This window comes from Delphinapterus leucas, chromosome 18 (genome assembly GCF_059928025.1).
Source record: "Delphinapterus leucas isolate spDelLeu-1000000601 "Yukka" chromosome 18, BTC_Dleu_Yukka2, whole genome shotgun sequence".
Lineage (NCBI taxonomy): Eukaryota > Metazoa > Chordata > Mammalia > Artiodactyla > Monodontidae > Delphinapterus > Delphinapterus leucas.
The window spans coordinates 531,113-675,291 of NC_143146.1; the positions used below are offsets into that span (position 1 = coordinate 531,113).

At 42.9% G+C, this 144,179-nt stretch overlaps 4 protein-coding genes, 1 non-coding gene and 1 pseudogene across 15 annotated transcripts in view; 3 read left to right on the plus strand and 3 right to left on the minus strand.

The window, feature by feature from the left end:
• The first annotated feature begins 4,112 nt into the window (after positions 1-4,112).
• CHAMP1 (chromosome alignment maintaining phosphoprotein 1) lies at positions 4,113-13,249 on the plus strand. Of its 2 annotated transcripts, XM_022576671.3 has the most exons (3): positions 4,113-4,319; positions 7,089-7,208; positions 9,713-13,249. In XM_022576671.3, exon 3 carries the CDS (start codon positions 9,751-9,753, stop codon positions 12,229-12,231), a length of 2,481 nt encoding a protein of 826 aa, XP_022432379.1. In that variant the 5' UTR covers positions 4,113-4,319; positions 7,089-7,208; positions 9,713-9,750; the 3' UTR covers positions 12,232-13,249. The 2 variants fall into 2 exon arrangements, with proteins under 2 accessions (XP_022432379.1, XP_089755429.1); XM_089899303.1 differs by lacking the exon at positions 7,089-7,208 and having other exon boundaries at positions 4,236-4,319.
• A 6,249-nt stretch (positions 13,250-19,498) lies between these two features.
• Positions 19,499-34,215, plus strand: LOC149746807 (F-box only protein 36-like; annotated as a pseudogene).
• Positions 34,216-45,889: 11,674 nt separating this feature from the next.
• Positions 45,890-72,388, minus strand: UPF3A (UPF3A regulator of nonsense mediated mRNA decay). Of its 6 annotated transcripts, none has more exons than XR_002644974.3 (12): positions 72,047-72,388; positions 71,242-71,348; positions 69,512-69,618; positions 68,233-68,331; positions 67,988-68,098; positions 64,657-64,712; positions 64,409-64,567; positions 59,294-59,454; positions 57,028-57,322; positions 49,381-49,535; positions 48,671-49,206; positions 46,810-46,919 (listed from the first exon to the last, which is right to left on the minus strand). XR_002644974.3 is itself a non-coding variant. In XM_022576673.3 (10 exons), exons 1-10 carry the CDS (start codon positions 72,383-72,385, stop codon positions 46,767-46,769), a joined length of 1,575 nt encoding a protein of 524 aa, XP_022432381.2. In that variant the 5' UTR covers positions 72,386-72,387; the 3' UTR covers positions 45,890-46,766. The 6 variants fall into 6 exon arrangements, 2 of the variants coding, with proteins under 2 accessions (XP_022432381.2, XP_022432380.2); XR_016388621.1 differs by having other exon boundaries at positions 48,671-48,987; positions 49,083-49,535; XR_016388620.1 differs by having other exon boundaries at positions 48,671-48,758; positions 48,865-49,535.
• Positions 72,389-87,456: 15,068 nt separating this feature from the next.
• Positions 87,457-116,952, minus strand: CDC16 (cell division cycle 16). Of its 5 annotated transcripts, none has more exons than XM_022576678.3 (18): positions 116,804-116,947; positions 115,512-115,563; positions 115,314-115,411; positions 114,170-114,208; positions 113,766-113,906; positions 111,457-111,616; positions 110,392-110,483; positions 109,757-109,890; positions 108,841-108,920; positions 107,712-107,761; positions 106,747-106,820; positions 105,051-105,176; positions 99,159-99,311; positions 97,802-97,865; positions 95,269-95,330; positions 94,233-94,368; positions 92,528-92,618; positions 87,458-89,174 (listed from the first exon to the last, which is right to left on the minus strand). In XM_022576678.3, the coding sequence occupies exons 1-18, from the start codon at positions 116,849-116,851 to the stop codon at positions 88,915-88,917; spliced, it is 1,860 nt and encodes a 619-aa protein (XP_022432386.1). In that variant the 5' UTR covers positions 116,852-116,947; the 3' UTR covers positions 87,458-88,914. The 5 variants fall into 5 exon arrangements, with proteins under 5 accessions (XP_022432387.1, XP_022432386.1, XP_022432385.1 ...); XM_022576677.2 differs by having other exon boundaries at positions 87,459-89,174; positions 115,512-115,566; XM_022576679.2 differs by lacking the exons at positions 115,512-115,563; positions 116,804-116,947 and adding an exon at positions 114,501-114,717 and having other exon boundaries at positions 87,457-89,174.
• Positions 115,059-115,131, plus strand: TRNAR-UCU (transfer RNA arginine (anticodon UCU)). Its single transcript has one exon. It is a non-coding gene; the product is annotated as a tRNA-Arg (tRNA).
• A 14,217-nt stretch (positions 116,953-131,169) lies between the features above and the next one.
• LOC111176310 (uncharacterized) overlaps positions 131,170-144,179 on the minus strand; it is a 16,761-nt gene continuing 3,751 nt past the window's right edge. Inside the window, 8 exon segments of the mRNA XM_089899802.1 lie at positions 131,170-131,802; positions 139,341-139,442; positions 139,444-139,534; positions 140,059-140,243; positions 140,806-140,894; positions 141,341-141,547; positions 141,680-142,169; positions 143,046-143,126. Coding sequence (XP_089755928.1) covers positions 131,170-131,802; positions 139,341-139,442; positions 139,444-139,534; positions 140,059-140,243; positions 140,806-140,894; positions 141,341-141,547; positions 141,680-142,169; positions 143,046-143,126 — 1,878 coding nt within the window.

Consider the following 144,179-nt stretch of genomic DNA (forward strand, 5'->3'; position numbering starts at 1 on the left):
CAGCATCAGTCCCTGGAGGCCAAAGTTGTCTCAGACCAACCTATGGGGTGCAACTCAGATTTGGCCACCACCTCGGGGATGCAAGTCAATGTCCTTCCATTTGCTTCGAGCCACTGCTGGCTTCCACCTGTGGCATTAGCCACGCAGGCCCCAGCCTTCCAAGGCCAAGCTCACTCACACTGGGAGCAAGCGACCTCAGAGTTCCAGGCGCACCCATCAACCAAGAGCACATCAGCAGAGAGTAGATTTTTCACGTGTAAATAGGCTTTCTCCATTTTGTCTGCTGAGTCTAGGAAAGTGGTAAATAGGCAAGAGGTTCCTTTGTCCTCAAAACTAACTTGGAGGATGCTAATCATATTTTGTTGTGTTAAGCTTCTAATGGGAGCAGTCAAATAACTATACCGAGGAAAAAAGCATGTAAATTTAACCTGTGAATTCTATGAGTACAGGTCACTAGGTGGAATTAGGAAACGAAGATCTTGGGCTCTGCTCGTGACTCCAGCAATAAGTATTTGTGTTTCCTTGAACATTTTTCTCACCTTCAACCCTGAGGTAATATCTGAGGGATATTTTCATGAAGAGTGTTAATAGCACTGGTTAAAGTCTTGTTACAAACGGGCACACAGGGCACATGAAAGCCTTCCAAAAACAGGCATCATACATCCTTATTTCCAATCTTTATATTGGGAAAAGCCCAGTAACCATATCAAAACTAGGAATGCACTTGATTCTCATGTTTATATTGATTCTTATTTAATCTGTGCTGTTTAAAAAATTGTCCAAAACTTGGAACTAAGGCAAAAGAGTGATTTCACAGCTTTCTCTGTCATGTCTGACTGGGTAAGCATTATTGAGTGTTTGATCTATTATCTCTTTTTGATTTGGACCCACACACATGAAGTTGTATGCTAACATGTAGATTTTTGTATAGTAGAGATGTGAATGATTTCTGTCCGACAGGAAAGACAAATTTAAAGGTTATAGGTTTACTGCCCTGTATTTAACCACTTTTGTATCTAACTAGCATTCTTTCTTCTATGGCTATATATTCTCAGTCTTATGAATTCTCTTTGAATGAGCTTTATTCTTCTCTTATTCCCTTGAGTTAATAAATCTCTGATATGTGTTCACTTTATATTTGTGTGAGAGTCATGTTTTTAACCTTTGAAAGTATACTGACATTCACCAAAATTGTACTCCTCATTAAAATACTAACATCATTTTAGTTAACATTATTTTGCATTATTATAAATTAAGTAGGGAGAGTTATCTGTCTTGTTTTTGTTACTCTTAAAGTGGATAAGTTCATTGTATTCGATCTATATTATAATCTGGGCTGCTTTTATTATTTCTCTTACAGGAAGCATTCCTTAATTTATGTCTCAGTCATTTTTATAATTCGTCACATGTGTATTAATGCACTAGTTTGAATTGAAAAACTGTCTTTTTTTCTGACAGAAAAGTCAGTCCGATTTTGACCACTTCATTTGACAACGTGCACAGGGTTTGGGTTTGCAATCGTGATTCTGTGTAGGTTCTGAGTATGTGCAGAGGCTCAATGTCATTATCCTTTATGCACATATGACAAATGACAAAGCCCAATGCCATTTTGGTTGTGTGTTGGGTCCTCATCCCCAGAACTGTTAAGGTTGTCACTTCTTGCTGCAATTTTAGTTCACCTGCCTCCACCAATTCATTCCCTTCTTCAAGTTTGGCACCTGGAATCTAGTGTAAGTTGAGAAAACACCCAGATTAGTTATTAAAAAGTATGTGTTAAGTAGGAGCCTTAAACTAGATTGTGTTTGAAAGCCTGTAAGTCCTCATTTTAGTGGGTTGTGTAAGAGTTATTTCTGCTTTCTTTGCATACTTTCAAGTTTAGGGCACTATTCTGAGAAGCTTTAAAATACCAAAATTTCAATAATTGGGAGCTCCGTTTGTGTTGTTCATCTTGAAGTATTTATATATTCTAGAGCTAAAATAGCTTTGTTTACATTTCAATTCAAAAAATGGCAGGTTTTTTGGTGTTTTGTTATTTTTTGTTGTTGTCTATTCATAAAGAAAACATCAATGAAAAAGACGCAGTTACTGCCCCAGTACAATCTAGATATTGGCTTCCAGAAGTTGCCCTATGCTAGAGGCTTGTGCAGAGTTCAGCTGGAATAATCAACTCATTCTAACACAGGAGAAGAAAACAAAGTAAAGAACTTGTTCAAACTACAGCCACAACGAGCCTTGTTTCTAAAGGTGAATTTCGTAACAGAAGGTAAAAAGGCCCCAGGGGCTTCTTAAAGGAAAGGAATCCAGAACTCCGGCACTCCAGCAGTGTCCTCACACGCCACAGCTGCCTCTAGATGGAAGGGACTCTTTTCTGCAGATGGACTAAAGGAACAGGTACACATCTACACATTGATATTTCACTGACACGTCACTCCAACTGATCTTCACCAATGGCAGAAATAATAAACTGATATCTTGCTAACAGTCTCTGGGCTCTAACCAGTTCTTTAACTGGAAATTGTATGATATGGATGACAAATTAAACTACCTTTCAGGAGGTGGCCTCACAAGTAACAATAAAAGACTGCAACAACAATACAGGGTTGCAAGTTATTTTGGTAACGCTGACGTAACAGCAACACTTACAATAAAATTAATAAAGACTTTTAAAATACAGACTTAAAATAAGATTATCAGCACTCCATCTATTCCCAAGCTGAATTTCACAACATAGCTTCATATTCAAGATAACAATCTCAAAAGTTCTTATAATATAAAACTTGATCTTCAAAGAAAAGATCTCATTTCTACCTTTAAAATTTACAGCTTTAAACGTGTTTTTATTTGCATTTCTATTATTAAAGCTTTAGATTTTTTTGTTTATTGGACATTTATGTTCTTCTTTTCTAAATAATCTGTGTCATTTGCCTGTATTTCTAGTGGCGTTTCAACTTTTATTTTTTGACACACAACTTTTTCATAAGTTAGGAGACAAGAGTTCGTTTCAGGGTTGGGCCTTGGGGGATGGGAAGCGTTTGCCTAGGTAAAGACGAATGGTGTTCATTTATTTGTGGTCCCGTCACCCATTCCCCCTCCCTCTCCCCTCCCAGAAGTGAGTTTACAGTGTACCTGGGCAGGTTCTCTTCAGCCCAGGCGGTGCCTCCATCCAGGAGTCCACGCAGCTCAGGTAAAAGATAACTGAAAATTGTAAAGCCTTTAATTATGTGGAAGGTCTTCTTTTAAAGCTATTAAATCTAGGGCTTCCCTGGTGGTGCTGTGGTTAAGAATCCGCCTGCCAATGCAGGGGACACGGGTTCGAGCCCTGGTCCTGCAAGATCCCACATGCCGCGGAGCAACTAAGCCCGTGCGCCACAACGACTGAGCCTGCACCTTAGAGCCCATGCTCCGCAACAAGAGAAGCCAACGCAATGAGAAGCCCGCTCGCCGCAACTAGAGAAAGCCCGCGCGCAGCAACAAAGACCCAACACAGCCAAAATTAAATAACTAAATTAAAACCGGTCAAAAGTATGGATCATTTTGCTGCAAATACCTGAAAATTTCCTAGAAAGCACCCGTTACTATTTAAAGTTAGACTATTTCCAGGAATTAAAAGAATGCAAGGTTTTAAATTTGGCGTGAAAGTGAGCATAAAACAAAAAACATAGGCATAGACCAGAGGTGCCTGCAAGTGAGATAGTGGATGCCGTTGGCTCCCACAGGGAACCTGGCGGCCAGCCGTTTTCCTCCCTACGCAGCACCGTCTCGGCGGGGCACTTAAGCGCTCCGGAGCTGTTAACTTTAAAGAACCCGGCCAAAGACAGAAACAAATCCCAAACTCAGAGCGGCCGGGTGGTCCCAGGCCGCGGCTCGGACCCGCGACCCGGCGGGAAGTACAGGTACGGCCACCCTGCCAGCCCTCACCGTCCACGGCAGCAGAGACAGTCCCTGAAGCCCGCCTGCTCGCTGTAACTTCTGGGGCGGAGCCGGGGCGGGCGCGTCCGGGGGGCGGAGTGGGAGCACGCGTCACTTCCGGGGGTGGGGCGGGCCGCTCAACAGACCAGCGCTCTCTCCACAAAGCGGCGCTCCGCAACCAGCGATCTGATTGGTCTTCGCGGGAGGGCGCGCGGCGCCAAACTCGCTTCCCGTCAGCCCCCTCCGGCCCATTCTGTGGCCGCGCACACGTTCGCGCGCCCGGAGCTCGCGCCTGCGCCTCGTCGCCATTCGGGAGGCCGCCGCGCCGCAGGGCCTCGCGGAGCCGCCTCGGACCGCGAGCCCGGCCTCCCGCAGTCCTTCCCTGCCTGGACGCCGCCCGCGGCCCACCGGTGAGAAGCGGGGCGGGCAGGGAGGGGCGTCGTCTGGGCCGCAGTCCCGAGGAAGCCTGGGGCGGCCGCCGAGGAGGGGCCCGGCCGCTGGCGCCGGCGGAAGGACCCCTCCCCCCAGAGCCGCGGGCGGGGTAGGGCTGCCGGCACTAGGGGTGGGAGGCCCTGCGTCATCCCGTGGAGGCACGAAATGTTTTGTTTAAAACCGCGCTGGGAAGGCGGGACCCGGCCCCGCGAGGGTCCGGTCCTGGAGGCAGTTTTCTCTGCCGCCCTTGGCTGCGTGGGCTTTGTCATCAGTGCTGTTCAGAAGTCGACGGGGTAACCCACGGAGGGGGAGAAATGTGGTGTGCATCTGATAACCCAGCAACAAAAAGCTGTGTAAAATTGGGCAGAGGGCTTGAGTGGGGGTCTCTCCCGGGAAGATGTGCAGATCGCCAGGCAGCACATCAAAGGATGCTCTTAGCCGGCAGAGTTACGGAAAGGGAATCCAGAACGAGATGCCGCTTCACACCCAGAGTGTTGGTTCGGACGTGGAGAAATTGGTACACTCCTGCACTGGTGGCTGGGAATTAAAATGGAGCGGCCATCAGCTGTGGAAAAATGGTTCAGTGGTTCCTCAAAAGTGTCAACATGGAGTTGCCCATGGTCCAGCACTTCCCCTCCTAGGTGTGAACTCCAAAGAATTGAAAGCAGGGACCCAGGTACTTGGACACCAGTGTTCAGAGCAGCCTTCTTCGCAGCAGCCAAAAGGCGGTGACTCTAAATGACCATCAGCAGGTGAACGGGAAAAAGTTGGAATGCTGCTTATCCTTAAAAAGGAATAAAATTATGATACATGATTCAGTTTAGACGTGCTAAGTGAAATAAGCCAGACACAAAAGAGCAAGTGTTGTATGATTTGACTCTAAGAGGGTATTGTTGAACGGTTACAGAGTTTCTGCTTTAGTTAACAGTAACATGTTACTTGTTTATCAGTTGTGACTCAAAGAGGGTATTGTTGAACGGGTACAGAGTTTCTGCTTTAGTTAACAGTAACATGTTATTTGCTTATCGGTTGTAACAAATCTACCGCACTAATATAGGGTGTTAGTAATAGGACAAAGGATGTGCAGGGGAGGAAAGGAGGTATATGAGAGCAGAGAACTTTCTGTTCAGTTTTTCTTTAAACCTAAAACGTCTCTAAAGTTTAATAATTTTTAAAAAATCAGCAAGGATGAAGAGCCGTGCTACTGTGTATATATTAATAGAGCAAATTAGCTATAGACATGCTCTGCATATTGAGTTTACATGGGAGAGCTGTGCATCAAAATGTTTTAAAAGACCAGTGGTGCTAGATGTTAAGAAAGAAACTGGATGGGAAATGGAAATAGGTGTGATACCATATGGTAAAACTTCTCTGAAAAATACAGGATGGTGGACTGGCAAAACACTCGTGATTAAAACTTACGTTTTTTAGACACAATATGTGGTCTGTAGAGGTGAAATGTAGGATGAGAGATTTTTATTAACCTGCACAATGTAGAGTTACTTTCATAATTAGGCTAAGGAACTCTGAAACTTAGGGGAAAAAAATGCTATAATCTGGAAGCTGGAAGTAATCTCAGTTTCTAGCCTCTACCCAGCAGCTGAATTCTGAACTCAATTCTGCAACATCCCCATGGGGAAGACATCATTATTGTTACAGCAGAGATCCAGAGTGAGGAAATCAGGGTCTTCTGTTGCTTTCTTTGACCTAACTGTTGTGATCTTTAACAAGTCACTTCTCTCCCTCAGCATCACTTTTCTCAATTATAAAATGATGCGGTTGGACTTAAGTCCTCTGAGGACCCTTCTGGTCCTGTACTAATCATTGGCTCCCAGTTATGGAGGGCTCCTGCCTGACAGCGCAGCTCACTCTACTCCATGATTGAGTGCTTGGTAAAACTTTATGTTGAGCTGAAATCTCTTTTCCTGCTGGCTTCCACTTGTTTTTGGACAGCTTGTGTATTATCCATAATTCTTCCTCTTTTGAAGTTAAGTGTCTGTGCTCACAAATGACATGTTTTTAAAGACTTCCTACCATTCTGTTTGCTTTCTTTTGCATATTCCCACTGTTTGGACTCAAGATCTTAAAGTGTCCTTCCTGCCCAGAGCTGGAGACAGTGATCCACTGGGATACTCTGCCCAGTGCAGTTCACTATAGTCCTATGTTTTGTAATTGATATTTGGATTCTAAATGTTTGATAAATTTCATCTGTCTGATTTGGGCCCATTTACTGGCTTTTCAGGATCTTACTAAATTCCACTGTATTAGGTTGGTCAAGATATTTGAGGAAGAACCTGGATAGATAGCAGAACATGGTCTGCTGTGGTCCTTCATCAGACGTGGACTGCCTAACCTTGAGCAAGTTATTAATGTCTGGGTTTGAGTTTCCTCAACTATAAGAAGTTTTAATTGACAGAATAGCCTGTAGTCACGGCAGGAGTCTTCTGAGTGCTTGTCATGTTAGCTGAAGTTAAATGATGGGTTTGAGAAGGGTTTGGTTGGGTGAGGGTCAGGCATTAATTCCATAGAGGATCATTAAAATAAAATTCAACAAGGATGGCGTCGTGGATAGTATCTACTATAGTCTTTGGTGTCGTTTCATTAAAGTTAGTGTCCAGGCCTTGGATTGGACCCCTCTTGCTATTGTAAGGGGCAGGGTAGTGAGGGAAATCGGCAGAATTCTGTTACAGAGGGCACAAATTTTCACAGAGAAGTAATCTGGATTCCCCTTCCCTTGTGTTTCTCAGGTCCAACTGCTCATCTTGTCCTTCGTGTACTACACACTGTCTTCTGTGGTTTAGTCGAAAAGCCATGTAGACTTGCCTGCCCCTTGAAGACCACTTTTAAGACTTCTAGTAAGACAGTTGGTAAGTCTACTAGGGGAAAAGCATGTTGGTCTGTATTTCTTCCCCATTCTAAAAGTACTTGTCCTGGATTTATATTGTAAATTAAATATACAATATTTAATAACGGTATTGTACCAGCATTGCTTTGCGTGTATTTTTGTGTGCTTTTAACATTTCTTTCTAACGTTTAAGAGAATATTTTATGATGAGTATGTTTTTGAAAAGTGCTTGGAGTTCTTGAGGGAAAACTATAAAAGCATACACACCCATATATATAATGATGCATGAACGTGTGCTAAATACGTTAGTTACAGAATCTGTTTTAGCAGTTGTTGGATACCCATGCTAAGAAGAGCATACCAGATGGAGCTGGTGGGGAATAGAATAGAGCCCAGAATAGCATCATACACAAAACTTAGTAATTGCTAAATAGAACATTACATGTCATTGGTTACATGTGTAATCAATGTTGAGATGACTGAACTATCCATTTGGGGTCAAATATAGGCTGGATCACAGAGGATTAAAGATACAAATGTAAGAAAAGAATGAAATTGTCATAGGGAAAATATTGAGTGATTAAAAAAATAATGGAATGGAAGGCATAACTTAAAACAGTCATAAGGGAAGCACTTTTAAGTTTTTAATTTTTATGTAAACCAATTGTATGTAGCAAAAAAAAAAAATCGTAAAGTCGAGACAAATAATAAAGTGAGAAGATAGTTTCCATAAAAGGACTGACTTCTTTCACATACAAAGACTATTTACAAATAATTAGGAAAAATGGGCAAAGCACATCCTAGAAAAAGAAATACACATGGCTGGGCTTCCCTGGTGGCACAGTGGTTGAGAGTCCGCCTGCCGACGCAGGGGACATGGGTTCGTGCCCTGGTCTGGGAAGATCCCACATGCCGCGGAGCGGCTGGGCCCATGAGCCATGGCCGCTGAGCCTGCGCATCCAGAGCCTGTGCTCTGCAATGGGAGAGGCCACAGCAGTGAGAGGCCCGCGTACCGGAAAAAAAAAAAGAAATACACATGGCTAATAAACAAGGGGAAATATTCAGTCTTTGTCATTAAACTACATTAAAACACTAGTGAGATATCAGTTTTCACCTAAGAATTAGAAAGGATTCGAAGTTTAATGATACTCTGATGCTGAGGGAGCTGGGGAATTAGTCTTCACATCAACCCTCTTGGTTGGTGTGTAATAGTACGACAACTTTTTGAGAGTTTGGTAAAATGTCAGTTTCAATTGCAAATAGCCTTTGAACCAGGTAATCCATTTCTAGGAATTTCCCTTTCAGAAATACTCTCACATTCAAAGGAAATTCAGTGCTTACTCTGTATGTAAAAATATCCTAGAAAATGCCTTCTAATTCAACAGAACTCCTGAAACCTGTATCTGCCCTTACTATAGAAACACAGAAACCTGGCCCAGTTGTTTCCAGAATCACCAAAACATGTACCTCTCACTTCCCTGGAGTCTGGCCCTGTTGTTTCTCCTGAGCCACAGACACCTTCTCTTCCTTAAATGAGAGCTCGTTGCAGAAAAATATGCTTAATATCTCATTTGTGTAGAATGTGTAAACATAGACATTCTCTTCGGTGACACATAAGTACAGTGGCTACCCCTGGGGAGTGATACTATGTGAGTACCTTGTACTGTGTGAATGAGTATGTTTTTAACTGTGAGCTTCTGTTCCTTTTACCACCTTAACAAGGCTAGCTTAAAAGTTTAAAAGCCTTGTTTTCTGGCAAGCAAGTTGCCTCAAGTGTGTCCTCCATCTGAATTGCCATTTGTGGCACACTTCATCGCATCATTCAGGATCTCTGCTTGAGTGCCTTCCTGTGCTGCCCTCCACATTCTTACCTCCCCAATTGATATAAGCACCATATTGCAAGACACGCCTTTAAACCCAAGCGCCTAGAAAAGCATGGGGCACAAAATAATTAATTTATTAAATGAATGGATAAAGTATATTAGGATGGATAAAACATTACAAGATATGTTGACTTTTTTTTAAAGCTGTCTTTTCATGTTAGATTTAGTTTAACAAGTGCTTTCTGAAATGGACCTAAAGTTTCTTGCTCTGCCTTAATAGCCTAGCTTTAGCTTTGATATTTACTCAGCTTTGCGTACTGACAGCTTATTGACTCGCGGTTTTAGAGTCAAAGTGTAAGGCACATGCAATAGATAATTCTGGAGTGAAGCTTGGGTCCCTGATAGTCCTGTAACCTGCGTAAGTCATTTCTTTGAACATTAATTTCTTCATCTGTAAAGGAAAGTAATATTTGAGTCATATTGTTAGGAGTGTTAAATGGGATGATGTATGTAAAAATAGCAGAGTTCCTGGGACTCAGTTTAAAATTAATTATTATTTTTCCCATCTCTTCAAAATCTTTATAGAGATATTATCTAATAAATACATGTGCCATTCTAGACTTATGCAAGTATAGAATGGACTAGAAACAGCATTTTATTCAAAAATGTTCTCTGAAAATCATTTATTTCTGCTTTATTGCAGCACTGTTTTTAAAGAATATAATCGTGTATGTTAGAAAAATGGAAGTATTCCAGGAACTTCGCAAGCCATCGGCACGTTTGGAGTGTGACCACTGCAATTTCAGAGGCACGGATTATGAAAGTGTACAAATCCACATGGGTACCATCCATCCAGAATTTTGTGATGAAATGGATGCTGGTGGGTTAGGTAAAATGATATTTTACCAGAAAAGTGCAAAGCTATTTCACTGCCATAAATGCTTTTTCACCAGCAAGATGTACTCTAATGTATACTATCACATCACATCCAAACATTCAGCCCCAGAGAAATGGAATGAGAAACCAAAAAATCAGTTAAACAAAGAAGCAGATCCTGTGAAAAGCCCTTCTGTTCCTGAACACCAGAAAATGGCCTCTAATTCAGCAGAACTCCTGAAACCTATACCTGCCCTTTCCATAGAAACGCAGAAATTTGGCCCAGTTATGTCTCCAGAATCACCAAAACCTACTCCTCTTACTTCCCTGGACTCTCAGAAACCTGGCCCTGTTGTTTCTCCTGAGCCACAGACACCTTCTCTTCCTTCTCCCGAGCCTCCGAAACCTGCCCCTGTTTCTTCTCCTGAACTTCCAAAACCAGTCCCTCTTGTTTCTGAATCTCAGAAACCAGTTCCTGTTCCTTCTCCAGAACCACAGAAACTTGCTCCCGTATCTCCTGAGCCAGTAAAGGCAACTCTTACTAATCCCAAACCCCAGAAACACTCTCATTTCCCAGAAACATTGGGGCCACCTTCAGCCTCATCTCCAGAGTCACCAGTTCTGGCTGCCTCCCCTGAACCTTGGGGACCATCCCCAACAGCGTCTCCAGAGTCTCGGAAGCCGGTCCAGACTGTCTCCCCTGAGCCAAGGAAGCTGTCCCCATCGGAGTCTCCTGAACCTTGGAAGCCATTCCCTGCTGTGTCCCCAGAGCCTCGGAGACCAGCCCCAGCTGTGTCACCAGGTTCTTGGAAGCCAGGGCCACCTGGGTCCCCCAGGTCTTGGAAGTCCAGTCCGTCAGCATCATCAGGACCTTGGAAGCCAGCTAAACCTGCTCCATCTGTGTCTCCTGGACCTTGGAAACCAATTCCTTCTATATCACCTGGACCTTGGAAACCAACTCCATCCATGTCCCCTGCGTCCTGGAAGTCTTCATCAGTCTCACCTGGTTCCTGGAAATCTCCCCCCGCATCTCCTGAGTCATGGAAGTCTGGCCCACCAGAACTCCGAAAGACAGCGCCCACCTTGTCACCTGAACATTGGAAGACAGTTCCTCCAGTGTCTCCTGAGCTCCGTAAATCAGGACCTCCCTTGTCTCCTGAGCTTCGCAAACCAGGCCCGTCACTGTCCCCAGAGATCCGTAGTCCAGCGGGATCTCCAGAGCTCAGAAAACCGTCAGGGTCTCCAGAGCTTTGGAAGCTTTCCCCTGATCAGCGGAAAACTTCTCCTGCTTCACTTGATTTTTCTGAGTCCCAGAAAAGTTCCCGTGGTGGTTCCCCTGATCTCTGGAAGTCTTCCTTTTTTATTGAACCTCAGAAACCTGTCTTCCCTGAGACCCGGAAACCAGGTCCTTCTGGGCCATCTGAGTCCCCTAAAGCTTCCTCTGATATCTGGAAGCCTGTTCTCTCTATTGATACTGAGCCTAGAAAACCTGCCCTGTTTTCTGAGCCTACCAAAACAGCCTCTCGTGCTTCTCCTGAACCACGAAAACGTGCTCTTTTTCCAGAGCCCCGGAAACATGCCCTTTTCCCCGAACTTCCCAAAGCTGCTGTCTTCTCAGAATCTCAGAAGGCAGTTGAGCTTGGTGATGAACTACAGGCAGATGCCATAGACGATCAAAAGTGTGATGTTTTGGTTCAGGAAGAACTACTAGCTACACCTAAGAAACTCTTAGAAGACACTTTATTTCCTTCCTCAAAGAAGCTCAAGAAAGACAACCAAGAGAACTCGGATGCTGAGCTTAGTAGCAGTGAGTATATAAAAGCAGATCTGGATGCGATAGATAGTAAGGGCCAAGAATCGAGCAGTGATCAAGAGCAGGTTGACGTGGAATCGATTGATTTTAGTAAAGAGAACAAAATAGACATGACTAGTCCAGAGCAGTCCAAGAATGTACTGCAGTTTACTGAAGAAAAAGAGGCTTTTATCTCTGAAGAAGAGATTGCAAAATACATGAAGCGTGGGAAAGGAAAGTATTACTGCAAAATCTGTTGCTGTCGTGCTATGAAAAAAGGTGCTGTTTTGCATCATTTGGTTAACAAGCATAATGTCCACAGTCCCTACAAATGTACAATTTGTGGAAAGGCTTTCCTTTTGGAATCTCTCCTTAAAAATCATGTAGCAGCTCATGGGCAAAGTTTACTTAAATGTCCACGTTGTAATTTTGAGTCAAATTTTCCAAGAGGCTTTAAGAAACATTTAACTCATTGTCAAAGCCGGCATAATGAAGAGGCAAATAAAAAGCTAATGGAAGCTCTGGAACCTCCACTGGAGGAGCAGCAAATTTGATTTTTAAATACAGTGTGGATATATGCTCTACAGAGTTGTTTATTGAACCCCTTGTTGAAAGTATAGTTAAATAGCCTAGTTGGATCAGTAGATGTTGACATGTATGGTGTACTGTGTCTCGGTAGTGTTACAAAGCATAAGCGTTTGGTTATTTTTTTCTTGATCTTTGTTTATGTTGTTGTCGTGTAAGTCAGTAAATTCATGTTGTATATTCCAGATGGGTAAAATTAATTTCAGTATATTTGAATAATATGAAGAGGTAGGCATTCCATTTAACAATCAAGAGCAAGTTGTACTCAATTTAAAACATCTAGTTAAAGTGTATCTTTTTGTGCAACTAATTTCAGACATTGGAAATTATTCGTTAGAATGTTTAAGAATTAGGCATGAAAATTTTGAGAAATTTTGTTCTCAAGTATTTTCGCATCATAAAAATTATTTTAAAGTTTCTATTTGGTCATATAAAGTTATTTATAAATCTTGAACCCCTTCTAGGTGTTTATTAACTTTTATATTATGGAAGATTGGAGTCTCAGGGTTGCTGATTTTCTGCTAAAAGAGGGGAAATTGAGTCCGTTTAAAAAATAGTTTGCAGCCTTCTCCTGTAGGAAACTGAGAAACATGAGTGCGATTTTAGGCCTTGTCTTTAGTTGTTTCTTTTGGAGTCTTCCATTCTGGACCTTACCCCAAGATCTGGCCCTTCACTTCCCCGTGAGCTCAAACCAACAGATGATCCTTATTTGCCAAATGTGTCAGGGTTGCACCTCCTACTCCTGGGCCTTCCGCACCATCTGTCGGGGCTTCAGACCAGGGTAAGGAGCAGAAATGAAAGTCTTCCGGATTCACAACAAAAAATTTTATAAATAGACATTACTGTTTAAGAGTACATCAGTTTTATGTTTTTCACAGTTGTTACTGTAAATACCTTGTGCCTGTTAGTGGATTATTTTATTCTAAAATATTTTGTCAAATGTGTATCAATCAAATTAAAAACAAAGGCTTTCATGTTAGCAACATATTCATGTGTGTTTTCTTTTGTGTAACTTTCATTGTATGATACCAAATTCCATTATTCTTTCCTATTTCCACTTGTTTTTAGCATACTAATTTTCATACCTGGAGCAGCATTTTCTAAGCTCGGTTTTCTCAGAGTTCTGTGGTCAGGTAGGTTAAGGGAAACACTGTACAGTCATCCCTTGGTGTCCATCCACAGGGAATCAGTTCCAGGACCCCCTGCAGATTGCATATAACCTATACATGTCCTCCCATATGCTTTAAATCATCTCCAGATTACTCATAGCGCCTGATACAATGTAAATGCTATATAAATAGTCGCCAGCAAGTGGCAAGTTCAAGTTTTGCTTTTTGGAACTTTCTGGAAATTGTTTTCTAATATTTCTGATCTGTGATTGGTTGAATCCACGAATGTGGAAACCAAGGATACAGAGGCCTGGCTACATTAGGCTCTCTATGAAAATTCTCATTAATCCACATTAGCCCATTAAAGGTCATTTAATCTCAGTGGTGGTCAGTCCTGAGTGCTTCATTTAAACAATGGGAAGCATTTAGTGCCATAAGGACTCTGATACATAGCCGGGGTTGAGATACTGGCTTTTATCAAGGTGTTCCCAGACACTTGAACAAGGAGCTCTTTATTCATGGCATCCAAATGCATATGCCAATTGGGAAGACAATGTTTAGATAATACTGGGAAGATCTTACAAGCTTCAGACCTGTCACTTGTTTGGAGAGCACAGTCTGGCAGGCAAGGTACTGGTTGATGGGATTGTTGGTTTATACTGGGCACCTTGACAACAAGCTTCCAGTTCTGGAGTTTGCTTCTAGGCATGATGCCAGCAAGTAGGAGAGGTAAGATATCCTGGCTATATCCGTCTCGTATACTGACTTGATTAAAATTATGGGTAGAAAAAAAAAAAAAAAAATTATGGGTAGAACAACGGGCTTCCAGTGCCCAGAACCCCTTTTGAAGCCTGCAGTCAAATCAACCATGCTTGAGCATACGTAACAACATGCAACAGATTCTTAGGACTTCACACTTTTTGGTGCAGACTTCTCACGGAGTCCTTCCTATATCTTTGCTCAAGGGGGAGCTAACTAGATCCTACGACTTGCCATCTCATGGTGGTTTTTTAATAATATTTTTATAAGATAGAGGGTATTAACGCTAGGGTAAGCAGCGGTGATGCATGTGTAGTCTGGGCATTAAGGCCTTAATTTTAGACCAAAGCACGATGTTCTCGGCTCACCTCAGTTGTGGCTTCCCACTTTTTTCTCCTTTTACCTCTAAGGTCAAGGGTTAGTTAGCTGTGCCCTTACTTTAGAACCTGTTTACGTTCTTTTTAATCGTTGGTAACTTTGCCTTCTATACAATAGCATCCCTCACTAATCAATATGACCCACTCTGTATCTTTTCATTTTCTTATTTACCTATGAAATTACAACTTTCTAATGACTCCCCAGTGATTTTACATAACATGAAAGGGAATAAAAATTACCGTACCATTTTTACACAGCATTCATGGCCTCGATGCCATTATGTTCTAGGGAGCCAATGTCGTTTTCATTCACTTGACTCTGAGTACGTGAATTGTAGTGTCTGTGTAGGAGATGCTGCTTTTGTTTTTAATATTGGTGTAGATTCCGTAGCTTTGTCTTGGATGAAGACAGACTGATGCTTAATCAAATCTGATCTGCAAGCATCACAAAATGAAGGGTGCCTCTTTAAGATGAATTACACCCTTAGATTAAAAAAAAAAAAAACAAATTGTCTCCTTTCTCAATCTAGCTCTTTCTGTTCACATGTAATTTTGATCATTCACTTCCTATTGCTGCTATACATTGCATGAAATTTTGTGGCTTGAAACAATGCAGATCTGTTAAAGTTACGAAGTTCACTGGGCTGAAGTCAAGGTGAGAGCAGGGCTGCATTCTTTCCTGGAGGCTCTAAAAGGAAGTTCATCCCCTTCACTTTTCCAGCTTCTAGAGGCCACCTGCACTCTCCGCATGATTCCCTTCCTGCATCTGTGAGCACTTAGCATCTCTGACCCTGCTTCTGTTATCACATGTTCCTCTGACTCTTTCCCTCATACACTTAAGGACCATGTTATCACATTGGGCCCCTAGATAATCTAGGATGATCTGTATTTTAAAGTCAGCTAATTAGCAACCTTAAATCTCTGACATAAAGACTACCACACTCACAGATTCTGGCAATCTTGTACTTTGGGGGTCATTCTGCCTTCCACACCTGGGCTTGAAAATTGGGGTTTTGATTCCTCTGCTTAGCCTATAGCAAGCCAGGTTGGGTTTCTTTGGCAACATGTCTGTTGCTACCGCCTCACTGGTCTAGGCCCTCATCATTGGTGCAGTAGACTGCTCCATAGTCTGGGGCCTCCAGTATCAACCCCAGCCCACCCTTTACACACCAAAATAAGGTCTCCACAATACTGACTGTGTGTTGCATTCTTTATACGAAATTACCCCTTAAGGTACAGTTACTTAAGGCCTTCCATTGGCAAACCACACCTTACTCAATAACCTTCTCACCCCACCTCATAATACTTGGTCAGTCCTTCCTGTTAAAGTCCTACCCTTACTAAGCCTGGCATGGTTCTCTCCACCTTCCAAGTCTACTATTGCAAGACTACTTTTTTCATTTTATGAATTGAGAAAAAAAAACCCTATAGGACTGATTTGGACCTAATTTAGCGTTAATGCAACACGGGAATGCTATTTGTTGTTACAAATACCCCACACTGGATGCTACATTCAACCCTAAAACTGAAAATGCTGTTGGAATAAAATATGACATTTCAACCCCTTTGATCCTGATCAACTACCAGCTTAGTTGGATTGAGCATACTTTGAATTAACTTTGCTTCTAACACCCACTGATCTCTTGTAAATGTTTGCCATGGGCCACACGGAGGATTAGATGAAGTGGATGGGAAGCCTACTAAATTCTTACTAGATTTGTATAAATGGAAGAGTTCTAGGTCAAGTGAACAAAATTCCAACTTGAATCATAAAGACAGTCATGGCCCCTCAGTCATTTCCCAGACTTGAGCCAGTTTACAGACCTTGAATGAAGGCGAGGCTGGGTCCCCTTGAGCAAGGATCCCAGTACACTGCCAAAAATGTATACCGTTAACCTTTTTCCCAGCCTTCCCCAAAGGTACAGATGGCCATTTACCAGGGTGGCTGCACTGGGCAAAAGGAACTAATCAGACCCTTCAGGAATGCCTGGACACTGGTTCTGAACTGACACTGATTCCAGGAGACACCAAGCATAACTGTGGCCCTCCAGTCAGAGTAGGGGCTTATGGAGGTCAGATAATCAATGGAGTTTCAGCTCAGGTTCATCTCACAGTGGGTCCAGTATCCTCAAACCATCCTGTGGTCATTTCTCCAGTCCTAGGATGCATAATTAACAGTAGACATAGGAACTGGCGGTATCCCCACGTTGGTTCCCTGACCTGTGAGGTGAGGGCTATTATTGTTGGAAAGGCCAGTAGGAAGCCTCTAAAATTGCCTCAACCTAGGAAGCATGTAAATCCAAAGCAATCGGGCAGAAAGGATTCTGGGAAGATGGTGGAGTAGGAAGCCCAAGGAATCTGTCTCCCCACCTAGACAGCAACTGTACTGGCAGAATTCATCTGATATAACTATTTTGGAACTCTGGAGTCTGTTGAAGGCTTGCAACTTCCAGGGGAAGAACTGGACAGTAAATTGTGGTTAATTTTGGTCAACTTTGGCTTTTCACAGAGTAGCAGCTACTTGTCCCCTACCCACAGCCATGCAAGCATCTTGCACACAACTTGCAGGAGCTAGTGTGGGTGAGAAGGTCCCTGTCTTGCAAATACCGAGCATCTGTGCTTTGATTTCTAGTTGCTGCTTTTGCTCACAGAGGCGCAGACAAAGAGGCAGGCAGCCATTCCTTCTGTAAATACTTCCACCTCTAGCTGAAGTGACTTTCAGGTGATTTAAAGGGCCAGCACCCTCCCCCACCCCCACCCCCACCCCCTGCCCCTGACACACTTCATTTTTTGCTTCTCTCCTTTTGAGAGCCAGACGTTAAATACTACTGCATATACAGGGAAAATTAGAAAGTGACTGCACCTGCCCAAGGGAAGGCTCATAAGAGACATAAAAAAAGACATTATTTGCACTTCAGGCTGATCCTTGGCACAGAGACAGCCTACAACAGTAAAACAAATAAGTACATAAATAATAAACATGGCAAACCCTGGGGAAGGGGAAGAATCTGATTTCCAGAGTTACACATTATTATATTCAAATGTCCAGTGTTCAAGAACAACAACAAAATCACAAGGCATACAAAGAAAAAGGAAAGTATGGCCTGTTCAAAGGGAAAAAACTCAACAGACTCTGTACCTAAAAAAGATGTAATGGCAGACATACTAGACAAAGACTTTAAAACCACAGTCTTAAAGATGCTCAAAGAACTAAGGAAGATGGGGAGAAAGTCAAGAAACTGGTGTGTGAACAAAATGTGAATATCCATAAAGAGATAGAAAACCTAAAAAGGTACCAAAAAGAAATTATGGAGCTGAAAAGTACAACTGAAATAAAATTTCACTAGAGGGATTCAAGGCAGACTAGAGCAGGAGGAAGAAGGAATCAGTGAATTGAAGACAGATCAATGGAAGTTATTGAGGCTGAGGAACAGAATGAAAAATGATCAAAGAGAAGTGAGCAGAGCCTAAGGGACTTGTGGGACATGATCAAGTTGACGAACACAAGCATTGAGGGGGAAGAGAAAGGGCAGCAAGAATATCTGAAGAGATAATGGCTGAAAACTCCCCAAATTTGATGAAATACATGACCATAAACCTCCAAGAAGCTCAACAAACTCCAAGTAAGATGAACTCAAAGAGAACCACACTGAGACATTATAATCAAACTTTCAAAAGATAAAGAGCAAATCTTGGAAGCAGTAAAAGAGGAGAGAGTCATCACCTGCAAGGGATCCTCAATAAGATTATCTGAAGATTTATTATCAGAAGTTTTGAAGGCCAGAAGACACTGGGTTGATATATTCTCTGTGCTAAAAGAAAACTACTGTCAACCAAGAATCCTGTATTCAGAAGAACTGTCCTTCAAACGTGAAGGAGAAATTAAGACATTCCCATTTAAACAAAAGCTGAGGGAGTTTGTGGCCACTACACCTGCCCTGCAAGAAATGCTCAGGGAGTGTTGCAGGTGAAATGAAAGGACACTAGACAGCACCTTGAAGCCGTGTAGAGAAATAAAAATCTTAGTAAAGGTCAAATAGGGCAATTATGAAGCTAGTATTTTTATGACATTGGTTTGTAACTGTACTTTTTGTTTTCTGCATAATTTAAGAGACTAATACATTTAAAGAAAAAAGTATTAGTGTAAAACTAGTATTAATGTATATTACTGTAACTTTGTAACTCCAAATTTTGTTTCCTGCATAATTTAGGAGACTAGTGCATTTAAAAGAATTATTAGTTTATGTTTGGGGCACACAATGTATAAAGATGTAATCTTGTGACATCAATAGCCTAAAGGGCTGGGGATAGAGCTGTAAAGGAGCAGAGTTTTTGTGTTATTGAAGTTAAGCTGCTGTAAATTCAAATTAGAGGAATAATTTCAGGATGTAAATCCTCATGGTACCACAAAGAAAATTGCTATAGAATATAAACAAAAGCAAATTAAGAAGGAATTTAAACATTTCATTACAGAAAAAGTCAACTAAATTCAAAAGAAGACAGAAATGCAGGAAATGAGGGACAAAAATATAGACAAACATTGTATATACTCTACGTGCTATAGGGCATACAGAAAACAAATAGCACAATGTCTCACCTAGTGAATGGGGCAGATGCTTTCCACGTCAGCAAGAAAGAACTGGATGGCCAATCACGAGTCCCCTTATAGGAGGGACCAGCAGGGCAAACCTGGGCCCCCAGAATCCTTTGCTCTTTCTCTGCTGCCAGGCAGCACTGGCTCTGCTGAATGACCATCTAAGGGTCACACAGCCAACCAGGGTGAGGCAGGTGAAACTGACAGGATCAACTGATTCCCCGGTGCCTGGCACATGGTAGGCACTTAATAAGTACTAATTGAATACATGAATGAATAGGTTTTTCACACACCTGCAGATGAAAGGTTACCAGGAACCTGACACTGGTCTGCTGAGTTCTTTTATGCATGGCCAACGAATTGTCACAGTGCAAAGCCAACCTCTTCCAAACGGTCTTCTTTGCACCAATGAAGGGAGTGGCAGAGGGTACTTTTTGATTCAAGCAGGCTGCCCCAAGTGTGAAGGTCACCTGCTCTTGCTGGTGAAAAAAAATAAATAAGGAGCAGCATAGAAACCGACCTGGCCTTGGACACTGTGCTTGTGGAGCTGCAGAAGGAGCCCATGACTTCTCTCCTGCCCAGCGTTCTGTATGAGGCTGGAAGCCGAGCTCCCACTCCAAGCAAGGACTTCCACCACCTGGCCATCACCAAAACTGAGGTAAGGCACCAGTAAAGCTAAGGAGCTGCCTTCCTGGATGTTACAGCTTTAATGCTTGCCAAGCACACACTTCCTCTCATGCTGGGAATAAAGGGCACACTCTTTGAGACCTTGAGCTATGAAGTCAGACAAACCTATGTTTGAACCTGCCTCCATCACTCTGTGTGTGTGTGTGTGTGTGTGTGTGTGAGAGAGAGAGAGAGAACTTGGGCGACCTAGTATCTTCACACGCACAATGGGGCAGTCTTGTAAGACCTACCTCAAGGTGGTTTTGGCACAAGACAGAATGAAATGCGCAGAGCACTTGATAAATGTTAGATGCCATTGATACTTAATGCTCTGACTGAATTATACTAACAAGAACTTGACCACTGGTAGGGAAACTGAGTTCGTATTGAAAGTTTAGGATTTTATGGCTTGCCTCTTCCTGGCACTGAGTTAGGTCCTTTGGGGATTTCATTCTATCGAACATCTGAGTTATGCGTAGCCAACTTGTCACCACCCTGAAAATGTCTACAGTGGACCCCCATCTGGTCTGGGGCTCCAGTGATCAAGAAGTTGTTTCTGACTCCCTGTGCACCCTTCCTGCTGTCACCACAGAAGTGAGGCCTCAGGTCCTGATGAAAACAGCCCAGGCACCACTTCCTCAGCTAAGAAGGCTTTCCTGCCACCCGGGCTGGGCAAGTCACGCCTTCTCTGACTCACAGACGCCTAGTCCTCTATTGTTACTGGCTTTTATCGGACTGTCTCCCCCACCCTGAGGGCCTTATTCCTGGAATATAGTACTTTCTCAAATAATTGTTGAAAGAGCAGAGGAGGGGGCATTCTTTGCTACCCAGCGTTTTCCCATAGATACAATATTACCTTCCCACAGATACAATATTACCTTCCCATAGATACAATATTACCTTTCCATAGATACAATATTACCTACCAGCTGTTTTCAAATCTGGCTGCACATTTGAATCACCTGCAGAGCTTTAAGAACGACTGGTTCCTGGGTCGCACCCGGACTAGTGAAGTCTTTTGGGTGTGGAGCACAGGACTGGGTGTTTTGTAGAGTCTCACATGCTTCTAAACGCAGCCAAGGTTGAGAACCACGGTTATGAGCCATGACTGTTAGGCCCACAGTCTTGCCCACACTCTGAGAAACTACTTGTGTGGGAAGAAGAAGACCAGCCTCCAAGTAAGGGGGCAACTTACATCTTTCCGCCTCGGGTTCTTTTGTCTTTAAAATGGTGATATGACATCTACTGCATGGAGCAGTTAGGGAGAAAGTGATTGAGAGGAAGTGTCTGCTCGCATTGCGAGTCACATTTGTGATGAAGCAGGAACGTCCTAGCTCACACTGTGGTTTTAGTTATAAAATACAGTATCTAAACAAGCAGAGAAGATGCCAAAGGAGTTCAGCTCTTTAACTGTGGTCTGTCTACCTTCAGGGACGGAAGGGGGTTGAAACAAAGCCAGATTGAGCCACGTGGGCACCCAATGTGGTTAATAGGTTGGTTCCCCTTCAAGCTGATTGTTTTAAAATATTTGCTCAACACTCATTCAGAGGAGGCTGAGGGCCAGGTGGGGAGAACACAGGTTCTCCCTGCTGCCCTGAGCAATTCAGCTCTAGCCTCAGAAAAGACCCTCAGAAGGCAGTTGAGGGCCCAATCACTGCTCCTTCAGGAAACCCATCCACAACGATCATTTCTCCTAAGTATTTCTTTCTGCCACATGGAGTTCTCTCCCTGAGAGGAGTTCTGGGGAACAGAATTTTCACCATCTGGGTGCATCTCAAGTCCAGACTGTCCTTGTCTTCATCCAGCTCTGAAAAGGGGAGGCCTGGTCTCCCTGGGGGTTAAGTGGAGATTGCACCTTAAAAGATCACATGACTGTTCCAAGCAGGGAAACTCGACTGCCCACATTTCACCTGTGGAGCTTCCTATCATCTGTGAATCCATGTTCCTTCATCGGAAGAGAAGCACCAAGGTGGGAGCAGGCCTGCCCAGGGCTCCCGGCTTGGTGGGAAGACAGCAGCGTCGCTCTCCTTCACCAGCTTCTTCCACTCCAGTGGTGGGATTCGCTCTGGACAGAGTTAAGGCAAGCAAAAAGGATCAGGGGACTACATATCTATCCAAATGATTAATCGGAGCTTTCCTGTTATGAAGTCTAAATTTTCCTGTATTATTCCTTTAAGTAGTAGGCTGGAGGAGGGATGGCATTTAAGGCTTTGGGATAAGTGAACAAATGGCAAAAAGAATCAGTGATTTGGTACAACAAGACCTGGGCTAAGACCTCGTTCACTCACAGGTCTGCTGATCTTTGGCACATTAAATGGTTTGTCTTTTAACACACCTGAGATGATAATGCCTGCTTCGCAAGATGAGTTCCGGGACATGATGGGATAAAAGAGTTGAAAATTTAGAAAAACAGTTAAGGGTGTGTGGGCTTGAGGTCCAAGTATGATTTCCAGAAAGTGACACCAGAATGAATACATTTCAGGGTTTAATCAGCTTGTGAGCTTGTGAGTGTGGAATGAGCGAATGAGCTAGTTCAGAGGAGAATTTAGGGAACAGCAGTTTAAATAGTAAAGGCAGGTTAAAATAAGCTTGCTAAGTTAGAGAAAACTGGTTAACGGGACTATGTCCAAAATACATTCCATAAAGTCTATGGGTAAAATTTTGTGATTTCTTCCTGATAAGATGTGTAGTAATCATTAAGATAGTTTTAAAAAACTCTTTTGATCAAGTATATTTACCAATTACATTCTTCATCCAATTAAATATTTTATTATTCATGCCTCCCATTGATTAAAAAGTGAATTTATATGCTAGTTGCCAGGCAGGGTAGCTTCTAGCAGTATATTTTACTGTTTTTTAAAATGGTAAATATAAGAGGTTTGGTAGTGGTATAAAACAAAATCAAAGGATTTATTTGTGAGTTTTAAAATAAATCTTATTTAAGTTTTCCCAAAAGCCCAATGCTAGAGTTTGATATATTCATGTACACATATTTACTGAAGAAATATAACTTCCATTATCACATTCTTTGCTTCATCAATAACCCATTGGTTTAGCTACACATTATTTTAAGTTAGCTAATAAGAAAGACTATTAACTCCATTTAATTTTAATCTTGACATTACTGCGTTTACTTACAAGATGTTTCTAATTTTTGTATAAATAGGTCCTCATTTTGAGACATCAATTTCATGTTTATTTGAATTGAAAAACGAAGTTTTTCTGAATAAATAAGGCTGATTTGGCTGATTGGCTTGATAGTAAGAACTAATTGGCAAAGGTTATTACATGGTGACTATTTTCCATAAATTGGATTCATTAAATTTGCAACCCAAGGCTTTAGAAAACTCTCTATGAAAATATACTGGCAAAGATGTTCTGAAATGACTGCCTTGATTATTTTTCCCCAAGCCTTTTTGAGTAGATCAGATTAAACTGTTCACTTCCAAGAATGAAAGACTAGGGACTTCCCAGGTGGTCCAGTGGTTAGGACTCCACACTTCCACTGCAGGGAGTGTGTGTTCGATCCCTGGTCGGAGAACTAAGATCCCACATGCCGTGTGGTGCAGCCAAAAAAGAAATAAATAGACCAAGAATGAAAGACTAGCAGGTACAATTAATAATTTTTTGAGATGTTGGAAAAGACTTTTGTATACTTCCCAGGAACCGAGAAACTGAACGACTCCAATCATTGAATTGCAAAGCCTTTAAAAAATCAGATGATTTCTAATTCTTTGCTTTCAATTAAATTAGAAGAATTATCAAATGGTAGACATTAGAAGTAATTTTTGATTATAGATAACTATGAACAGTTGGTATATAACTTGAAAGAATTTTAAAGGATTAAGTGGTATTTTATAACAAAACTCCTCTGCTCCATTCAGTGTCACCAAGGTTTCTCAGCAGTTAGGTCAATAAAAATGGAAACCTGGAATAGAATTGTCCAACATTGTCTTATTCTACTAGCAAAAGGTATTCATTAAATTCATCTGTCAATATATGAACCCACTGGGGAAAATATCCCCATCTTTCTGAGAGGAATTTTCTTTTTAACACTTTATTGTTGACTATTTTAAACACCCACATAAGTAGAGAGAGTAGAGAGAGAAACTGGGCCCTCACCAGTTTCGAGAATTATAAACATCCTGCTGTTTTTAATTCAAGGAAGGGTATTTCTAACCATCAGACTTTTATGTTTATGTCTTAGTTGGTTTGGACTGCTATAGGAAACCACCTTCGACTGGGTGGTTTATAAGCAGCAGAAATTTATTCCTCACAGTACTTGACACGGGAAGTCCAAGATCAAGGGGCTGGCAGATTCAGTGTTTGGGGAGAGCCTGCTTCCTTGTCCAGATGTGGCCATCTTCCCACTGTGTCCTCACATGGCAGAATGCGTGAGGGACGCTCTGGGGTCTCTTCTGTAACACCCTAATCCCATTCCTGAGGGCTCCACCCTCATGATTTAATGACCTCCCAAAGGTCCCACATTCAAATGCCGTCACCCTGGGGATCAGATTTCAACATGTGAGTTTGGGGGGGAGGGGCACAAACATTCAGGGTATAGCAGTTTATACCTCTATTTTAATATTTGTTTTGATTAGTTATGTACTATTGTAATAGAGATATTTCTTAGTACTTAAGACCTTGTGATAGGAAGTCCAAAATTTTAATTAACATGCACATTTTTATTGCAGGGAATTTTGTCCTCATTAAGATAAAAGTATGTGAAATTAAATTATGAAAATTCTTTTGGGAGTTACAGGAGCAAAAGTTTTGCGGACCACTTGTTAAGGAAATAATAGTAGGCTAAGTGTAAAGCTTTACTAGTTTCAAACTGGGCCAAGTCTTCCCCAGTTCCTCAGCACGTTTTGTGATTTTCTGGTACATGCAAACCCTACACATTGTTTATCAGCCAGTCCTGTAGAGACTGGAGAAGGTGAAAAAGTCTGACATAGCTTATAAGTACCGCTTGGGTGTTTAATAAATGCAGACTGTGATCCAGTGGGCCTGGAGAAGGGCCCAGCAGCTTTCCTTCATGGTAAATCTCAATGAAAAGGTTTCAGTGTAGATGACACATCCACATGCATGAGCCCTTCCCACACTGGAGCTTCAGGAGCATGTCACGTCAACACTCACAGACCAGCCAAAGGAGTTGGCTAGGGGCTTCCCTGCTGGCGCAGTGGTTGACAGTCCACCTGCCGATGCAGGGGACAGGGGTTCGTGCCCCGGTCCGGGAAGATCCCACATGCCGCAGAGCGGCTGGGCCCGTGAGCCATGGTCGCTGAGCCTGCTCGTCAAAAAAACAAAACAAACAAAAAAAAAACAAAGGAGTTGGCTAGATCCTGTCTTTATTAAAAACGTTTAGGGAGATTGGTGGTGGTGGGATGAATTGGGAGATTGGGATTGACATATATACAGTAATATGCATAAAATAGATAACTAATAAGAACCTGCTGTATAAATAAATAAAAAATAAATAAATAAATAAAATTTAGGAAGTAAAAAAAGAAATTACCCAGCCCATAAAAACTAACCACCCTGTACCCTGGGGCCTCTTGACCTCTGAGATGGCCCATACTCTGTCTGTGGAGTGTGTTTCTCTGTAAATAAATCCACTTCTTACTTTAAAAAAAAAAAAAAGTTTATATTTTGTTATTCATAGATTCCTTAGCATTAATTTAGATTTTTTAAAATACCGCATGGAAATAGTATTTACATCAACTACTGAGTTTTTGTGCCAGTGCCTCACTCACCTTGCCCATATCCAGAATGTTTTGGGAGCTCTGCTCTCTGGCCTCCGTGGTGGGCAACTTCTGGGCCAGACTGTGTGTGTTTGCTTTTGGGGGCAGGTTATCTGGAAGTCGTGGATGGTTTCTCTCCACCTAGAAGAAGAAACAACCCTCCCTAGAGCAGCGAGGGCGCCCCCTGCAGGCTTCCTGCTGAACAAGCAGCAGCACAGCAAGTACTGGGCTTTGGCAGGTGTGGCAGTTTCAAAGTGTCCCAGGCACCCGTGGCTGTCCCTTCCTCCCTCTTTAAAGAAAGCCTTTTGTTGCTGGCCCTAGAAGCCTGTCTGGGAGCCGTGAGGGAGCCCAGGGGCAGCCCCGCTCGGTTGAACTCCCACAGGGCATCCACGGTGTGCAGCAGCCCAGGGCAGAGCTGCAGTGCCGCCAGTGTCTAGTGGCTGCCAGGAGTCCTGCACGGGCCACATGGTCAGCTGCTCTTCTTATATTCCATCCAAGGAGTGGGGACATGCGTTAGACCAGCGAAGGGTGCATTGATTTATTCACTTGGTGGGCGTTTTTAGGTGCCTACTATGTCAGATGCGAAAAGGCTGAAGCAGCGAGACGGAGGGGAGGGGCCACAGGTAACCAGCGCTGTGAGGGGCAAGCGGACACTGTGCTGAGTCTAGAGTGGAGAGTGAGTTTCCCAGCAAGGCCCAGGCATGTGGGAGCCTTGATTGGTCAGGAGGTCTGGGTGGGGCCTGAGATTCTGCACCTCAAGCAAGTTCCTGTGTGAGGAGGTGAGAGAGAGGCCTCCCAGCAGCTGTGGGGACGGCCAGATGAGGACGACACAAAGCCACAAAGACGTGGAGGTCGAGGCAGCATGGTATGTTGGACACAGAGGGATGCGCGGGGGCACAAGGAAGTGCCAGCCGTCCCTGAGGCTCACCACGTCAGGGCACCCAGGTTTGCAGCAGTGCTGTCCCCAGGCTGGCCCCATCGGGTGCACCCATGCTTGTCCCCTGCGTCCCCTACTTGAGACAGTCGACTCCACAGTTGCTCACAAGATGCCAGGAGCTGAGGTCCTGCTGGCATCCTTGCCCTGCATCTCTCCGGCAGAGGCCCTGCGAACAGAATACAGTGTGAAGCTTGTGGATTTTGGTCAATCTAAGGTAAATGCCTATAGGAAGAAGAGTCACGTAAGTTCTTACAAGGCTCTTCAAACGTAGCCATCTTTCCGAATAGTCGAAGGTCTCTGGGTCTGTGAACTGACTCTTATCTAGAAATTGGTTGAAGGGCCATGTCTCACTTTCATGGTGAATCAAGTCACACCTGCGCTCACAAGACCCAAAATGGGCTTTAGTTCTGCAGACCAAGCAGGAATCTAGTGGGTGGTTCGTCCATTTCAGCCCCAGAGCGACTGGGGGCGGGGCTATTCTGATTACCATACAGGCCCTTCTGACTGTTAGGGTCACCTTCCTGACCTTGACTCTAAAACGCCTGTATTTTCCCTTTAAGTCAGGGAGCCTGTGAGTTTCCTACTGCTGCTGTAACAATTACCATGAGTTTCGTGGCTTCAAAGGACAGAATGTATTCTCTTACAGTTCTGGAGATCAGAGGTCTGAAATCAGTGTCAGCGGGGCCCCTCCCTCTGGAGGCTCTGCGGGAGAGTCTGTTCCCTGCCTCCTCCGGCTTCTGCTGGCATCCCTAGGCTTGCGACAGCAGCTCCCCGGTCCCCAAGGCCACATCTTCCCATGTCTCTCCTGCTCGGCCTTCATGTCACCTTCTCTTCTGCATGTCTGCGAGGAAAATCTTTTCCTGATTCTCTCTTAAAAGGACACATGATTGAATTTAGGGCTCACACGGACAATCCAGGAGAATCTCCCCATCTCAAGACCCTTAACTTAGTTGCATCTGCAAAGATCCCCCCCTTTCTCCCACATACGGCAATAGTCACAGGTTCCAGAGATGAGAATGTAGCTATCAGTCTACTACAGAGCCCACTTTAATTGCAGTCACTAAAGTCTTTTCAAAGATTCTGGTGTTTCCTCATCAGTGCATTCTCAGAGTTTTGTAGAAAAGAGTATTATTAGACCCCTGGGGGCCATAGTTCAGAGGAGAGGGTGGGTTGCCCATAACCAGTTCATTCCAGCCTTACTATCCTGGGAAATCTCTGAATTCTGATGGGAGTTTTTGGCATCTCGACTTTACGTGGCTGCCACTGAGTTTAGGCTGCTATTAGTCAGCGGAGTAAACGACTAGAACTGATGTTTAAGCCACCACACTATCCATAAATTCAGTCCAACCCAGTATTCTTCTCTTTCTTGTTTAGAACCCTTCACTCGGAATCCATTCCTGCATTTGTTCCCTTCACGTTTGCTGACGTGAATTAATAAAGTGTTGTTGTTTTGGTTGGAAGCTGCCTCCTCCAGACATTGACTTTGTTATTGGCTACTTCAGATCCGGAAAAGGCTGTGGCATGGGGGGAGCTTAAGGAAGTCAGCTTCCTTGGTGGGGGGATGGCGTGGAGAATCAGCTGGGTGTTTGTGGGTCTGACGTATTCTGCGTCTGCTGAGGCCTGCTGCATACCTTCATTCTGAGACATAGAGTCTCATTCTTTCCAGATTGTTGAACCAACTTTCACACAGACACTTCGTGGCTATTTCAACCCTCTGTTTTATTATTTTAGCATGTGCATAGCGAGTCCCAATTCTTATGTTTGACGACTTCAGACATTTTGTTTGCCATTTGACAATGTTCAGTGCTGTTAGGAATTGCTTCTCTTCCCTACAATCTTGAATCCCTCTTACCTTTCACACTGTTCTGTGGCAGCACCAATGCGGTTTCCCCAAACCTGACCCATAATGAACAGTTTATTTCAGGGGACCACAGGTAATTGGCCATTTTCCACCATAGGACCTAGGCTGCCAGATTCTCATTCCTCAATATTAGTGGGATTTTTTTACTCAGGGCAGTGTAACTTATTTCCCCAAATTTCCTTTCTCCAAATGTCTTTACTGTTGCCTCTAACCATCTCCCTGTTTATCAGTTTTCTTTTGAAATTCTTGGTCTTAAGCAACAGAAACCAATCCTAGCTGACTTAAGCAGAAAGAGAACTTATTGGAAGCATCTCAAACAGCTCAGAGAATCAGCTGGAAGACTGGAGAATGGGATGGGGCTCAGAAGCCAGAGGCAGGGCAGCATATGCACGAGCACACGCCAGGCCCCTATGGAGTCACTGCTGTCACCTGTTGGGCACCGCTAGCAACACCCCACACGCTGCTGTGAATGGCCCCAAGCCATCACCTCACCTCTGCATCACTCGTGAGGCAGGGTCATAGGCAGGAGCTCCTCACTGGTTGAGCTCTGGCCTCCTGTTGCCAGGACAAGGGACCCCAAATTTTATTCCTCCCAAATAGATCAGTGTACCTGGGGAGAAGATGACTGATAAAATAAGAAGTATCCATATTTCCTGTCCACACCTTACTTCAGCGCATATCCCAGTGAATTATAATCGTCCACTCACTTGTGTGGGTTTCCCTGCCAGCTGGAAAGACTGTTGTCAGCAAAGTCTTGTGCTTTGTGTCTTGAGGGTGTAGCAACAGTCCCTAGCACAAAGTTCACACTCAGACGAGCGTAGTTGAACTGAACGAATGATGAGTAGACCTTGGTGTAGGGCTGTCCTTGGCAAGTGGGAGCTTGTGTCTGTGGTGTGCAGAGGTGAAGAAGCGGCTGTGCCCCTTATTCCTTAGAGGGTAGAACCTGTAATTTACCTCTTAGAAGCAGCACAAGAGGTTTATTGAAATGTGTATTAAATGGAAACGCTAGGCTCCAGGACACCTGGAAGACTTAGAATTTTTCTGAATGTTTCTTGTTTAATTAGTCAAAGTTACAAGACGAACCACAGCTTTATCGCAATCTATCAGTCAGTTCTAGATTAGAACCTTGAGCCTTTGGGGTGTTTCTCTGTGGTTATTTTGTAAGTGGAGGTTATGGCTGAAAGCTGGTGTGGCCTCCTGGTCTTACAAGGCAGCATGGTGGAGGGAAGGGGGTCCCTAGAATATCAGTAGTTCCGAGGCAGGGCTTGAGAAGAGCTGAGGCCTGAGCACCACAGCAGCAGGGTTTTCCGCCAAGTCAAAGCTTTCTCATACGTTCGACCCAAAGCAAAGCTGTCAGTTAAGATCCGATTTCACTAAAGTAATAGACACAGTCACTCACACTGCTTTAGTAACAAGACACGCCCCCATCCCCCAACAAGCCCACAGGAAGGTGGGCTCCAGGGTGAGCCGGTCCAGCAGCTCCAGCACTGCCGACAGGAGCCCACCATCTTCTCACCTCTGCTCTGAGTGCACATTTCAGCTCCATGGGAAGGTTGACTCCCCTTGGGCCTCCTTGGTCACATACAGAACGACAGGGCGAGTTTGCCCTGCCATCCTGTCGGACTCGCACGTCACTTGGCCAGCGCAGCCCCCAGGCACACGCTAGGAGAAGACCGGCGCATGTCTGGGGGCTGCCCTGATCAGACTGGCCTGAGCCACGTGGGCCTGGGGAGGGGTGGGAGGGGTGGAGAGCTGCAGTGGGGGGAGGGGCAGGTTCTGTTCAGTATAAAGAAGGTGACAGTGATGACCCCCCAACTCTTCAGTGGAGAGAACATACTTATTAAGTGTCTGTTACTTTAGATGACAGTTTCTGCCTATAATATCGAATTGCTCCATTTTATGTTTGTGGCAAGAAGATTGTGAAAACAATTCGATGCTGGATTACTGACAGCCTACTGTATAAAAATGTTTACTTTTTAAAAGTTATTCCTTTGAGGATCTGATGCAAGCTTATATAGACTCCTCTACAGAACAATGTATGATGTGCTTGCTCATATGATACTAACTTAGGGAGCATATGGATGACCACAAGAGCGACAATGTTACAAGAGCACCCAACACGGATTTCGAGTTAAGAATTCAGGGGCTTCCCCGGTGGCGCAGTGGTTGAGAATCTGCCTGCCGATGCAGGGGACACGGGTTCGAGCCCTGGTCTGGGAGGATCCCACATGCCGCGGAGCAACTAGGCCCGTGAGCCACAACTACTGAGCCTGCGCGTCTGGAGCCTGTGCTCCGCAACAAGAGAGGCCGTGACAGTGAGAGGCCCGCGCACCGCGATGAAGAGTGGCCCCCGCTCGCCACAACTAGAGAAAGCCCTCGCACAGAAACGAAGACCCAACACAAGAAAAATAAATTAATTAATTAATAAACTCCTACCCCCAACATCTTCTTTAAAAAAAGAAAAGAATTCCTGATTTAGGGGAACTGGTGAGCTTTTAGGGGTTTCCACTCCTTTTAAGTGAAAGGAAGGGTTTTGAGGCCTGTGAAGTCAGGAACTGGTCTGCTTTGCTCACCACTGAATGCTTGATGCCTAGAAAAGTGCCTGCCACACAGAGGCACGCAGTGACCATTTGATGAATGAATGTGACAATAACTGTGTCTCCAAAGAGCTGTTGTCTGGATGTAAAGAACTTCATAAATGGGAGTATCTACTCCACTTAAGCTAGGACTGCTCAATGGTGACTGTCTCTTCAGTGGGACAGAACTTTATTCTAAAGACAGGTTCATCTGTGTTAAGAAGCACAGGTGCTTTTAAATTCAAGTGACTTTTTTGTGAGTGGGTGGGATTCAGCTGGCCTGTCATAATTTAGTCTGTCTCTCAGTTTCTCTTTCTCACTGATGTTTAGGGCAGATGGAGAAAGTGCTTGAGAAAGAAGTACTGGATTATCCTTTGAATGTGTGTCAGGGGCAGTTTGATTTGCTAGTTCGCAGGCCTGACAACATAATCCTTCAGATCTTCTCCTTTCCTGATTTGGATGACATTGGGCAGCTGTCAAAAACCTGCAAACAATTCCAAAAGGCAGGACCTTAAGATAATCTTTACTGGTAAATATTACACAGAATTTCAAAGAGAAAGGGAATGATTTAGAAAATTTTAACTTCATATAATGACAAACGTTGGGTTTGTGCAATAATAAAACTTTTTTTTTTAAACCTATAACCTAAAAAACTGGCTAAGCGACTCTGCTCAAGAGGAAACAGTAGCACAGGAAGAGAGAATGATAAAGTGGTCACGTCTGTAAAATGTAAGACAGTGAGGGTCACAAACAAAGCAATTGTAGCACGAAGAAATATATCATGCTGCATTGCAAGGTAAGTGACATTTTTCAGAAGACACATCAGAGAGGATGCTGAAAATAGTACTAATATAGTTCCTACTCGTGCATAAACTTAAGCAAATACCAAAAACAGGAAAAGAAATTGCATAGGAATTCCGAAGTGCAGACTTTGCCATTGTTCTTCCCTGGGAAACTCAGTAGCAGACTGGTAGAGATCCTTGGGGAAAGAATTAGTTTTCAAATTCCTCATTTCAAATTCAAATGCCTCATTTCAGGCATTTATATACATTTGGTAAGTACAAGCTTTGAATCCATTTGGAAAGAGAAGTAAAGAAAATCTATTTTTTGTACATAATCATTGTTCAAAAATTAGAAAGAAAAGAACTAAAAATCACCTTAATCCTACTTTCAGTTGCTATTAAATTTTGGCATATTTCTTATCAGTATTTGTCCTAAAAGCTTGAGTACTTTTAAAGCTATTTCACTGTGAGGTTTAGGTGGTTTCTAGACCAAAATACATACATAAAAATATTCAGGTAGTCAGAAATTCTAGGCATAAAACAATTTGTTATTTGTAAGATAAATATTGGCTTAAAGATAAATTTTCTCATTTAAGAACGAGCAAGTTGCAATATAAGGTATTTTGTCTTTTTACTCATTTGAGCATTTATTCAATAAATACTGAGTTCCACCAATTTGGCATAAACAGTAGTAAACATCTCAGTCTCTGCCTTCATGGGCTTGTCATCCAGTGGGTGGGCCGTGGAGGAGTGACGGAGCCATGGGGTGGGGGGTGACGGAGTCTGCGGAGGTTTTACAAAGCAGGATTTAAAATGTGTATCAAAACATAAAAGCTCTACTTCCACAATGTAGTCTCAATTATTAGCCACTGTAAAAATGTTAGTAATTGGCACACATCTTTCCAAACATTTTCTATGCAAATGCAAACATCCCGTGAGTCTATAAAGGGTTTGAAGCACATTCTGCACTCTGGACTTTACCCCACCCTGTGGAGAAGTTGGTGTTAGTGTTGTGCATTGTGGAGCTGTCACTTAGCCACGTCCCAGGAGGAACACCTGGGCTGTTCCAAAAAGAAGGGCATCTAACGGCTGGTGTGTCTATGCTTTGTAGCAGCAGTTCAATCTGTAGGGTGCAGTGTTAGGAGTTCCAATGCTGGGTGTAAGGATACTTCTATTTTATGTTTTGATAGATAAGGCAATTTAGCTTGAGGAATTTTTTAATAACATAAGAACTAACAAATCTCATTTGAAAGCTGACAGAAATGATCCAAAAGAGGAAGACTTGGGGGTCCAGGAGAGAGGAGCCATTGCTGCAGGCCACCACCATTGGGTTCCTTCCCTTGCAGTCCTTGGGTTTCCTGGGACAGGCCTGTCTCAGCCTGCTCAGGCTGCCATAACAAAATACCACAGACTGGGCAGCATAAACTAAGACATTTATTTCTCACAGTTCTGGAGGCTGGAAGTCTAAGATCGAGGTGCTAGCTTATTGGTGCTTGTGGGGGCCTTCCCAGATGGCAGACAGCGGCCTTCTGGCTGTGTGCTCATGTGGCAGAGAGAGCTAGTGAGCTCTGGTGTCTTCTTTTATAAGGATACTACTCCTATCGGATCAGGGCCCCATCCTTATGACCTCATTTAGTTGCTTCTTTACTTCAATACGGCCATACTGGGGGCTAAGGGTTCAACAAGTGAATACTGGGGTGGAGGGGGACACAATTCAGCCCATAGCAAGGCCTGAATCCAAACGTCATGGGTTCTACCACCTATTAAGATATCCTAGAAATGCCAGCAGTTTGGTGTCCAAATAGCATCTCCTACATTGGCCCTCACACCCCAAACTGGCATAAGAATCCTCTGTCCAATCAACTGCTCCATTTTTTTATTCAGAAAAGTATGATCCTAGTGATGTAGGAAATAGCTACTCCATGAGCATGTGATGGAGTAATTGTATGTAACCTGTAAGCACACTGTATGTAACCTGTAGGCACACTGCTCGCAACTTGGCACACTGATTTTTCTACCATGATAATAATTTAAATTATTTTACTGAAAAATACCATTCTTTCTATGGGATAGGCTGCTTATGTTTAAATTGACTAAGACTTTTTTTAAAAATCTCTTTTGTGATATAAGGCTACTTCTGTATTTATTTTTCTTTTAGATGTGTAGCAATGAAGAATTCTGGGAGAGATTTAGAACTTCACAGGATAAACATGCTTTTGATACAAAGAAGACAGGGATAACTATTTACAAGAACTGCTAGCTTTCCACCAAAATGCAGCCTGGCAGAAATTCACACAAAGAAGACAGACAGCATTTTTCTAAACCTAACTGAAGTGACAAAATTAAAAAATAATGATTAAAACTGAATTTTCATGTAAAAATAACTACGAGTAGACCTTGCCTATAGCTAAGATTGGGTTGAAGCAATTATCTGGTAGATTTAAGTGGGAAAGTCTGTTTTTTAAAAAAACCTCTTGACTCTGAATAGTGTTCTGAAAATAAACTTCTCATTTTTCTTTTTCTTTACTGCTATTAATCTATGAACAGATCAAGAGGATCAAATACCTACTTAATTCTCCACTTTAACCTAATACATGTCCTTAATTTTAAAGATAGGAAGAACAGAATAGAAAGCAAATCTGCTTATAGATGATTATATGTCTTTTCATCAGAGTTAAGACAGACACCAAAATGAGAATTCAGGGAAAGAGATGAAAGTAAATGATCCTTTCTCACAGTGTGATGTGAAAAAATGCACGCCCTGTCCGCGTGGATCTTCCACATGTGCAGAATTCACTCACCCCACGAGGAATGCGGTTGGGGAAGAAACAGTGGGCTGCTGGGAAGTGGCTGGAGCAGCCACTCTCCTTCCTTGGATTTGCTGGATTTGCTGCAGAAACATCCGCAGGTGTTTCACTGCCTTGGGATTTATGAAATGGGAGACGATTACTCAGTAAGTACTACTATTATTTAGCAAGTAAAAACTTGTTTCCAAAGATGGTAAATGAGATCCTTCAAAGGGCCTATATTTCATGTCAGATTTGAGGAATTACTTCAGTTGGTGTCTATGATTTACTAGCAAGGCTGAGAGCAATGAAAACCCCAATAGGCAGCTCCTCTCCTTTGTTATGTTCATGTTTAGAATATAATTACTAAATCACTAAGTAGTTGAATAAAACCAAGGACTGAAATCTAAAATGAGAAACAACAGAAAACATTAAAAGAAAGTTTTGCAGAGGAATTACGAAGAAGTGAAACAGGAGGCCAACCCTCACTCGGGCCCTCAGTCACACGGAGAACTCGGTCCCTCCCCACGACTGTCAGCTGTAATTCCACGCGATGTGTCCACATGAACGGTAATTCTTTCCTTAACATTTTTGCCAGTTCTTAGACATATGATAAACTCAAAGTTTTTCTATAATTGGTAATAAAATCTTCACACATATGTGAACAGCTTTTGATCTTACCAGCCACAGGTTGCTAGACATCCCCAAACCTCAGACACTGTGCGTGCCCTGCCCAGCCAATCTGAAAGCCTACACTGGGAAGTGTGTGCCAATATAAAGAGGTATTACTGTTTTAAAACAGTGGTCTCAAAATGAGTTCTGATAATCCCTGAAGAGGTATCTTAGGCACCTTTCAGAGGGTGTAACTATTCAATACTTTTGTATTTATATATTTTTCAGCTTTACTGATATATGATTGACAGATAAAAAATTGTGATGTAGTTAAAGTGTACAATGAGATGATTTGATATATGTACAGTATGAAAGGATTCCCACTAAGTTAATCAATATATGCTCATTGCCTCACATATTTACTTTTTTTTTTTTTGATTAGAATACAAGCTCTACTCAGCAAATTTCAATTATAGAATACAGTATTATCAACTACAGTCACCATATTATACATTAGATCCTCAGACCTTATTCATCTGATAACTCAACATTTGTACCCTTTTACCAACCTCTCCCTACTTTCCCCATGCCCCAGTCCCTGGTAGCCACCATTCTACTCTGTTTCTATGAGTTCAACTTTTTTTTTTAGGTTCCAAATATAAGTGATACCATGTAGTCTTTGTCTTTCTCTGTCTGGCTTATTTCACTTAGCATAATGCCCTCCAGGTTCATCCATATGGTTGAAAATGGCAGGATTTTCTTCTTCTTTAAGGCTGAATAATATTTTGTTGCATATAGATAGATAGAGATATATCTATAGATATCTATATCTATGTAGATATCTCACATTTTCTTTATTCAGTCATCCATCGATGGACACTTAGGTTGTTTCCATACCTTGGCTATTGTGAATAATACTGCAGCGAACATGGGGATACAGATGTCTCTTCAATATCGGGATTGTTTCCTTTGGATACACACCCAGAAGTGGGGGTGCAGGATCATACGGCAGTTCTATTTTTAATTTCTTGAGGAACCTCTGTACTGTTTTCCATAGTATGTATCCGTTTACATTCCTCCAACAGTGCACCAGGGTTCCCTTTTCTCCATACCCTCGCCAACACCCTCGCCAACACTTATCTCTTGTCTTTTTGACAAGAGCCATTCTGGCAGGCATGAGGTGATATCTCATGGTGGTTTTGATTTGTATTTCCCTGGTAACTAGTGATATTGAGCACCTTTTCATGTACCTGTTGGCCATCTGTACTTCTTCTTTGGCAGTATGTCTGTTCAGGTCCTTTGCCCATTTTTAAACTGGGTATAGCTCTTCCTTGACTTATGGTGGGGTTATATCCCAATTAAGCCATGATAAGTTAAAAATATCATTAAGTCAAAAATGCATTTAATACACCTAATCTACCAAACATCGCAGTTAGCTTAGCCTATCTTAAACATGCTCAGAACACTTACATTAACCTACGGTTGGGCAAAATCATCTAATAAAAAGCTATTTTTAATATGGTATTGAGTATCTCGTGTAATTTACTGAATACTGTACTAAAAGTCAAAGCCAGAATGGTCGTATGGGTACAGAATGGTTGTAAGTGTATAAATGGGTTGTTCAGCCTTATGATTGCCTGGCTGACTGGGAGCTGCAGCTCACTGCCACTGCCCAGCGTCATGAGAGAGTATTGTACTGCATATTGATAGCTGGGAAAAGATCAAAATTCAAAGTTCCTACTGAATGTATATTGCTTTCACACCATTGTAAACTTAAAAAATAGCAAGTCAAACCATTTTAAGCTGGGGACAGTCTGTAAGTGGTTTGGTTTTTCTTTGCTGTTGTGTTGTATGGGTTACTTGTATATTTAGGGCACTAACCCCTTACCAGACATGTGGTTTGCAAACATTTTCTCCCATTTCATAGGTTGCTTTTTTTTAACCTCTTCTATTGTAATTTATTTTTTATTATTTACTTATTTTTCTTAATTTTTTTTGCTGCGTCGGGTCTTATTTGCGGCACACGGGGTCCTCGTTGTGGTGTGCAGGCTTCTCTCTAGTTGTGGTGCGTGGGGTCCAGAGCGCGTGGGCTCTGTAGTTTGCCACATGCAGGCTCTCTCATTGAGGCACGCGGGCTCAGTAGTTGTGGCACGCAGGCTTAGTTGCCCCATGGCATGTGGGATCTCACTTCCCCAACCAGGGATCGACCCCACGTCCCCTGCATTGGAAGGCAGATTCTTTAACACTGGACAACAAGGGAAGTCCCTGTAATTTATTTTTAAACATCACTTCCTTCACAATTATTTGAAAAGGTGTTTAGTTCAGATATTTTTTTTCAAATTAATTTTTATTGGAGTATAGTTGCTTTACATTGTTGTGTTAGTTTCTGCAGTACAGCAAAGTGAATCAGCTATATGTATATATGTATCCCCTCTTTTTTGGATTTCCTTCCCATTTAGGTCACCACAGAGCATTTAGTAGAGTTCCCTGTTCTATACAGCAGGTTCTCATTAGTTATCTATTTTATACATATTAGTGTATATATGTCAATCCCAATCTCCCAATTCCTATTTTGTTGATGGTTTCCTTTGCTGTGAAGAAGCTTTTTAGTTCCTTGTAGTAGCATTTGTTTATTTTTGCTTTTGTTGTCAAATGCAAAAAATCTTGCCAAGACCAATGTCAAGGAGCTTGCCCCCATGTTTTTTTCTAGGAGTTTTGTGGTTTCAGGTCTCATAGTCAAGTCTTTAACACATTTTCAGTTGCTTTTGTGTATGGTGTAAGAAATTGCTCCGTTTTCATTTGCATGTGGCTGTCCAGTTTTCCCAACACCATTTATTGAAGAGACTATCCTTTCCCAATTGTATTCTTGGCTCCTTTCTTGAACATTAATTGATCATATATGTATGGGTATATTTCAGAGCTCTCTATGCTGTTCCATTGCTCCATGTGTCTGTTTTTCTGCCAATACCATACTGTTTTGATTACTATAGCTTTGTAATATAATTTGAAATCAGGGAACATGATGCCTCCAGCTTTGTTCTACTTTCTCAAGATGGCTTTGGTTATTTGAAGTCCTTTTTGGTCTTCTTTTGGACTTTTTTTTTTTTTTTTGGATACACGGGCCTCTCACTGTTGTGGCCTCTCCTGTTGTGGAGCACAGGCTCTGGACGCGCAGGCTCAGTGGCCATGGCTCACGGGCCCAGCCGCCCCGCGGCATGTGGGATCTTCCTGGGCCGGGGCACGAACCTGGGTCCCCTGCATCGGCAGGCAGACTCTCAACCACTGCACCACCAGGGAAGCCCTTCTGGACATTTTAACAATATTAATTCTTCCAACCTATGAACATGGAATGCCTTTCCACTTATTTGTGTTTAATTCTTTTATGAATTTTATAGTTTTCAGTGTATAATCTTTTACCTTCTTGGTTAAATTTATTCCTAAGTATTTAATTCTCTTTGACGCTACTTAAATGGGATTGTTTTCTTAATTTCTCTTTCTGATAGGTGCATTTCTATACACTAACAACAAACTGATTTCTGTATACAGATTTTGTATCCTGCAATTTTACTGTTTCCATTTATTATTTCTAACAGATTTTTTGTGGCATGTTCAGTGTTTTCTGTACATAGTATGTCATCTGCAAACAGAATATTTGACTTATTTTTAATTTGGATGCCTTTTATTTCTTTTTCTTGCCTATTTGCTCTGGCTAGGACTTCCAGTACTATGTTGAAAAAAAGTTATGAGAGTGGGCATCCTTGCCTTGTTCCTGATCTTATGGAAAAAACTTGCAGCTTTTCACTGTTGAGTATGATGTTAGCTGTGTGTTTGCATATATGACCTTTAATATGTTTAGGGACCTTCCCTCTATACCCAGTTTCTCAAGAGTTTTTACCATGAAAGGATATTGAATTTTGTCAAATGCTTTTTCTGTATCTATTGAGATGATCATATGAGTTTTATCCCTCATTATGTTAATGTGGTGTATCACACATTTACTGATTTGTGTATATTGAGCCATCCTGATATCCCTGGATAAACCACACTTGACATAGTGTATGATCCTCTTAATGTACTGGTCAAGTCAGCTTGCTAATATTTTGTTGAGGATTTTTGCATCAATGTTCATCAGGGATATTGGCTTGTGATTTTCTTTTCTTGTAGTGTCTTTGCCTGGCTTTGGTAGCAGAGTAATGCTGGTCTCATAAAATGAGTTTGGAAGCATCCTGATCTGTTCTACTTTTTAGAAGAATTTGAGAAGGACTGGTATTAATTCTTCATTAAATGTTTAGTAGATTTCACCAGTGAAGCCATCTGGTCCTGGACTTTTGTTTGTTGGGAAGTTTTTGACTACTGATTCAATCTCCTCACTAGTAATTGTTTAGATTTTCTACTTCTTCATGATTCAATCTTGGCAGGTTATAGTTTCTAGGAATTTATCCATTTCTTCTAGATTATATAATTTGTCAGTGTATAATTGTCCATAGTTGTTTCTCATGAGCCTCAGTATCTATGTTATCAGTTGTAATGTCTCCTATTTTCATTTCTAATTTTATTTGTCTTGTTTTTCCCCCCTTAGTCTAGCTAAAAGTTTATCAATTTTCTTTATTAAAAAAACCACAAAAACCCAGTTCTCAGTTTTATTGATCTTTAAAAAAATGATTTTTCTTTTTTAGTCTCTACTTCCTTTTTTTCTGGTCTGATCTTTGTGATTTCCTTCTTTCTACTAACTCTGGGCTTAGTTTGTTGTTCTTTCTCTGGTTCCTTGAAGTGTAAAGTTAGGTTGTTTATTTGAGGTCTTTCTTTTTTCTTGATGTAGGCATTTATCACTATAAACTTCCTTCGTAGAACTGCTTTTGCTGCATCTCATAAGTTTTGATGTGTCATGTTCCCATTTTCATTTGTCTCAGATATTTTTTGATTTATCTGACCCATTGGTTTTTCAGAAGCATGTTGTTTAATCTCCACACATTTTTGAATTTTCCAATCTTCTTCTTCTAATTGTTTCTAGTTTCATACCATTGTGGTTGGAAGAGATGCTTGATATGATTTCAATCTTCTTAAATTTATTAAGACTTGTCTTGTGATCTAATATTTGATCTGTTTTGGAGAATGTTCCATGTGCACTTGAGAATGTGAATTCTGCTGTTGGTTGACATGTTCTGTTAGATCCATATGGTCTAATGTGTAGTTTAAGTCCAATGTTTCCTTATTGATTTTCTGTCTGGATGATTATCCATTGTTGAAAGTGGATCTTGAAGTCCCCACTATTATCTCATTGCTGTCTATTTCTCCCATCATATCTGTTAATATTTGCTTTATATATCTTAGGTGCTCCAATGTTGGGTGCATATTTATAATTGTTAAATCCTCTTGATGAATTAGCCCCTTTATCATTGTATAATGACCTTCTTTGTCTCATTACAATTTTTGACTTAAAGTCTATTTTGTCTGATATAAGCATAGCTAAACCTACTTTCTTTTGGTTTGCATTTGCATGGAATATCTTATTCCATCCCTTCACTTTCAGTCTGTGTGTGCTCTTAAAGCTGAAATGAGTCTCTTTGAAGCAGCATAGAGTTGGATCTTTTTTTTTCCATCCATTCAGCCACTCCTTTTTTCTTTTTCTTTTTTTTAAAATTGATGTATAGTTGATGTACAATATTACATAAGTTACAGGTGTGCAACATAGTGATTCACAATTTTTAAAGGTTAATATATTCCATTTATAGTTACTATAAAATACTGGTTATATTCCCTGTGTTGTACAATAATACATCCTTGTACGTAAATATTTTGTACATAATAGCTTGTACCTCTTAATCCCCTATCCCTATCTTGCCCTTCCTTCCTGCTCCTCCCCACTGGTAACCACTAATTTGTTCTCTATATCTGTCAGTCTTTCTTTTTTGTTTTATTCACTAGTTTTCTTTTTTAGATTCTACACATAAGTGATATCATACAGTATTTGTCTTTCTCTGTCTGACTTATTCCACTTAGCATAATGCCCTCGAAGTCCATCCGTGTTGCTGCAAATGGCAAAATTTCTTTCTTTTTTATGGCTCAGCAGTATTCCACTGTGTGTATGTATGTGTGTGTGTATATGTATATCCCTTCTTCTTTATCCATTCTTCTGTTGATGGACACAGGTTGCTTCTATACCTTGGCAATTGTAAATAGTGCTGCTATGAACACTGTGGTGCACACATCTTTTTGAATTAGTGTTTTCTTTTTTTTCAGATATATACCCAGGAGTAGAATTGCTGGGTCAAACAGTAGTTCTATTTCTAGTTTTTTGAGGACCTCCATACTGTTTTTCACAGTGCCTGCACCAATTTACATTCCCACCAACAATGTATGAATAGGGTTCCCTTTTCTCCACATCCTCACCAACATTTGTTATTTGTGTTCTTTTTGGTGATAGCCATTCTGACAGGTGTGAGGTGGTATCTCATTGTGGTTTTGATTTGCATTTCCCTGATGATTAGCGATGTTGAGCATCTTTTCATGTTCCTGTTGGCCATCTGCATTTCCTCTTTGGAAAGATGTCTATTCAGTTCTTCTGCCCATTTTTTAATTGGGTTGTTTGTTTTCTTGATGTTGAGCTGTATGAGATGTTTATATATGTTGGATATTAACCCCTCATTGGTCATATCATTTGCAAATATTCTCTCCCATTCAGTAGACTGTCTTTTCATTTTGTTGATGGTTTCCTTTGCTGTGCAAAAGCTTTTAAGTGTAATTAGGTCCTATTTGTTTATTTTTGCTTTTATTGCTCCTTGCTTTAGGAGACAGAGCCACAAAAAGATTGCTACAATTTATGTCAAAGAGTGTTCTGCCTATGTTTTCTTCTAGGAGTTTTATGGTTTCTGGGCTTACATTTAAGTCTTTAATCCATTTTGAGTTTATTTTTGTATATGGTGTTAGAGAATGTTCTAATTTTACTGCTTTACATGTATCTTTCTGGTTTTGCCAGCACCACTTATTGAAGAGACTGTCTTTTTGCCATTGTATAATCTTGCCTCCTTTTTCGTAGATTAATTGTCCATAAGTGCATGGGTTTATTTCTGGGCTCTCTATTCTGTTCCACGGATCTGTGTGTCTGGTTGTTGTGCTGGTACCATACTGTTTTAATTACTGTAGCTTTGTAGTATAGTCTGAAGTCAGGGAGCATGATACATCCAGCTCTGTTCTTAAGATTCTTTTGGTTATTTGGGGTCTTTGGTGTTTCCACACAAATTTTAAAATTGTTTTAGTTCTGTGAAAAATGCTGTTGGTATTTTGATAGGGATTGTACTGAACCTGTAGATTGCCTTGGGTTGTATAATCATTTTAACAATATTAATTCTTCCAATCCATGAACACAGTATATCTTTCCATCTGTTTGTGTCAGCTTCAATTTCTTTTATGTGTCTTATAGTTTTCCAAGTACAAGTCTTTTACCTCCTTATATAGGTTTATTCCTAGGTATTTTATTCTTTTTGATGTCATGGTAAGTGGGACTGTTTCCTTAATTTCTCTTTCTGATAACTTGTTGTTAGTGTTTAGAAATGCACAGATTTCTGTGTATTAACTTGTGTCCTGCAACTTTACTGAATTCATTCATGAACTCTAGTAGTTTTCTGGTGTCGTCTTTAGGGTTTTCTATATATAGTGCCATGTCATCTGCAAACAGTGACAGTTTTACTTCTTCCTTTCCAATTTGGGTTCCTTTTATTTCTTTTTCTTGTCTGATTGCTGTGGCTAGGACCTCCAATACTACATTGACTAAAAGAACCACTCTGTCTTTAGATTGGAGAATTTAGTTCATTTACATTTAAAATAATTATTGATATGAACTTACATTTGCCATTTTGTTAATTGTTTTCTGGCTGTTTTGAAGTTCCTTTCTTCCTCTTTTGCTCTCATGCTTTCTGACTTGATGATTTTCTTTAAAGGTATGTTTTGATTCCTTTCTCTTTATGCCTTGTGTATCTACATCAGGTTTTTGCTTAGCGGTTACCATGAGGCTTACATAAAACATATTAAAACAGTTCACTTTTAGCTGATAACAACTTAACTTCGAAGGCATACAAAAGCTCTATATTTTTACTTCCCCATCCCACATTTTTTTCTTGGTGTCACAATTTGCATCTATTTTTATTTTGTAGCCATTACCAAATTATTGTAGTTATAGTTATTTTAAAACTTTTGCCTTTTAACCTTTATACTAGTTATAAGTGATTTACCCACTACCATGACAATATTAGAACATTTTGAATTTAACTATATATTTACCTTTGCACCACTGAGTTGTATACTCTCATATGTTTTCCTGTTGGTAATCAGTGGCCTTTTGTTTCAGCTTGAAGAACTCCTATTAACATTTCTTGTAAGGCTAGTCTAGTAGTGATGAATTCCTTCAGCTTTGTCTGGAAAACTCCTTATTCTCCTTCAATTCTGAAGGACAACTTTGCCGGGTATTCTTGGTTGGTGTTTTCCCACCCTCCCCTCCAGTATGTTGAATATAACATCCCACACCCTTCTGACTTGCAAAATTCCTGCTGAAAACTCCACTGACAGTCTTGTGATGGTTCCCTTGTGCATAACAAGTTGCTTTTCTCTTGCTGCTTTTAAGATTCTGTCTTCTTTAACTTTTGACAATATAATAATATGTCTCAGTGTGGGTCACTTTGAATCCATCTTATTTGGTATTCTTTAGGCTTCCTGTATCTGGGTGTTTCTTTCCACAGGTTATGGAAGTTTTCAGCCATTATTATTATTTTTTAAATAACGTTTCTACCCCTTTCCCTCCCTATTCTCCTTCTGGGACCCCCTATAATGCACATATTGGTCTTCTTGTGGTATCCTATAAGTCCCTTAAGCTATCTTTACTCTTTGTTTTTTTTTTCTTTTTGCCCCTCTGACTGGATGAATTCTACTGCCCTACCTTTGAGTTTACTGATCCTTCCCTCCACACGATTTAGTCTGCTGTTGAACTCCTCTATTGAAATTTTCAGTTTAGTTATTGTAAGATTCAGCTCTATGATTTCTGTTTGGTACTTTTTAATATTTTCTATATCTTTGTTGAAATTCATACAGTGTTCCTGCATTGCTCTCCTGACCTCAGTGAGTACCTTTGTGACCATTATTTTGAACTCTACTGGGTAAATCACATATCTCCATTAAGATCTGTTTCGAGATATTTACCTTGTTCTTTTGTTTCAAACATATTCCCCTATTTCTTATTTTCCTTGAGTCTCTGTGTTGGTTTCTGTGCATTAGATAAAACAGCCACCTCTCCCAGTCTTGACAGACTAGTCTCATGTAGAAGATAAACCTTGTCAATCAGCTTGGCCTGAGTATGTGGTTGCCTCTCAAACCTTTATGATTGTCCATGCTACTGTCTTAGTTCTTAGTGGCTTCCAGTAGTGGAAGGTGTGCCAAGACCCATCAATGTCTCAGTCCACTTCCACGCACGTGCAGGCTGATTAGAATCTGGGCTCTCAAGTAGCAACCAGAAGAGTATGCAGTCAAACCCTTCCAGGGAGAATCTGGTAGATGAGTGTTTTTGCCTGCTCCTGTGCGGAGACCTGGGGGGATAGCTGCAGAGAGGGCTCTCATGCACACCTGTCTTGTGGGTCTCATGGACAGAAGCCCCATTGGCTTTCAGAACCAGGTGATTTAAAGGTCCATCCCTCAGATGGGGAGCCTTAAAAGTTGGGGTGCTAGATGTGGCAGCCCTAGCTTTTCTTCAGGAAAAAGCTGGGAACTGGAGGTTCCCTTGCGATTGTATGGTGCTGTGCTGGGGTTTGGGCTTACGGTGAGAGGTTGTCTCCGACTTTCCCACCTGTTTTGATGTGGGTATTGACTCATTTGTCTGGTGTGTAGGAGTCGCTTGGCTGGTTTCTGGATGTTTCTCTGAGGGAACTTCTGTGTGTGTAGCTGTACATTTGGTGTGTCTATGGGAGGAGGGACGTTCAGGAGCCTCCGATGTCACCATCTTGGTCCCTCCCTTGGGTATAATTACTCATTAAGAGACTAAAAGACATTACTCGCCTTTTTACTGTGATCTTCTCACGGGTGTATAGTGGAGTTTTCCAGAGACTAGAATGATGTGTGTTGATGTTATTACTCTGACAGCTATAAAAAGAACATGTGTTTATGTATTCTTGTGCTTAAACATTTTTGCTTTAATTTTGAATACATTAAACATCAATAGATATAATCTAGCTAATAAACAAAAGTCCTTTGGGGTTGTTAATAATTCTTAAGAACGTAAAGTATTCCTGAGACCAAAAAGTATAACAACCATTGTTTTAAACCATGAATCTTGAACACTAACCAACTATGGCCCACAGGCCAGATATGGTGTGCTGCCTGTTTTTATATATTAAGTTTTATAGGAACACAGCCCTGCCCATTCATTTTCTATTGTAAATGTATTTTAAGGCTCACTATGATGGCAGAGTTTAATCGTTGTGACAGAGACCGTATAGCTATAAAGTCTAAAGTGTTTGCTATCTAGCCCTTTTCAGCCAGAGTTGATGCTGCTGGATCACCTGGAACTCACTGAATCCACAGCAAGTTCTTCTCTCCCCTCCCCCACCTTCTGGAGCTCATAAGTCAAGAACACGAGCACAGCAATGCTTGAAACTGACTGTATGTCTAACAGTCATAGAGGTTTGTTTAATAATAAATCTCAGTTTTTTATAAACATTTTATATTTTATAAGGAATAGATATAATAAGCAAAATATTCAGATGATTAAAGCTACATTTTAAAAAGCAGTATTTTGTTATATATAATTCTATATAGGAAAAGTACCATAACTGGAGTTCAAATTCATAGCAACTAAAATTTTTATTTAATAAATGGTTCAAAGCACAGTGCCAAAAGCATTAACATTTAAAAATTTCACTAAAAGGAAAAAATACTGTAGAATGCACAGCTGCAGAAAACTATACTAAGTTATCAAAAAACTGCCTCAGACTGCAAAAAGAAAGACTCCAGATGCCATACCTAATTATTCCTCTCTAAAATAATGCCATTTATGTTATAAAACATGAGCACTCAAAAGACTGGAACTCTTTTTTTTAATTCAGTGGCCGTATTGTTAAAAGGGCAACAATTAAAGCTGTTGGGCTTTATATGGTGTTAAAGTTCCTATCAGAGGGAATACAGCACAACAGACTTCAGCTAATCCTTATGACTGAAGGTGCATGAATGACTGAATTACAATGGTTATAAGAAATGAGAGCTGCTCACTTTCCAGAAACTACAGCTCACAGAAAACCAACAAAAAGCACAATGAGATACAGATCATTGACTTACAAATGTGTAAAACTGAAAGTCCAAGTTATTCCTACACCATGTTTAAAATGCTTCAGAATTCACACTGATACAATACTAGCTTTCTTCTGGTTTTGGTCATACTTTTCTGCTTTCTGAAGGAGATTATTTTTCTTCTGCTTTGGCTAAATTACATATACTAGTTTATATCAGAAATGGCCAAATCTATAACTCTGTTGAAAGTTTTAAAAGATCGCTTGAGAATGGTTTCTAGGTATTTCTATGCCACCTTTATAGTTCTAGTTTCTCTATAAGGAGTAGTTTCACCTTGTCGGTTTTATTCCAGGCTAATTTACGTGCTTCCTGAAGGAATGCCCTCTCTAATCCAGAGTGTGGGTGGGAGACCACCCACGTCACCAACATGCACATTGACTCACTCTGCCTCTTCGCTCTTCTCAGCTCCAGCCCCTGGTGAATCTTCCACCTCACCCCTCCTCCCGTCACGGCCCTCCTCAGGGGGTCTTCCATCACATTCACGGGCTCGGTTGCCACCTCTGGGCTGGTACAGCTGCAAGCCTGGTCGGTCCTGCCAGGACAGAGGGCGTGTTACTCTTCCAAGGGCCAGCAATACAGGAGGGGGCAACAGCTCTATCTATTTCTAGGGCCTGATAATCCTAATTATCTAAAGAAAATCAGTCTTGAAGCTAAAAATCAGACTTTTTCACAGCACTATCGGCATTGAGATTAAAAAAAAAAAAAGAGCCACGAAAAAGAAAGACAGTTAATAATAACTTGGAAGTAAAGTTAGTGTCTGGGAAACTGTTACTGCTCAAAGCCAGAACACTCTGTGGAATTAATACAATCACGGCATTCCCTCCTATTTTGAGAGGTGAAAACTCAAACACACTCATCTCAGCCCCTCAAACTCGCCACGCAGGGTGGATGCAAAGTCTGGAACATAATGAGGCATGGTCTCTAGAGATATGGCTTTTTAGAGCTATGAACTGAACAGTCACACACATTTGTAATTAGCAATTTCTGTGTAGCTTATTCCTCAACTGTCCCCTTTATGGAAAATGCTAACCAGCCATCATACTAATCTCTTAGAGGTGGTGGGATAAAAACATTCCTGGATAAAGTACATAAAATGAAATGAAACTGCTTCAGGGAATGAGGAAAGCAAAGCCAGGGAAGGACAAAGCGATTCTGCAGGCCAGGACCAGCCTTGGGGAAGCCAGCTAGCTCTGCCGTGGACCCAGCTCTGCCGTGGACCCACCCCTGAGGGAGCCGTCTGCTCATGTGGGTGGAGCAGCAGCCTTAGCCTTCCACGGCCACCTAGGGGCCAGGGCAGTGTGACTCGGGTGGGCACGTCCTATGCTGTTTCTCCAGGGCTCACCACTCACCTTTGCCCACTCCTGGGCTGTGTGTGGAGGCCCCACAGTTACCACCATGGGGTTTACCAGAATGTTCTTTTCCTTAATATCAGCCTGGCCAATGAGAAGGGTGGGAAAGGGCTTGGCAGGCCATACAGACCCGAATCCCGTGTAGACAGAGAGGCAGGCTTCACACACCACCTCTGCCCGGGGCCAAAAGCATGGCTCTGCTTTCGCAGGGTAATGTCTGTGTGTACAGACGGATTCTAGAAGGACATCACAACTCACCTCGTGAGAAAGGAGCTATGACACATAGCACCTTATTACCACTACAGCACCACAGCTTTAACTGAGCGCAAGAGTCACCTTGGGTTCCCACTCCCAAAGCTGTGCCCATACCCGTCACTCACTGCTGCTAAATGAAGAGGCAGGTGAAAAACCAGTGCTCGTGTGAACGAACCCAGCAGAAAGCCCTGAGGTTACAGTAACTGCAGAAACCTCTGAGTATACGGACGGGGCTGGTCAAGGGTGAAGATGAGTAGGCTCCCTCTGGCTGGGGCTGGCCTTGCCTTCACTGCAGACACTTTAAAAATCAACATAGCGGGACTTCCCTGGTGGCGCAGTGGTCAAGAATCCGCCTGCCAATGCAGGGGACACTGGTTCGAGCCCTGGTCTGGGAAGATCCCACATGCCGTGGAGCAACTAAGCCCATGAGCCACAACCACTGAGCCTGCGCTCTAGAGCCCACGAGCCACTACTGAGCCCGTGCGCCTAGAGCCCACATTCCGCAACAAGAGAAGCCACAGCAAGGAGAAGCCCGCGCACCGCAACAGAGTAGCCCCCACTCACCACAACTACAGAAAGCCTGCGCGCAGCGACAAAGACCCAACGCAGCCAAAAATAAATAAATAGATTTATAAAAAATTTAAATAAATAAATAAAAATCAACATCGCTGATACCCACCACCCCCTGGATGGATCTGCGGGGATTATGCTGAGTGAAAAAGCCAGCCTCAAAAGGTTCCATGCCGTGCTCCCATTTCTACAGCTTCCTGAAATGACAGAATCAGACACAGGACAGAGGGAGGCTGCCAGGATCGGGGGCGGCGGGGCGCGTGGATACGGCCTGCAGCCCAGGCCTCCGTGCCCTCGGCTCACCTGGACGCCAGGCTGTGAGGGCTGGCCAGCACCACGGGGCCGGGCCTGGCAGGGAGATGACCCGTTACAGTGCTCCTCTGTGACGATGTGATCCCAATGCCATGCCGGTTGTGCAGAGCTGGCCTGGGTGTTTACGGCCACCTCATTATCCACTAATAATCAGAATGCTCTTGGAGGGGGATCACCTCCCCCCACAAACACATCAGAAACACATCTACCTGTGGAATGGTTCTCACAGAAACTGGCAGAAGACCCTCTACACAGCCAAAGCTGCAAGAGCTCCATGTAACTGGTCTGGACAGAAGGAAAGGCACCAGGTCAGGACCTGTGCCCCGGGGAGATCTGTAAGGAGGAGAAAGTCCTCGTGGGTGGACCCTCGCCCTGGGGAGCAGGCAGGCTGAGCAACACCCTGGGCATCCCAGTCCTAGGGTCCCGCACGGAGGAGACGGCCCCCCGGCCTGCTGGGAAATCCGCTGAGACAGACAGAGGTGCTGGAGAAGCTGGGACTCTACTCACAAGGAGTGCCTTGTGCAGCGTGCTGACAATCAGGGCGGAGAGAGCTTTGCAGTCGCAGCTGCCACCTCTCTGCACTCCAGATCTGAAGGGGTGAACACCCTGGCATGGCTTCCTGCACACCACAGCCTGGCGTGAGATCTGGGCAGAGACTCGGCCTAGCAGTGAAGAGACAGACCTGTGTCTCGGGTGGGGTCCAGGTGGGGCGGCAACAGCCATTGTCAGTGTGAGCCCCTGGCTCCACCCAGTCCACATGGCAGCTTAGTGCTGGATCTGGGGCAGACAGGTCTCACACAGCAGTGCAGCCACCTCAATTCCTGTACCCACAACGTCCCAACCCCCAGCCCCAGCCTACTCCACACCACAGCCTTGCGTGAGATCTGGGATGAACACAACAGAGAAAGGGATGCGACCCCGGGCTGCTTCTGAGCAGAACTGTGGACACCTACACAGGTGACGCCTAGGTCATCTGTGGCCTCAGCTGCTTCAGCACTCACCTCCTTTGGGGCAGACACTCAAGAGCAACGGAGCCTGACTGAACTCGACCCTCAGGGCTTCTACTCCAACAACTGGGGAGCAGAGCCCCCACCCCTGACAGGGCAGTGACAGCCACGGAGCAGAGAGGAGGCCCCACCTCACAGCCAGCCCAGGCTCTGGATAGTACAACACTGACCACACCCCTATCAAGGGGCTTACGGACAGCACACCCTGAGGAATGACGTGGCTGGTGGGCATACCAAAACCAGCCCTGGCACCAAAAACACTGAATACACACCATCTGCACAGGGACAGTCCCACATAAGAACACACTTTCAAGACCTCAGTAGATAACTCTTTCTCCTAAATTCTTAGAGACAGAGAAAATTAAGTAGAGTGAAAAGGCAGAGGAACTCCCAATTAAAAGAACAAGAGAAATCCCCTGAAAGAACAAATAATGAAACAGAGCTCATCAGTCTACTGGACCCCAAGTTCAAAAAGGAGGTAATAAAAGTGCTACCTGAATTAAGAAAGATTATTGATAGAAATGTAGATCACTGTAACAAGGAACTAGAAACTATAAAGATGAACCAACCCAAAATAGGCAATTTCTGTGAGAAAAAACAATCAAGCAATGAACAGCAGACTAAGTGACACAGAAGAATGTGTAATGGAAATCACCCAATCAGAGAAGAAGACAGAAAGACAAATTTTTAAAAAATGAAAACAAAATATGACATCTATGGGATAATATAAAATGTGCCAACCTACACATAATAGGGATTCCAGAAGGAGAAGAGAGAAAGAAGGGGATTGAAAATGTATTTGAAGAAATTATGGCTGAAAACTTCCCAAACCTAAAGAAGGACACACATATCCAGGTATAGGAAGCACAGAGGGTCCCAAACAAGATGAATCCAAACAGACCCACACCAAGACACAGAATTAAGATGACAAAAGTGAAAGATAAAGAGAGAATTCTAAAGGTAGCAAGAGAAAAACAAAGAGTTAGTTACAAGGGAACCCCCAGAAGGCTATTAGCTGATTTCTCTGCAGAAACTTTCAGGCCAGAAGGCAGTGGCATGATATACTCAAAGTCCTGAAAGGGAAAAACCTGCAACTAGGATACTCTACACAGCAAGATTATCATTTAGAATAGAAGAAGAGATAAAGAATTTCTCAGACAAGCAAAAACTAAAAGAATTCAGCAATACTAAACCTACCCTTAAAGAAATATTGAAGGGTCTTCTCTAAATAGAAAGGAAGCAAGGATCTATAGGAAAGGCAAGTATATAAAATGATTGGAGATCACTTAAATAAGCCAGTACCTAGGTTAAAAAACAATTTTAAAAAATTGTAAAAGCAATTATAACTACAATTAACAGTAAAAGGATAAGCATGAACATGTAAAACAGGACATTACAAGTCACAAAATGTGGGGGAGGGGAGTTTTAAAATGTAAGTATTTTGGAATGTTTTTGAACTTGAATTACTATCAGTGTAAAGAAAATAGATATAGTGATGGGTTAACATACTCAAACTCCATGGTAACCACAAATAAAAAATATACAATAGATTCACAAAAACCAAAAAGAAAGAAACTCAAGCATACCACAAAAGAAAATCATCAAGCCACAAAAAGAAAAACAAAAAGAAGAAATGAACAAAGAACTACAAAAAACAACTGGAAAACAAGGATTAAAATGTCAGTAAGTACATATTTATTGATAATTACTTTAAATGTCAATGGTCTAAATGCTCCAATCAAAAGAGTGGTAGATTGGATAAAAAAACAAGAACCTACAATATACTGCCTACAAGAGACTCACTTCAGGGTGAAAGACACACACAGACAAAGTGAGGGGATGGAAAAAGATATTTCATGCAAATGGAAATGACAAGAAAGCGGGAGTAGCAATACTCATATCAGACAAATTAGACTTTAAAACAAAGGCCATAAAGAAAGACAACGAAGGGTATTATATAATGATAAAGGGATCAATACAAGAAGAGGATATTATACTTGTTATCATACATGTACCCAACAGAGGAGCACCTAAATATGTAAAACAAATACTAACAGACATAAAGTGTGAAATTGACAATAATATAATAATAGCAGGAGACTTTAACACCCCACTGACATCAGATCCCTGGACCAATCATCCAGACAGAAAATCAAGCAACAGAAATCCTAAATGACACAATAGACCAGTTGGACTTAACTGATATCTACAGGACACTGCATCCAAAAAAACCCAGAATACACATCTTTTCAAGTGCGCATGTTACGTTCTCTAGGACAAACCATGTATTAGGTGACAAAACAAGCCTACCAAATTTAAGAGGACAGAAATTACTTCAAGCATCTTTTGTGACCACAATGGTATGAAACTAGAAGTCAACCACAGAAAGGACAATGGGAAAAGAATGAACCCATGGAGACTAAACAACATGCTACTAAAAAACCAATGGGTCAACGATAAAATCAAAGAAGATATCAGAAAATACCTTGAGTCAAAAGAAATGAAGACACAACCTTACAAAAATCTATGGGATGCAGCAAAAGCAGTTCTAAGAGGCAAGTTCATAGCGATACAGGCCTTCTTCAAGAAACAAGAAAAATTTCAAATAAACAACCTAACCTACAACCTAAAAGAATTAGAAAACCAAGAACAAACAAAACCCAAAGCTAGCAGAAGGAAGGAAATACTAAAGATCAGAGAGGAAATAAATGAAATAGAGATTAAAAAAACAACAGAAAAGATCAATAAAACCAAGAGCTGTTTTTTTGTTTGTTTGTTTGTTTTTTTCAGTACGTGGGCCTCTCACTGTTGTGGCCTCTCCCGTTGCAGAGCACAGGCTCCGGACACACAGGCTCAGCAGCCATGGCTCATGGGCCTAGCCACTCCGCGGCATGTGGGATCTTCTCGGACCGGGGCATGAACCCGTGTCCCCTGCATCAGCAGGCGGACTCTCAACCAGGGACTCTCAACTTGCGCTACCAGGGAAGCCCAAGAGCTGTTTTTTTTAAAAGATCAATAAAATTGACAAGCCTCTAGCCAGGCTCACCAAGAAAAGAGCGAGGACCCAAATAAATAAAATAAGAAATGAAAGACATGAAAATAAAAACTAATACCACAGAAATACAAGTCATAAGAGAACACTATGAACAGTTATATGCCAACAAATTGGACAACCTAGAAGAAATGGACAAATTTCCAGAAATATACAGCCTAACAAAACTGAGTCAAGAAGAAACATATAATTTTAACAGACGAATCACTGGATGTGAAATAGAATCTGTAATAAAAAACAACTCCCTACAAACAGAAGTCCAGGACCAGACAGCTTCAGTGAGGAATTCTACCACACATACAAGAAGAACTTATACCTATCCTTTTAAAACTATTCCAAAAAATTGAAGAGGAGGGAACACTCCCAAATTCATTCTATGCAGCCACCCTCACCTTGATACCAAAACCATACAAAGACACTACAAAAAAAGAAAATTACATGCCAATATCTTTGATGAATAGAGATGTTAAAATCCTCAACAAAATATTAGCAAATCAAATCCAATAACACATAAAAAGAATCATTACACCATGATCAAGCTGGATTCATTCCAGGCTTGCAGGGATGGTTCAACATATACATATCCATCAATGTGATACACCACATTAACAAAAACAAAGAGAAAAACCACATGATTACCTCAGTAGATGCACAAAAAGCATCTGACAAAATTCAACATCCATTCATGATAAAAACTCTCACCAAAGTGGGTATAGAGGGAACATATCTCAACATAATAAAAGCAATTTATGGCAAACCCACAGCCAACATAATACTCAATGGTGAAAACCTAAAAGCCTTCTTGCTAAATTCAGGAACAAGACAAGGATGCCCACTCTCACCACTTCTATTCAACATAGTATTGGAAGTCCTAGCCACAGCAATCAGACAAGAAAAAGAAATAAAATGTATCCAAATTGGAAGGGAAGAAGTATACTGTCATTATTTGCAGATGGCATGATACTTTCTATAGAGAAACCTAAAGTCTCCACACATAACTATTAGAACTAATAAATGAATTCAGCAAGGTAGCAGGACACAAAATTAATACACAGAAATCTGTTGTTTCTTTACACCAGCAATGAAATATCAGAAAGAGAAAGTAAAGAAACAATCCCATTTAAAATCATGTCAAAAAATAAAATACCCAGGAATAAATTTAACCAAGGAGGTGAAAGATCTATATGCTGAAAACTATAAAATGCTGATAAAAGAAACTGAAGATGATACAAAGATATAGAGGGCTTCCCTGGTGGCACAGTGGTTGAGAGTCCACCTGCTGATGCAGGGGACACGGGTTCGTGCCCCGGTCCGGGAAGCCCCCACACGCCGCAGAGCGGCTAGGCCCGTGAGCCATGGCCGCTGAGCCTGTGCGTCTGGAGCCTGTGCTCTGCAACGGGAGAGGCCACAACAGTGAGAGGCCCGTGTACCTCAAAAAAAAAAAAAAAAAAAAGAAATAGAAAGATTTCCCATGCTCTTGGATCAGAATAATTCATACTGTTAAAATGGCCATACTACCCAAAGCAATCTACAGATTTTATGCAATCCCTATCAAAATACCCATGACATTTGTCACAGAACTATAACAAATAATCCTAAAATATATATAGAACCACAAAAGGCCCAGAAGTGCCAAAGCAATCCTGAGGTAAAAGAACAAAACTGAAGGCACAACACTTTCAGATGTCAGATTATACTACAAAGCCACAGTAATCAAAGCATCATGGTACAAAAAACTGACATACATATCAATGGAACAGAACAGAGAGCCCAGAAATAAACCCACACACCTATGGTTAATTAATCTATGACAAAGGAAGCAAGGATATACAATGGAGAAAAGACAGTCTCTGCAGCAAGGGGTGTTGGGAGAGCTGGACAGCTACATGTAATCAATGAAATTAGAACACTCCCTCACACCATATACAAAAATAAACTCAAAATTGTTTAAAGACCTAAATATAAGACATGACACCATAAAATTCCTAGAAGAGTACATAGGCAAAACATTCTCCAACAGAAATCGTAGCAACATTTTCTTAGGTCAGTCTCCCAAGGCAAAAGAAATAAAAGCAAAAATAAACAAATGAGACCTAATTAAACTTAAAAGCTTTTGCACAGCAAAGGAAACCATCAACAAAATGAAAAGACAACCTACAGAAGGGGAGACAATATTTGTAAATGATGTGACAAACAAGGGGTTAATATCCAAAATACATAAACAACTCATAAAACTCAGTATCAAAAAAACAAACAACCCAATCCAAAAACATTGGCAGAAGACCTAAATAGACACTTTTCCAAAGAAGACATACAGATGGCCAACAGGCACATGAAAAGATGCTCAACCTCACTAATTATTAGAGAAATGCAAATCAAAACCACAATGAGGTATCGCCTCACACTGGGCAAAATGGCCATCATTATAAAGTATACAAAGAGTAAATGCTGCAGAGGGTGTGGAGAAAAGGGAACCTTCGTTCACTGTTGGTGGGAATGTAAATTGGTGCAGTCACTATGGAAAACAGTATGGAAGTTCCTTAAAAAAACTAAAAATAGAGATACCATATTATTCAGCAATACCACTCCTGGGTATATATCTGGAAAACACAAAAACTCTAATTCGAAAAGACACGTGCACCCAAGGTACACAGCAGCACTATTTACAATACATAAGCCCCCTACATGTGAACCTTCAAGTTGCGAACTTTCAAAGATGCAAACGTGTGTTCCATCAACGTCAGGTGTGAGTGAAACTGCAGCTTGCCCTCCATCTCCTATTGCTGACGACCCTTCAGCTCTACCATCTCCCACCTCCTCTCCCTCCTCCAGTCAGTAACTCTTCTTGCCTGTTCACTTGATGCCAACCCCTGTATGCCAGCTGTTGTACTGGACTACTGTACTTTTCAAGGTACTGTATTGTAAGATTAAAAATGTTTTGTTTTTTGTGTTTATATATTATTTGTGTGAAAAGTATTATACACCTATTACAGTACAGTACTATATAGCCGATTGTGTTAGTTGGGTACCTAGGCTAACTCTGTTGGACTTACAAACAAATTGGACTTATGAACATGCTCTAAGAATGGAACTCATTCATATGTAGGGGGCTTGCTGTAGTCAAGATATGGAAGCAACCTAAATGCTCATCAACAGATGAATGGATAAAGAAGATGTGGTATATATACAATGGAATATTACTCAGTCATAAAAAAGAATGAAATTCTGCCATTTGCAGCAACATGGATCGACCTACAGATTGTCATACTAGGTGAAGTTAAGTCAGACAGAGAAAGACAAATGCTATATGATATCACTTATATATGGAATCTAAAAATAATACAAATGAATATATATACAAAACAGAAACAGGCTCACAGACACATAAAACAAACTTATAATTACCAAAGGAGAGAGGGAAGGAGGGAGGGACAAATTAGGAGTATGGGATTAACAGATACAAACTACTATACATAAAAATAGATAAGCAACAAGGATTTACTGTATAGCACAGGGAATTATATTCAATATCTTGTAATAACCTATATTGGGATATAATCTGGAAAAAATGTCTGAATCAGTTTGCTGTACACCTGAAACTAACACAATATTGTAAATCAACTAAACTTCAATTTAAAAAAATCGTAACTCTGTTAATGATGTAAAAGAAAGCACCATGACATGTCATTAATATTTTCCTTACTGTCTTAGGGGTAAAATGTATAATCTTTCCATTACTTATTCTCAAGCAAATAGTGTGAATGTGCCAGTTTTATACTAAATAAAAGGTTCTTTTTCTTTCCTGGTTAAAAAAAAAAAATTGATTCTCTGAGAAAAGATGATGCTGGTTTCATTTCGGGACTTGGTGCCCTCTCACTGGACAAGAATAACTGCTCTGCAAATACAGACTCTCAGGGCAGTGAGCTCCCTAGGATGCTGTCAGAAGCTACGATCCTGCACCTCAAGACACCTCAAGACTCTTGGTTAGAAAAAACATTTCTGTTTGGAAAAGCAGTTGTAAGCCTGCAGGATTACAGCTGATACTCTGAGCAGACGAAAATGAAGTGAAAGGTTATCCCCAGTGAATAAAAGAACCTTGCTTCCCGTGTCCTCCTTCTTGGGTGCCAGCTCATCTTCACTCTTCTCCCTTCCTGGTGTCTCTGCTGCCCCCACAGGGCCGCCCCCATCCTGGCTCCCCTTCTTTCCTCGGTCTGGGGCGAATCCTTTCCCCCTTTTCAGCTCTTCTTTGCTTCTTCCTGAAAACTTATCCAACTCATAGTGAGCTCTATGTTTTCTGCTGTCATCCAAGTGGTATCTTTGTGCTTCAAGTTCTTTTTCTCGGAATCTTCTCTCCACGTCCCTTTGCTCTTTATCACTGTCATTTTGTGACCTGTGATTCAACACAAATTATCAATAACCTTACATAAACTGCTTGTCAATTACCCGTCTTCCCTTCCAGACTACAAGTTCAAAAGCAGGCAGGGGATATATAAGTCTGCTCATCACTGCAGTGCCAAGTTTGCACATGACGGGCACACGACAGGCATTCAATAAGAAACTTTTGAAAACATGAATAAACAATAGTAATAACAATATTTACTGTTACACTTGAGTCACACATATGTAATAGTCACTATGCTAAGGTACCACATACACATATTTTTATAATTCTTAGTAAATATAATCCTCCCTTTTTTTACAGATAAAGTAAATGAGACTAAAAGTACTCAAGGGACTTTCCTAGCAGCCCAGGTGCACATCCGTCGTGACACAGAGCTGGTATTTACAGCTGAGTTTCTGTTCCAAGCAGAGCTAAAATTAACTAAAAAAATTAATGCATGCATATATCAAACTGAATTAAATGAATAGTAAGTAAATAAGTTGCTGCTTAGCTCATCTGGTTCTTAAAGTCCTTCTCTCCATGAGCCTCATATACGTACGTCTGTGGCTCCCCGCACGCAATGGCAGCAGGGCTGATGGGAACAAAAAGAGCTACAAGCACAAATCTGTACCAGAAACATGACAAAGGCACTGCTGTATCCTAAGCAATGACAAGAGATACGCCCGTAACATAAACCAGAAACATGACAAAGGCACTGCTGTATCCTAAGCAATGACAAGAGATACGCCCGTAACATAAACCAGAAACATGACAAAGGCACTGCTGTATCATAAGCAATAACAAGAGATACGCCCGTAACATAAACCAGAAACATGACAAAGGCACTGCTGTATCATAAGCAATAAGAGATACGCCCATAACATAAACCAGAAACATGACAAAGGGACTGCTGTATCATAAGCAATGACAAGAGATACGCCCGTAACATAAACCAGAGTGATCATGGATTTGATAGTCATGTACAAATTAATCTTATCAACAAACCAATTAACCAGAATCCCTATACAGAAGAAAGAAAACCTTTATCACAACTGTGCAAGAAAGGTAGTAAGAAGTCATTCCAAGTACTGTGATTCTGGGCAAAAAGCAGCCTCATCCCATGACCTTGCCATTTCCCCTCCAAACTCACCCCTAGCCACCCCTCTGAGCAGAGTGGTCCTGGGCTCCAGGAAGCTCTGCAGGCACCCGCGTGCAGGACATGGGGAGGAGCCCTGGGTCAGGGGAACAAGAATCCCAGCTGCACACGGCCCCCTGACTGTGGACCCAGGAGGGAGGGGCTCCCTGCTCAGAGGCTGCCGTGCATCCCGTCCCCAGAGCACTCTGCTCAAACTCCTCTCATGAGCCGCTGTGCATGAGCAGGCGGGGGACACCCCCGCCGCGTAGAGGCGGGGCCAGTGGACACCAGCATCCACGGCTGCTGGGCAGATCCTGGCGGGACCAGAGGACTGACCACTCCAACAGAGAAAGGGCAGCACTTGGGACTCTATTTCTGTATCACAGAAGATCTCCAGCGCCTAAAAGGCTGGGCTCTCCAATTTACAATTCTGCAGCTACACTGAAGGAGGTCTGGAAGATCAAAAGGGCAAGATATCTCAAAAGACAGAGGAAAATTACAAACTGATAAAATCACCAAGTAAAGAGAGTGGGAAGGAGATCTTGAAGCTGGAAGTGCAGAGGCAGGAATCCAAGAGAATAACCAGGAGAGGAGATATGGAGGAAACAACACCAGGACACTTCCCTGTTTGAAGACAGCCTCGGGGATGCAGACTGGGCAGTCCACCATCAGCGTGACTGCTGGCCAAGGAGAGACAAAGCTGTGGGCAAGAGCAGCCCAGCAAGCTCCTGAATTCCAGGTAGATTATGAAATACAAGCACTCATACTGACAAAGGATATACAACCACAACTCGATGACAACCTCGGGTGCTTAACATGGTCAGAGAAACAAAAGCACGGCTCACCTTTCCCTGAGCTCCTGCAGCAAGCTCTCCAAGGGCTTGGGCTTCATGACTGCACAGCTGGGACTGAGTTCCTGTTTCCCATCTCTGGTGTCAATTTCCTCTCCTCTTTCTTTTGGCTTCTCAGTGCTTGACTCCTCTCCCTTTTCTGATTTCTTGAGAAGCTGAGAAATTATAATGATAGTAAAATATCACTTTAGGAGTATATTATAAAAGAAGGCATTTAATAAATAATTTAAAATATACACCAATATTGAGCCCAAATGTTTGAATAGCAAAAAAACATAAGCTAAAGGTCCAATGAACAGGTTTTTGGTTAAATACACAGGGGAACATTCTTTCAATGAAATACTTTCTAGTTATGAAAAACAATTTAGGATAATGTGATAAAAAAGATATTATATTAACGAAGAAAAGAATGTTACAAAGTGGAATGATCTAATTTCTATTTGCATGTTCATTCACTGACATAGAAAAACCTCTAAAAGGCTTGCAACACTGTGTTAAGAGTTATTATTTTTAGTTGGCAGAAATGAAATTATTTTCTTTCCTTTCATCTACAGGTTCCAGTTTTTCTAAAATGAACAAGTATTACTTCGGTAATAAGGAAAAAAATTTTTTTAAAGGATGGCTTTATATTAATGACTGAGAATAGTTTTAAAAACACCTATTACTCTCTTTCTTGAAACAGATTTAGAAGGTTCCTATGATACGTTCGTTTACGTATGAAATTAGGCCTCTTCCTCCCTGTTCCTGCTCTTTGAACTTTAAGTACCACAGGTACAGTCAGTTTGTAGAACATGAACCGAAGTCTACTTGTGAGAATTTTGTTCTCACTTATAAAAGTGAACTTATGTAAGTTGCAGCAGACAAAAACTACACACAGATACACCTAGACTAAATGAGTCCATTTAAGGATGAAACATAGACCGTCAGGCAAACGCTGCAAGCTGCTTCTCATCAGTGGACTATGTTCCCTGCCTATGGGGGATCCTTTCAGACAACAGTGTATCTTTTTTTAATTAAAAAATTAATATATGCAAACCACAGGGCAGTGCAACAGTATAAGTCTCCATCCATCCAACAAATAATTTTGTGCACCTATGAACTGTTTTTACAATATTTCTGAAACCAAAGCTTTTTCCAACACCACCTCCCCAGCTGTCCAGCACAGGCTGGGTGTCCCATGACTCAACCCAGTTCTGACGTTATCCACCTGGAATTAATGTCAGATCCCACAGGACTGTCCCCACTTCAGAGGCCAGTTGCAAGTCCCAGGTTGTCACCAGTACTTCTGACTGGCCGGCTATAAATTCAGGGGGCTCTTGAATGATACTGACTCATGGAACTTAGGGAAGTGCTTTACTTACTATTACTGGTTTATTATAAAGGATACAAATCAGGCACAGCCCGATGGGAGAGATGCACAGGGCTCTCTCGGCTCCACCCCCTTGGCAGCGGGATACGTGTGTTCACCAGCTGGGATGCTCTTCAAACCCCATGCTTCAGGGACTTTTATGGAGATGCCATTACACAGGCATTATTGATTAAACCTCTGGCCATGGATGACTGAACTCAATCTCCAACCCTTTCCCTCTTTAGAGGTGGGGATGGGGCTGGAGGTTCCAATGCTGTATCACGCCTGGTCTTTCTGATGAGCAGCTCCCATCCTGAAGCTATCCAGGGTCCCAGCCACCTGTCAGCTCATTAGCATACAGAGGACACTCCTGTCACTCCAGAGATTACAAGGGTTTTAGCAGCTGTGTGCCATGAACTGGGGTAAAGTCCCTGGGCTCAGGGCTAGGAACCCAGTTGCGGGTAAGAGACAAGTGCCCACAATTAAGGACTCACACTTGATAGTCTTGCCAAGGCGGTGGTGGCCATGGGGGTGGGAGGACGGTATACACAGTGACAAAAATAGAAAGCCGTGAACCAGATAATCTCAGGTGGTATGAAACGCTACAAACACATGATAAACAGACTAAAAGGACAATGAGGTGTGGGGCAGGGGAGGAGGGGGAATGGTTTCTCAAGGGGGTCAGGGAAGGCAGGGACCAGACAGTGGGGGGGGGGCACTCGTGAGAGGGCGTGAGTCTGGTGGGGGGGAAGCTCCCTGCGAGGGGAGCCGGTGGGGGGGGGCGGTCAGGCCAAGTGTCCCCGTGCAGCCCACATCTATGCTTGTTCTACATGCGTGTAACCTATCTCACACACACATCTGTTTCTAAAGAGCTTCGTGGAAAAGATCGCACAACTCTTTCAGATAACAACAGTATTTATAGCCTACAATTTATATACAGTATTCGGGAATTTTACTTGTGACTTTGGTAACCTGACTTCCTACTTCAACTTGAGCTCACTGCTTAGTTTTCAAGTCTCAGAGGAAAATAAACCACTGGGTGGCTCTCCTTGAATCATATTCTTCTTTACTGTTAAAAACAGCCACGAGGACCTCTCTCTGCCTCTTTACTTTTAGGGTATTAATACAAATTCTTTTGGGCTTTTTTTACAGGTTTTATTTTTTAGGTTTTCCTTTTTTTTTTTAAATTTGAATTCTCTAGATGAATCTTAGGTCAGAGATCCCCAAATTGAGCACAGACGCTCACTAAAGGCCACCCTGGGAGTCAAATATGTACTGTCAGGTCAGAACACCAGACACTCGAAGGACAGAGCTGTGGGCGGCCCACGTCACTGGGGTCTAACCTGCCACCAGGATTCTGTTTTACCAGATTCAGTAAGACTAAGCCTTTCTCTTGCTGTGCCTGTGTTGGTTTCTTTGTTTCTGTATGAAGAGCCCCACAGTTACTTGGTTTCTTTGTTTCTGTATGAAGAGCCCCACAGTTTGTGTTGGTTTCTTTGTTTCTGTATGAAGAGCCCCACAGTTACTTTTTGACATCATTTGCTTTTATGTCTTTGGTTTATTCTGGATTCTAATTCCATATTCAAACATGTAAAAATAAAATGCTATATTCCAAATACTGTAAGTCTTACTTAAAATTATAGGCAAAATTGTAGGCTACACGTTTTAATGATTCTTCTTGAAAAACTCTCAAAGCTGTTGACAAAAATGCTTTTCAGAATATAAAGCATTAGGTGCTATTATTCTTTGCTGAGAAAGGTAAAGGAAAAGGTTAGACAATATTTGCATACCTGTAGATGGATACCTACTTGCCCCCTGGTCATGACAGAGCTGTCTTTCCAAGATGACGAAGGCCCTCCCGTAATATTAAGGTTTCATTTTATTATCTTTCAAGGGCTGTTAGTTTATACTGTTGAGACTACATATGACTGTTATAGGAAGTATATCTGCTACGCTTTTGTTATGAAAAACTGTGTTCATACTTAAACCACATGGACAAACAGAGGACACTCTCAGAGTTATTTCCAGAGGGACACCCTGGCTACACCCATTATTAGGTCCATGTCCTGGCAGAGGTGGGATGGACGATCTTCATTTAATAATCTTGACTGGGCTCCTCAATTTCATCAGTGTTATTAACAGATTATGAGATTTTAAAACTACATAGATCTGTAACAATTGTCATCAAAGCCAAAATGAAGGAAACCACTCTGGCTGATTTCTTGCGGGTCAAACGGCTACCTACTCATCTTGCCCACTGAGGTTTTATCTTTGCAGTAAATGCGCTGCAGCAACATGACCTGGCCCACACCTTCCATCAGGTTGAGTTTTTCAGCAAATCCTTGAACTTAAAAAGAGCCATTTCAAGCAACAGTCTTCAGAGGTTATGTTATTCATTAGTGCTGCTGTTCATCAGATATTCCAGGTCTTCCTCCTAGCACTTGCAATGTCCCTCAGCTTGAGAGTAGGTGGGGACGTGCACCGCGTTTTGGCCAGTGGAATGTGGGCACATGGGACCTGTCACTTCTGTGTGGAAGGTTTAAGAACCAGTGTGCAACCTGCTGTGTTACACACCTCCTTCCACTTCATAACGACTGTGGGAGCAAATGCAAGATGGAGCCCCGTCAGCTTGGCTCACTGAATGGCTATGATGAGCAATGCACAATGGACACGTAATGTGAACAGGAAGAGAGCCTCAGCTGCACGAAACCAGTGAGGTCTTGAGACCATTTTTACTACAGCATAGCCCAGCCAGTTCTGATCGACACAGATGGCTGTGTGTGTCACAGGAATATGGTTAAGAATCCCCTCCATTGCTAGTGAGCCCCATAGGACCACCTACGGGAGACAACGTTTTAGAAGCAAACGCCTAGAAAAAGCTTTGCTTTCCTTGAAGAAATGGCATGCTTTCTCCTCATGGATAGTGAAAACTACGTTTCTGATCAACTTTTCTGTTTTTGACTGCCGAGCACATCAGAAACTAATCTACGGCTCAACTACGGCAACTGTGGTCTCTTCCCTCTCCTTTCCTTTCTGCCTCTGTTCCCTCAAGTCCTGACCTTCCATTTCTTTCCTTTATATTATACAATGTTAATGAACCCCTAAAAGGCACCTTAAACCCTTTGTGGAAGAGGTAAGATTCACATGAGGTTGAAATCTAGGCTTAAAGTTATCTGAGCAGAATACTAAGAAGGTAGGGGCTGACCCCAATTTAGGCAATAAATTTTACATAGAGGATAATTCCCTCTGTGGGAATTAAACCACCCTCATAAATGAATGCATCAGTCAAAGGAAAAATTGGGCAAGAGACGTAGAAACCATCGCTGCTACCACAAAAGAAATGATACAACCCAGTTCTATGAGTCAGTCAGCATAAAGAAAGGCCAGTAGACACAAAGCCAGCGGGTTTCAAATGTGTAGTGTTTTAGTTAGGAAATCTTTCTTGAAAGGCAAATATAAGCAGAAGCCCAGCCTACGACATTTAAATGTGGGCTCCTCTGGGTGAAGTGCTTCTGTCACACCCAGGAACCTGGTCCTCGCTCACTCTTCCACCTATGTGGTCCCCCAAACACAGCAAGCTCAAGAAAGCCCTGGGGCTCAGGGAACACCATCTGAGAACCACTGTCATAGAACAGAGAAAAAGAACTATAATAGTGAAAGACTACACTAATGAAAATGTTCTGCAAGTTCTGAAGAGCTAAAATACCTAAAAGGTTGAACCATTTTTGGAAAAAAGAAATGAAATGTCTCCTCAAAATTACCTTCCTCCTTACTTCTTTCTCAGCAGTTTTCTGCTGTTTTTCTGCTGCTCTCCTCTTACATCTCTCCTCTTCCCTTCTCCTTCTTATCTCTTCTTCCCGTAAGCGCTTCCTTTCCAACTCCCTCCTCCTCCGTTCTTCTCGCTTTTCTTCTCGAATTCTCTAAAGATGGGGAAAGTATGTGTATAAACTGTCTGCACAGACATGATGGGAACAAGAAGGCTATTCACTGGGTAAAAGGCCAGACCTACCTGCTTTTCTAATTTTCTACTTTTAATATACTCCAAAAGAGGTGTGGTTCTTCTAGCTAAAATACAAAAATTGCAATGTAGTGTTTAACTCTAAACTAAGATTTCTTTATTTTAAATACTTGCTTTCAATTTAATCTTTAAAATAATTAAGGGAAGGCTATATCATTTTAAAACTTTCCTACTCTATCACTATAAAGTCAAGTAATTTGGAGGCACTGACAGACTTATACACACTAGGCATTTAATTCCTGAGTCTTAAGGGAGTCCCATACATTACTCACAAAAATGTATAAAGCAAAAAAGCAAAATGAAAACAATACATTAAACTTCCCAAACGTTATAACGTATTTATATACAGACGGCCCTCCGTATCCACTGGTTCCACATCCGCAGATTCAACCAATTGTGGATCAAAAATATATGGGAAAAAAAATTCCAGAAAGTTCTAAAAAGCAAAACTTTGACTTTGCAACTCAGTGGCAACTATTTCCATAGCATTCACAGTGTATCAGGTACTACAAGTAATCTGGACATGACTTACCGTATACAGTAGGATGTGGGTAAGCTGCGTGCAAATATAATGCCCTTTTACAGAGGGGACTTAAGCACCCACAGATGTTGGTACCCATGGGGTCAGGGCGGGGCTGGAGAGGAGTGAGGACTCTGCCCTGTACAGCGGTGGTTCTGGGCTTGTCAACTAGGGCAGAGCTGAGACCTACCCGGGTGGGGCTGGGGAGCCAATGCTGAGGCTCCACCCGCCTTCCCTCCTTCCTTACAAACACCCGCCTTGCTCCCCCAAAGGACTGATGTGGTGGGTAAATAGGACCCTGTATAAGAAAGTGCTTTACAAGCCATAAAAGTGTATCATTTACTAAATACAAGATGCACAACCACGCAGTACAACACTGATTTAACCGACAGTAGAACCGTTCTCGCTTACTAGGCTTGGCGACAACCACGTATGAGGAAGCCGGTCCCACGGCTGCTAAGTCTCAGAGCTGGGACCGCGCTCTGAAGACCCTGATATGCCTGCACTAATCTGTAACTTCAGAGTGAACTAACATTTGCATTTAACCCACACTGCTCAGCCTTGACCATAAGAATCCACTAAAGGTCAAAATCTAAGAAAAGAAAAAGGCATTTGCCATGAATTGCCTGATTAAGACAAAATTTAAATAGGCAGAAAGAGGAATCACAAAGTTCTACAGGCTCGTCCTGGGCTAGTGGATTCTAAGTCACATTTATTCATTCAGTAAATAATTACGGTGCACCTACTGTGCACCAAGCACTGGGCGAGATGCTGGGAACGGGAGAGGACAGGCTCGTCCCTCCTCTGCAGGAGGGTGGCTGGACTCTGGTGGGAGATGTGTGTGTGATCAGCAAGTGGATATCTAACAACTGCCCAGAAGTGAAAGATCTTGCTACTTCCCTGCAGCGGCCCTGTACAAGGGCATTTAAGAAGAAGCAGTAAAGAAACAGGACAAGGAGGGTGAGTTCTGTAAATAATTTCTAATTTGCTGCTTCGTTTAACTCTTCTGAAATTTATGTTCTACAGTGAAATCACGATTTGCCCTCAATACTGTTTCCTCCCCACGTCAGTCCTGGAGCCATAACCCACTGATCTGCTCAAGTCAGGCTCCTGGAGGCTTTGATCCTTTCTGCTTTCTTACCCTCACACCCAATCCTCAGCCAGTCTGGTCAGTTCAACCTCCAGAACACATGCTGACTCTGCCGCCCTCGTTCAAGCAGCCTTCCCTGACGACAGTGAGGGCCTCCTAACCAGAGCCCAGCTTCTCCATCTTATGGAGCAACCAGAGTGACGGGGAAAAAAATCAATCAGACCACATCACTCCCTCGGTCCCCAGCTGTCCCTCAAATAAAATCCAGCCCATCATGCTGTGGTCCCACCTCTCCAGCTACTCTGCTCCTTGCCCACCATGTGCCAAGCACACAGGCGTGCGCCCCGCTCCTGCAGGCCCAGAGCTCCAGCCTCCAGCCCTTGTGTTTGGAGTTCCCCCTTCTTCCATCTCTTGGCCCAGCTGGTCTCGGCTCAAATACAGTCTCAGAGGGTTCTCTCTCTCTATCCCATTATTCTATTCCATTACGTCTGTGGCACTTATCACAAGTGGAAATACTCTGGCTTGAGCATTTCTGCATGTGTTTGCTACAGTCACCCCAGTAGGAGGGCAGCTGCATGAGGGCAGAAGCCTGTGTGTCCTGTTCCAGTGCTGTCCCCGTGCCCAGGCTCAGAGTCGGTACCCAGTCAACATGTGCTAAGCACATCTCCATAAATACTTCAGTGATTAAAGATCCTTTGAGCCACACATTAAATCACCTCTTATAAAATATAAAACTTCATTATTAGACTAACGAAGAATGCTTCAATAATGTTAACCTTTTTTTATTAATTTACTCAACACATATTTACCAAATACCTAAACTTGCTCAAGCAATTACATGCTAAGACTACAGAGACAAAAATACAGTTCTCTTGGGGGGTGGAGAGACAAAGTGAGAGGAGAGTTAATGCAGAGAGAGACAGACAAATAAGAAGATAAATTATCAACAGTGTAACCATTCTGTCCTGTAAGTCTTGGTGGGTGAGCAGGAGGTAGGCATGGGGAAGGGAGGGCAGAACAGGTGGGAGGGGCACCGGGCTGCACGGTGAGGCCCCAGCCCCGGCAGAGGCAGGAAGGGAGACACTTACAAGCATGTTTGGGAGAGACAAGCAGGTTGCCTGATAGAGAAAGGAGTTTCACGTCTACTCTTGAGTTCTGGGGGAATGCTGCTAGGAGAGAGCCGTTTCCAAAATATTCCACTTGGGGGTAGAGGGTTGAAGGCCTGATTCAAACCAGATTCTGTGCTCTGGCTGGGCTTATCCACTCATCTGCCTCACTCGCTCAGGGGCCTTGATAGTTTTTTGAACAACAGCAAGATGACCTCATACTTAAGCAAAGCATCTCCTTTCTATGACTGCTCTTTGCAAAGATGACTGACTTCAACTTTGAGACATAAGTTTACCTGATGCAGCCCGGCACACAGCACTCCAATGTCTTCTCTACTGCTCATTCAGAAGCGTCATAACTTTGAAACAAAGTGACTGTAACGGAAAACTCAGGTGTTCTCCCTCCATCAACAGATGCTCAGAAATATTTTCCCAAGTTACCATCCTGCTGCCCTTTTCCTTTTGTCAAAACTGGGAAATACTCTGTATTTCTGCCAAGCCTGTCACATGTGTCAATTTTCTATAATAATCATGAAAAAGGAAAAACAAATATATACTCTATAAATACATATCTCAATAAAGAGGAAAAAAATGAGCAAAACAGACCAATAAGTTCTCTTGTCTTTGCCTCTATGTCCCCCAGAAGAGTTTCAGGATTGGCACTAGTTTTCTCCTCCTCCACACAGTAAGTTTCTAAAAACTTCTTATATTCTGGATCTGTAAATTAAGATAGAAAGAAAATAAATATATTCTTCCCCATATAGGGAGAGAAATTATATTTGACCAATGTGTTTAATTTGACCAATGTGTTTAATGCAGTTTCACAATCCAGCATTTGAAAAAGGACTCACCATCTTCAATGCTTCCAGCTTGGGTGTCTTTTTTCTTTAGCTTCTTTTTGGCTGTCTTCTGGAATGGAGCAAATTCTACCACTGCAGGATATTCTAGGCCTTTAACAGGAAACAAATTACAAAAGTCATTCTGAAATTCTGTATTCATTTTAAAACAATAGTCTAGATTACTTAAGCACTGAGCATAGCATTGACAATATTACTGTTTAAAATATAATTATACTTTCAAGTAACAGTAATCTTAGCACATCAAACTCCAGATTTAAACAAAGGATGAGCACTTATTTACTAAATAACACAATTCCTCATATTGTAGTTGTGGTTACATGACTGAATACATTCAAAATTCATTAAACTGTATACCTTAAAGTGGGTTTTTTTACCATATGTAATTTCTACCTCAATAAGCCTTATCACTCTCCCACCAAAGAGTTTATTTTGGAATACCTTTCAATAGGTGTCCTAGTAACATCTTACATTTTTTAATTTTAAAGGGTTAATTCAATTATCAATCTGGTATATGAGTTCAAGGAAATGACTCTGTTTACAAGAGACACTCAGCTAAAAGAGAGGGTTTCAAAGGGTGTTCATGATATCCAGGTAAGATTTGCTTCAAATAGAAAAATCTAGAATGAAAGTCACTTGAAGCTGACTCTGCTGTTATGTAGGGGTGGCGGGGAACAGACACACAGAAACGCTCGCGGACAGCATCTGCCTCACGGAGAGAGGGAACGCTTCCACCCTGCTGCCAAACCCGCTGAGGGATCGCTTTCACATTTGCCAGAGGGCTATGATACTTTAACTCTCATGTATCTGGAAGACACTTTTGAGTATTTATTTTATCCTCAACTACTCAGAATAAAGTCAAGAACCAGGAGGAGAGCAGGGCTTCAGACAGACAGGGACAATGTCTGCTTCATTTTCAGTGCTGCATCCGTGATGCCTAGTACATAGTACCAGGATAAAATAATTTACTTTGGGAACGTAAAAAAGTAAAAAGTTCACTTATCCAGAAAACTCATTTATGTGAAAAACTTCACTCTCTGATGATGATACCTAACTAGGTTGTCACCACTACACAAAATTGCTATTAATTCTTTGGTTTATATGTAATTTTAATTTTTAACATAAACCCATAATCACAATAACATACTCAAAATTTATGAATTTATTTTAGATTAGCATCTAAGGACTCAATTAAAATTCACAAACATCCAGCAAAACTTAATTAATGTACTTAGAAATTACAATAAAGAGTTTAAAAAGCCAATGACCCAACCTTTACTGTCAATGAAGATATATCCATCAAAACGATCTCTAAAAAGCAGGATGTCATCAGGATTTCTAAAATTAATGTATGCTCTTGAATAGAGATGAGGATAAAGACTGAAAGAAGAGATAACAATGAAAACAGTAAAAAACTTAAGACTTCTTTTAATTTTTGTCTTTTTTTTTTTTCTTCTTTTCTGGATACAACAAACTACTTCAGATAAAACCTTTATGCCAAAGAACCATTTGTCAGTTAATTACAGCAATCTGGATATTCTTTAGCAAATAAACCAAAAACGAACAAAATATTAACCGAGATCTTTTTAATGATTTGGGAGAGACACTTTAGGTTGGTTTCTCTACTGCACAGAGCCAGGGTTAAAATACTGGTGCTCAGAGGTAGAAAATCAAAGGCAAGGTTATTCAAAGATCACCCCTAATCACGTATCATGATTGCAATACAACCTAGTCACGATTCATTCAGAGAAGGAAATGTTGTATTGTAAATGAGCTCCTTTACTGATTTAGAGAACACATTTAGGTATCTTAAAAGGGTATTTATTGTAGCACATGGCATAGGATCTACAGAAGAACTAAGCCTTTCCCCTCTAGCTCACAGCTACCAATGTCCTTCATAGGTGGGAACTTTCAACCCCATTTCACAGATGAGAACACTGAGGCTCAGAGAAATTAGGTGCTCACAGAGGGAGCAGTTAGTAAAATGGTGGGACTGGGATTGCAATCTGAGTCACTCTGAGTCCAGTGCCTGACCTCCTGTAACTGTACTAGTTTTCCTAAACTTTAGTCATTTCAAAAAATCATGTTTATGCTGTTTTTTTAACCAAATCTACATTTACCTTTGATATTTTTCTTTGACTGAACTGACATTTTTTTACTTAAATGTATTTATTCAAAAGGAAAGTTTATAATGGCTACCATAAATGAGAACTCATGATATTGAAGAGAAAAAGAATAATAAAGATAATAAGAAATCACATAGTGAAAATCACCAAATTCTAGCTGAACTGTCATCTGTTGGGCTAACTTGAGGTCTGCTCTCCTTTTTAATAAAAAGGAGATTTTGAAGTGTTAAATTATTGTCAGAAACATCTTCCTACCAAGCTGCAAAAGGTAACTGAAAAAGATATAACTTAGCGGGCGTGGGTTGAGGGTGGGGATGTCAGTGATAGAAGGGAACACTAGGGGCTGCTGGGGTCTGGAATATTCTGCCTGTTTATCTGGTCTTAGTTACATGGGTGTGTTCACCTGTAAAAATTCATTAGGTTATACATCTATTATTTATTCACTTTTCTTTCTTATATCTTAATACAATTTACTTTAAAAGGTTATATGAAACAAGGTTTAGTGATATCCAAAATAAAAAAATTAATACGTTGTTAGACTGTTTTCCTTTTTAGGCTATGGTGGTGGAGATCTTCAAATCTATTTTAGGGAAATTTAATTATCTGCCTACTTAGAAATAACTTGCAGAAATAAAGGCCTGCACTGATTTCCGCATATATGTGGGAACGAAGATGGAAACAGAGATGGCTTCTATTATCTATATTCCTTTACCATCAACTGACAAAACCCCTCAGCCTTCTTTATTTTTTGGCCATGCCGCACAGCTGGTGGGACCTTAGTTCCCCGACCAGGGGTTGAACCCGGGCTCCGAGTCCTAACCATTAGGCCACCAGGGAACTCCCTCTCAGCCTCTTAACGTTGGTAAAATCTTCTCACCTGAGATCAGCAGTAAAGAGCCCGAAGTAATCATGTGCAGGAAGGGGGTGAAGCTGCTGTTCCAGCTGCTCCTTGGTGAGGCTGGGAGGAAGCCGCCGGATGACCACCTGGGGAGAAACGCTGGCTGGGTTTCCTTTCACTAGTACTGTATTAAGCTTACCTGAGAGCTTGGTCACCTGTGTTTATGCTCAGAGTAAAATCTAACCCAGGAGTCCAGCAGAAACACGTATTTTAGTAAAGATTAAGGAACATATGCATGGAGAACATGGCTGTCAAAAGAATAACAAGGGCTGAATAATGTAAAAGGGATCGGTGGGGTCAGAAAAGGCTGGGCATAGCAGCCGTTTTTCATAAAATTTTTTCATTAAAACCAGATAACTGTTGGTATGTGCCCGCCTCCACGCTCCCTACCAGGAGGTAAGGTACATGCAGGGCAACATCCACAGCAGCACCTTCCGCCTCCCGCCCGCAGGGTCCACCCGCGTCCACTCCAGCGCCACGGGCTCTGCTCTCCCGGCTGCGCCGTCTCCCCTGGACCGGACCTGACCCTCGGCAACGTGGAAGACTACTGCCCAGCACTGGTAAGCCCAGCGTCCCAGCCTCGACGGGAAACACCTACAGGCTGAAGTGACTTTTCTTCCTCCAAAGCCAGAAAAGATCGCGTCAAGGGCGCCCTAGCAGCCCAGACGCCGCGGGGTCAGCGCAGCCCGGCCGCTGTCCGCGGTGCTGAAGCGCCCGCGGCTCCGCCCCGGAGCGCAGGGATACCGCACCTTCGGCCCCGCCCCTCACACCGCCCCGCCCCCACCTTGCTGAGGACCGTCCTCTTTTCCTCGCGAGGTTCGACTGCACCGCCCCCACAGCCGGAGGACCAGGCTACTGGCGCTTCAGGCTCCCGCCGCTGAGACTCCCGGCGGAAGTGGCTTTCTGTGGGCGACGGCTTCTCCTTCCCGCTCGGACCCCGCGTAGTAACGGGCAACACTGGGCCCCCCTCTCCCTCCTTCTCCGAGCGCATCCCAGACCCGCCGCCGAGCCGCTGCAGCCTCTCGTCAAGGCCGAAATCTCGCGAGGACTGGGCTGCCCCACCCAGTCCCCACTGTTCAGAGGCCGCACGCCCCCTCCCCCGTCCCTGGCTGCAGTTCCGCATCCCTCTCTCGTACTCCGACTTCCGTTGCCGCGCCAGTCCGGGCCCCGGGGACGCGCGTGGGGAGGGACGTTTGGCTCCTGGACGTGGGGGCGGGGGTGGGGGGGCGTATGCGGGGCCAGGACCTGCAGCTGGAGCTGGGTTGCCGAGGGCGGGCCCGGGCCCTGGCCCTGCGGGGGCGGCCCCGAGAGCAGCGGCCAGTTCGGGGCCGACGCCCTGGTCTCCGTGCAGCCCGACTTAGAAGGGTCTGGGGGTGGACGGGGGCTTGGCGGCCTCGCCCAGGAGCGGGTCAGCGAGAAATTCGGGACCTGAGGACTTGGCTCAAGCGGGAGCCTTGAATTGGGCTGTGCAGGGCTGGATCTCTTTCCCACCGAGAAGAGCTGGCCGTTTGGCTAAACATCCCAGAGAATGACATACACATGCTTAATTAAGTGTTTACAGCTATTTATTCTTTTCCAAGGAAATCTGAACGTTTCATCAGAGAGTAGCAATTACATTCAGGAAAAAGCAAGCGATTGACAAACAGCACAAATCAGTACATGGCTTTCCTCTACGGAGTAGAATAAATGCCCCAGAGTTGAGAGAAGAAATTGTCCGCAGAGAAAGAAGGCTCACTTCGACGGTCCTTAGGACTCAGGTGGCAAGGACTGGAGTAGCTCAGACTCACGGCACTCAAAATAGGGCCTTATCTCCACACCCTCTCCAGCATTTATGGCATGGACATATATACACTACCAAACGTAAAACAGATAGCTAGTGGGAAGCAGCCGCATAGCGCAGGGAGATCAGCTCGGTGCTTTGTGACCACCTAGAGGGGTGGGATAGGGAGGGTGGGAGGGAGACGCAAGAGGGAAGAGATATGGGAACATATGTATATGTATAACTGATTCACTTTGTTACAAGCAGAAACTAACACATCATTGTAAATCAATTATACTCCAATAAAGATGTAAAAAAAAAAAACAGGGCCTTAATGTTTTCCAATATAATTTTCGCTCAACTTTCTGAGGCGCTCAATGGGACAGCAGCCATGTTATTCTTTTACAAACATTCAGGCAGAAACACTTTTGGTTAGAATAATTCATATAGAGGTTAATTTTTAAATGCCACGTTTTTTCATATTTTCAACTTATTCGTGTTGGCTATGTTTTTCATTCGTAGCACCTTTCTTCCCAGAACTTTAAGTACCAACAAAGAAACTGGAGAATAGAGTAACTGAGGCATTAATTAAGAGATTAAGGGAATCGGGCAGCCGCTGGGAGTAAATCCAGGTTTAACTCAATCCAGTCCTTTATCCCTGAACCACTCACTACCTATGAACACAATTGAAATGTGTCATTTTAAATGGGCTGAAAGACTCAAAAGAGCAGTTCCAAACCTGAGTTCTCTAAAACCCCAGAAAGGAGGCCAGGAGCAGTTTTCATTATTTCAAATAAAGTCTAAAGGAATCCTATAGGAACAAACTATGCTGAAGTTGCACACACACTAGATCCAGTTTCCTTTCCTGTCTCCAGTCAACTCGGTATTGAAAGCCTAGTTCTGCTGATCAAAAGCTCTTATTGTGACAAAGAAAAGGAAAATGTGGTTGTCGGAGAAGATGGTTTATTATATCCTGAGGGTGGGAGGGAGGGGCACAAGGGGCTGACGGTGAGAAATGGCAGAACTTCAGAATTCGCGGTGGATGGAATTATTCTTTAAATACAATTTTATAATACCAATTTCAAGACAGTGAATGACATACACTTGTTAAATCGCTCATGATTTTATATGAAAGAAAAGTACAGCGTAAAGAATATCTATCTTCCTACACATTACTCAGCATGTTTTGTTTAAAATACACATAGAATTACATCCAAAACAAAGCAGTATTAACTAATCTCCAAATGTCAGTGAACCTAACCCTAACTGAACACTTCACCCATAAGCGTGGTCCTGGTCATAGGAAGGGTTACATTTTGCTCCAGAGCACGGGTCTAATTGATGGATGACCATGACCTAAAGCAACTGGTGACCGTTACACTCTGTTTTTCTTCAAAGATGACAGCACAGTCACTTTAAAGGTGGCAAGAAGGCTGACTTTTTAGGAAACTAGGCATTATTATGAGATACTAGAGTCATATCAGAAAAATGCTTGGCAGTACAATTACACACTACCCCCCCTTTTTTTTGACACTTTCTGAAGACTAAACATTGATATTAAACTTGTTAATGTGAAAAACAGCTTAGTCAAATGTCTTGAAGTTCTTGTTCTTTTATGTCTTAAAGCACTGTCAACAAGGTCATGGGTTAATTATCAGGCGTTCACTTTTCCAGAACATTAAAAAAATCACACCACGTGATCGATGAAAAAACTAAATGAAGCAATGTTATTGTCTGGTGGGTAAAATAAGTGTGGAAGAGTATTAATACCTTCATTTTTATTTATTTTAAAAGTGATTATTTTCAGTTCCATAATTTGATTTTCTAGCCCAGCTAAAGAGAGGAGAGGCATAAAAATAGGCACATGTGATGCTTGACAGAGAAGAGATAGAAAAGCCATTTGCCTGACAGAGAAGAGATAGAGAAGCCATTTTAAAAGAAAAATGAAAAGTCAGGAACACACTATTTGAGTCTAAATAGCAGTAGGCAACTCAGGGACTCTAAGCGCCTCACTGCACACAGCCAATGTGTAGTGTGAGGGGCTGAGACAGGAAATGGGGCCTGTACGCTGCCTTGGATGCATCGCTAGCTGGGCTCAGATTCCTCACCTGTACAGGTCTTACTCCAAAGACTGACGGGAGTTATTAGCACATGGGGACCTCAAGAAATGACAGCTATTATTCTTCTACCTTATAAATCATATTTTTCTGCCTTAGCTATTATATTTCTAACCTTTAAAAAGGTACAAATATATAAGATACATTTTAGGCTAAGATAAAAAGTTTTAGTGTTTAAGAGAGAATATTAGGTGCTTGGAAAATTCATTTCTATACAATACCTTATTTGTTAATGATGCTGTAAATAAATGCCTTGGAATAAAACATTTTTCTGTGAAAAAATAGGATAATGTGTCTAATATGAGGATAAGAGCTTGAAAGAAAAGATTTGAACAAGTGAAGGACCTAATCCCATCTCTTTATTAGAATGACTAAGAGTTGTTCTTTTTTTTTTGCGGTACGCGGGCCTCTCACTGTTGTGGCCTCTCCCATTGCGGAGCACAGGCTCCGGACGCGCAGGCTCAGCGGCCATGGCTCACGGGCCCAGCCACTCTGCGGCATGTGGGATCTTCCCGGATCGGGGCATGAACCAGTGTCCCCTGCATTGTCAGGCAGACTCTCAACCACTGCGCCACCAGGGAAGCCCCGAGTTGTTCTTTTTTTATTATAATTTATTTATTTTTGGCTGCATTGGGTGTTTGTTGCTGCACTAGCTTTCTCTAGTTGCCGTGAGTGGGGGCTACTCTTTGTTGTGGTGCACGGGCTTCTCATCACGATGGCTTCTCTTGTTGTGGAGTAAGGGCTCTAGAGCGCAGGCTCAGTAGTTGTGGTGCACGGGCTTAGTTGCTCCGTGGCACATGGGATCTTCCCGGACCAGGAATCAAACCCGTGTTCCCTGTGTTGGCAGGCAGATTCTTAACCGCTGCACCACCAGGGAAGCCCTGTATAAACTTTTTAAAGACAATTTTAACATGTCTTTCATGGAATAAGTCACCTGCCAATGGGTGAAACTATAAGAAATTTTCTTTCTTGCCCCCCAAAAATGTGCTACATCATTTCAGTAAGTTCTGCCACAACTGATCCGGATGCTTGGACAAGACAATTATCTAAACTATGACATATTAAAAATGACATATTACAGGAGAAAAGCAGCTCCAAAACTAAGACTCCCTAATTAGCTCAGGCTCCGGCCCAGAGGACTGGGCGTGGCTGTATTTAACTGTCTGGGAAATGGCTCTGGAAGGATGCTGGCTCAGCATTACAAAATTCCTGGATTGGCCAAGATGGTGGAGTAGAAAGCGACTGAGCTCACCTCCTCTTACGAGCACACCAAAATCACAACCATTGGCAGAACAACCATCCGTGAAAAAGACTGGAACCTTTCAGAAAAGATCTTCCACAATTGAAGACAAAGAAGGAACCACGAGATAGGTAGGAGGGACGGACTTGCGATATAGTCAAGTCCCATACCTCCAGGGCCCCAAAACTTGAGAATAATTACATTGCAGAGGTTCTCTCAAAGGAGGGAGGGGTTTGAGCCCCATGTCAGGCTCCCCAGCCCAGGGGTCCTGAACTGGGAAGACAAGCCCCCAGAGCACTTGGCTTGGAAGGCCACAAGGACTTACTTTTGGGGGGGCCAGAGGGCTGAGGGAAATAGACTTCATGCTTAAAGGGCACACACAGAATCTTACACGCTCCAGGACCCAGGGCAGGGGCAGTAATTTGACAGGAGCCTGGGTCAGACTGGCCTGCTGATCTTGGAGAGGCAAGAAGCCACTGCAGCTCACCCTGGGGACACAGGCGCTGGCGGCAGCCATTCTTGGAAGCTCACTCCTTCTACCACATGGACACTGGTGCTGGGAAGGGCCACTGTGGAACCCTTCCTCTAGCTTATTAGCCCCAGGACACAGCCCTGCCCTGGCCCAATAGCTTGTAGGCACCACTGCTGAGACGCCTCAAGCAACTGAGTGGGGACACAGGCCCACCCATCAGCAGAGAGGCTGCCTTGAGACCTCCCGAGCCCACAGCCGCCCCTGGACAAGGCCCTCCCACCAGAGTGCTCAGGAACCAGCTCAGCCACCAATCGGCAGGCACCAGCCCCAGAATCCCCTGGGCCTCAACCCTGCCCTTCAGGAAGCCGGCTCTAGCATCCAGACCAGCCTCATCCACCAGGGGGCAAACGCCAGACGCAAGAAAACCACAGCTCCACAGCCTGCAAACCCAGCCTGCCCACAGCCAGCCAGACCCTACCCTGGGACCAGCTGGGCCCCAGCCCTGGCCAATAGAAGGCCAACACAAGCTTCAGGACACCCTGGACCCTGGACCCAACTGTGTCAGAACAATTCCCCCCAACCAGAGATCCAACACCAGCTCTGGGACCCCTGGGCCCTGCAACCAGACCCCAGGACCTGGCTCTGCCCACCAGTAGGCTGGCACTAACCCCAACACCTGGGTTCACCCACCAGTGGGCAGGCAACAGCCCCAAACTCTTCTGGACCGTGACTCCGCCCGCCAGTGAGCCAGCACTAGCCCTGGAGCCCGTGGGGATTCTGCAGCCAGCTGCCTCCTGACCAGGCCCCACCAAGCAGCAGCTAGCAGCCTCCACACAAGGCAGAGCTTGGCAACCAACCAAACCAGGTGCCAACCAAGCCCACCAGACTGCCCACACAGTCAGCCTGCCACAACAGAAGGACCCACACAGTCCTCACAGGGGGAACACCTAGAGCATACAACTTGGGAGACAAGAGGGGAGTGCACTGCTGCAGAGGACGTCTCCTACAGAGGGCCAGTTTTCTAAGGTTGTGAAACGTAACCAACCTACCAGATACATAAAATTACAAACAGCAGCTTAAGTGAAATGAGGCAACAGAGGAACGTGTTCCAGACGAAGGTACAAAATAAAACCCCAGAAGAGCTAAGTGAAGTGGAGATAGGCTACCTACCCAAGAAAGAGTTCAGGGTAGTGATTGTAAAGATGACCCAGGAACTCAGGAGAAGAATGGATGCACAGAGCAGGAAATTAGAAATATTTAACAAAGAACTAGAAAATATAAAGAGCAACAAAACAGAGATGAAGAATACAATAACTGAAATGAAAAACACACTAGAAGGAATCAGCCATGGACTAAATGATATAAAGGAACAGATCAGTGAACTGGAAAACAGAGTAGTGGAAATCACTGATGCTGAAAAAAAGAAAAAAGAATGAAAAGAAATGACCGTTTAAGAGACCGCTGAGACCACATCAAGTGCACTAATATTCACATTATAAGGGTCCCAGAAAGAGAAGAGAAAGAGAAAGGGGCTGAGAACATATTTGAAGACATAATAGCTAAAAACTTCCCTAACCTGGGAAAGTAAACAGTCACCCAAGTCCAGGAAGCACAGAGTCCCATACAGGACGAACCCAAAGAGATACACACCAAGACACACAGTAATTAAAATGGCAAAAGTTGAAGATAAAGAGAGAACATTAAAAGCCGCAAATAACATACAAGGTAACTCCCATAAGGCTATCAGCTGACATTTCGGCAGAAACCCTACAAGCCAGAAGGAAGTGACATGATATATTTAAAGTGATGAAAGGGAAAACCTACAACCAAGAATATTCTCCCTGGCAGGGCTCTTATTTAGATTTGACGGAGGTCAAAGCTTTATAGACAATAAAAACCTAAAAGAGTACAGCAACACCAAACCAGCTTTACAAGAAATGTAAAGCTTCTCTAAGCGAAAAAGAAAAGGCCACACCTAGAAACATGAAAATTACGAAAGGAAAAAGCTAATCAGTAAAGGCAAACATAAAGGAGAGGCAGGAAATCATCTAAAGCACAAAGCTAGTAGGAAGGTTAAATGATAAGAGAAGTAAAAATCATCTATATCCACAATAAGCAGTTAAGGGATACGGAAGACAATCAGATGCAAAATATGATATCAAACATAGTAATCGTGAGAGGAGGAGCGTCCAAAGCAGGGATGTTAAAATGCATTTGAAATTAAAAGATCAGCAACTTAATTCAATCATGTATACGTACAGATTGCTATATAAAAACCTGATGGTAACCACAAACCAAAAATTTGTAATAGATACACACAAAAAAGAAAAAGGAATCCAAATATAACACTACAGGTAGTCATCAAATCAAAGCAGAAGAGAACAAAAGAAGAAAGGAATGTAACAGACCTACAAACAAACACAAAACAATTAACAAGATGGTAACAAGAACATAATATCAATAAATACTTTAAATGTAAATGGCCTAAATGCTACAATCAAAAGACACAGAGCGGCTGAAATCAACACGAAAACAAGACCCATATATATGCTGCCTACAAGAGACTCACTTCAGATCTAAAGACACACACAGACTGAAAGTGAGGGGATGGGTTCGTGCCCCGGTCCGGGATCCCACATGCCGCGGAGCAGCTGGGCCCATGAGCCATGGCCGCTGAGCCTGCGCGTCCGGAGCCTGTGCTCCGCAGCGGGATAGGCCACAGCAGTGAGAGGCCCGCGTACCGCAAAAACAACAACAACAACAAAAAAACAACAAAAAAAATTAAAAAATAAAAGATATTCCATGCAAATGGAAATCAAGGGACAGCTGGGGTAGCGATACTTATATCAGAAAAAATAGACTTTAAAATAAAGACTGTTACAAGAGACAAAGAAGGACACTACATAATGATCAAGGGATCAATCCAAGAATATATAACAATTGTAGATACACACACCCATCATAGGAGCACCTAAATACATAGAGCAAATATTAGCAGACATAAAGGGAGAAAAAGACAGTAACGCAATAACAGCAGGGGACTTTAACACTCCACCTACATCAATGGACAGATCACCCAAGCAGAAAATCAATAAGGAAACACTGGCCTTAAATGACACATTAGACCAAATGGATTTAATAGATATATAAAGAACATTCCATCAAAAAGCAGCAGAATGACACATTCTTTTCAAGTACACATGAAACATTCTCCAGGATAAGTCATATGCTAGGTCACAGAACAAGCCTTGGTAAATTTAAGAAAATTGAAATCATACTGAGTATCTGTTCTGACCACAATGCTTTGAGACTAGAAATCAATTACAAGAAAAAAGCTGCAATAAATACAAACACTTGGAGGCTAAACAACATGCTACTAAACAACCAATGGGTCACTGAAGAAATCAAAGAGGAAATAAAAAAGTACTTCAAGACTAATGAAAATGAAAACACAACCACCCAAAATCTAGGGGACACAGCAAACACAGGCCTAAAAGGGAAGTTTCTAGAGGTACAAACTTATCTCAGGAAACAATAAAAATCTCAAGTGAGTAACCTAATCTTACACCTAAAGGAAATGAAAAAAGAACAAACAATATCCAAAATTAGTAGAAGGAAAGAAATCATAAAGATCAGAGCAGAAATAAATGAAAGAGAATTTAAAAAAATAGAAAAGATAAATAAAAGCAAGAGCTAGTTCTTTGAAAAGATAAACAAAATTGATAAACCTTTAGCCAGACTCATCAAGAAAAAAAGAGGGCCCAAATGAATAAAATCAGAAATGAAAAAGGAGAATTTACAACCAACACCACAGAGATACAAAAGATCATAAGAGACTACTAAAAACAACTAAATGCCCATAAATGGATAACCTAGAAGAAATGGACAAATTCTTAGAAATGTACAATCTCCAAAGGTTGAACCAGGAGGAACAGAAAATATGAACAGACCAATTACCAGCAATGAAACTGAATCAGTAATTTCAACGCTCAAGAAACAAAAGTCCAGAACCAGATGGCTTCACAGGTGAATTCTACCAAACGTTTAGAGATGAGTTAACACCTATTCTTCTCAAACTATTCCAAAAAACTGCAGAGGAAGAACACTTCTGACCTCATTCTATGAGGCCAGTATCACCCTGATACCCAAACCAGACAAAGACATCCCCCAAAAAAGAAAATAGGCTCAATGATGAGCATAGATGCAAAAATCCTCAACAAAATATTAGCAAATTGAATCCAACAATACATTAAAAGGATCATATACCATGATCACGTGGGATTTATCCCAGAGATGCAAGGATTTTTCAATATCCCCAAACTGATCAATGTGATATATACCACATTAACAAGGTGAAGAACTGAAATCATATGATCATCTCAAAAGATGCAGAAAAAGCTTTTCACAAAATTCAACATCCATTTATGATAAGTTTTCCAGAAAGTGGCATAGAGGGAACATAACTCAACATAATAAAGGCCATATATGACAAACCCATAGCTAACATCATACAAAATGGTGAAAACCTAAAAGCATTTCTTCTAAGATCAGTAACAAGACAAGGATGCCCGCTCTCACCACTTTTATTCAACACAGTATTGGAAGTCCTAGCCACAGCAATCAGACAAGAAAATAAATAAATAAATACATGGAATCCAAATTGGAAAGGAAGAAGTAAAACTGTCACTGCTTGCAGATGACATGACACTACACATAGAAAATCCTAAAGACGCCACCAAAAAACTACTAGAGCTCATCAATGAATTCAATAAAGTTTCAGGATACAAAATTAATATACAGAAATCTGTGCATTTCTATACACTAACTTCAAGTTATCAGAAAGGGCAATTAAGGAATTAATCCCATCTACCATCACATTAAAAAAAGTACCCAGGAAGAAACCTACCTAAGGAGGTAAAACACCTGTACTTGGAAAATTAAAAGATACTGATGAAGGAAACTGAAGGTGAAACAGATGGAAAGATACACTATGTTCATGGATGGAAGAATTGATATTGATAAAGTGACCATACTACCCAAAGCAATCTACAAATTCAATGCAATCCCATCAACATACCAAGGGCATTTTTCACAGAACTAAAATAAATAATCCTAAAATTTGTATGGAAACACAGAAGACCCCAAATAGCCAAAGCAATCTTAAGAACAGATCTGGAGGAATCATGCTCCCTAACTTCAGACTATACTACAAAGCTATGGTAATCAAAAAACATCATACTGGCAAAAAAACAAGACACACAGATCAATGGAACAGAATAGAAAGCCCAGAAATAAACCCACACACTTATGGTCAATTAATCTGTGACAAAGGAGGCAAGAATATACAATGGCAAAAAGACAATCTCTTCAATAAGTGGTGCTTGGCAAACTGGACAGACACATATAAAACAATAAAATTAGAACATTCTCTGATACTATATAAAAAAATAAACTCAAAATGGATTAAAGACCTAAATGTTAAGACCAGAAACCCCAAAATTCCTAGATAAAACATAATTAGAACACCCTTTGACATAAATCGTAGCAATATTTTTGGATGTCTCCTAAAGCAAAGGAAATAAAAACAAAAATAAACAAATGGGACCTAATTAAACTTAAAAGCTTTTGCACAGCAAAGGAAACCATCGTCAAAATAGAAAGACAACCTGCTGAATGGGAGAAAATACTTGCAAATGATGACTGATAAGGGGTTAATATCAAAATATATACACAGCTCACACAACTTAATATCTAAAAAACAAACCCAAGTAAAAAATGGATAGAAGACCTGAACAGACATTTTTCCAAAGAAGACTGCAGACAGTCAACAGGCACAAGAAAAGATGCTCAACATTATTAATCATCAGAGAAATGCAAATTAAAACCACAATGAGATATCACCTCCCACTGGTCAGAATGGCTATCACCAAAAAGAACACAAATAACAAACATTGGTGAGGATATGGAGAAAAGGGAACCCTTGTACACTGTTGATGGGAATGTAGATTGATGCAGCCACTATTGAAAACAGTATGGAAGTTCCTCAAAAAACTGAAAATAGAACTACCATATGACCCAGCAATCCCACTCCTGAGTATATATCCAAAAAAAACCCAACATTAATTCAAAAAGATACGCACACCCCAACATTCATAGCATCATTATTTACAATTGTCAAGATATGGAAGCAACCTGTCTGTCAACAGAAGAATGGATAAAGAAGTGGTATATATATAGATAGACAGATAGATAGATAGATATACACACACAATGGAGTAGTACTCAGCCATAAAAAAGAATGAAATTTTGCCATGTACAACAACATGGACAAACTTCAAGCATATTATGGCTAAGTGAAATAAATTAGAGGAAGACAAATACTGTATGATACCATTTATATGTGGAATCTAAAAAATACAACCAAATAGTGAATGCAACAAAAAAGAAACAGACTCACAGATATAGAGAACAAACCAGTGGTTACCAGTGGGGAGAGGGAAGGGGGAGGTGCAAGATAGGAGTAAGGGAGTATAAGGTAAAAACTATTATGTACAAAATAAATAAGCTACAAGGATGTACTGTGCACACAGGGAATATAGCCAGAATTTTAACTATAAATGGAATGTAACCTTTAAAATTTTTGACTATGTTGTACACCTGTAACGTATGTAATATTGTACATAAGCTATACTTTTATAAAAAAATTTTTAAAAAGGCATATTAATGATCACCTGCTTATTTCATATGAATTCAGAAGCTGTAACAGGTATAAATATATATGCATCTGATAGGAGTCCTAAATATATGAAGCAAAAATGAACAGAATTGAAGGGAGAAATAGACAGTTCTACAGTAATATTTAGAGACTTCTAACAACCCACTTTTAATAAAAGAACAACGAGGCAGAAGATCAACAAGGAAATAGAAGACTTGAACAACACCATAAACCAATTAGACCTAACACACATATACAGAACACGCCACCCAACAAAAGCAGAACATACAATCTTCTCAAGTGAACAGGGTACATTCTCCAGAGGGACCATAAATTAGGCCACAAGAAGAGTCTTAATACACTTAGACTAAAATCACACAAAATATCCTTCTAAGCACAATGGAATGAAACTAGAAATCAATAACAGAAGGGAAACTGGAAAACTCACACACATGTGGAAATTAAACACATTCTTAAACAACCAATGGGTCAAAAAAGAAATCACATGGAAAACTAGAAAGTACATTAAGACAGAAACAAAAACAGGAAAAGTTATGGGATCAGCAAAAATGGTGCTCAGAGGGAAATTTATAGCTATAAACGCCTACATTCAAAAAAAAAGTGCCAATTCAATGGTCTGTACACTTTAAGGAACCAGAAAAAGAAGAGCAACCTAAAACCACAGCTAGCAGAAATAAGGAAACAATACATTAAGAGTGGAAATAAGATATACTTGAGAAAAACAACAGAGAATGTAACAGCTAGCAGAAATACGGAAACAATACATTAGAGTGGAAATAAGACATACTTGAGAAAAACAACAGAGAATGTAACAGCTAGCAGAAATAAGGAAACAATACATTAGAGTGGAAATAAGACATACTTGAGAAAAACAACAGAGAATGTAACAGCTAGCAGAAATAAGGAAACAATACATTAGAGTGGAAATAAGATACACTTGAGAAAAATAACAGAGAATGTAAACAAAATTCAAAGTTAGTTTTTTGAAAAGCCATAAAAAATTGACAAATCTTTACCAGATTTACAAAGAAAAAAAAGAGAAGACTCAAATTTCTAAATCATAAAATGGAAGAGAGGAAATTATTACTCACTTTACAAAAATAAAAAGGATTACAACAGGATACTATGAACAACTGTACACCAACAAACTGAATAACCCAGATAAAACAAATTCCTAGAAACATACAAAAGTATGAAAACTGACTCAAGAAACAGCTATAACAAGTAAGGAGACTGAATCAGTAATCAAAAACCCTCCAACATAGGAAGGCCCAGGACCAGAGGGCTTCACTAAAGAATTCTACCAAACATTTAAAGAATTAACATCTATTCTCAAACATTTCAAAAAAATTGAAGACTTATCTCAGGACTGCAAGGGTGGTACAGTATATGAAAATCAATAGAATGAAGGGAAAGAAACCTGAAAGATGTTACACAAATGAGTCAAATAGGCCCCTGCATATTGATCCTCATGTTGTTTACTTCTTCACAGCAGGCTAGGATGGTTAGCTTAAGTCCACCAGAGCCAAATCAAAATTTTCACATGCACCTGTTTATATGTAGCCCAGACAAGCATATCTTCAGCCATTCAGAGCCTGCCTATTTTGCATACTCACCAAAACTACACCCAGTGTCTGGTAGCTGTAAATAAGACAAAAAAGACCCCAAGGTGCCACTTTGTAACCCAGAGACCCCCTGCATGCTGCTACTCCATCATGGAGACATGTGAGCCCCTCTGGAACTTCCCTCTGCCCCAGGAGTTCCATTGCCCTCTTCCCCTTCTGGGTGGTGACCTCATGCTGCTGTCTCTGGAAGGGGCTATCCCCTCTTGCCACCTGTCAAAACAGGGCTCAAGTAAAGCTACCCCAAATAAAGCGTGTGACTGCCATTTATGGTTGTGTCTTTTCCTTGAACAGTTCCAAAATCCTAGAACTCATTAAACCTGAACATCTCAACTGATCCAAAAAAAGCATTTGACAAAATCAGCACCCATTCCTGATTAAACAAAACATTCAATAAACCAGGAATAGAAGAGAACCTCTCCAACACTAAAAAGGACATCTATGAAAGACTAAAAGCTTTTCTTTTAAGATCAGGAATGCCTACTTTTGCCACTTCTTTTCAATAAAATACTGCAATTCTAACCAAAGCAGTTACGTAAGGAAAAGAAATAAAAGGAATCTAAATTGGCAAAGAAAAAGTAAAACTATCTCAACTTGCAGATGACATGATCCTATTGCACAGAAAATTCTGAAGAACGAACACACACACACAAATTGTTACAGCTAATGAACACGTTCAGGATACAAAGTCAACAAACAAAAATCAGTTGTATTTCTATACACTAGGAATGAGACAATCCAAAAAGGAAACTAAGAAAACAATTCCATTCACAATAGTATCATAAAGAATAAAACACTTAGGAATGAATTTAATCAAGGAGGTGAAAGACTTATACAACGAAAACTGGAAAACATTGCTGAAACACATTAAGGACATATAAATGAAAAGACATCGTATATTTATGGATTAGACATATACTAAGAAGACATACATATTCAATTAAATCCCTATCAAAATCCCAGTGGCTTTATTTTCAGAAATGGAAAAAAAAATCTAAAATTCATATGGAAATTCAAGGGACTACAGTAGGCAAAACAATCCTGAAAAAGAACAAAGTTGGAGGACTCACACATCCCAATTTCAAAACTTACTACAAAGCTACAGTTGACAAAACAGTGTGGTACTAGCATAAGCATATACATATGGACCAATGGAATAGCACTCAGAGCCCATAAATAAACCCTCATATTTATCATCAATTCAACATGGATGCCAAGACTATTCAATGGGAAAAGAACAGTTTCTTCAAGAAATGGTGCTAGGAAAACTGAATATCCACATGCAAAACAATGAAGTTGGACCCTTAACTTACAACATTTAAAAAAATTAAAATGGATCAAAGACCTAAATTTAAGAGCTAAAACAATAAAAATCTCAGAATATCAGAGAAGTGAAACTCTGCATAACCTTGGATTTAGCAATAGTTTCTTAAATGACACCAAAAATACAGTCTACAAAAGTCAAAAACAAAAGAAAAATAGATAAATTGGATTTCATTAAATTAGAACTTTTGCATATTGAAGGACACTATCAAGGGAGTGAAAGGACAACCCAAAGAATGGGAGAAAGTGTGTGCAAATCATGTATCTGATAAGGGTTTAATATCAAAAATCTATAAAGAAATCCAACAACTCAACAACAATAAGATAAACAACTCAATTTTAAAGTAAGCAAACGATTTGAATAGACATTTCTCCAAAGAAGATATACAGATGGCCAATAAGCACAGGATAAGATGCTCAACATCACTAGTGATTAGGGAAAGGCAAATCAACCAAAATGAGATACCACTTCCACCTACTATAATGGTTACAGTAAAAAACAAAACAAAACAAAAAACAGAAAAACAGTAAAAAGCATTGGTGAGGATGCAGAGAAATTGGAACCCTCGTGCACTGGTGATGGGAATGTAAAATGGTACAGGCACTGTGAGAAAGGTTTGCTGGCTCCTCAGAAAGTTAACCACAGTATCATCATATGACCCAGCAATTCCACTCCTAGGTATATATCCAAAGGATTGAAAACAGGGACCCAGATAATCATGCAGCCATGTTCATAGCAACATTATTCACAACAGCCAAAAGGTGAAAACAACCCAAGTGTCTGTCAACAGATGAATGTGGTAAATATACACATTTTGGAATAGTATTCAGCCACAAAAAGGAACGAAGTTCTGATAAAAGCTACAACGTGGATAAACCTTGAAAATAATAAACCAGACACAAAAGGACAAATATTGTGTGATACCACTTACACGAAATTATCTAGAATAGGCAAATTCAGAGACAGAAATTAGATTAGAGGCTACCAGAGCTGAGGGACTTTCTGCTTAGTGGGTACAAAGTTTCTGTTTGGAGTGAAAAAAAAAGTTGGAAATAAATGCCACTGAATTATACACTTGAAAATGATTAAAATGGCTCCCTATCCACACATGCACACACTTTATTTCTTCACTTACAGAAAAACGGGACAGAAGAGTTCCCATATACTAACCGTCTCCCCATATCCCTATCTTGCATTGATGCGGTACAGTTGTTACCAAGAGTGATGCATTATTATTAACTAAAGTCCATAGTTTATGTTGTATACATACATTTTACCAAAATAAAGGAAAAATGAGAAGAAAAAATGGAGGCATGTCACAAGGACATAAGATGGAGGCATGTCACGACATAAGAGCCAAGCTGAAAGACTTCCAATGGCCAAAGCTGAAACAACTGAAGCCACAAAATAAATAACGTTAGTATAAAATTATCACCTAAAATAGAAAATATGTATACATGAGTTTATGCTGATAAATAAATGGGATAAATAAATAAAATGAACAAATGGGAGAGAACAGATGAAACTGTCAGGGGATGGGGCTTAACTTAAACCCCTCAACAAACGGAGGGTAGGCTGGGCTTAGTGATTTGCTTCTCAAGTGTGGGAAGAGGGAAATAGTGACTTTGCAGTGGGGAAACCTGGCAGACACCATTGCCACCAAGTGATCAGGTCCACACCTCCTGTGTAAGTCATGCTGATAACATGTAACCCTGACACAATGTGGTGAGAAAGGTACTTCACACCCAAAACCCCAGTCCAATCATGAGAAACACTTGAAACAACTCAAACTGAGGAACATTCTACAAAATACCTGACAAGTCCTCTCAAAACTGTCCAGGTCACGAAAGATAAGAAAAGTCTGAGTCAAGAGGAGCCTAGGCAACCTGACAGCTAGTTGCAGCGTGGCCCCCGGATGCAGGAGCGGAAAGAGGACATTCACGGGAAAACTGGTGAAATCCAAAGAAGTCTGCAGTTCGGTTACTAGAGACCAACGTGGATTTCTTAGTTATGATAAAAGTCCCACAGTCACATAAGATGTTCACAATGGGGGAAACTGGGTGAGGGTGCACGGAAGCTCTCAGTACTACCTTTGCAGATTTTCTGTAAGTTCAAAATTAGCCCCAAATAAAAGTCTATTGAAAAAGAAAAAACGACCTAAGACACGGTTTACTTTCTTTATTTCACTTTGTATAACTGTTCTGTAGGATCAGAAAACATCTGTTGCAAAGGTGTGCGATCCAGGCTCTTAAGGCAGGTCTCCATTCCTAAATGCAGAGGTGGGGTCTGGATGAATGTTGAGAAATGGGACATTTTAAAGACAAGGATGAGAGGAAACACTGACCTACTCTAGGACACAGGGGAACTGGGACCCGTCTGGAATCACGTACTGTGGTCTGACATAGGTGTCTCTAACATCATGTCACTTTCATTCATTTCAATTTCAAAGGTTTCTTCCAAGGAAGGTCTGGAATCTGGAGTTTTCCTTGAGGTTTCTAATGGTGCAAGCCCTGCTTCTTCCACTGTCTGTTTTTCTACTTCAAATTCCCTGAAATCCCACGGAGGTGAAATAATGTTCTTTAATGTCTTCATTGTATGCACGTCAAAGTCGTAACATTTTAATTTGTCTTTGATGTCTGCTCCTAAAAAGAGAGAAATGCCACAGTGAGAACAAAATAAGAAATTCCATTTACCTGTCATTTCCACCAATACATGACACTGCTCTATCGTTTAGGTCAGATGTCCTTGTGAGAGCACACGCATAGCTAAGGAGGAGAAGCGTTCCCATCATGCCCCTGCTCCTTTGATCTTGGGGACGAAGGGAGATTGTGGGGAGGCTCCCAGAAGCACGTGCAGGCTCAGCTCCGCTGGGCTCAGCAGCCGCCCCACCTCCAAAGCGAGTCTGGCACCGACAGAAGCCCGTGCGCGGTGCTTCCTCAGCTGCTGCGCACGGAGAGCTGCCGGCTGGCGCTTGGCCCTGGTGCAGTCACAAGCCTCAGGTATACAGAAACGCAGTGAAGGGAAATACACTGTCTACAAATCAAAATCCTGAGAATAATGGATGTATTAGGTCCGATCATTCCCGACATAAACAAAATGACAATTTTACAGAGTTCAAACTAATAGCTTTCAGTAACAGATGTTTTAACAGATAATAACATCCAAGTCTTCTTAAGATAAAAATAGTACAGCATGGCGATTACAGTTAATAATACTGTATTACATATTCAGAAGTTGCTAAGAGAATAGACCTTAAAAGTTCTCATTGCAAGAAAAAATTTTTTCTAACTATGTTTTGTGACAGATGTTAATTAGACTTACTGTGGTGGTCATTTCACAATGCTTACGAGTATTAAATTATGTTGTACACCTGAATTTAATACATTATATGTCAATTTTACCTCAATAAAATAAACTAATATGTAATGAACAATACACTTGGAAATCTCCTTTCTAAGACCATTACCTTTGTGAGGACAGGCAAAACGTCCGTCTTATTCAGTACTGTATCTCCACACCTTTCTTAGCCTTATAAGACTTTTGCGTTTAAGCTTCACAACTCCTCCTTGGACAAATGTGGAAACTGAGGCTCACACTTGCCCCAAAGCCACAGGGCTACTGGGTGGCAGACCTGAGATTTCAACCCAAGGTCTTTTTTTTTTAAATTTTAAAAATTGAGCCGTAACATACAAACTGTGAAGTGTGCACAGCTGGATGAATTTTCACATATGTACACATCCACATCACCACCACCAGACCAAAAGCGAACATTTCTAGCTCCTAGAAAACCACCTCAGGGCCCTCTAGTGAACCTTCCCTTTTAGTCGCCGCTCTCGTTCTTCTATCACCACTGATTAGTTCTGCTTATTACTAATCTTTGTATAAATGGAATCAATCAGTAGAAATTCTTTTCTGGTCAAAACTGGTGAGACTCATGTATGTTACAACACGATTCAGTCGTTAGCTCTTCTAACTGTGCAGTGTTCTCCACTCTCCTATTGCTGGACCTCGGCTATCTCCAGTGAGCTGCTGTGGGAAAGAAGCCGCTATGAACAATCCTCTGGCTTACCGAGGCACTTGCTTCTCTTGGGCATAAATCTGGGAGCAGAGCTTCTCTTGGGCATAAACCTGGGAGCAGAGCTGCTACACTGTAAGATCAGCACGGAAGGTCACTGCCTCGATCGCCCCCAGTGAATCTCACCTCCCAGCACCCACGCCCTTGAATAAGCCCTCCTGTGTTGACGGTGCACTTAATCACGACTCATTCTGATGAAGAGAATGGGATGGAAGTGATTTGTGCAACTTCCAGCTTCCAAGGGGTCCCGATGCTTTAGTTCTTGTCCCTCAGGACCCTGAGACGACCATGCTATGAAGAAGCCTGGGTTAAAGACCCATGGAGAAGCCCAGCTGTGTCACTGAGGTCCCCCTGTGTATGAGGCCATCTTGGACCATCAGCCCCTCCAAGTGAAGACCAGCGAAAGAGCCATGAACCGACCCACAGGACTGTGGGAAACTGGGCGGAGTGGTGTGTTAGGCAGGAAAGGCCTGTTTAACTTTAGCAGATGTGCTGTTAAACAGTTTCCCAAAGAGCTCTGACCCGTTTATAACCCCGCCAATAATCAATAATGTACGAGGATTCCAGCTGCTCCGTGCCACTGCCAACACTAGGTACTACCAGTCAGTATTTTTCACTTTTAGCCATTCTGGCAGGTTTATAGTGGTGCCTCATTACGGTGTGTGTTTTTTTGTTTTAATTTAATTTAATTAATTAATTTATTTTTGGCTGCGTTGGGTCTTTGTTGCTGTGTGCAGGCTTTCTCTAGCTGCGGCGAGCGGGGACTACTCTTCATTGCGGTGCGTGGGCTTCTTACTGCAGTGGCTCCTCTTGTTGTGCAGCACGAGCTCTAGGCACGTGGGCTTCAGTAGTTGTGGCACGTGAGCTCAGCAGTTGTGGCTCGCGGGCTCTAGAGCACAGGCTCAGTAGTTGTGGTGCACGGGCTTAGGTCCTCCGCGGCATGTGGGATCTTCCCGGACCAGGGCTCGAACCCGTGTCCCCTGCATTGGCAGGCAGACTCTCACCCACTGCGCCACCAGGGAAGCCCTCGTTATGGTTTTTATTTCACTTTACTGATAAGTAATGATACTGAGCACCTTCATTTATTTTGTAATTACCTGAATAACCTCTTTGCTGAAATTCCTGTTCAAGTATTTTGTCCATTTTTGATGGAATTTCTACTCATTGTAGGATTATGCATAGGACTTTTTGTATTCTAGACGCAAGTTCTTTGATGAGTTTATGTGTTGTGAGGGACTTCTCTCGGTCTCTAATGTGCCAGTTTGCTCTCAGGTTGTTACTTTTATTGAAGCCTAATTTAACACTTTTTCCTCTTCTGCTTTTACACCCTGTTAAAGAAGTCTTTGCCTACCCCAAAGTCCAGCTCTCAAGATGTAACCTCACTGCAATGCTCTTTCCCTTACAATGTTCGTAACTAAGTGGGCACCCAAGTACAGCAACTCCATACCAACTTACCTTATGACTTGCTAATCATTAAAAAAAATTTAAAGAATTACATAGCATTGTAATGTAAAGCCAACTCAACAGTCCGCTGAAGTGCAAAGGTTTACATGCTATGCTCTGCACTATAAAATATTAAGGCAAGAGCCCTTTCATTTACTTATTAGAAAAATCTGTCTTAAGATTTTTTCAATTATGCAATTAGATTGATTGTTGTATATCACAGTGCTTTACACATATTCTATAACTGTATTTTGCATACAGCAAGTATTCAACTTTAAACTGAATGGATACTTAATGAATCATTAATTCCCACACGTTGTTCCACTGAAATAAATGGAGTTTCTTAATATTAATGTAGCTAGAATCATTAGAAAGATGAACTTAGAACTTTACATGAGAATTTGAGAAACATAAAAAGAGATATACAACAATCTAAAAAATGGAATACAACGTCAATAAGAATAATTGTAATCTTACCAATATAAGCTTCAGAATCACCAATGTACATTTCAATGCAATGACCAAGCATTGTAACAGAAAATGTATCATCTCGCCTAAGACCAAGGGCCTGCCAGAAAAGATTCAGCACGGTTATTACAAGAAAATCTGTCTCCTTCTCTTTGGTGTAAAACATTCTCACAGGACTCCTTTCTAAATACTCCAGGGAACCCAGGGTAGAGGGAGAGGGAGGCTGTTAGTGAGGATACAGTTAACATGAGTAGCCAATAGGTGATGACTGTTGAAATTGGGTGATGGGTACGCGGAGGGTCATTACGCTATGTTATTGTTTACGTTCGAAACCCCCTCCTCCAAAAAGATTTTAAAACCTGTATCTCCACAAAAAGCCTTCAAAGACTTCTGTATTAATTAAATCATAGAAGAGAGGTAAATTACACAATGTTCAAATACAGACATTTGAAAGATCACAAAAACTATTAACACTTCTAAACACTTCTGCCTGCTCAGAAAGTATTCTGGTTATCTCAGTGGCACTTCAGGACTTCACTTTACCTGAAAATCTCTAACCAACCTTTGAAAATCAGTTACGAATCTATCACTCACAAATTTATCTTTGAAATATTGCATTTTCTCAAATTTTATCTCTTTCTCCAAAAACAGTTATTTCATCGATTCTAAGACGCACATTTTTTCAAATTCTAGCATTTCTGAACTTGGGAAGTCTTTCAACAGGTGGATTCTTACTACTGCTGTCCGCCGGGCACAGCCATGATACGGGAGTCTGTGACAGCAATGTGGGCTTGGCGGCCACACCAAGAGCACAGACTAGACCACAAACCCCCTGAAGAACACCTACAGAAGATACTGGACTTGTGGTTGTTGTCTAACAACCTTTTGGTGACACCTTCTGACAGAGCCAATGTCTCTGGCTGGGAGGAACCTGAGTGAAATGGGGCATGTGCACTGGCACACGGACACAATTTTGGGAAAACAGGAATGACCACCTGGTACAAAAGTGATTTAGAAGGAGCAAACTCTGAATGGGAAGAATGAATATCTTAACTATTTATTTCACTTATACCTTCTTTTTTATGTAGGTAGTAAAGTGATCCCTGATAAAAATCTATGTCCTAATATGTCCAAAAGAGCACTTTTTCTAAGTACAGAAAAACTAAGTGATAGGAAGGAATTATGATAAAGTGTAAACGGCAGCGAATTTTTGTGTGTGGTCACCTCGCTTATTAATGGTGGCTTAGAGCTGATGAAATACTGCATATGGATTAAGGGGAGAGTCTTTCCCAGTGATGAATGCACAAGTTTTGCTCATCTACAAACATGATCTAAGGGAATTACTTTTAAGTCATAAATAGAAAGAATGGAGTTCCCAAAGGGCTCCTCAGATGTACACCCAGCTCAGCTGCGCTGACAAACACTCCTGGACACTTGTGTTTCTCACTGACACTCAGGACAAGGTTCACATCTGCTCTAATGTGAGGAGTTACTACACAACATTCACGGACTTTTCTCTGCAAAGACAAGAACAAAATACAAGGTTGCCTGAGGAGTTTTAAAATGTAAATTTTAAACTGCACTTCTGTAAAGTAACAAAACATTGCCTAGAAAACGTCTTTTAAAAAAAGTGGTAACAAAAAAAAAAAAAAAAAAAAGTGGTAACTGTTAACCAGATTTAAAGTTAGGTACAAACAAAAGACGAAAGACGTACTGTGTGGAAATAGTCCACGGCATTTTCAAAGTTGCCCATCAGACTATGGATATACCCTATGGCAGAATAGGTGGATGCATTCTGAGGAATCAACACCAGTGCCTGCCGGTGGTAGTCCAAGGCTTCAGCATACTTCCTGGGAGAGAAGACGAGGGAGGACAGGAGAACAGGAAGAAAGAGAGAAAGCAGTCAGTGCGCGCAGTGGGTACTCCTTGATGTAGGCACGTAAGAACCACTTTCCTATATCAGAGAAACAGTCTAGACGGCAACGGTCCTTCGCATCCACTGCGTATCTTCAGTGGGTCTTCCTGCCTTCCAGCTGAGGGTGGGCACTCCTGCAGGGCTACCAGCTGAATGCCATTCTTGACCCTTGGGCCTATGCCCCATCGCACAGCAAGACCTCTTTTATGTGAAGACAAGCCTCCTACACCAGGGATGGTTAAAAGCAACCAAATTGTTTTGCTTTAAGGTCTACAGGAGTTACTTGGAGCAGCATTTCCCCAAATTCTCTGCAATACTTGCTCTGTAAAAACTCTTGTGAAAAAAGGTTTTGTGTTTAATAATGTTTGGGAAATGCTGCAGTTCATAACGCATAGTAAAGACTGCAAGAAATCCTGAAAAACCTGCTAAATTTTGAGTAACCTCGAGGTTCCCAAACTTATTTAACCAAAGAATCTCTTTTTCAATTGTCATCTATTATCACATCAATCATCACACCATAAAACTGGTATCTGGAGGAGGAGAGTGAGTTAGGATATGGATATGGCTTTAATTAGCTCCTACTGTCCTAATTCTTCTAAATTAATTTTGAACACTAAAATTTTTTAATCCTAGAAAATAGAAGTTATTATAATTCTCAATATATTTCTAAAATAGAATTATACCAACAGAGGTAATAAAAACGTTTGTTTTGTGCTTGTTACATCTGAGTAGCCAAGTACAAGAAAGCTAAATAAAAATATGGAAAAGAGCTACACAAAATTAAGTCAACTTTTACTCACAAAGAATATTTCTGAAAATGCTTTACTTCACTTACTTAAGTTTTCTGCAGACATGGCCCAAGTTGTTCAACAAAGGTTCCCATTTGTCAACTGTTACCTAAAACAAAGCACATCAGACCCATGATTACAAGCTACTTTTCATCCTGACCCGTTTGCACTGCATGACCTCACTCCTCTGTGCGAGAGGGGCTCTCTCCTGGTGCTTGCACAGCACTAGGCAAGACTGTTGAGTTGCTTTTCCAGCTTTCCTACTAGAAGACACTTCCTGAGCGTTATTTTATTAGCACTGTTTTGTCAAAGAGCCCATCTATGCCAAAGAACTTCAGATTTTGTACCTCCAGCCCAGAGCTTTCCATCTGCCTAGTAATGTTGCTACCTGGCAACCTCACAAGCACTTCAAGTCCAGCACACCACGTGCTGACGTCTTGTCCACTCTCCCGCCAGCCCAGCTCCCGGACCTCACCCCTCTGGTGCTCTGCCACTCAGCACACAGCACCACGTCACCCCTGACCCCTCCGGGGATGGCTTATCAGCCCCCTCATCAGAACGCCACCCCCATCACTAACACGTCTTGTCTGGGCCCCATCATATGAGTCTGACCACGCCACCTGTCTTAAAGCTCCTACTGTCCCGCCACCTCTCGACAAGGTGCAAACTCTAACATCATCTTCAAGGCCCTTGAAGGCCCACACTTACCCCTCCTGCCCCATTTCTTGACGTTCTCTGTGAACTGAAAATCCAAGCCATACTGAGTTGGCTCCAGTTTTGCACATACCATTCTCTACACCTGAAATACCCTCTTCCTTACTTTTGCCTGGCTAGCACCCATCCTTTAGGACCGAGGTGTATTTCCTTGAACCCAGAGGCCTCCTTGACCGACCATCAAGTCTGTGTGGAGTCCTTTACTTCCTCAATCACAGCCCTTTCTGTGCACTGTATTATTACTGGCGATTTATTTATCTGCACTGATCTGAGGGCATCAACATCAAACCAGTTTTCTGTTGCCTCCCAACCCCTAGCTCAGAGCTTAGGACACAGTCGACACGCAGCAGTAAGTCAGAACTAAGGGAATAAACAGACCTGGTCACACCCTCTAACTGCCCTGAGCCCAGCTCTGGAAGGCACTGCCCATGTGAATGGAACAAATCCTCTGCGATTCTTCGACACACCTGCTTTCCTGGGCTACTCTGACATTTGCTGCAGTTTACAACTAAATCACACAATATCTTCCCCTCCTCATATAACTGTTTAATGAGCATTTTGAAAGTTTAATAGTATTGTGCTTTTGTATTTAAACCATTACTTTAAATGTCTGCAAGAATCCAAAGTGTCTTCTGATCATCAAAGATGTATATAACTGCAACTTCAAATGTGGTTTATGACAGTGCATCTCAAACTTTTCTGTGCATGAGAATCACCCGGGGATCTTGCTAAAACTGCAGATTTTGGTTCAGCAGATATGAAGTTCTGCACTTCTAACGAGCTCCCAGGTGACGCTGATGCAGCTGCTGCAGTCCAAGGAGCAAGGTCCTAAGGGATTCAATTCTTTGAAAATGGGCAAGGTGATAAGTGGCCACCCTATATCAACAGAAACACATGCATTATCCCGACCACCCAAGACTGAGCAGTGGAAGACCTGCTTTATATACATACATGTGCAAACACACAGGTATATAGTGTTTTTAGGTTCATATGACCATTAAGAAGAGACCAAAATAAACAAAGCTGTGTCTACAGGGACAAGTAAACTGCCACCCGGCAGGGAGCCCAGGGGAGCTGCGTCTGTCTCGGTAAAGAGGAACTTACAGCCAAGGAAGATGTATGCTGTGGGCAAGTGTTCCTGGGGGCAGGAACAGAAGGACACTGGGAAGTGATAATCAGACAGAGTAAGACAACACAGGCGTGAATAAAAGAATCAGGAACCAAAGAGCAACAACGTGCAAATCTCTGACCTACAGAAGTTTACAGCATCTCAAACTGTCAGCATTTAATATAATACCAGTGTTTACACATCCATGATAGCTGGAAGGTTAATTCATGAGCACAAATTCACGCACCTCTCATGTGACAGAACCTGGTTAAAGATCTAAATATATACTAAGCATCAGGTAAGGAAGAGCAATGATACGTCTAATTTTAATGACATTTGGCCCCATTCCTGCAGAAGTGGGATCTGCTGCTACATGTACCCATTGGTCAAAGAGGTTCTAGACAAGGACAAGTCAGATGCTACAGTGCCTACCAGCTTCCATGTATCATCACCTATTCCCCGTATCAAATAATCATGGAATATACTCTGATTACGCCCACAGATCAAAACTAGAGCCTCTTAAGAAGCAAAGAGCCAACACCTACCCTCTCAATGAGAAAGACTCATTTTGTACCATGTAACAAAACACTTCATACCATGACAAGTCAAACATTAACAAACAACTGCTATGATAAATATTAGGTTATTGTATTCTAGGTAAGTCTAGGTATTCTAGGTAGGTCTAATATGATCTTCCTCATTCAATACTAAACACACTTACGAGTGTGTGTGTGTATTACAGATATTATATAGAATACCTCATTCCCAATTGCTTTAATTTTTTCCAAAGCATCGAGAAACCATTTTTCCGCTGTTTTCCACCTAAAATAGAGGGGGGGAAAAGTTGCAGTTTATTCAAAATTAGCATGTATAAACATTTTAAGAAAAATCTGAATATCTCTTTCCAGTAATATTAAAATGAAATGAGGTAAACTTCTGTAAACAGTTTTTTAAAAGTCAAGTTTAAGTGAGATAAATGATTACTTTTATGGCATTAACATCACAAGGGTTCAAGATTTTAGGAGATGCGGCATATTCTCAGTAATTACGTTCTATAAAGGCACTGTTAACACTGCTTTAGCCAACACCAAACCACTGCTCCCAGTGGAAAAACTACAACCCCTGCTCACGTGCTCACCAGCTGCTCAACGGATCTGGTTTCACATGTGCTTCTGTTTGGCAACGCCTCACTTGACGTATATTGTTGGTCTGTTAACACTGAACTCACAGCCAAAAGCACTGTAACTGATGCCTGAACAAAGCTTATCTAACACCTGTATTCTGACCAAGGCATATCGCAGCCTTCCTGAGCTTAGGACACTAGACAGCGCTTTGGCATTCCGCTTGGGGATCATTTTAAACTGTAAAATAACCAACATAAAGCACAAAAAAGGGAAAAGGGCATAAAATAGACTATAAATAAATTGACTGTATATGAAATTGTTACTAAAGATTATTTTAAAAGGCTCCAAACTCTGTTATAAATATTACATAATCGAATTTTTAGAATACACACAAATGCCACAAAAACACTACAGTAGTACTAATTTACTGCTTTAAAATTTAAGTATGGTTCAGTGCAAAGGACTACAGATAGTCCCCTCTTTGAGTACGACACTGAATTGCTTATTCTATAAATATCCAAGACTACGGTAAGCCTCAACTACTGACCAGGAAACTCAGAGACTGGGCCATTCTAATCGGCTTAATTTTTGGATTATCTGCAAAGGAAACATTTTTGTTCCAAAATTGTAAGAAATCTTTCTCAAATGTATGAATCCAATTCCTAGTCAACAAAGAGACGACTAGGGATTCTGCAGTGCCTCCAGGCCACCCTGAGGGGTCCAGTGACTTAACAGAGTTGGCAACAACTGTCCAGTCCAGGACCTAAGAGCTTGTGACAGCCCACAGCACAGGGGACCAAAACCCAGGTTTAGTGTTTTTAAAGAATTCCAAGATAACACGCGCTATTTTCGTTTTTTACCTGTTCGCCTCCTTCTCCTAAAATGAAATGTCTATGAAGAGCCACTCTGATGGGCTAAAAACTCTGGTGACTGAGGTTTTGCTCTCTGTACAAAAAGGAAACAGAGGGGCCTCTGGCCTTTCAGTACTTACTCTCCATTTTGAAATGCGACCACGCCAACCTCATGCATAACAAAAGGGTCTTCTGGTGCGATGCTTAGAGCTTGGCCAAAGAATCTTTCGGCCAATTTTGAGTTATTGGTCAATCCATATTCTAATCCAATATAAAGCATTGGCAAATGACACCTAAAAATATTGGAAAATTTCACACATTCAACACTCAAAACTTTATAGTTCAGCAGATTTCAAATCCTGTCTGCAAAATAATTTTAACATAGCCAAAAATAGAGCGCTTACTTGTTTTCTGACACTTCATTTACTAACATTTAATGAATATCTAATAGGCTCTTAGACTACTCAGCCGCCACTCCTAAAATCTACCAGTAACCTATTCACCCTTACTTTTCATTATTCTACAGTAAAGAGACGAAACAAAACCCCTGCAAAGCAGAAGGGCAGGCCCCACTGTGCCAGCACCCAGGCCCAGCCAAGACCGCCTTCCTCCCTCACTGACTCAGCAACACAGACCCTCAAGGCTGTGCTCAATTCCACTTGCCTCTATGCAGCTGCTTCGGACTTCCAGCTAGACCACCCCCCACCCCTCGTGTGAGTCTCCACTAACGGTTATTATCAGTTCTATGCTGCAGAGCTCTGAATTATGTCATGTGTATTCTACTCTCATACCCTCTGAAAACAGTTGTAGGCAGAGTAACTAGTTTTAATTGAATTTCCATCTCTTCACCCTGTCAGACCAGTGATCACAGTAAGATAACCTCTCCCCAAAGATGGATCTGACAATGTCAGTGAATACTGACTGCCTGGCTGGGAGGTGCCCGGGCTCTAATCTAGAATCATGACTGGAGTTACAACTGCAGCATCTACAGAAGGGTCATGAAGAACCTTTATGGATGTACCTGGAGGAAATATGAAATGCACAGGAAGGAGCTCCAAAAATCTATTCCTCGGGCTTCCCTGGTGGCGCAGTGGTTGAGAGTCCGCCTGCCGATGCAGGGGACACGGGTTCGTGCCCCGGTCCAGGAAGATCCCACATGCCGTGGAGCGGCTGGGCCCGTGAGCCATGGCCGCTGAGCCTGCGCGTCCGGAGCCTGCGCTCCGCAACGGGAGAGGCCACAACAGTGAGAGGCCCGAGAACCGCAAGAAAAAAAAAAAAAAAAATCTATTCCTCCATAGGAGCAGCAAGAACACTGCCAACAATTGTCAAAATAAACATTTCTAGAACTTTGCAAGTTAACCAAAGGCTTACAACAATCTGAGGGGTATTTATTCTAGAAAAACAGCTGAATCTCAGTAAGAACAGCAAACTCTATGACATTTAACTTGTCTGATTCCCATCTCCCTTTCCCCAGCACCACATTAGCCTAGAAAATCAGCAGTCTGACAGCCACTGGAGGGGACAAAAATTAGTTTGGAGCTTCTGAAATACCCCACAGAGACCTGTCACTATTTGACATATCTAGCAGCTCCCTGGAAAAGCCCCATTCACAGCTGTCTTATTTGACCTGACTCAGAGCTCATGCAGAGAAGTGTCTACCCCCAAGGCATTTGTTGAAAACAATGTTTAACATTAACCCGAGGCAGCTACACCAGAAGGCCACACACAGGACCATATGCACACACAGGAAAGGCTGGAGAAGGCCCTAATCTCTCATCTCTGGATGCCCCTGAGGCTCAGTGCAAGCAGGAATTGAAGAGGGCTAAGGCAGAATTACCAACCATGGGAACACTGAAGACATGCCCCTATACATGTACAGGGTCCTTCAGAAAAGGGGGGGAAACTCGGCTCAAGATATGAAAAGAAGCCCTGCGCTAACTGAGCAGAGGCTTCACTGGCCTCAGATGACAAAGGACACAGACTTTACAAAATTTTTAAAAGCCCAGCAAAGTCACCAAACAGCCACAACAAATAGCAACAACAAACCCTGGGGTGGTGTAGGGTAAATGTGATTTCCAGAATTGCCACATTGTATTACTTTAAACGTCCAGTTTCAACAAAAAATAAAGAGACATGGAAAGAAACAAGAAAGTATGGCAATACATAAGGGGATAAAAGCAGGCAATAGAAACTACCCTGGAGGAAGACCATACACTGGGCTTACTAGAAAAACACTTTAAATAAGCCATTTTAAATATCCAAAGAACTAAAGGAAATTATGTCTAGAAAACTAAACTATGAGAACAATGCCTCACCAAACAGAACAACAAAAGGTAAAAATTATAACAAACGATCAGAAAACCTGGAGTTGAAAAACAAAATAAATAAAAAATTCACTAGAAGGGTTCATCAGCAGTTTGAACAGGCAGAGGAAATCATCGAACATGAATAAGGTCAAATGAGATTACCCAGTCTGAGGAACAGAAAGATAAAAGAATGGCAGAAAACAACAGTCGCATCGAGTTGGGAGACACCACCAAGCATCCCAACATGTGTGTAAAGAGAGCCCTGGAGGCGAAGGGAGAAAGTAAGGGGTAAAGAAAATATCTGACACCAAAGAACATGTAGGCCAAACACACCCCAAAGCTCAGAAAACTCCCAAGTAATCCCCACCTAGACAAACCATAGTCAAACCACTGGAAAACACTAAATAAATATGTAGATAAACATCTTTAAAGCAGTAACAAAATATAACACATGAGATCCCTGATCACCTGACTTCTAACCAAATACCCGGAGGCCAAGAAGGCAATGGATGACACTCAAAATACTGAAAGAAAAAGGACAACCAAGAATTTTATATCCAGCAAAACTATCCCTTGAAAATGAAGGTGAAATTAAGACATTTTCAGGGACACAAAAACTGAGAAATTTTGTTGCAGAATCACCTTACAAGAAATACTGAAGGAAGTTCTTAAGGGTGAAAGAAGTGACCCCAGACAGTAATTCAAATCCACATGAAAAACACAGTACCAGTAGAAGTGATTACATTTCATCTTTCTTCTCTTGACTGACTTAGAAAGCAACTGTGTGAAACAGTGTGATTAGGCCTAATGTATGTAGAAATGTAATGTTTACCACTAACGGCACAAAGGAAGTGGCAGGAGCAAAGCTGTACTGGGGTAAGGAAGCGACACCAGACAGTATCTCAAATCCACAAGGACAAATGAAGAGAACTTGAAATGGTAAAAAAGGTCAACATAACAAACGACATAAATATACACCTGCTTGCGTTTCTTCTCGCAGCTTCTTTGAAAAACAACATTACATGCGGAAATAATCATAACAACGTATAACTGAGAGAACTTGTTGTTAGCAGAGCTGCCCAACAAGAAATACTAGTAGGAGTCCTCAATCTGAAATGAAAGGACACAAGATAGTAACCCAAATCCACAGGAAAAAATAGAGTTTAGGCAAAGTAACCACATAGGTTAGGATAAGACAGTACCAATGCATTTTTGTCTGCAACCCTTCTTCTACTTGCTCTACTGAAATTGAGTTGGTGCCGTAAAGTAAGAATTACATTTGGTTTTTGTCTCTGGTTGCTGGCACGGGGCTCCTGAGAGCCCTGGGATTTCCTGAGTGAGAGGAGCATCTTTTGTTAATGAGCCCCTTCTGAACACACCCAATTTATGCTACTGGGGTGACTCAGAGTGGGGCTGGTTACCAGGAAGACCAAGTGATGAGAGGACTGGAACTTTCAGGTCCACTCACAGACCTCCTGGAAGGAAGGCTGCAGTCTAAGCTCTATAAAAACTCTTGAACAGTTAGCTTCAGAAGAATTCCGGGTTGGTGAACATACTGAGGTGCTGGGAGGGTGGTGCCCAGAGAAGGAATGGAGGCTCCACGCACTCCCACTCGCGTACCCTGCCCTATGTATCTCTTCCATTTGGCTCTTCCTGAGTTGTACCATTTATAATAAGCAAAATGCTTTCCTGAATTCTATGAGTCGTTTTGGAAAATGATCAAACCTTAGGAGGGGGTTGCGGGAACCCCTGGTTTGCGGCCAGTGAGAAGTACAAGTGACCCAGGACTTGCGATTGGCATCTGGAGTGGGGAGGGGCAGTCTTGTGGGACTGGGCCCTTAAGCTGTGAGGTCTGCACTAACGCTGGGTAGTTAGTGTCAGAACTGAATGGACTTGTAGGACCCAGCTGGTGTCTGGAGAAGCAGAGAACTGGTTGTTAGTGTTGGAAAGTACCCCAGTCAGTATTAATCCAAACTAGATTGGATAAAAGCTGTTCTGGTGAAAAAGTGAAACTGAGAGAAAAATGTTTATCCTGATGAGCTGATTTGAAAATTTAATTAGAAAAGTGTCAGACTGGGAAACATTAAAACATTAATCATGTCATTAATTATCATTGGTTTTGACTCTTAGCTAGTAACTAACTAATAACTAGTAATAACTGTTCCTGGGCTTGTGAGCACCCAGAGTAGCAAAATGAAATTAGCAGACTAGCATTTCCTCATAAGAAACAACCCACGGGAAGTTATTATTTGCTGCCAGTTCACCAGATTGATGGATCAGGGGTATGGGCAGACACTGGAGCCAAGCTTCAGCAGAGCACTGGAAAGGGTCTCTCGCATGTCTTGGTGAATAGGATGGACTGGGTATGAGGACCGTTTAGATGGATCAGTAACTGGCTGAACAACTTTAATCTGGAGGATTACTCTAGTAATATGTTAGTATCATGGACTTATGGACTGAATGTATGTCTGCCCCCAAATTCGTATGTTACACCCTAACCCCCAGTGACTATATTCGGAGAGAGGGCCTGTGAGGAAATAATAAAGGTTATGTGAGGGCATGAAGGTGAGGCCCTAATATGGCGGGGCTGGTGCCCTTGTACGAGACACTAGACCTAGCTCTCTGCCCTGTGAGGACACGGTGAGAAGGCAGCCGGGAAGAGCCCCCCCACCCCCACCCCGGAACCCAATCAGCCAGCCGGCCAGCCAGCCTTAGAACCGGGAGAAAATAAACTGCTTCTGTTTAAACCCCCCAGTGTATGGCGTTTTGTGATGACAGCCTGAGCTGACTAACGCAGTCAGGGAGCTACGTCTTTTACAATATTTTCATGGACAGCTAGTTAGATATCAAAGTCATACATATCAAATTTAACATAACTAAAAAAGCTGGGGGCCATAAATAATATAGATGCAGGACTGGGTGCCAAAATGAGTCTGACAGTCTGGAAAGGTAAAGCAAACCTAACCAGATGAAATTCAATCAGACAAGTTAAGGCAGCTAACTTTCACTGAGTGCTTTCTATGTGTCGGAAACTGGAATTACCTCAGCTATCCCTCACAGCAAGCCTAGGTGTTAAGTGTTGCCATGATTCCTATTCTTCAAGAGGCACACAGCTGGCCAAGATCACCAGGCAGTCTGGCTCCAGACCAGCCCTCTGCACCCCGGCACTCCCACTACCTCTCCACGCAGAGGTGGGGCGGCAGACAGCAGAAGCAGCCCGCACAAGAGAACGAGGCACAGTAAAACCGATGGCAAATCCAAAGAGTCAACAGGAACAACAGCAATTCTCTGCTCCCCAAAGTACCGTATGCTCTCAGGGCACACCGGCTACTGCCAACACATCTAACACTGACATAAATCTACAACACCGGCAAACTCAGTCCTGAACTGAGTAATGAGCTGAGCCACATAAATACCTTCTGGACATAAGTAGGATATAAATAATAACTTTGCTCACGAATACTTTCATTCTTATATGAGCATGTGAAAAACAGCTTCCACCCTATCCTGTTCCCTTAGCCTAACTTGTTAGTCCCCTTTTGTATTGGTTAAGGTAAACTGCTAGGCAAAATCACTACACCAGCTTCTTTCCCTCTCACTTCCACAGTTATTTCACAGTCATAAGCTACTAACATGATACATTATTCTTTTGTTTAGCTTAACAGCCAAATGGCAGAGATAGTAACAACAAGATTTCGCTTTGCTTAAGCGCCCTGCTCTGCGCACCCTTTCATCAGCTGTGCTGCCGTGAAGTAAGCAGCCATCGCTTGGTCATGCTCACTCTCCACTGCGAACGAATGCCCGTAAGCGATCCACGCCGGCCCGTAGGTCTTCTCCAGCGTCGTAGCTTTGCTAAAACAAGAGATTTCATTCGAGTGTGTAATATTTATTCTTAAATTGTTAGGTTAATTTTATGTAAGTTCATGGTTTCAAGGACATCAGAATTAATGAATGAGTTGTCAACATATTAAACACTAATGTAACATTTATGTTAATTCACTTGAAATAAAATGTTTAATAGTACAAGCAAATTTGTAAGTAATTTTAGGAGAGGTCCACAACTTCTTAGGTACTATAGTGGAGCCCATTAGCTTTCTGTATAGAATTTACAAATATTACTTAATCCAGGAGCTTCATTTCAAAACCTAGTAGCTAAACGGTGGTAGCAGCAAACACTTAAGGAAGTGTGCCTTATATGCACCACCTAGTCCTCATAAGCTTCAGGATGAATGACTATTTGTATTCTAACGACAAGTACACCGAGGCTGGGAAGATTAAGTGACGTCCTACAGATGACTAAGAGATTCATGCTGGGTCTGCGGACTGGACTATTTACATAGTCTTAAATAGTCTTCAACTAGGTGACCCACAATAATGAAGAGAACACATCACAAAACAAACATAGAAAATACAAAAGGTGAGATGCCCACTTCTTAGCATTTTACTTTCTACGTTTTCTTTTACCCAAATGTTCCCTGTTTCACGTAGAATTCATCGCTGAATAAGCACACTAAGTGAGAGAAGCACAGTCAAAGGAACCATTACAGCACGAGGCGCGCCGCTCCCGAAAAGAACACAGCGCCCTTCTTCTAAAACGCCTAGCGGCCCACTCATCAGAGAGCTCGCCCTAACGCTCTCCTAGAGCAGGGTCCTCTCCTGCCATCTCAGCAATTTTCCTAACAATGCTGACATACGGCTACATCATTCCCATTTTCACAGAAGAAAGGGAAGGTAGGAGAAATGAACTCTCCCAAGGAGTTATAGCTAGTAAGTGGCAGAATCTGGATTAGAATTCAAGTCTGTGTCCAAAGTTTATGAACTTCACCACAGATCCATTTTCTATTTCGTTCACATGGAGGAAGTCACAGGTATTATTAGACATATTTCTGTACTTGTGTAATTGAATAGCACTGGTTAAGTAGTTTGATTGGGCTGCATGGAGCTCCTCAAGCTAAAACCACAGCAGATCCTTACATAAACCAGTTCACTATGCCAAGAGTTCTGTTTTATAGTCACATTTAGTGACCCTAACCTCACATAAAGTGTCATGTAATTTCACAACTATTAACAAAAGAAGTCCTAAGAGTAAGAGGTTAATAGTATCTCTATAAGTAAAAAAACTTTCGAAATACTTTGTATTATTCCCTATTTTTTCGTATTTATTCTCATTTATAAATAAAAGCTTAAATACATCATAAGCTCCTTGAGGACAAGGTCTATACCACTGACTACTTTTATCTCCCCTCATGGCATCTTATGAAGAGCAGGGTAAATAATGGACACAACTGAATGGAATCTGAAGAAAACCTTTATTCTTTCATACTGCTTTTAAAAGTACTCCTAATTACTGCATTAAAGCAGATGACCAAGAAATTACTTCCTGTAGGTTCACTACAGAGGGAGGAAGACAGTAAGTTCATACCTGAGATATCTTCTGGCATGTTCATTTTTATGACCGACCATGAGATAATAGCACCCCACTGCAAACCAAGACACCTAAAAAGTTTAAAACGTACCATGACCAAAGACGCTTAACCTTGAACCGGGAATCTGTAACAAGTCAGAGGTCCCAGCATATACTCTAGTTCAAGTCAGAAACGTCGCTGAGACAGGCTGTCTACTAAGGGTCCTGGGTGACACGAGGCCAGACTCTCTACAGCTCTTGCTCCAGGTGCTTCCCATTGCACCCCTGCAGCATCTGAATCTCTTCCTACGGCAAAGTCAGCCTGAGTCCCAGCCTCCCACCTGCACTGTGTCTTCCCCACCCCACCTTGGTTCTACAGATTCCACCTCTTCAGCTGACTTCTCTTGCACTGGTTTCGCCTCTTTATAGATTGTTTTCACACTGGTCTGGGGTGCAGATTCTTGTCTGAGACTTAAACCCTGACCCCTGACTTTTGTCTTTAAGGACATGGTTCCTGATTCCATTTTCAATTTCTAGGTCTTCATTCTGATCCATGGCAGTTTGGAAGACACAATGATTCAATTCAGTGCATAATTCAGTAAGTTATCATACATGTAATGTGAGAAAGCTACCAAGCAGTTATTAGCATTGCTTATGAGAGGTATGAGTATGACTTTCACTTTCAATATTTAATTTTTCTGTATGTTAGCTATTTCAAAATAATATGCATATACAATTTCTGTAATCATAAAAAATAAAGATTTTTAAGTTATATACTAAAAAAAATATACTTTCATGAATTGAAAAAGTGAATGCTGCTTCTAATTATCATAAGCACTAGGAGATTCTGCTCCAACACCTTAAAATAAAACATTATTTGCTTGAATTTAAATTTAGCCTCTGTCTAAACACCTGTTAAGTATTTTCTTAAAGTTCAGGTAAGAAAAAAGACACTATAAGGGAAAAAGTTTATATTTACTTACAGGATTACTAGGATATAAATCCACCAATTTATGAGAAAGATAGAAAAGTTCTACATTAGAAAAAAAGAAAAAAAAAGAATAAAATTATTCACAGCAAATGAACTTTAAGATATGAGTTTCCCCCAGTTACAGCTCTTCACAATCATATAAATCTTGTTCTCGCAGCAATGATTTCATACTTTTCTTTCTTCCTGGATACAAAATCCATTTACCTAATGCCATATAGAAACTCCACGGAGCAGACACTACAGCTGTTTCACGTACCCCCACCTCCAATCCCTCAGCCCACTCCAGGCCCTAAGTGGGCGCTGAGCGCTTATCGAGTGACTAGCAGCCTGGATGAGAGGCACACGACAAAGCACTCCACGTGCTTAAGAGGCTATTTCAAGGGGCCTCGCCTGTCTTGAAGCCCAGGTTTCTTACTCCACGGGCCTAGTACAGACCGTCTTGACCACCCACAGCCAATCTGGTTGACCAAAGCCTCCCGTTTATGGAACCAGCAAGATGATGTGCTCCCGGGTAACACAAAGTCCCGGCATGTCACGACGACTCTCCTAGGGCTCAACAGCCCAGGGCGGCTAGAGAGCCTGCAATTCCAGCAAACTCCCCGGAGGCGCGATGCTGCTGGCCCACAGGCCATGCCTGGAGCAGCAGGGGCCCAGAGCTGGGGTGCCTGGCTAGTTTTCCTCCTGACCGAGCTGACGAGTCAGTTTAGAAGATTTAAGGGCAAATACAGTCCAAACCCTGTAAATGTTTCCAGAATATGGAAAATGTGAGCAAAACCTCTGCCCCCTTCCCGTTTCTAAACAGCTACTGACTCCTGCCATACCAGCTTTCTTATGGATTTTACAAGAAAAAGGGAAAATGCACACCTGGCACCCAATGCTCTAAAGCTAATACACCTTGGAGCACAAATTACGTTTGAGAAAAGGAAGCAGGAATTAGGGATATAGAAACAGTGTGCTCTGCTGGGATAACAGAAGAGACTGCTGGTTACTTGGATAAGCATTTCCTCCCCCAGTTGTTAACCTGCAATCTGAATTGTCCAGGATTTGTGAGACAGAATTTCCAGAGCTACGGAATATTTTTTGTCTTAAAAATTATTATTTTAATTTAAAGAAATTCTTACCATTTGCTTTATTCAGCTCCACAAGTGTCCCTATATGTACAGGTAAACAATTTGCATGGAAAGGATCTTTTTCCATTACTCTGAAAGTTAAAGAAACACACTATGTACATACGTACAAACAGTATGTAACAGCGCTCACTGCAATTAGCTATGCCTATCCAAACAGTCATTACCACATTACATACAATACTGTGGGCTAGAATACATTTTTACTTTAACTCCATTATCTTCAGACTTGTTCAGTTAAGGCAATGATTAAGTTTTAAATGCAAGGGAAAATCCTGATTTATTCAGAATCAATAAAAATAAACATCACCACATACATGTACTTTAAGCTAACAGAACTGTACCACATAAAATAAGTGGTCTCATGATTTAGAAGGATCAAAAATAATACGAACTAGTAAATGAATCCTAACTACCTGTCAATTACAATTTTAGTGAATTCAAGGGTTTTAAGCAACCCGGAAGATCCATTAAAAACAGTACATGTAAAGGACAGGTGTGAACTATGCACATGGAAAGACTGGTGCTGGGGGAGGAGGCCTGGCCAGTTAGTGAGCCTGACTCCCAGTACCTATAGGATTTTATCAGCCTCTGCTTTAAGAAAGAACGGACTTTATAAAACCATGTGCCAGACGGTATTCTCAAACTTGCAAATTATCTCCTGGGAGGGACAGGATACTCCCGAGTTAATAGAATAAAGCAACAAATGTGCATACACCTGTGTCAGTATATTGCTCTTTTGAGATGACACGCCCCCCCACTCCCACCCCCCTGTACTCTGCAAATGGAAAAGGCAGCTTAAATGATCATCCATCAGTTTGACATTATTCAGAAAGCAGGTCCCACATATTTCTCATGTAAAATGGACTAAACTCTACGTTCCTGCACAAAAATAAGTGGATGTACTTACACAGAAGTCAGCTTGTAGCACATTTTAAAATCACAGTTATAATAATGTCTTTCAGCTAAAGACACGACCACATCCAGATTCTCCTGCAAACCATCTACAGACTCGGGGATGACAGTTTCACTAGGTTTATTATACTGAAACAGAGAAATGCAAACATGACTCAGTGTGCAGCACCGAATCAAAAGGCAGACTCAACGTGGCCCGAGTGTTTCAAGGTTTAACACAATGACACCTGTGAGATGCTCGAAATTTTTCTAACTTCAAGTATCACCAGTACTCCTCTCAGCAAGTCTAATTCTCTTCTCAATTTATCACAGAATTCCATGGTAGGAAGTATTTTACAAAATAGTAGTTTAGGAAGCATGAGGAAAAAATCCTCATTTTCACACATCACTGATTATCTGATAGTTCAATCTTTTAAAAGTATGAGTTGTTCCCGGGAGGAAGACAGATATTTTGGGAAGCTTTTTCAGGAATCATATCATATATTTTAAATAATCTAAATCTGTCCTTGCAAATGTGCTAAACTGATAAAAATTAATTTCTAAATTCTTAACCTGTGAAAGAATAGAGGACAAATTTAATGAAATAAGATGCTTATACAAAGCAAATACTAACTTTGTGTTTTTACTTACCTTTTTCAATTTGTTCTCAAATAGAAAACGTAGCAATTCCTGTTCTTCAGTACAGAGCTTGCTAAGAGGTAGTGATTCAAGAAGTTCTTTTTCTAAAAAATGTTGAGAAAAAAGGAACGTCCTCACAGTATTTATGGGGAAGAAAAATCAGCAATGAAAAATATTCTTCTATAGTTCTTGGTTTAAGTAAATTGAGCTCAAAAGAGAAAATAACAAGATAGAATGAACTGGAGAAAACTAAGACAGTGGTTCCAGACCCAGGTAATAAGAATCACCTTGAGGGCTCTGCATGAACCTGCCAGGCAATTCTAGTCATCACCAGACTTAAGAACCACCAAGCCACTTACCCACCCTCAGCACTACGGACACTGTGGGGACAATTCTCTGCTGTGCTGGCTGTCCTACGCACTGTAGGATGTGTGCAGGACCTCTGGCCTCTACCCACTAGATGCCAGCAGCAACCGCCCACGCCCCACCCACCTGCAAGCTGTGACAATGAAACTCTGCCCAGACACCGCCAAATGTCCTCTAGGGGGGCAAAATCACCCTGGCTGAAAACCACGCATTAGGCTAAAATGTCTGAATGCCATTAATACAACATCTCCACTTTCTGTTTCTCTTGTTTATCCACCTCACACCACTGGCAACATACTAGGTCAATGGTTCTCAGCCCTCGATGGATCTCAGGATCATCTGGGAGCTGTAAACCATCTGATGCCAGGGCCCCACCACCAGATTCTGATTCCACTGGTCTGGAGTTAGGACCTGCACAATGATGTTTTTAAAACTCCTGGGGGTTTAAAGAGCAGCCATGTTGGAAATTACTGAATCAGATCCTGATTCTTTACAACTTTAAATCACTCATCACATCACAATCCCTGAAGATTCTGACTGCAAGGAGCACCACACAATATTGTATTTTGCAACGTGCTTCATGTTTGAAGATGTGAAGGAAGTTTAAACCTGTACATAATAGACTGCTCTTGATTCTATAGATTTCAGAAAAAAAAAAAAATCGAAACAGTATTAATTGTGCTAAACATAAAAACACCTGGGTCTCCAAACCTTCTTGGGCTGTCAACATGTGGTGTGACGTTAAAAGATCAAATGCTTCAAAGCAGTAGACGTCAAGCTTCAAAGCTTCTTTATAGCTGTAAGTAGCGAGGGTTCGGTTATCTAGAGCATCATAGATTTTTCCTCGTAAAAGACAAATAGAACTCTTTATCTGTTGGAAAAATGATGAGTGACATACTAAGTCAGGCACTACTGAAATTAATTTTTTATCAAAAATCATATATTGTCTGAAGGCTAAGACTTTTTTTTTTTACATCTAAAAGGATGTGCTCCATCCAATGTCAGACACAATATAAATTAATAGAAACATAAAAGCAAAGTAAAACTTCTCTCATCTATGTTCCTTAGGCTCTCCTCACTTCAACAAACCTTTATAACTAGCTTACACGTTACTGCTACTTTGTTCATTACCTGTTCTGTCTCAAATAGGGTAATGATTTAGAGACAGCATACAGAGCATACGTATATTAAATCAAACACGAAGACCGTTTGATAGGTAGATCTCAATGAACGAACCTTAGTAAATATTAGAAAACGGCAGCAATGCAGCACAGGGGTTAGGAGCGTGGCCTTTGGGAACTGGACAGACCTGAGCTCAAATCCCAGCTGTGACACTTACGAGTGACCCTGGACAATGCTCTAACCTCTCGTGACTCAGTTTCCTCCCCTCATCTAACTCACAGGCTCTGTAAGGATCAGAGGTGGTACCATCGGTAGCCAGCACATGGTAAGCTGCTCACACAGCAGCCACCTCACTACTACCATTAACAGGAGGATGCAGAAATCTGATTTATGTTCCAGATTCTGAACCTCAAAAAACAAATAAGTGAGCTTAAAGATGGTCCAGAGATGCAGCTAAAATTGGTAATGGGGACTTCCCTGGTGGCACAGTGGTTAAGAATCCGCCTGCCAATGCAGGGGACACGGGTTCGAGCCCTGGTCCGGGAAGATCCCACATGCCACGGAGCAAACTAAGCCCGTGCGCCACAACTACTGAGCCTGTGCTCAAGAGCCCGAGAGCCACAATTACTGAAGCCCTCGCGCCTAGAGCCCATGCTCCGCAACAAGAGAAGTCACCGCAATGAGAGGCCCGTGCACCGCAACCAAGTGTAGCCCCCGCTCGCCACAACTAGAGAAAGCCTGCACGCAGCAACGAAGACCCAATGCAGCCAAAAATAAACAAACAAATAAATAAATAAAAATTGCCGTCTCTCAAACCACTAAAAAAATAAATAAATAAAATTGGTAATGGGATTCATCATAAAATCACAATTCAAAAATAGTAGAGGACATTATGAGAGAATCTTAGACCTATGCAGTATCTATGAGTTATTAAAAAAAGTAAACTCATAAAATAAATGCATTACAAATAAATCATGCATTTCTTAGCAGTTAATGGATAAGAGGTCCAAGAATAATGATAATCCTCAACTCCCTCATAAATGTATTTCTTCACAAAAAAATGTGCTTCTTAAAAAGAAAAAAAAACCTAATAATGTATAGTATTCCCACCTTCTTGAGATGAACAGTAGAGTAACCAAGTTCCTTCATAGACATGTTATAAAGAACAACTGGGAAATGGGGGATTGGTGGGTAACAGCTAAAGGGTACAGGGTTTCTCGCTGAAGTAAAAAAAAAAATGTTCTCAAACGGACTGTGGTAAGGGTTGTACAGCTCAGCGAATATATTAAAAACCGAGGTACTATGCACTTCAAATGCATGAATTGCATGCTATGTGAATTACATCTCAAGAAAGCTGTTAAAAAAAAGAAAAGAGTTAAGAGTCCAGATTAGCAATCTGACCGTGGATGGTATTTACCATGTTACATTGTATCAGTATAATCTCTGCCAGCAAGGAATTTGCAATTCTATGCAGGCATGAAGTATACAAACTGAAATACACAAAATAACATAAACAGTAACACCACACCACTCCCTGGAAAGAAACCATCTAAGGTAATCAAGGTTTCTTGGGGGCAAGTACAAAACACTGTTGAAATACAGTAAGAAGGGAAAATATTATTCCACCTGTGGGGAGGAGTTTAAGGTATCAAATGTAAGAAGAAAGAGCTTAAGTCTGCCTATTTCAGATTCAAGCATCTGAGGACACAATTACAACTTCTAACTGATGGCTCAGAAATGTCTCAGAATCTTCTTGGGTTGTGAAAATTAAGTAAGTTGGCAATCAAACTATTTTAACATGATTGTACTCAAGTAAAAGAAGGTGATTTACATTTGCCCTACCACGTGGGCAATTCTTCCTGATGTTACGGAAGCATGGTTATTACAGCGTTACTTACTGAGGACTGTGACATTTCCCAGTCACTGGAGGGGTCTTTCAAGCTACTTTCATCCTTCAAGCATTTCCCAAACAGTCTTTTGCTGATCGGCTCCTCCAGATCAAGAATGTCAAGAGCCTGCTGGTGTTCTTTTGCAGCAAACTACAGAAAACAGAAATAGCGTTTGTCAACCATGACTTCTGACGCTAGATACACACACAATCACAGTAGATTTTAAAAGGGTAATAAATATTACACCCACTCATTACTTAAATTTAAAATGTCTAAAGTTGAATTTTCTTCATGCATATGAGCTTTTAGTAAATGGAGAGTCAGTATTTTGAATTCTCACACTCATGGGAGGGATGTGTAACATTCACATCATTAAACCTTTATCGAATAAAACAAACTGAGAGCACACTTACATGGCATCTAGCTGCAAGGTAGCGACATGCTTCATACAACTAGGAAAGAAATTAATCTATTAAAAAAGTGATCAAGATAATATGCATCTTCAATCAAAAAACTATAACCACGAAGTGAAGAAAGCCGTTTTCATAATTCCTCTTTTACTCTCGCAGAGAAAAAAAAACAGTCTTTTTAACCCATATTCATCATGAACCTACTGTTTACCAGTCACCAAGGATTCAAAAAGGAATAGGGACCTGCCCTCAAGGAGGTTGTGGCAGGGGAGACATAAACACAGCACAGAGTTTCTTTCATAAACTATGAAAGAATCGCATAAAAAATACTAACCAGTTGAATAAGAAAACATCTCCAGGGGAGAGGGTAACTTAGGAGTTGGTCAGCATTCCAGCACTGAGTCTGAATAACTGTCACACATCTAAGGAACTGCAAGCAGTCAGCATGACTGGATACACATTCCATGCACTGATGGTGGTGCTGGGTCAGACACAGACTGGAGAGAAATCAAGAAGCACCTGGGGTGCCTATGAATGCATCTGACTTTATCCTGTAGGCAATAGGAAATCACTGAGTTACACTGTGAGCGATGTGATCAGATCTGTTTTAGGAAGACCACCCTCTGACAGTTTAAAAGATGAACTGGAGACAAGGAAGGTGGGGTGTGGGAAAGATGTTACTGGAGAAAAGAGAAAGGAGAGAGGCTAAAACAACAAAACAGACAAATTACAGGCCTGACACGTATGAATGGTAATGAGATAGAAAGGACTATCCATACTTTCAGAGCTATTTAGGAAACAGAATTTTCAAAACTTAGTGACTAGATGGGGGGGTGGGAAAAGGGAAAAACAAAGTGACCGAGATTAGGAATATGAAATTTTCTCTTGGACTTCCCTGGTGGTCCAGTGGTTAAGACTCTGTGCTTCTAATGCAGGGGGCGCGGGTTCAATCCCTGGTCAGGGAACTAAGATCCCTTATGCCGTGCGGCACGGCCAAAGAAAAAATAAACGTACACAAGAAATTTTCTCTTTACATTTAATATGAAAAATTGAATCCTTAAAAAATTTTGACATAAGAAGAACATATACCTAAAATACTAATCTAATAACATTTTTAAAAAGCTTTAAGGTTCATACAATCACTTACTTTGTCCAGTTTTCGTGACCGAAGTGCATGAGCTGCTCTATGATACTGGGCTGTCAGGTAAAGACACTGAGCCAACCAGTAAATGTCCTGGGGTTCCTCTGGAGGGAAAATTACATAAATGGTCAGAGGTGCAAGGTAAAGTAGAAAGTTTTTTAAGGATAGAGAAATCAGAAAAAAAAATCATAATCTGTCACTTACCATGAGAGAGTGAGGCTACTTTATCTGCCCAAAATAGAGCACTCTGATACTGCTGCTGTATCCAAAAACAAACAAAAAAGTGGTAATTGCCCTGTTACTTCAATAGCTTTACACAGATAGGTATTATTAGAATGCTATATAATAAATCAACATCTCAGTACAGTAATTTTTACGTGTAGTAAAGGGTCTATCAGTCATATCTCTATCTTATACCTCAAGTAGGTGAGTTTTAGTTCAATGGTGCAATAAAAATATTATTGGAATACCTTTGATATATACAGTTGAAGAAGGTAGTTTTTTTTAACTTATACATTGCAAAATTGTATCAGCAGGTGTCTAAAGAAGTAGATAACTTAAGTGATCATTTTGCAACATCTAGCCATTAGTAAGGTTCTCAGTCTTTGCCTCAGTCCTCCCGGATGCAAACCAGCAACTCTGTTGCCAGTCAATTTGGGAGGAGGAATGCTTCTGGGACGGTTACAAATCTGCTCAATATTAGTGCCTGGAGGGTGGAACCAGGCCTGTCTCCTTCCTCACTGCATCCCCAGAGCCAGAGAAAAAATGCGCAGGAAGCATTTATTCAATTCAGCTGACTTACGGCAAAGCAAAATACAGCCCTTCAGCGTGCTGCCAAACATTCAGCTGCTACATTTCACATCGAACAGTTCACCGTGAACACGCTTTTCTCTCCCCTTCTTGGTTTCCAATTTATTGGGAGAGCATACATTTTAGAAAAACTAAGTGACATCGCAGATTAAACTGATGCTGCTGATTCTGGAAACATTTCTTTCCCTTAAACACTGTTTGCTGTTCATTCAAGAGGAGTACGGGGAATGAAAGTGTAGTTAACAGGAACTTTTTAAAGTACTGATTTTGAGACTACAGATTTGTTTTTATATTTATTCAGTTAAATTCGGCCAAATAAAAATGACAACTAAACTTTTCAAAAATTTTCTATTAGCTAGCTAAATTCAAAGGCCACCCCGCAACTTTCATCCTAAAATAATCCTTCAACTTCCACCTAGCACGAAGTATGTACTGAGCACCTCTGTGTCCGGGGTGGGCCGGCTGCGGAGCGGGGCTTGAACACGTGTAAGGCTCGTCGCGCGCGTTAGTGGCTTCACGCTCAGCCTCCCGGCTGCACAGGGCGGGGGGCTCGACCCCTCCCTTCGGGGGCTCTACCACGAACCAAAGCCCAGGCCCTTAGGACCGCGCGCCGCCAAGACCCCGACAGCAGCCGCCCCTGCTGCCTCCCAAGCCCCGGCCCGCGCTCCCCGGATCGGGCCGCCCACCTGGTCCAGGTACTGCCGGACGCGCTTCCGCAGCCGCTCCAGGTTCATGGCTGCGTGGCCGGGGTCCGGCGTGCACCCTCCCTCCTGCTGCCCGCCGGGCAGACCCGGCCCCCGCGCCGCCACAGCCCCAAGCCCCAAGCCCGGGACCGACCCCACCCGGCCGCGCGCGCCGCCCGGAAACTTCCGCTCCCGGCCCGGCCCCGCCCCGGAAGTCCTCCGCAACCGCGTCCCTCCTGGCGACGGAAACGGGCTGCGCGCCGTTAGTGCCGAGGCTCTCTCTTGGCCCTCGGGTGGCCGGGGTTCTCGTGCGGCCGTGGACGCCTTTCCTCTGCAACTCAAGCCGCCGCGGACGCGCAGCCAATGACGTGTCCGTGCGCGATTCGCTGATTAGCTCGTTCGGAGGCAGGAGCTTGGCAGCTACGCCCCGCGGGTTCCGTGGTTCCAAGTGTGACTCGCATTTCCCGTGTAAAAACGGCGGTAACCAACCCAGAGGCTGGTTGTGCGGACCGGTGGGTGCACACGCTGTCCCGGCACGTGATGTAGAAGTTCTGCCTGTGGTCGCCATGGCCAAGTGTCCCTTTCAGATTGTCTTTTGGCAAAACCCAAAGGCTCATTCCTTAACCTCAGGTAGAGGAACCTGTGATCAAAAACGAGTAAGAACTGGAAAAGCGGGTCTATTAAAACCTTGGATCCATACAGTGGAACATTATTCAGCAGCAACAGTGAATGAGCTGTTGACATATGTATGAACCTTGAGCTGTTGACACATGTATGAACCTTATGCTGAGGGAGAGAGTCCAACCGCAAAGGACCTCATGTTGTATGATTCCGTTGACAGATTCTCTCATTGACCAAAGTCGGCCCGGTCTCCCCGAACTTTTTTCAGCTAGGCCTGGCTTTTGGACTTCCATGTTCCTTTCTGCCTTGTCCAATTTTTGCAAGAATTCTGATGTCAGTTTAGCCAGAATCCCCCACCCTGTACCTTCCTTATCCACTACAATCTCCCAGGTGATATCTGATCACCCCGGCCCACCTTCAGGGAGAATCCTCCGAACCCTGATGCTTCCTCTTAGCCACTTCCTCCTGGTGCGCCCCCACCCGGCTCCTTGGCTATACATTCCCACTTGCCTATGCTGCGTTCTGAGCTGACCGCGATCTCTCCCTCCCTGCGGATTTCCATCTCAATGGTCCCTATAACTGTGTTGGTAGTTCTCCACCTTTGAATAAAATCTTACAGTGCTTTAACAAAGGTCATTTGAATATTTTTTTCTTTAACACCATTTAAATGAAATATCCAAAATAGGCAAGTCAATATAGACAGATAGTTGAGTAGTAGTTGTCAGGGGCTGGAGTGAGGGATGGGGTTGGGCGGATGACAAGTGACCGCTAAAAGGTCCGGGGCTTCTTTCAGGGTTATGACAATGCTCTAAAATGGATTGTAATGGTTGCTGCGTAGCTCCATGAATAAACTAAAAGCCACGAAGTCTACACTTTAAACTTTATGGTATGTGAAATATATCTCAATAAAGCTGTTAAAAACCCCTTTTTTGACAAGTTGAACACAGAAAGAAACATCATTTGACAAATATGTTTCACTCGACTTAATCTGCACAACATGGTGCCAGCAGTTAGCTGTGCAAAGATGAAAAAGGTACGGCCCGAGGGCAGTCTCTGCACATGCAAAATGTTCAGTCTAGTAGAAGGAAACGTGTGCAAATATGTAAATGCAAAGACGCAAGACTCATGAAGGAGTGGAGCGACTAGCAGGGAACAGTCAGTACTACCCAAGTGAGAAATCAAGTGACATGTAAGCAATTGAAATGGAGATGACATAATCTGAACTTTTCCTTCCCCATAATGAAGTTCAACTTTTAAAATAAAGGCAATGCATTCTCATTACCTAAAAACAATTTAGTGTAGACAGGCAAACAGCAAATGAAGTCAAAAGACAAGCTAGGGAGAAATTTGAAATCTACCATAAGATGCTAATTTCCTTTAGATGTAATAAGCCAATATAAAGAGACTGATGGCTCAAGAGAAAAAAGGGGGTAAATGACATGAAACTACAGTTCATAGGAAAAGAAATGCAAGAGAATAATAAACATATGAAAGAAAGCTCAACTTCACTCATAATAAGAAAAATTAAAATAGTGAGGTATCACTTTATATACAGCAGCAAAGATCAAAAAGTTTGGCAACACTTTGTGGCAAGAGTAGGGGAAACAGGCCTCCTCATATATTGTTTTTGTGAGTGATGTTGATATATTCTCAATGGTGAACAAGTTGGCATGTCTTCCAAAACTAAACATGTATATACTCTGCCCTAACGCTTCCAATTCTGGGAAACCTCTCATAGAGATGCATATTGCATGTGTGGATAGTCCCCATATGGATAGTCATTACAACATTGTCTGCAAAAGCAAAAAATTAGGGACAATTTCACAACCCATCAGCTAGGAAACTGATAAAAGAAGCCACAGCATACTCACGTAGTGGAATACCATGCAGCTGTTTATAAGAACAGGCAATTCTACATGTGGATATGGAAAAACCTCCAAGATATATTAAGGGGGAAAAAACAAGGGATAGGGAAGTGTTTATCATATGTGACCATTTGGGTAAAATAGAAAACTAAAGAATAGGTAGAAAGATCATTAAACTATCCCTGGGAGGACCAATTAGGCCATTGGCAACAGTGCAATGCCTCTGGGAGAAGTGCTGGAAGTTAAACGACGGTGGACGTGGGAGAGACTTTTCCCTGGGTATGCCTTTGAGCTTTTTGACTTTCAGACCATGTACTGTATTGCCTTTTAAAAATAGATACAACCTTTATCAATATAAAATCCTAGGAAAGAAAGAAAATGCAGAGAAGCCAAAAGAATATAAAGCTTCCCACAAAGATTCCGTGTACTCAAAAACTCTTCTCTCACTACTTTTGTGAGTTGCCTGCCGTGTCCTTTTTCTATGCATACACATACACTGGATAATATTTTGAAACAGTCCCTTTAAATTTCTTCTCCTGTGTCTTTCCCTTTCCTTCTCTTCCTTTCCCACCCCTTCCATGCCAGCAGGTCATAATCAGCTCCATGCTCACTAACTTGGGGTAGGCATATGGCAGGCTATAGTTCAAGCCATATTCTCAATTGCTTCTTTCATTTAATGATATTATATATAATTATGTGTGCATTACCTCCTTAGATTTTGTCTTTTTCTGTCACTTAAGTTTCGCATGGATGCGCTCTATAAAAGATTCCCGTGATGACGGTGTGTACAGACTGTAGACGTTGCCCTGACCCGTCCCCCCTCTTCTCAAAAACTATCACTGTCAATTGTTGTGCATTTTCTTCTCTCCTTTCTGTGCTTTGAATGCACATATGCACATTTACAAATATATCTCTTTTCTTTTCTACAAAAATGAGGGATACAGTATGTGATTATTCTGAGAATTGCCTTGTTCACTGGTATACCTTGGAGAAGTTCCCAGTCAGAACCTGCTTTGCTCTTCCTGATGACTGAGAAACGTTTCACGTTCTATTCATCAGACCAGGCGGAGTGATGATGCTTTACAAACTAACGCTTCAGGTCATGCCTCAGTGGCTGTGGTGGTTGATTTTATGTATCAACTTGACTAGAGCACAGAATGCTGGGATCTCTGGTTAGACATTATTCTGCGTGTGTTTTTGAAGGTGTTTTAGATGAAATTAACGTCTGAATCAGTAGACTGAGTAAAGATTGCCCTCCCCCATGTGGACCAGCCTCATCCAACCCATTAAGGAGCTGAATAGAACAAAAAGGTACAGCCAGGGGCTTCCCTGGCGGTCCAGTGGTTAAGACTCCACGCTTGCACTGCAGGGGGCACAGGTTAAATCCCTGGTTGGGGAACTGAGATCCCACAGGCCGCATGACACCGCCAAATGATAAAAGCAAACAAACAAATAAAAAAGACACATGTTGCTTATCAGAGACACAACTTTGTTCAAAATCCATTTGATACAATCACCAGTTAACAAAATAATGGAGAAAAACGTGATTTAAGAAAAATAAAAAAAGGTGCAGCCAGACAGAGGCTGTTCTCTCTGCCTAACTGCTGGGTATTGACCTTCTCCCGCCTTTGGACTCGGACTGGAACCCACAGCGTCAGCTCCCCAGGTCTCCGGCTCGCTGCCTCAGACCCTGGCACAGCTCAGCCTCCGCAACTGCATGAGCCAGTTCCTTACAGTAGGTTGGCGTGCGTGTAGTTGCAGAGAGACATGTATCTTAAGATAGCAACCATTTCCTCCAGGAAACCTTTGAGCTCCCCCAAGTTGGGCTTACGTGTCCCTCCTATACTTTTTAGTAACACCATTGTGGTTGCCAGTTCATGTTTTCACATTGCCCTGTAGTCTATATGTCCCTTGGGAGCAAATGCTGGTGGAGAAGGTAAGGAGAGGAAATAAATAGTCAGCCACTCCTGGTAGGGCTCTAATATTGTTTCCTAATCTCCAAGCGCTACCTGAAGTGGGTCGTGACTGATGTCAAAGTGTGGGCAGGGCTGTGCTCCTTCCAGAGGCTCTAGGGGAGAATCCGACCCCTTGCCTTCTCCAGCACCTGAGACACCCACAGACACCCTTGGCTCCTGGGTTTTAAAGCCAGCAGCGCAGCATCTTCAAGCCTCCATCTGATTCGGACCCTCTTGCTTCTCTCTCACTTATAAAGATCCTTGTGATTATAATGCTTCCACCCCAATTACCCAGGAAAACTGCCGTATTTAAAACCCTTAACTTAGTCTCCTCCAAAAAGTCCTTTTTGCCACTTTGGGTACCATATTCACAAGTTCAGGAATTAGGCATGGACATCTTGGGAGCTGTTGCTCTGCTCACCACGTCGGCCACCCAAAGGCATGCCTTTATTACACCAGGGTAAGAAAATATAAATGAATCAGACAGAAGCCATCCTTTCTGCTGGAGGCCAGCTCCAAGTGCATAGACTGCCGTTTCCAGGACCATATTTTCTTTCCAGCACTGTAGGCAAGTGCTTTACCCGCTGTTACTGGAGGGTAGTCGTGGGGTGGGGAGGGCAGCCAGAGGCAGACGTGAAGGTCCTGTGAAAACCTCAGAGCCACACCGTGGGAGGCAGCAAGTGTGCTGTCTGGTGGGAAAGGGTCTCTGAAGTGAGACTGCCTTGGTTCAGATCCGGAGCAGAGGTTCCTCGACCTCTTGGTGTGTCATTTTCCTCATCTGTCAAATAGCCCTTACTTTGTATGATTGAGGTGTGTGAGGCCTTAATGAGATCATTCATGTAAAGTGCTTAGAATAACGCTGGACACCTTCCTGTGATCATGTTAACGTGAATATCAGGATATATTGCCTTGCATTACACGACATTATATTATGTTATGCGTGGCATTTGTTACTAGTGGCAATAGTTGTAGAAGAAGTCTTGCTAAGAAGCCTGGGCGGCACAAACAGCAGCGTGAAAATCTATCTCAGCCGTTTCTGGGTCCATCTCAAGGCTGAACAGTTTGCTCCACTCCGCTTGACGTCTCTGCACCAAGACAGCCCTTGTTTATCTCCTGCCCCACTCAGCTCCGTGAAATGGCTAAAAAGCAGTGACCAGGCTGCCAACCAAAGATTCTGGAATCTCAGGTAGGCCCGGAGTTTCTCTGTTGTGCTAAGACCAGGCTGCCAAACAAAGATTCTGGAATCTCAGGTAGGCCCGGAGTTTCTCTGTTGTGCTAAGTCTGGCCAGGCGACTTGTCATACCCAATTTCATGTTTAGCGTCTTCATTGAACATTTTTTTTTATTAACTTATATGTCTGTGTTAAAGTCATATATTTGAGATGAATAATTAGTAAAATCACAAATATAATCTAAAATTTTCTTTCCATCAAACTCATTTTTAAAAAGACAAAATAAAACAGTGAATTCAGTTTGGATTACAAGCCCTCGGGAACTGAATCATACTGACATTTTCCAGATGTGTTTGAGGGTCATACATCTTTTATTTCATTCCATGAGGCCAGGCTCTCCAAATGTCTTCAGGTATTAAAAGCTTTGCTGCAGGGCTTCCCCGGTGGCCCCGTGGTTGAGAGTCCGCCTGCTGATGCAGGGGACACGGGTTCGTGCCCCGGTCCGGGAAGATCCCACATACCGCGGAGCGGCTGGGCCCGTGAGCCATGGCCGCTGAGCCTGCGTGTCCGGAGCCTGTGCTCCGCAACGGGAGAGGCCACAGCAGTGAGAGGCCCATGTACCGCAAAAAAAAAAGCTTTGCTGCAAAAGGATTTAATAAAGTAAACACACCCTTGAAAGCACAGCTTATCACTTTTTTCCAGTTCGTTCTTTCCTGTGCTTGATGGCAGCTCCAGAAACTTCTCCACTGCAAGCAAATCAAGATGCTCTCTGTGACACTTGACTATGTGAAGAATCTAAATCTTGGGAAAGTTTAATTTCAAAGTCCCAAGAATCTTTAAGCAGTAACCAATACCCAAACGAGATTTCTCCACCTTCAAAGTAGCCTCCCATGTAGCACATCACTCACCTCACCACTTCGGGGGCTGTGGCAGTGTCACCTCCTTGCAGGACAGGGGTCTGAGTCCCAGGGATTTACTGAAGGGTCCTGTGCCCTTTCTGGCCACTGCTCTGAAGGGGCAAGCAGGGCCCTTGGCTACAGGAGGAATTTTGCTAATGAGCCCACAGCATCCAGTTAAGACCATTTCTTTATCAAATGCTGTTGCTGGAAGTATTTATAAACCATATTAACCTACGTTAGTGAGTTAGTGAGTGTGGTAGGGGAACCATAGTGATGCAAGGCTCAGCTCCAGGTGTGTCATTCTAAGATCAGTGATGACCATGTGGCCGCAGGTGGCAACGGGTATAGGAGGGAAAAAAGGGCAAGAATAAAGCAGGAGGCTGCTGTGGAATATTTGTGTCCTCCCAAAATTCACATGCTGAAACCTGACAAAGACTTAGGAGTTACTAACACCTGCCCCTCACCTCCCTGTTGTTTGCCCAGCAGCTCCAGGCCAGTGTCGGCCTGGCCAAAGTGCAAACTCCTCGGCCATCCAGAACCATCCCCCCCCCCCAACTCCATCCTCCCCCTTCCGTGGCCACGGTGGCAGTGGGAAGGTGGCGGGGTCTCCCTCCCCTCGGACGGTCAGTTGCTTGGCATCCAGGTGGCCAGCCCTGTGTCCTCAGGGGTCCTGGGTGCCGAGGCCCAGCCGGCTACCGCAGGCCAGGCTGGCTTCCCTGGCCTCCGCCTCAGACGGAACAGCACTTTTTCCTTCGGGAATAACAACCCGAGCTGGATCTGCCTTCCCTGCGCTTCACGTTTCCGTGCACTTTGCAGCTGCTGCCTTTGCATTCAGGGCTCTAACCAAGGATGTGACGTGGAACAGCAGCCCGTGTCCACAGGGCTCACTGGACTCACCGCGCACGGGGCTGCTCACGGCATTTCCGGCACGCAGCAGCGAGTTAAAAAGATGCGCCACCAGGTGGGCACCTGTGTGTGTGGTGGGAAAGATGCTCCCTCCACTTGCCCCCGCACACCTACAGCTGTGACCTGAATGCACCAGTTAGAGGTCACAGCTCAGGTGTCTGAGGGGTGGTAAAGGCCAAGGGCCAGCGAGGGACGCGGGACAGCGGGCAGGGTGCTTCCCTTACATCCCTCAAATCGCCTGTTCTTCAGCAGGAGTCATTTCCACTGTCTTCGAAGCAGGACAATGAAGAATGACACACGGAAAGAGAACAGGACCCCGATATCCGCAATCGAATCGTCAATTACGTTAGACAGTAGTACAACTTCATCCAAGAGTTTCTAAACTCCTTCCCCACCACCTTTCTTGCGTGTTAACTTGTCTGAAGTCATTCCCCGAATACTGGGGAACAGCTGCACGTTGATATTTTATGAAGTACTAAGTTCTGTGAAATTGCATATGTATAAGTCTCTGTTTTGCTGTTTCTTTTAATGAGTCCATCCTTAAACAGTCCATGAAATACAGTCAGGAAAACAGGACACAGATTTTCAGTCTGACCAGAATAGTAAACATCTCAAGGGGTTTCTCATGAATTTAAATTACTCAGAAAAGAATAGAGAACAACCTTGTTCACTGGAGTGAGGAGTGACGTGATCAGGCCACTGCGGGAGAGTAATTGCCTGACTCCTATTGGCTAAAGTGGAAAGGACACAGATAATTCCTAAGACAGTGATTTGCAAATATTCTGTTGTCGTTTTACAATGACAACTCTACAAATTTGGGATTAACCTCTATCCAAACATCAGAAAAACACTGTTTTTTTTTTTATATTGAGCTATATGAGCTGTTTGTATATTTTGGAGATTAATCTCTTGTCAGTTGCTTCGTTTGCAAATATTTTCTCCCATTCTGAGGGTTGTCTTTTCGTCTTGTTTATGGTTTCCTTTGCTGTGCACAGCTTTTACATTTAATTAGAAGTACAATTTTTTAAAAATAACAGCAGTACATCACTGAAAAAAGGTGTGAAAGTGTTTAAGCTAGAGATACACACACATCCTTGTACATACCTACATGCACGTGGTCTTATTAGCAGCCGAGCCTTCCTCCACACCTGGTCCTCAGATATCTAGACTTGGCTGGGCAAATACTTTTTAGCTACTCAGCGTGGGATAGAAGCGCCACAAGAGTCCTATTCAGGGAATAAAAGGATGGTTGCTGAACTGCTGGTAAGGGCAGTAAGTCCAGCTTGATGAAGAGGTCCTGGTTTTGTTGAGTGTGAGGTGCAAACTGAGGGCTGGAGTGGAGTTGCCAGGGAAGAAGGGACATCTAAGCTACACAGGGAAAGAAGGAAGCAGAGAAAGGAGGAGAGGCAGTGGAACTCAGAGTACAGAGTCAGGGGAACAGAGACATTTAACAAGAACTTTGAAGGAGGCTTACTGTGTGGGGCTCGATCTACACCAGCATTTCTCTCGTTCCATGAAGCTGTTGGTGACTCTACACTTATGTCCAGTGTGTGTGTGCAGGAAGTCTCGTCCAGTGCTGCCAGAGGCCTACAAGGGACAGAGCAGGGTGCCCTGGGGGGCACTGGGGCCGGGTGGGGCCCACGCTATTGGAAAAAGGGAAACGTAGATGCTTTAGGAGCAGGGAAGGGGTTCAATAAACATCAAAAGCCATGGTGTTCCAGAGGAGAAGGAGAAGAAGCAATGATCTTTCACATCAGTGACAGAGGTCAGGCGTTATCCCCCCTGTGCACCTTCGGAGAAAGTGCGCCTTGTGCCAGCAGAGGGCACTACCATGTGAAAAAGGAAAACGCCGGGAGGAAGAGGCACAACAGTGTGCACACCACTGTCTGAATTCTCTTCTGGCAGCAACGTGGCGAGCTGTGATTCACGTGGAAATGTTATTTTGAGTGGGTTTTCATAAGGATCTGAAGGGGATCAGAACATGCCACACCCAAATACACCACTTTGGCTTATTGATTATTTGGAGAAACAGCAGATGCAGGAGGGCTCTCTGCCCTCCCCCTTTCTGCCTAAAAGCAGGGCATAAATTTACCTCGAGAAGGATGCCCTCCTGCACCAAGCAGAGGACAACACTCTTAGCACCAGAGACCGGAGTCTGCAGAAACGGGTCTACAAGCAAACCTGCGAAACAACCCTTATCTTCCACTAGCCCGTGCATCCCCCAGTCATGGCTCCACAGGGCACTCTCCAGCCCAAGCCCCTCTTTCTCGTCACCCCCCCACAACTTAGCATTCTTGGTTTAAAAAGGTAAGTACGGTCTTGAGTCTATTGGTTTCTTCAGGTTTTCATTTTCCTTTTGAAGACTCCCATGTTCACTTAAAATATTAAACAAGCTTTATGGTTCCCTCCTGTATTGTATCTGTCAGTTCAGTTCTTCGGCCGCCCACAGATCCTCGGAGGGTAAAAGGAAGCTTTTTCCTCCCTACAGATCCTATTCCCGCTGCTTCTAAACACAATTCTGTTAAAATTCCTGGGGACTCTAATATTTTCCCAAATTGGACTTCATGACTTGGAGACCCTTATTATAAAACAACAGCCATACAACCGTGCTGAAGAACTGCTCTTCTGAGCGCAGATCGCACGTGGTGATGGGGTACATCCATCCTTCTCTATCAGGCCGCAGTATTTTGGGTGACTTAGTACATTTTGGTTGAGAACAATTGATTATTTTGCTACAATTCACAAGTTGATGAAGATATTGGAAAAAACATGAGAAAAAGAGTGCTAATTAGGGGGATTGGAATTGTGGGCTCCTGGACGGTTCTCATCAAACAGTAGGAAGGGAGAGAGCTGGGGGCTCTGCGGTCCCACCCCGTGCGGCAGCCCTCCGAGCTGGGCTGCGGCCCCGGGGCCACCAGCAGAGGGCGCGCCTCTACAGGCTTCTCCAAGGCCCGCGGGCCCAGGGTGCCGAGCGGTCGGTTTCGTGGACGCCTTGGGCGGGGCCAGGCGAGGGGCCTCGGGAGGCCGGCAGGAGGGCCGGGTCAAAGGCCCTGAGGACCAGCGAGGCCCTGTCTGTTTCAGCCACTGTTTCCAGGGTCAGTTTGCTATGTGGTTTCCCCAACCTATTCCTGGATTACGTGGAAGTGAACCTGTTTTCTAAGTAACTAACCAAGAAGTGTTGTTCAGCTTCTACAGCGTGTTTTTAGGACTTCGTAGTTGATGTTGGGAAGAGGAGACAGACACTGCACGGCGACCGTCCCAGCTGACGGGCACCAGGGCTGTGGCGGCTTCCTGAGCTGCCTGACCGGACGGGCACCACGGCCTGAGAACACACTGCAGTTTGTTTCTTTCAAGTCATCTTCAAAGTCAGCTGCTCTTGTTTCCCAGCGGTTCAAGCCCGTGTCACAGTTTCCAGTTTTCATCGTTTCAATGTGCACCCTAGGTTCTGCCCACCCGGCCAGTGGACGCGAATTTCTCACAGGAGTTTGCTTTCTCTGCTGGGCACGTCTGACCACCAGGCCACACCACTGTTTCTGGAAGTTAGAAGTTATAGACCTTCAGCACCAGACACTCTATCCAGCGCCCACGTCTGCATTTCCAGAACATTCCCTCACATTCAGGACTCTGCTCGGCAACCAGAGGAGGGGCCTGCGTGCCCTCTGAGCCTGGAGGAAAGGAGGCCGCCCTTGCAGAGACCTCCTTCTCTGTCTGGGATACAGGGATCCAGGAGGCCCGAGGGCGGCCGTATGTGGCCTTTCTGGGGCCTTTAGCTGATTTAGCAGCAAGCAAGAGGGCGAAGCAAGCAAGTCGTGTAAAACTAGACAAAATCGGCCCCCCAAACTGTCATTGAGAATGAGAGCATGGCTGTGGTGATGTGGAGCTTTCTGGGGAGCTGGGGCCCTGGGGATGAGATGGAGGGGTGCTCACACCCAGCCCCCCAAGTGCAGAGTCGGGCCCTGCAGGCCCCGGGGGCAGTGCCTCCTTGTCTTACCCGGGGTCATTCTGGGCCCCAGAGCCCTGTGCAGCCCCCTTCCTCCCCAGTCCTCTCCCCCCTCTCCTCTTCCTCCTCCCCCCTGTCGCTGTCCCTGGTCATTACAGTCATTATGTTTATGGGGATTTAAAAGCATTCCAAAGTTCTACATATTTAAACTAATTTGATGCACAGGGTAATATGGGACAAACACCTGAAAACACACCCGGTTCTTTATTTCTCAAGTTATCTTCAAAATAAGAGCTCCTGGATGGCCAGTTTTCACCCTAAGGGGCCTGTATGGGCAAACACCGCTTGCCTGGCAGAGACTCCGCGGGCAGAGGCCAGAGAGGAAAAGCCAAAGCCAGAGGAGGCTCCCAGCAAAGGAGAGCCGCTCCTTGACCCCGTGGAGCAATTCAGCAGCTTTATGAGCTGTTGACTCTCTGGGAAGCGGCAGGTGGAAAAAGAATTACGTTCTCATGACCAAATAGCAACGTTTCCAGTTACAGAATCTTTTGTACTTCTTTTGTTGAACTTTTAATAGTCTCTTTAGCGAATACAGGTAGTTGAGTAATTGTTTCAAAAGCTCAACAGGTAACACATTTCTTTTCTAGAAACAAGACATTTCTTGACAACCTTATCAGGTATAACAAATCTTTTTTTATTCCCTTGTGTTCTTCCAAGCTGCTTTTTGGATTTTGGAGTTGAGTGCCATGGAGACTCAAACGTCAAAAATATATTGTCTAAATTCATTGCCTTTGGGTTTTTCAGGACTAAGCTGCACAAATCCAGCTTCTAAAACTCAACTCTGGGAGTAACGTGGTCACTGGGGTGAGGGTCAGGCAAGACGGATACTGACTGCCAGCAGGAAGTGCTGGTGTTGGCCCTAAAGTGCCACGGTTACAAAGGAGGGACGCACACGAGCGCTTGTAAACCAGCATTCAGCTGCTACTCGGAGGGTTTTTCTATCAAATTTATCACTGAGCGCAAGACTCTTAACACAGTACTGTGCCCAGTTTGAGGCTTCCTGACAGGAAAGGGATGTGGACAGCCTGCGGGGGCTCTGGGATCCGCCGCCCCACAGCACACTGAATGCTGAGCACGCAGTCGAGAGCCATGTTCTAGCGCAAGCTCGCTCTACGGACGGGGGTTCAGAGAGGCTGAGCAATCTTCTCACGCCACTCAGAGAATCCTCTGAAGGGTCAAAACTCACATCCAGGTCTGTCTGACTCCAGGCCCGTGATTTTAAACATTGTCATTGGGGATTCCCTGGTGGCGCCCTGGTTAAGAATCCGCCTGCCAAGGCAGGGAACACGGGTTCAATCCCTGGCCGGGAAGATCCCACAGGCTGTGGAGCAACTAAGCCCGTGCGCCACAACTACTGAGCCCGTGAGCCACAACTACTGAGCCTGTGAGCCACAACTACTGAAGCCCGCGCGCCTAGAACCTGTGCTCTGAATCAAGAGAAGCCACCGCAATGAGAAGCCCGCGCACTGCAACAAAGAGTAGTCCCCGTTCACCCCCACTTCGTTGTGCACAGCAAAGAAGACCCAATACAGCCAAAAATAAATAAATAAATAATAAACACTCTTTCAAACAAACAAACAAACAAAAACACCGTCATTGAAGGACCTCCCTGTCAGGAGCAGGGAGGAACCTGGGTGATTCCACATAGACGTGGACACCTGAGAGGAGACGGGCCCTTGACCTCCAGGGGTGCCGTCAGGGTTTGAGCAGGAAGGAGTGACGTAAGCTGCTGGTTCCCCTCTTTTGCTTTAGCAGAGAATTCAGCCTAAACTAAACCTGCAGCACGAGTTCAGTATAGCCTAGAGCACTAGGTGCTGTGATGCTGCCAAGGGTCCAGCTCCGTGAAGCGGGGACCGCGTCAGTCCTTCTTGTCTTGAACCCCGGGCCTGCCCCAGGGCCTGGCACATGCACAGAGTTTGTTGATAAATGAATGAGTCTTTTCATCTTTTTAATTTTTTTTTTTTTGAGGCCTTAACTACAGGATAGATGTTCGTGGTTGTGGAAAGCATGATCTTACCTGGGTGTACAGAGGAAGGAAGCAGATTCTGAGAGCCTCTCAGCGGTGCTTAGTCGCTCTATCCAAGACCTACTGATTCCTTTTACGTCTTATGTTGTGCATTTTGGGGTCAGGGTGTAATTTCATCACACTGAGGAGTTTTAATCTGATTTATTTAGATATTTGTTAAAGTAATAATCACAGATTTTTAAGGCAAATTACACAAATACACCTGAGAATTATAAGCAAATCCACAACAGCACAAAATATGGTAACAGAGTATGAATTAATAACTAGAAAAAAATCCAATTCAAAAGCCCTTAACTCCCAATATTACTCTGCATAATGTGTTTCCAGCTATCAGCCTAAGAAGCACAAAAAATAGTTTTGCTGCATCATCTGGTCAAATACACCCTGTGAGCACACGGTTTCGGAGTGCTGACTCACGTGCATTTAAGCTGTCCTCGTGTGATAATCCGGGGGGCCTGCCCTGGCCGAGGTCAGCGCCAGCACTTTGAGGACCAGGCTGGCCATGATGGCCTTGCCATTTTCCCATCACCACTTCTCACACGTCTTCTTCTTCTTTTTTTTTTTCTTTAGTGAGATAATTTATCTTCATTGCCTAAACTGCGGAACATTCTCTACACAGCAATAAAGGAGAAATGGGCCAGGAACAGGACATGCAGGGAAACCAAACTTGGGAATTTATTTAGGAGCAGTTGAAGAGGTTAAGGTCCCAAGCTGATGAGATTGCAACCTTGAAACAGCGGACAGTCTCTCAGTTAAATAAGGGGAGGCGACAGGACAATGAGAAGGAAAGAGGACTCCCTGAGAACCAGATGGCTTCAGGTTTCAAGCAGAGGAGAGCCTGAGCTCATAGCTTCTCATTAGGAAGCCCCTGCTGCGGGACAGGCCTCAGGCCCTTCCTTGAGCCTCCCCCACCTAGGCTATGACTTCCTTCAAGGCGGCCCCCAGCTCTGGGAAGGAATACTGGCAGCCAGTGTCCGCCTTGGGACCACCTTCTGGCCCTCCAGCAGCATGACGGCACGTTGTCGCCCGAAGACAGCTTGTGCCACCGTGCTGGGGAGAGGGATGAATGGGCGGCCCAGGGCTGCGCCCAAGGCCCGGGCAAGCTCAGCGCTGGTAGTGGAGGAGGCTGGAGCCACTCCGTTCAGGACCCCTTGCACGTGGCTTGCTTCAAGGGCGTGGGCTAGGATTCCTGCCAAGTCTCTGATGTGGATCCAGGGGAAGAACTGGTGGCCCGAGCCGATGGGGCCCCCCAGGCCCAGGCGGAAGGGCAGCAGCATGTGACCGATGGCGTGGCCTCCACGGCCCAGCACAGCCCCTAGAGCAGCAGGAAGGACGGTACAGGAGGGCCCCTCAGCCTCCAGGCAGCCCCACCGCTCCTCCCTGCTCCCCCTTCCTCGCCTGTCCTGCATGCTGCTTCGCTCTGTCATGCGTCTTCTTTTCCAGTGCTGTGCTCCAAGCCCGCCCCTGCACTTCGCTTCTCAGGTCCAGGATTTGTCTTTGCTAAATTTCAGTTTCAGTTCCTGTTGGATCAAAAATACATGTTGGAAACAAATTTTACTTTCCTTAGGTAAGGACAGTAAAATACCAATTTACTAGAATGCATGGGAAGTGGAGTATATAATTAAACTCATTCACAATTCTACTTTATTTAGAATTCATCATATCCGTTTAAAAAATAACAGCTTTGTGGAGACATAACTCTACAACCTAAAATTCATCCTTTCAAAGTGTGTACTTCGGTGGTTTGGGTGTATTCAACGCTGTGCAGTCATCTCCGAATCCAGTTTTAGAAGGCCTGAGTCACCCCTGCAAACCAGCTGTGGCTGACGGCTGTCCTCCGCAGCTCTTGGTAACCACCAATCTACTTTGTGTCGCTGTGGATAGGCCTGTCCTGGACGTTTCATGAAAAGGGAATCATACGCTACGTGGCTGTTTGTATCTGGCCTATTTCACTGAGCACAACGTCTTCGATGTTCGGCTACAATGCGGCACGTATCAGAACGTTATTCCTTTTTATGCTTGCATAATATCCTAGTGTATGGTTATATCACATTTTGTTTATTTGTTCATCAGTTGATGGAACATTCTTGTACAAGTTCTTGTGAGGACATGTGTTTTCAGTTCTCTTGGGTGTATACCAAGGAGTGGAATTGTTAGGTTCTATGGTAACTTTATGTTTCACTTTTTGAGGAAAAGCCAGACCATTTTCCAAAGTGGCTATTTCACATCCCCACTGGCAGAAGAAGAGCGTCGTGTTGCCACATCCTGGCATCACATCCCACACCCTCAACACTCATCTTCTGTCTTTTGATTCTAGTCAACTGGTGGGTGTGAAGGGAGGTCTCACTGGGGGTTTGATTTACATTTCCCTAATAACAATGAGCATCTTCTCATGGGCTTATTGGCCATTTGTACATCTTCTTTGGAGAAATATCTATTTAAATAATCAGATCATCTTTTGCTATTTCAACTTCATTGTTGAAAATCTTTCTAAAATGGGTCAAAGTACTTTTACACTAGATTGGTACTTCCACGATTGCACTTTGAACCTGTTGGCTTGTTGGTGTTGGATGTTTTGCTGGGCCTTTAGGACGTCAGCCAAACCCCAGAGTTTTTATTTTTGCTTTTATTTCCCTGAAAGGCTGTGCTGGGAACTGCCTGTGGATAGAGTCTGGGGTAATGGGACCTAGCTGTCCAGGGCTCTCAGGGAAAGGGTATGGACTCATTAGGACCTGGAAGAGGGGAGAATGAAGGCTCCCTGCTGTGTCCTGCCCTGGAGAGTGTCCGCTTACCCTGACCTTCCACAGCATGTGTGTCAGGGGGACTACATAGCACAAATCAGTGTTTCACATGAAATGCTAGGAGTTGAATTCTTACAGTTTTATTTATTTGAACAACATAGTTAAGATATAATCAGGCAAACAACCCATCAAGGGACGGCCTATGTGATCACAAAATATTCTCAAAACTTATATATAGCTCAAGGGGTAGGTTGAAAAGCCGCCTCAATAAATATACTGATGGATTCCTATGGCTTAAAATAAGCCACATTAGTTTTTTCCATTATCTTAAATGGCTAAAACCTGTAAATAGAACCTATTGGATTCTCTTTCAGTTCTAACTATAAGCCTAAAATAATAAATCCCTGTTGGATGCTGAATGCTTGGTAAGTAGTAGGCTCTCAAAAAACACATTAAATGATAATACAAGAATATTTCATAATTAAATTCAGTTACCTATGGAAAAATGTCACCCTGTTCCTCATGCAATATTCTCAAGTAAGAATCGAAATAACCTTAATGGCATCCCTGGTCATTCATCATCCATTGATTTCCAACACACACACACACGATACATACACACACACACATACCGTACACACACACACACACGATACATACACACACACGATACACACACACACACTACACACACACATACCGTACACACACATACCGTACACACACACACACACACGATACATACACACACACACGATACATACACACACACACACCATACACACACACACGATACACACACACAATACATACACACACACACGATACACACACACACATACCGTACACACACACACGATACATACACACACGATACATACACACACACATACCATACACACACATACACACGACACACACACACACAACATATACACATACACACACGGCACACACACATACACATCACACACACATACATACATACACACACCGTACACACACCATACACACACACATACCAAATGGGCAAATATCTTAAGGTACCACTTGCCCACCATGTGCTCTTTTTTTTCTTTTTTTGTGGTACGCGGGCCTCTCACTGTTGTGGCCTCTCCCGTTGCGGAGCACAGGCTCCGGACGCGCAGGCTCAGTGGCCATGGCTCACGGGCCCAGCCGCTCCGCGGCACGTGGGGTCTTCCCAGACCAGGGCACGAACCCGCGTGCCTTGCATCAGCAGGCGGACTCTCAACCACTGCGCCACCAGGGAAGCCCCCCACCATGTGTTCTTAATAAAGGATTTTAGATAAACAAAATTTAGGGTTTGCATAAATGTTAAAGGCTCTGTCTTTACTTTTTTTAAACTTTTTGACCTCCTTCACTCATGTCTCCCACCACCCACCCCCGCCTCTGGCAACCACCAATCTGTTCTCTGTATCTATGAGCTTGTTATTATTATCATTATTATTAGACTTGACATATAAGAGAGATCATACAGTATTTGTTTTTCTCTGTCTGACTTCTTTCACTCAGCATAATGCCCTAGAGATCCATCCATGTTGTCACAAATGGCAAGATTTAATTCTTTGTGCTGGCTGAATAATATCTATATGTATAACTATGTATCTCACAATTTCTTTATCCATTCGTCCATTGATGGGCACTTGGGCTGCTTCCATGTCTCGGCTGTTGTAAATAGTGCTGCTGTGAACAGGGCGAGCGCATATACCTTTCAAGTTAGTGAGGTTTTCGGTTAGTGTTTTTATTCTGTGTGGCAGATGCATACAGTAAAGGAAGAAAGAAATAATATTTCATTATTTCATTGCTTGCCAAGTAAATGCCAGGCACTTTTGTAGACAGTTTTGCAAATGTTTAACCCTGACGTGAGTTCTGGGAGAGGGTTCATATTCTCTCTTACAAATGAGCAATGGAGGCTCACGGGGGCCAGGCAAGCTTGGGGTCAGCCTCACATACACTGTGTCTCCACCAAACCCCCTGCACTGGTTACAAAAACACTGAACCATTGCTCTTCGTGGTCACTTGTGTTTGTTCTGTTTTTGTTTCCTTCTCACGTATGTGGGTTGTTTGGGGTTGGGGTGCTAGACTAGAATAATACACAATTCCAGTAAGTGAGGGCTCCAGCTGTTCCAGGATGGCTAATGGGATTTATTGGTTGATCTTATAGAAACCTTATCCTCCCTCGGTGAAAAGTTATCAATCAGTTAAGTAATTTATAAGTTTAGAGTTAGGGATAAATGAGGATGATTTGAGAGGTGAGAAAGGAGGATGAAAAGTTGAAATCCTTCCTTCAAAATATTTGAGATATTTTGCAAGTTAACATTTAAATTAGCAAAAAAAAAAAAAAAGAAAAAGAAAGAAAGATTGAAGAGACATCCAGACGAGCTGGTGGTTCAGCCCTTCGGCAACTTAAGAAATGTCCGGTGTTTCCTTGGAGACGCTGCTCTGGAGGAGAAGGAATCAGGGCTCTAGCAGGGAAGGACCATTTTCTCTGCCAAGTCAATGAAACCCATATTTTCTGGAATTTTTAAACATAAACTGCAGCATATCCTGTCTGTGCCAGACCAGCAAAGGCCCCAGACCCAGCTGACTGGACCTTGGGTAGGTGACATCTGGTCAAGGGTGGCTACTGGGATTTCTTTGGACCATCTTCCAACTTTCTGGTCCTAGAAACTAGAGTTCTTTCCTCCCTAAACCTGCAGTTTTCAAATAGCTTGGTTTTGTCCTGCTACCCCTGCTCCCACCTGAATGCTCACCAGATCCCTGTGTTTCCAAGGATGGAAGACAGGGGCTTGTCAAGGAAAAGTTCAGGTACACAGTTCAGAGCAAGTCCTGCTAGTTCAAGGCCGGGAAGGGGTCTCTCACTGAGGAAATCCATAGCTGGGTGTCTGTTCCTCTTCCCTGTGCCTGTCACCACCCTCGTCCGGCACACAGAAGCTGAGGCCCTGGAAACTTCCAACAGGGCATGAAGGCCACTCGTGAGAGAGCTGTCTTTGGAGTTTGATTCTGACACTCAGATCACATTTTCGACTGGGGATCCAGAGGCAATGAGCTGGGAGTTGTTTCCTTATGCTTTCCCTGTCTGTTTTTCCATGAAGAAGGAAAGCACAGAGCGGTGATAACCTGGCCAGGAGGCCCAGCCCTGGGAAACCTGCCTGCCCCGTTCCCAAGGGTCTGGTCTTTGTCAGAGCTGTGAATGCTTCTCCCCTAAGGCCCCTGTCCTAGTCCCCGGCAGCCCCTGGCCCTACACTTAAACACTTAGCAGAGCTGGTGACCCTTCAAATAAAATGCAGGAAACCCTATTACTAGGAGCTTCTGTTTTCCCTTTTCTTTGTTTTACTTTATCTTAACATCTCCCTTTACTCTTGGGCTTTATCTGTTTCCTGTTTTGTCAAAGCGGGATTTCAAGAGAGTCAAAGTAAATAAATGAAGGATGGATTTGAAGCACAGATTCCAAGCATTTTCTTGACATTTGCTAAAGAAAACAATAAATGGGGAAAAAAAGTAAGGAAACAAAAATAAGCAAAAACTAGAAATGAGAGCAAACATGATATGATACTTAGGTCAATAAATATAAATGGATACAACTGGGGAAAAAAGCCTCTCAGACTAGATTATGAAACAAAATTACAGTGTTCTGCTTAGAAGACACAAACCTGAAATAAAAAGACACAGAAATATTAAAAATAAAATTATGTCAAAAAACAAATCAGATAGATACAAACCAAAGGAGGGCTTCAGAGGAATAAACACATGAGATCCCAATAGAAAAGGGCCCTAGGACCCAGAGAAGTCAGTGAGGAGACCCCATGTGATGGGCACATTCCTCCCTCTATCAGGGAGGACCTAGGAGAAGCCTTTTGTGCTGCTGGGGGTGTGAGCCACTGTAAACCTCTGGAAAGCAGTTTGTATCAAGTGTAAAGAATAGGAAAAGCTTTTGATATTACAAACTGGTGTTTTTTAAGCAATAAATTTGGGGAAAATGAACTCATATCTCAGACTTACACAATGTACAAAAATTCCATATTTATTAAATTCTATATTAATTAAAGATTTAAAGTGAATCAAGAAAACTATGAAAGAATTTAGGGAAAATATAAGAGAATATTTTTCTAATATTAGCTTGAGAGAGCCCTTTCTCTGTATGGCACAAGAACCAGATGCCATAAGGGAAAATAGTGACAGATTTGATGACCTAAAAATAAACTAGGTGAAATGATAAATAATAACGTGGGAAAAATATTTGTGACACTGATAATAGGAAAAAGTAAATACTAACAATACATACTAAAAACTAAAATAGACACAACAGTAGGAAATTGATCAAAGGTATGAACAGACAGTTAATCCATAGAAGAAATCGGAAGGAAAGAGTGTGAGGAAACGGATTTCAGGTGAAGCCATTGCACGTGGACGTGCAAACTGCTGGACCCTTTTCGAGGGCAGTTTGGTAGCATCGGAAAATTACATGCGCACCTTTGGAGGGAACAGTTTCACTTCTAGGAATGTAAGTTGTAGAAATAATATGTGTAAAGGCCCCTACGGGCTAGGGCGATTATCACAGTTCCATGAGGAGTAGTGAAAAACTGGAAACAACCTAGATTTCTATAGTTAGGGGCTGACTACACAAATTAGGGCACATCTGAGAGCAAATACTCTGTGACTGCTAAAAAGGAACGGAAAAGATCTTTATATACTGACACGAAACTCTTTCCATGACACGTTATTGAATGAAATGAGCAACTTACAGAAAACTGTGTAGAATGTGATCCCATTTTTGTTTAAACAAGCGAATCTATGTAAGGAGAAAAGTCAGAGCTCACAGACAAGTTGTTGGCAGTGATCACTTCCAGGGGGTCCAGACCAAGAGAAGTGTGCCTCTTACGCACTCTGTACTATTTTACATTTTATTTTTTACAATAAACAAGTATTAGTTTTATAATTAAAAATAAAGATTTGTGGGCTTCCCTGGTGGCGCAGTGGTTGAGAGTCCGCCTGCCGATGCAGGGGACACGGGTTCGTGCCCCGGTCCGGGAAGATCCCACATGCCGTGGAGCGGCTGGCCCCGTGAGCCATGGCCACTGAGCCTGTGCGTCCGGAGGCTGTGCTCCGCAACGGGAGAGGCCGCGGCAGTGAGAGGCCCGCATACTGCAAAAAAATAAAAATAAATAAAGATTTGTAACGAATTGTTCAAGTTTTCAATGTAATTTGCAAACTAGGTTTTCTGAATGCCTTAGCACCTTGTTTTATTGTACTCCACAGACACTGCGTTTTTTTACAAATTGAAGGTTTGGGGCAACCCTACATCAAACAAGTCCATTGGCTCCATTTTTCCAACAGCATTTGCTCACTTTGTGTCTCTGTGTCACATTTTGGTAATTCTCGCAATATTTCCAACTTTGTCGTTATTATCATATCTGTTAGGTGATCTCTGGTGTTACTATATGACTCACTGAAGGCTTAGATGGTGGTTAGCATTTTCTAGCAATAAAGTGTTTTTTTATTAAGGCATGTACTTTTTAAAGACACGATGCTACTGCACAATTAATAGACTACAGTATAGTGGAAACATAACTTTTAGATGTGCTGGGAAACCAAAACATTGGGTCCGTCTCAGGGTGAGGGTTGGGCACCGAGCGTTTATTCAAACTTTGATGTCTCTGCATTGTTGCCTGTGATGGACTAGATTTCAAGGGAAAGCAAGTCCCTGAAACATAATGGCTAATATGCATACAGATTGGGGCAGTGGTGAGTGAAGATTTTATAGCTCTTCAGTTTGACTCATCGGGACAGTCATAAACAGGATAATTAATGACAAAATGATAATTAATGACATGGCTCACGGGGCCTTCCCCTGTGGATGGGGGTATCTTCTTTTTTCATTCGGAATTATTGTTTTTCCAGCAACAAGGACAAGATGAAGAGGGAGAGTTTAGAGTTTAAATTATCTGCTACACATGTTCAGATTATTTTCTTTGCCTTTCTGGACACAGTGTGTGACTGCCATTTCAGGATTATCACATAATTTCCCACTGAGGTTTATCTATCTTACTCAGAAAGGTTTTCACCAAATCTTTCTCCTACGACCTATAATCAATCAGCTGAGCTCATTTTTATCTCCTTAAATCTTTTTCGGTGAGGAAATAGCAGATGAATTCATGAGTTGAGTCATTGTTCTGTGTCTTCCGTTATTAGGATATGACCACTTGGCACACGCTTGCTGACAATAGAATAAAATGCCCTAAAATAGCAAAGAATCATTAAGTCCATAAGTTTGATGAATCTGATGAAGGGAATGGAAGCCTCAACTATGGGTTGGAAAGAAAAAGGATGTGCAGTACCTGCTCGGGCGGCGGGTCTGCCCCTCCTAGGGTGCCTGGTGACAGTGTCCTGGCTCTGAGCTCGATAGGATGGCCCTGCGTTTGTGATCCTTTCCAGAATGATTTTGTTTTCTCTCTGCAGTCTACGAAGCTCTTGTTCTCCTTTCTCCCTGTTTAGACTCCAAAGAACAGCGTTGACGTTGAAACATGCAGAGGGTTATAGCCTGCGACAGAGTCTTCATTTCAAGAGAATGAGCTGAGTGCCATCTGGGCAGGAAGGGTTCCCAGAGCGGGAGTGTCCCCCTCGTTCCTTTGTTTCACAAACATTTGGAAGCCCACCCCTCTCCAGGTGCCTGGTTGGGAGGTGCTGGGCTTTGGAGATGAACAAACGCAGCGCTGAACTCGGGGACCTTGTGGCCCCGTTGGGGAGGTGACGTGTAGAGGAGACTATGCAGACGGTGGTATTGATGCACTGGGGGCCAAGGCGGGGGACACTCAGAGCCTCCTGAGGGTAGTGGGAGGAGGCGGTGACCAGGGCAAGCGATGCTGGGACAGAGCTTGAAGGCAGAGCAGTTGTCACAGGCCAGACGGAGAGGAAGGATGTTTCAGGTGGTCTGGCGTGTCTGGAGAGGTGAGCGGGGGGTCCACAGAGGCAGGACTTGGGGTACATGCAGCTCAAGGAGTTCTGACTTGTCCTGAAGGCAGTGGCGAGCCGTCAACGGTTTTAAATCACACTCACACGTGCGTAAGAAAGATGGCTGGAGAGAGGGCGGAGGAGGAACCAGAGTGACACTGGAGGGGCACCGACTGGGAGCCCACTGCTGCAGTCCAGGTGAGAATACGAGGGCCAGAGTCAGGCGGCTGCATCCGGATCGGGGAAGGGCTGCCCGAGAGGAGGAACCAGGAACAGCTGGCCCTGGCTGGCTGGGGGAAGGCGGAGGAGAGGGGGTTAGGGCTGCACAGGTCCTGGGACAGGATGACCGGCTGAACACGGGGAGAGTTGCTGACGTAGGGAGTGACAGTGGGGTGCTACGCGCACCACCGTCAGAACGTTTACTGAGTACCATCCTAAATACTTCAGACACACCGTTCCATTGACGACAGATGCCATCCACTGCTGTATGTACCACCAGAAAGAAAATTGCGGCCAGCGAAAGCATGCCGTGCTCTGCAAGACGTATTCCATCTCCAGAGCTGTTACAGAGTGTGTGTGTGTGTGTGCGTGTGTGTGTGTGTGTGTGTGTGTAGGGGGCGCGAGTGTGTCTTAAAATCTATGAAATGTGATTATCTCACTCAACCCTTAGAAGCAGGCACTATCGTTAGCCCTGCTGAGGCGGAAGACGTGTCCGGGGTCACAGAGCGAATTGGTGGTGGAGCTGCAGCACGTGCCCCTGTGAGTGTGAGTCGTGTGGGACGTCGAGATGGAGTCACCTGTTCAGCTGAAGCTGTGGGTGTGAAAGGATGGGCAGCTTGGAGTGGCACTGACGTGGAGGCAGAAGGGGCACCGCTGCGTGGGGAGGTTAGGGAGACCGGAGGGCAAACCAGGGCAGACGAAGATGATAAGGCAGAAAGGAGCTGTAAGACAGGAGAAAGAGCTGGAGCTAGCAGGGAGAGGGCACTGATGTTAAACATTTTTGTAGGTCAAACACAATGAAAAATCAGCAATTTCATTCAACACACACAGAGTAGAGCTGAAAAGAGTCTGCATGAAAATTCGTGCATAAAGACGTCCGTTTCCATATCACTTATGACAGTGGAAATTCTCAGTTAATCTAGTGGCCTAATAAGAAGGCACTGATTGAGCAAATAAATGATGTCATTGTATTAGAACATGTGACAAACCCACTAAATAATGTTCAAGAAAACATCTTAGAGGCTACAGGTTGAAAAAGGATTGAGCACTTCTGAAAAAAGCCGCCGTCATTACAATAATCCGTCACGGTCACCACGTTAAAGGACTGTGATGGAGCCAGTGAGCACATTCTGGGGTGTGTAGGGTGCAGGGCACCGAGGTTATTTACCTTGGAAAGACGGGCTTTTAGGATTCGCGACTGTCTCTAAGCATTTGCAGGGCGATTTGAAAGACTGTGGCGGCCTGCCGTCCTCCACGTCCACAGAGAACTCTGCTTTGGGTACAGCCTCGGGGCCCTTAGAAGGCAGCAGCACCTGGCTGGGGTTGTGACCAGCAGGACACAGGAGGACATGACCCTCCACGCTCTTCCCAGATCCTGGGCCCAGGGGTCTGCCAGCAGAAAAACGAAACCCTATCCTGGAAAACCTCCTGGAAATGGAACTTTTGAGAACCGCCTGGCACAGGCCCTGGGGCACGGCCACTCCGCCAGTAAGCTGTGCTCCCCCACCTTCTAGCTGCCGCCCCGCCGCGTTCTGTGGCCGCTGGGCCTCAGTTTCCTCATCTGTAAACTGGGAATGCAGTAGCCTCTCCGTCTCCGGGTCACTGTGGGGATTAAAGAGTCCTGGCTTTAACAGGCTTGTAAGGGTCCATGTGGACCGGCAACCCCTGGCCACAAGACCTATTGCTCGGGTCCCGGGTTTGCCGTAGGTGGGGAAACAGCCCGGGTCCGGGTAAGACCTCGATTCACAGACAGGGTGCAGCTCTCTCTGGAGAGGGCAGAGGCGCCTGGCTCTGGCTCGTGGGCAGAACCTGCTCGCCCTGCACCCAGGCTCCGCGCCCACCCGGCTCTGGTGCTGCCTGTGGATGGGGGCTCCTGATCTCCCGTGCACGCAGGCGTCTCTGCCACAGGTCTGCACCCCAGTCCTCATGCTGCAGGAGCCCCTCCACAGCAGCAGACGGTTGTCCCTGTCGATGACGGGCAGCCGGCCCTCCTCCAGCTGTGCAGACCCACGGGGGCTGTGCCTGGGCCTCCCTGTGCACAGGTCTATCTGGAGGATCCCTTCAACCCCACCGTTCCTGGGCCTTAGGCCGCCTCCTCACGCGCCAGCCAGCGCTGCCGCAGCAGCTTCCTGTGTGACGCCGTGGGTTCCTATGTCTCTGAACTGGGACCCATTAGGATGGGGCCAAACTTCACATGCTCGGAGTGGAAGTAACAGTGAGGACGACGTGATTCTTTGTGAAATTAGGTCATCCTCAAAAACTCTGAGCTGCGTCAGTGAAATATAAAGGAAGTCACTTTGTATTTTAAGAGATAGATTTTACACTGTCCAGAAGAAGAGATTTGAGGCCAGAGGAACCAAATGTCCTCTTGCTCTAGGGTTTAAACTGATTGATCTGTTGGTCTCCTCTTTTGCTCTGCCCGGTTAGGCGGGCACCCGGCGGCACATAAGGACACACAGCATTCTGCTTCTGGAGGCTTGACCACCAGCACAACCATGTGATTCTTGCTCTCATCAGATGGCTTACACTTCAAGAAATAAATATTCGGAGGTGGGCACAGAATGGCCTGGTTTAACGGAACGATCCTAGTTAATTACTCGAGATCTGCCCTGAATACATTGCCACGCCTCCTGTTCCCGGCTTCCTGCCAGGTCAGCAGGGAGACTAGAGAAGATTTCTGTTGCAGTTACCACCACGCCTTTCCAGGTGAGACAGGCTTAACTGGTTACTTAGAGGCATTTTTTTTTTGATACGTGACTTGTTTCTTCCTTACGAGAAACCTGCCTTTTCCATTTTCCTGGGTTTTAAGCTGACATCTTCGGTGTTGTGTTAGTTATACCCGTAACAGTAACTGGAGCAGAAGCGAAAGTTACCTTGAGCTTCCCGAGTTTCAGGTGGAGGTGGCTAAGGGTCCGCGGGGCGCAGGGGTCCACCAGCGGCTGGGCCTCCTGCACCTGTGCCGAGCAGGCAGTGCGACCCAGGCATACTCTTACCAGGCAATTAACCTAGCTTTGATCGGGCAGCTCCTTGGCGGCAGGCACTGGGAACGTGTATAGATCGTCATTCACAGCACCAGAGATTTCAAGTTGGCCTGGGCAGAAAGTTCTGAATGAGGCTCAGGCCTTGGTTCAGAGCCTGAGCAGCCCCTGGAGGCAGCCGGGCAGCCCTCAGGAACGAGCCTACGTGGTCATTTTCAAGTAGAGAATCAGGTGCATGTGGAGGGAGAGCTCATAAAACATAACTGCAGCTGACCTTCTGCTCTGCACTCTGTGGCCAAAGCGCTTTGAGACAGTGCATCATGTCCCTGAATCCACCTGACTCCAATTTCTGAGCCTCTGGCAGTATTTTCAGAATGAGAACCTTAGCCATTGATTAAGTGCAAAACGATCCATGCAGAGTTTCCTATCAGAAAGTGTACAAACAAGGGAAGAATTTATATTGTAAAATGTGATGGACTAAACGCACAAGGGCTGTAGGTATTACCACTTCCAATAAGAAGGCGCCCCCATATTCTAGACACGAGCTCCCAAATCACCAGCTGCTGATCTGGAAGCGGCAGCTCCCGCCGCGTGTGTCCAACGTGCCGGCTGAGCACCAGGCACCCGGGACCCGAACCCACAGAGCCGAGTGGCGACGGAGCAGGCACGTGCTCAGAGAGCCAGGAGATGGCCAGAGGGTTTGGCTGCCATGCTCAGGAAGCAGCACTTGTGTCCTGAAGTAAGGGGGCCCCTGGAGAGCAGAGGCAAGGGAGAGGTCCTCTGCCACTGCTGCGGAGCGGGACAAGGCCTCACGCTGCGCTGTCACCGTAGGGACCAGGGGCGCGAGCCTGCTGGGGGGGGGGGGAGGGGAGGGGTGGAGACGGCCCCAGGCTTATGTTAAGGAAACATCAATAGCAATTTCTGTTTTGTTATTTATTGTTTATCTTTGGCATGAATGGGTGTTGAGGTTCCGAGGCTGAGGCCCTACTGAGACGCGGGGCTCGGGGAGGGGTCTGAATCTGCAGGTGC

Excerpts from the sequence above, each read along its gene's own strand:
- CHAMP1 (XM_022576671.3), top strand. The coding sequence starts at position 9,751 with ATGGAAGTATTCCAGGAACTTCGCAAGCCATCGGCACGTTTGGAGTGT.
- UPF3A (XM_022576672.3), bottom strand. The coding sequence starts at position 72,385 with ATGCGGAACTGCAGCCAGGGACGGGGGAGGGGGCGTGCGGCCTCTGAA. Across the intron at positions 69,619-71,241 it reads CTCTTTACTGCTGATCTCAG|TCTTTATCCTCATCTCTATT; the intron begins GTGAGAAGATTT and ends CTCTTCTTTCAG. Across the intron at positions 68,332-69,511 it reads TATCTTCATTGACAGTAAAG|GCCTAGAATATCCTGCAGTG; the intron begins GTTGGGTCATTG and ends TTCCTGTTAAAG.
- CDC16 (XM_022576677.2), bottom strand. The coding sequence starts at position 116,851 with ATGAACCTGGAGCGGCTGCGGAAGCGCGTCCGGCAGTACCTGGACCAG. Across the intron at positions 115,567-116,803 it reads TCCGGCAGTACCTGGACCAG|CAGCAGTATCAGAGTGCTCT; the intron begins GTGGGCGGCCCG and ends TTTTGGATACAG. Across the intron at positions 94,369-95,268 it reads CATGTCTGCAGAAAACTTAA|GAAGTATGCTGAAGCCTTGG; the intron begins GTAAGTGAAGTA and ends CTTCTCTCCCAG.